This window comes from Phascolarctos cinereus, unplaced genomic scaffold (genome assembly GCF_003287225.1).
Source record: "Phascolarctos cinereus isolate Bilbo 61053 unplaced genomic scaffold, phaCin_HiC Scaffold_5;HRSCAF=322, whole genome shotgun sequence".
NCBI lineage: Eukaryota > Metazoa > Chordata > Mammalia > Diprotodontia > Phascolarctidae > Phascolarctos > Phascolarctos cinereus.
The window spans coordinates 9052042-9196220 of record NW_027555958.1 but is presented as its reverse complement, the minus strand read 5'-3'; the positions used below and the strand labels follow the sequence as shown (position 1 = coordinate 9196220).

The 144179-nt window shown below is 45.8% G+C and overlaps 1 protein-coding gene across 1 annotated transcript; it reads left to right on the top strand.

Annotated features, from left to right (window-relative positions):
• The first annotated feature begins 30372 nt into the window (after positions 1-30372).
• Positions 30373-129267, top strand: COL6A3 (collagen type VI alpha 3 chain). Its single transcript, XM_020972268.2, is given in 45 exon segments — positions 30373-30664; positions 49113-49225; positions 50363-50983; positions 57616-58218; positions 62883-63467; positions 65694-66293; positions 68392-68964; positions 69862-70470; positions 73046-73651; positions 74655-75263; positions 77531-78130; positions 79460-79797; positions 81272-81350; positions 82298-82443; positions 85058-85150; positions 85799-85852; positions 86923-86994; positions 87672-87698; positions 87801-87845; positions 87994-88047; positions 88681-88743; positions 89543-89608; positions 90018-90071; positions 93216-93251; positions 94086-94148; positions 94800-94862; positions 95822-95884; positions 97435-97497; positions 98857-98907; positions 99429-99464; positions 100517-100579; positions 101383-101445; positions 103419-103451; positions 103547-103583; positions 103693-103704; positions 104012-104505; positions 107450-107546; positions 108221-108919; positions 110532-110557; positions 110560-110636; positions 112690-113387; positions 116071-116334; positions 118382-118480; positions 126703-126867; positions 128435-129267. Coding segments are annotated over 44 exon segments (9822 nt in total). The 5' UTR covers positions 30373-30664; positions 49113-49143; the 3' UTR covers positions 128476-129267.
• The last annotated feature ends 14912 nt before the right edge of the window (positions 129268-144179 follow it).

Below are 144179 nucleotides of genomic sequence, written 5' to 3'. Positions count from 1 at the left end.
TGACATTCTGATACCTCACTGGACAGCCCCAACCAGAGAAGTAGTTGGTAGTTGGGGGATTCCAGACAATGGGGATAAGGGTGGTGAGATTTTTCTGTGGAAATACCACATGATCTCTAGAGTCGGAGGACCTGGGTCCAGAGCCTGTCTTTGATGCTCACTGTATGGAAAATCACTTCCCCTTTACCAGCCTCAGTTTCTCCCTCTGTAAAATGAGAAGGCTGGATTAGAAGCTCTGGAAGGAACTTCCAGATCCGGTTCTGTAAGGCTTAGAAATATACGCTACAGGTTGGGCAGTGAATAGAGTGCTGGGCTTGGGGTCAGAAAGTCCTGAGACTCTGGACGTGTCACCTAACTGTTATCAGCCTTAGCTTTTTTCATCTGTAAAATGGGTTGTTGTGAGGCTAAAATGAGATAACATTTGTAAAGCACTTTGTAAGCCTTCGGAAACGTGAGCTATTATTTTTGTAAAAATCACAGCACATCTTCTACCCTTAACATATATTCTCCATATAAAGTGAGGGCTAAGCTCAGAGACTCAGAGCTGGGTGAGTCTTGACAGATGGGGAGACTGAGGTCAAGAGAAATGAAGAGATTTGAGCAGGGCTGATGGCTAGGATGGCAGAGCCCAGATGCAAACCCAGGCTTTCCTTCTCTGTGTATGCCAGAATCAGGTAAATTGGTGTGGATTTCAGAGGGCTGGGTGCACCGGTAAGTGAAAGTGCTTTGAAAACCACAACTGTGAAAAGGAAGAACATGGTTAAAGAGGGAGGGAGGGATCTGGCTTGGGTCTCACCCAACTTGACCACTCAAGAGAAGCTGAGAAGTAAGGAGAAGGCCAAGAGGGATGTGGAAAGAAACTACGAAATGCATGTGAAAGATGTGCCTGGGAAAGTCGAAGGGAGAGCACGTGCAGCCAGCCAGGGTTGGGTAGTGTGCTAACAAAGAATCAAGAGGACAGAATCCCTCTTGGTCTGGGCAACCATCTTCAAAGACCTGAAACCTGAAACTTTCCCGGGGAACTTGGAAGCAGTCTGCTTTGCATAGATTTGTTTGCATGTTATCTCTGCCATTAGATTGTAAGCCCCTTGAAGGCAGGGACTGTCTTTTTGTCTTTTTGCATCCTCAGTGCTTAGCAGGATGCTTGTATACCGTAGGTGCTTATGAAATGTTTATTGATTGATTGATTGGATCCTACAGAGTGATTCTGCTCTAGGTAAGGACCAGGATGTCTGTGGAAGCTTCCGTTTAAAGTTTAGGAAAGAAGGATAAACCACTACAGCTTGAGAGTTAGCAGGATGCTTAACTATTCTTGTCTGAGGTTGTCTGATAGCGGATTGGGCAACACTAAGAAACGGTGAGATGGAAGATGAAGTGGGCCAAGGCTGGCCTTGGGAGGTGCAGGACCTGGTGTAAATCCTGGCTCGTCTCGCTAGCTCTGTGACTTTGGGCATGTGGATCGACTTCTCTGAGCCTCAGTTCTCCCTTTCGTGAAATGTGGGGTCAGGCTCTGATTACTGAGAGATAGAAGGAAACATCGCAGTGAAAATTCACCGATGCCTTCCTGAGTTTACTCCATCCCTCGATTTCCCAATGCTTTCTACCTCCTTTGCTGAGGTTTGTAACTCTGGTTGGGCATCTCTGGACACCACAATTTCTGGAGAATACAAGTTATGTGTCACCCAAAATGGACAACCAAAGGCAGCTGGGGCTTGGTCAAGAGACCCTTCGTGACCCAGTGAAGGAAGAAACATAAATATTATTGTCCCCATTTTAGAGATGGGGAAAGTGAGGTGAAGTGATTTGGTCACACAGTTAGTAAGTTAGTAAGAAATCAAACCCAGATCTTCCTGACTATTGGTTCATTCCTTTTTCTAGCAGGCCAAGCTGCCTCTGGACTTTAAAAACTGAGTTTGAATTAAAATGAACTACCTATAAATCCCCTTCCTCTGCTCCCCTCCCTGCAGCAGCATTGGGAGGAGGCTGAGAATGGGGAGGAAGAGGTAGCCAGCTCTCAGAGAGCCATGGAGGGCCTGGTGCTACCTCAGACTACCCTCTAGTGTTGGGTGGAATCTATAACTGCTGGGCAAGAGTATTTTATCGACGACATTTGGCCCTTATTACTGAGCAGAGTGAGCTTCCTATACTGGAAGTTAGATGTCAGTCTAGTTCTTTGTACATAGAAGGTGTTTAATAAATAATTGAAGAATGAAAGCCATTTTGACTATTACTATTATTAACAATTAAGACTTTAAGAGTTTCTGGGCTGATCAAAAATAATGCTAACCCAAGAAAAAAAAAAGGGAATGAACATCAGAGCAGGAAATCAGACCTGCTGCAGTCGATTTCAGCTTTTCCTTGGACTCTCTTGCTTTTGAAGTTCTCTTGCCTGGATACAGACATTGGAAAATACCCCTAGCAAAAGAGAGGAGATTGCTCAGCCTATCCGGGGCCCAAAAGAAAGTAATCGTATTTGCTGACCATATATGTTTTTCTTGGGAGAGAGTTATTTTCATTTATCTGGTTTCTAAATCGAGATCTGGCAGCGGGACCAGTGTCAAGTATTTCACTGAAGCCAAATTCCCTCTCCCACCTAGGGTATTTCATGGAAATTCCATTTTCCACTGGGGATATCAGACATGCTTGTGAATTGGCACAGTGTTGAGGAGAGCTACAGGCAAGATATTGTCCCTCTACCAGGCCAGGTTGGCAGCCCCTGAGCCAATGTACTGTCTGAGCCATCAGAAGGGAGACCAGTGAGTCTGGGAGTCTTCACATGCAGCAAGGAAGGCTGCCTGAAATCAATTTGTTAACACAAATTTTAATGACAAAATGGTGGGGGGCGCCGGAAGGGAGATGTCTTAGAGAGCCGCTTAGACCTCAGGATACAGACCTGGGGTGGGACAGAGGTCCCTGGATCCGGGTGAGAAGTAAGCCTTCTTGCAGCTTCTGATTTGAACTAATTATTCTTGCCAACTAGATACTAAGTAGGACCCACTTCTGACTCACACTGGCTGAGAGATCCTGGGTAAGTCACTTCATTTCTCAGTGTCCCAGGAAACCCTCTAAGATGAGGATTTTTAACCTTTTTGATATCCTGGTTCCCTCTGGTGATCTGGTGCAAGTTACAGTACTTGTTTAAGAATAACACTTTTAAATGCATAACATAAAATAAAGGTAGCCCAAAAGTCTTCATGAATTTCGAATCCGAGTTTAAGTATGAAGACTTTTGGGATACCATGTGTATAGTATTACAAGTGAAAATAATCATATTGAAATATGGCTATCAAACTTTAAAAAAGTTCATTGTCCTCAAGTCAAGCCCTTTTCTGAGTCTACAAGGGGTGGAGAAGGTGCCAATTTGTGCTGGTGGAGGTAGTTTCCTTACTGGAAACTTTGCCAGTGAAATCACAACCTTGTTAAAGCCTTGTTAACCACTCCTCCATTTCCCATCCCTCCCCCCGCCTAAGTTGCTGAGACCACATGATCACGGGTTTAAAGCTGTAAGGGACCATAGGGGCCATCTTGTCCACTACCTCAGCATTAGCTGAGGAAGCTGAGACTTGGCCAAAATCACAGACAGTAAATGGTAGAGCCAGGGTTCAAGCCCTGGTCCTCTAACCCCAGATCTAGCTTCTTTCTGAGACCTGCTGAAGGAGTACAGGGGCTGGGGGCACCCTGAGCCAAAGCCCCTGCCACCCTTCCTAGTTACATGTCTGATTGTGCTGTCCCTGACTTGAACTCTGTGCTCTCAGGGCTTATGGTAACTTACCACTGGTCTGCCAGGTTAAGAAGGAAAGAGAGCAGTAAATTAGATGAACAAATGAAAACTAAAAAAAAAAAAGAAAATTTCACCAAAAAAAATCCCTCTTCTACCAAAAAAAGAGTTCCAAGAAGCATTCTTGTTCTTTGAGAAGCAGAGCTCACCTCTCCGCTCTTTGCCCTTTTGTTCTCCTGTTTTCTTGTGCACAGTTTAGACTAGGTGGCAGTAGGGATTCAGAAGAATAAGCCACAAAAATTCTTCATAAAATGAAAAAAGAAATGGTAAAAGGCTGTGCTTCTGTGGAGCTAAGCAGTTCATAGGCTCCTGGCCTTCAAGCTGGAGGTGGCCTTCAGGGTCACCCTCTGGCTCCTTCCCATCTCTGTACCCTTAACTTTCTTCTGTGAATAGCAGGCAGGGCTTAGAAGAAACTCATGACTCTTTCTTGGGGACTCAGTAGAAAGAGCAGTGGATTTCCCTTAGCTCTCATTATAGAGCCCTTCCACAGCAAACACATTTAAACAGAGTCAATCAAAGCAGGGGGTTGTCTCACTGTGCATACCACACTCTACCGCTCTTCTGAAAGAAAGTGTTTCTTTATCAGTTCTCCCAGGCAGAGGGACCGTCCATCACCCCAGTCCAGCAATGTTTGATTGCTTTTTAAGATGGTCGTTGTTACATCTCTGGATTCACATCATGTGTATTTTTCTCTTGGGTACCCTTTCGCCTACTTTACATCAGTTGATGTAAAACCTTCCAAATTTTTCTGAATTTCTCGTATTTGTCGTTTGTCACAGTACAACAATACTCTGTTACATTGATGTAACACAATTTTTCAGCCGTTTCCTGACTGGTGGGTGCCCACTTTGTTTCTAGGTTTTGTTTTTTCCATCACAAAGAGTGGTGCTACAAATATGGGGCCTTACTTCCTGTCATTGACCTCTTTGAGGGATATGCCAGGAGCAGGACCATGGGGTCAAATGGCATGCAAATAATTGAATGCCTTTTCTTGTGCAATTCCAAATGACTTTCCAGAATTCTTGGAACACTTCCTGACTCCACCAGCAATGCATTTATGTGCCTGTCTTCCCACGAGACCTCCAATATTAACCCCCCTCCCTCCATTTATCATATTTGCCAATTTGCCCATATTAAGGGGAAACCTCACAGTTGTTTTGATGTGCATATTTCTTATTAGCAGCTCAGAACATTCTTGCATATGATTATCAATTGTTTGCAGTTTTTCTGAGTGTCAGTTACTTAACTCCAATTTACTGTGGGCTGGGAATCTAAGGCTATAACTATGTCAGGCTTAAAGAACAAAAAATATCTGTCGTAGGAAAGAACAATTAGTAAATTCATGAATTAAGGTTTAGGGCAAGTAGGTGATATGGCCGATAGAATGCCAGCCCTGGAGTGAGGAAGACTCATCTTCTTAAGTTCAAATCTGGCCTCAGACACTTGCTCGTTGTGTGACCCTGGACAAGTTACTTAACCCTGTTTGCCTCGGTGTCCTCATCTGTAAAATGAGAAGAAAATGGGAACCCATTTCAGGATCTTTGCCAAGAAAACCCCAGATGGGGTCATGGGGAGTTGGACGTGACTGAAATGATTCGACAGCAGCAACAAAGCTTGCTTCGGCGTTAGTTCTCTGGAACAGTGGTTGATCGTTGTGTTGAACAGACTTCCTGAGTCTCTCAAAGTTGTTTGTCTTTATAATTGTTATTATAAAAGTCGCTCTTCTGGTTCTGCTCACTTCTCTCTTTTTCAGTTCATAGAAGTCTTCCCAGGTTTCTCTGAAACCATCCTTTTCATCATTTCTTATAGCACAGTAGTATTCTATCATGCTTATACACCACGACACATTTAGCCATTCTCCAATTGATGGGCATCCCTTCAGTTTCCATTTCTTTGCCATCGCAGAAAGAGCTGCTATGAATATTTTTGTGCCTATGGATCCTTTACTTCTTTCTTTGATCCCTTTGGACTATAATCTTAGTAACACATAAGCCAAAGGCTTGATTTAAGCCATATTCTTTGTAGGAAGAAGGGGATGAAATCAATTGGGAAAGGAGGCATCAACTCCCTTGCAATCTTTTCTTGTAAATCCTTTTGATTCCTATTCCAAAGATCATTGCCCTGGCAGGGAAACAATTACACAGCAATAGTAGCAGGTGGATGCCTTCTCTCTGTCATCTGATATCACTGTTCTGTGTTCCAGGGATGGCAGCAGTCTTATTTTTCCTTTGATCCTCCTCTTTCCCCTTAAACAGTTAAAAAGCCTTCCCAAACCTTTTCTTTTTGTCCTTAGAATTCTTGGGCAGCCTCATTCCTTTTGTCTGAGTGCTCCAGACTGCTCTTTCTTTCGCTTTGTTCTCTTGACTCGTGACCACCTCTCCTGGATCGCTGTTTCAGGAGAAAGACCACTGTTCCAGCCGTGCTTTACTTCTCTCCCTCTTCTCCATCCATATTTTTTCCATCCATCTCTTCTGCCTGTATGAAGTGAGTGAAGTGTGACATGCGAGAAGTGAGCAGAACCAGAAGAACAATTTTTGCAATAACAACTGTATTAGAAAGACAAACAGACTTTGAATGACTTAGGAACCTGGTTCCACACAATGACTGACCACAGCTCCAGAGAACTCTTTTCCTCTTCCAGTTTTGGAGCCAAGAATGAGGATCAAAGCAATCTTGCCATTGTTCCTGGATGGGATGGGTCAATTTACTCCTGATTAGTGCAGAGACAAAACCAGAAATAGCTCCTGCCCTCGAGACGGCTTACAGGTGTTGGAACTGATGATCTCTAAGATCTCTTCCAGGTCTGTAGTTATACTTTCTGAATACTCCATGAACCAGTATGACTCTGATGGGAATTCTTGACCTGGATGTGTGTGATTGCTTTGGTGGAGGGTACACTCCATGAAAAAACCTCCTTCAACCAATTTGGAGAAGCAAGTAGAGCTTTCTAGCTGATCCCTGGGTGAGGAAAAACTCCTTGAAGGCAGGGACTATGTTGCATCATTATCTTTGTATTCTCCAAGACTAGTAGAGTGTCTGGCACATAGCACCTCAATAGATGCTTGTGGGTTGACTGGTGGAAAGCTGCCTAGCACGTAGAAAGGTTATAATTTGCTCAGGGTCACCACAGTCAGTGACAGGACCTGAGCCCAGGGTCTTTCTGACTATGAGTGTGGCAGGATTTTTCTTCACTTTTACTTGCTACTCTAGGACCTATCAGAAAAGAGACCCAAGAGTTTTACAGTATAAGAAGGTTCAGTGGGCAGTATGACATTCCATCAGTCTATCAGGAATAAGAAGTAATGGAAAGAGAGAAATGACTCATACTCCAAGTGAATTATGGTTAAAAACAAAGACTATCTGGGAAAATGACCATAAAGAAAACTACTGATTAAAAGACCAGTTGAGAAGTCAGCATTGCCAAACTCCAGAGGGAAACTGGAATTTTTTTCTTGGTGTAAAAGATGGTAGCCACATGACGGGTTTTGCAAAAGTATTTGAAAAACAGTGGGGACTACGGAGGTATCAGAGAAACATCTGCAGTGCAGACCCAAAGGATGGAGAGATAGGGGGAGACAAAGAGGGAGGTGCCGAGAGAAGCCAGGGTTTGCTCAGTAAAGTGTTTAGTTTTCTTCCCTCCTGTGACTTTAGGTAGAGATATGTCCTACCCAGAGCAGACTGATGATAGTGTTTCTTCTTTCCCATCTTTTGAAGAGAATGAAATTGCGGCATGGTTCCCAGATAACATAACTAGATCCTCCTTCTTACATGGCTCTTTGAATTCTGATCTGGCTTCCACATGTCATTTTCTTTTCAAAGTCATGTAAATCTTGCAATGCATAATTAATTCCTTGGTTGCTTTAAATCTGGTTGAGTTGAAGTGCTCTGAGAAAGCCTTTGCATGCTGATATATTTAGAATGTGAATCTCTTTGTCATTCTTTTTAGCCTGATCTATGACAGCTGTAATGTAAGATCTTTTGGTACGACCTCCCCCTCTTGGTATTCGGGGATGGTTCCCTGAAAACATGGTGTTGGATGAAACAATGTTACTGTGGGTGTCTTGTCAGCTCCATGGACGCAATGTTACCAATGGCCACAGTGAGTTTTCTGACTTTATGGTGGGTTTTGGGTACAACACTGTTAGAGAAACAAGGTTTTTAGGAAACCTGATGTCAGAGTGCGTTTTTGATCAAGGGACATTCTCAGAGGCCCTTTCTTATCACAACAATCCACAACAAACATTGTTTATTAAATGCTTAACCTATTAAGCTCTGGCTATACAAAAGCAAGCAAAACATGGTCCTGACCTCATTTTAAAGATGAGGAAAGTGAGGCTCAGAGGAACTAGGCGATGTGGCTAAGGTCACACAGATAGAAAATGGCAGAGCTGGGATTAGAACCCGGATCCTCCAACTCCAAATCCAATTTTCCTTCTACTATGGGTGATGGTCATAATGGAAACTTCAGAGCCTATCTTGTCCAGCTCCTTCATGTTATAGAAGACCAGAGGACCCCTCCTCAGCTACATGGTACACCCCCCCCCAATAATAACGATTGGTAGCATTTATATAATATCTGAAGGTTCACATAGTACTTGTGTATCTCATTTGATTCTCACAACCCTGTGAGGTAGTCAGGTCAACAAACACTTATTAAGCACCTACTATTTACCAGGCCCTGTCCTCAAGAATCTCACAGTTTAATGGCAGGGCCAACATGCAAACAACTCTGCACCAACATGATATAAACAATGTAAGTAAGGGGGTGGGGGCAGTCTGAGGAAAGGCACTGAGATTAAGGAGGATTGGGAAGGGCTTCTTGCAGAAGGTGAGAGGCAGAGATGAGCAGGGAGTGTTCCAGGCATGGCGGATGGCAAGTGCTATAATTATCCCCATTCTGCAGATGAGTCAACTGATGCTGATAATGGTTGAGTGATTTGCCTAAGGTGACACAGGCAGTAAGTGTCTGAGGTGGGATTTGAACTCAGATCTTCCCATCTCTGGACTCATTGCTCTTTCTTTCTACTGTGCCATTTAGCTCCCTTAGCTGAGGCCACAGATTTGGGAAGCAGTAGTGCCGGAGTTTGGAGTGAGGTCTGCCACTGTCAAATCTAGCATGATTTCTACTGTGCCACACCACCTTGCTGATGGTTCCTTTTTGCTGTTCTTATGGGCTTGTGATTTCATCCAGGTGGGGAACTCCCTCCACCATCCATAACTTCCTATGACTTCTAGTCTTGGAGAGGTAGTTGGGGCACTTTGTCCATCCATCCATCCATCCATCCATCCATCCATCCATCCATCCATTCATCCATATTACATATACACATATATTATATATAGTATGTATTATATATATGTAGTTGGCTCTTTATCCACAACTCTAAGCTTCTTCTCTTTCCCTAATTATCCTGCTCTAAATCTGTTTCTTTGTCATTAGAGAGAGCATCTTTTATTTTACATTAAACATGGTTAGAAAATAACATGAAGGTCATAGACTTATATTTGTGCTAGTCACTCTGAACCTCAGTTTCCTCTTCTTTCAAATGAAGGAGCTGGATGAGATGAGCTCTGATTCTGGGAAATCCCTCTAACAGTGGAAGCCCGCAGTGGTCTAAGCTGCACCTTCCTAGGCCAGCCCACGCCTGAGGTCTTTCTCGTAGGATTGACATGATGGCCAAAATCTCTGCTTCATCTATTGGTTGAATTAGAGTCCAACAGCACGAGAAATACCTACGTCAGCAATGTTTGTTGAAATGCTTATTTCCAGGAGCCTGTCATATGAAAATTGTATTTCCAAAGACTATGAGAATTCCATTTTATATTGGAATAACATATCTTTCTGAAAATAGACTATGCCCACATTCTCCAAAGACTCTGCCAAGATTCCACCACTTCCAAGTGTCCAGAATTCATTTCATCCCTGATGAGAGTTCACCTCTGCTCTGGCCTGGGAGAGTCACTCAGTCAGTCAATAAGCATTTATGAAGCACTTTGTACATTCTGGGCACTGCACTACACGCTGGAGTTATAAAGGAGTCCCTGCCTTCAGGGAGCTCACAGTCTAATGGGGGGGAGATGACATGTAAACAATTATGTACATATGGACATAGTGATATGTACAGTGTAAATGGCTGGTGATCTTGGAGGGGGAGGGTACTGGTTGGAGGGAGGAAAAGCAAAGGCCTTCTGCAGGAGGTGGATTTGCGTTGTGTCTTGAAGGAAGACAGGGAAACCATGAGGGCAGAGGTGGGGAGGGAAAGCCATGCAAGCATGGGACACAGCCAATGCAAAGTCGTGGAGATGGGAGATGGAGTGTCACGTGGGAGGACCAGCAGACTGACCAGTGTAGCTGGATTGCAGAGTGTGTGGAGGGGAATCAAGTGGAAGGAGCCTGGGAAGGAGGAGGCCAGGTCTCAGTGGTCCAGTCTTTTCTTCCTGCCATAGTCAGTATGCCATGAATGGAGCAGATTCATGGCCCTTTGAAGGCCCTGGATGGGGCGATTGGTCCCTGTACGTTCTGGGGCACACCCATTTTACAGGCCGGTCTGCGGCGGTCTCTTGCTTGACTCAGAATGGTGGCCATTGTCTGGGATGCCATGGACATCAGCCAAAGTTCCGTCCATATTCTTGGCTGTCCCCTGGTGCCTGCCTTCCAGCACTGACAGGCAGTGTCTTGCCTAACATCTCTCCTCAGTGCCCGATCCTCCATCAGACCAAGGCTGCAGAAAGAGCTGGAGTCGTGAACCCCACTTCTACCATAGTGGAAGATAATGGGGGGTTGGCGCCACCCTGCAGAGAGGGACTGGCTGGGGGGCTGGGAGGGCACCAGCTGTTGGGGCAGGATGTTGTATCCAAGGATGCAGAGCAGCAAATGCAGCTGGTGTTTGTGAGAGCCTGAGGGTTTGGTGCTATGGGAGGAGAGACATCTGGATGGTCCATCTGCCCTGTAGATGAACTTTCGTCATGATTGTCCCTTCCAATTGGCATGTGAGCTCCTTGGGAGATGTGTTTATCTACTTTTTCTTCCTTTATGTCCCCAGTACCTAGGTTAGTGCTTGGCACAGAAGAAGTAACTGAATGATTTTTTATTCATTCATTCATTCATTCATTCATTCATTCATTCATTCATTCATGTATTCGTATATCAATAGAAAGCATGCAAGATTTGGAGTCAGAGGTCTTGGCTTTGAATCATGCCTCTGCTATCTTTCTATGTGACCCTGGACAAGTCACAATCTCTCTGGACCTCAGTTTCCTCATCCGGACTCAAAGGCATCCGGGGGCCCTTTCTGCTACTTGCTGCCTGTATGACCTTGGCCATGTCCTTGTCTCCAAATGTCATTTTGCAGATGAAGGGACTGGCACGAAAGATCCATCTTAGCTCTAGGCCTGGGATCCTAGGAGACCTTGGGAAAAACACTTCGACGTTCTGGGCTTCAATTTCCCCATCGGTAAAAGGAGGGGTTGGATGAGATGATGTTGAAGGTGCCTTTTTATTAGTTGTGTGACTGTGAGTGAGTCCTGTGCCCTCTCGGGGCCCCAGTTTCCCTTCTCTGCACTTTGAGAGACTAGGCTCTGCTGACCTCTGAGGCCCCTCTGGTGCTGGTCCTGTGATCTTCTCGTGCTTCTGGAAATAATAAATCGTGCTCCGATCTCACAGGATGTGGAGAAAGCATTGCCTCCTGGTTTAATTGCTTTCTTGTCCTCAGAGGTCAGGGAATGTTGTGTTAGGACAAAAAACGATTTGCTGTTTTGCCAAAATAACTTGAGTAAACGCCTCCTTTTTTCTGTACTCCACATATCACTGAAATATGCTGACATTTTATACCCAGAGAGATCAGAGAATCTTTCTGGAGAGCAATAATTAACCAGCAAATGTTCATTAAGTACCTACTATGAGTCAAGCACTGTGCTCATGCAAGGATAAGGATAGGGACAGTACCTGTGATTTCACTGATACAGGGAACTCTCAGGTGAGGAGATTCCCTCTACTGAGGCAGATTTCTACCTTCTCTACCTTGTTGTCTTTGAGAAGGGAAGTGACTTGCCCAAGGTCACGTGGCCAATGTGGCCAATATTGGATCTTCTTGTCTTTGAGGCTGCTCTCTCTTGCTCTCGGGCTCAGTGCTAGAGATGCAGAGATAAAAGGGAAAGAGTTCCTGCCCGCAGGGAGTGTCCATTCTACTAGAGGAGACAAGTACCCGTATAAGTGTACGTAAAACACGTGTAAGAGAAATACATCTTTTTTTGGGGGAGTAGATGTTTCTTGAGGAGGAGGGCTAGCAGGAAGGGGTTTGTGAGCCTTACAGGAGCTATCCCAGGCCCATGGTTGGCCCAGGTATCCTTTATACCGAGTTAGAAAGACTGAGTTTGCCCTACACAGGCCCGGCAGATTCTGTCAGGGTCCAGATGCCACGTCCCCTCCAACACTAAAGAGTTTTCATAGGTTTATAGTTCTGTAGCTCCAGAGCTGGGAGGCCTCCCAGAGGCCACACCGTCCAACCCCCTTATTTTACAGATGAGGAAACTGAGGCCCAGTTACGTTAAGTGACCTGCCTAAGTTCATAATAAGGTCATAGGGTCCCATATCTGGAACTGGCAAGGTCTTGGAAGCCATCCTGTCCAATCCCCTTATTTTACAGATGAAGAAACTGAGGCACAGAGAAGTTAAGTGACTTGCCCAGAGCGGCACAGCTGCTCAGGGGCCTGGGACCCTCTGTCTACCCGCAGAGACAGTTTTATTTTTGTATCTGTAGCCTCATTGCTTAGCAAAGTGCCTGGCACAGAGAAGGCTCGCAGTGAATGTTTGCCGATTGATGAGGGTGGTAGTTTCTAGGTAGAGTTTTTAAGATGGAATGTAATCGTTTGCGTTGTAGGCAGGGCCCTGGATGTGGAGGCAGGGTGTCCTGGTTTCTGATCCTACTTCAGATGACTACTAGCTGTCTGACCCTGGCCAAGTCCCTTTACCTCTGTTTGCCTCAGTTTCCCTCTTTCTAAAACAAAGGGGTTGCACCTGATGACCATCCCCTTAGCTCTTCTGTCCTGGGATCTCATGCAGCTGTGACCCACTGACTCCTAAATCACTTGATGACATGGACCAGGATAGATCCCATTCCGCAAAACTTCCCTACTGGGATGGGAGTCTTAAGTTTGGCCTGAGATCTCTGAAGTTGGGCCTTGAGATACTCGGTCCAGGGGAGAACAAGGCCCGCCTTTCTTGGCTGCCCCCAGGGTGGGAGCACAGGGTGGAGGGGGCAGGTGGGCAGGTGGGTAAGCAGGCAGGTAGGGAGGTAGGCAGGCCGAGTGGCCCGTCCTTTGGGGGGGGGGGGTGGGGGCTGGGTCCAGAAGGAAGGACTCCTTAGCGACAGTTGATGTTTACAAATCTTTCCAGCAGCTTGCTGCAGGAGCCAGTGGAAAAGATTTCAACTTTCCTTATAAAACATGGCTTGAGGAGGACAGCCAGGCTTACTAACTCTTTCCTGGTTAAAGGTTTCATTCATTTTTGCCATCAGAAGAATGTGTGGGTGCCTGCCAGCCAGGGCCAGGCCTGAAAGGGTCTCTTTGGCCCGTTGGGTTATAAATAGCTCCTGGCAGCCGGGCAGTGCCTCATCCACTCTGAGTAACACATCGGCGGCTCCCTGGGCAGGCGGGAGGGCTGAGAACGGGAGCCTCAGAGTTGGGACTGGCCCCAGGGGCCACACCCTGACTTCCCGCCTTCCTCTTTCCCTTCATCCTGGCCCATCCTGGCTAGCCAGGCTTCCTGGCTTCCATCTCCCAGGGTCCAACGCATCTCCTGGGCCTTCAGTGGGATCCTTCCAGTTTTTGCAATTTTAACTACCCCTTCTCTATTTTCTTCCTCTCTTCCAGCAGGAGAGAATGTCCTGTAGCAGAAAACCATCAGAATGCAAGTGTGTGTGTGTGTGTGTGTGTGTGTGTGTGTGTGTGTGTATGTGTGTGTGTGAGAGAGAGAGACAGAGAGAGAGAGAGAGAGAGAGAGAGAGAGAAAGAGAGAGAGAGAGAGAGACTGAGAGACAGAGAGAGAGAGAGACCGAGAGACAGAGAGACAGAGAGACAGAGACAGAGAGAGACAGGGACAGAGAAAGACAGAGACAGAGACAGGGAGACAGAGACAGAGATAGAGAGAGCCTCTTACAATTTGAGAAGAGATGTAGGCAATGCACCCAAGTGGATGTGAAAACTGAGCCTTGGGGTCAGGAAGGCCTGTGCACCAGTCCCATCGCTGATGCTTGCCACCTGTGACATCTTGGACGAGTCCCTTCCCGCTCGGGGATCTGTGACCTCTTATTTCGGACTGAAGGGGTGGGACTTGATGGCTCTAACATCCCCTCCTGCCTGTGGGCCCTGGGCACATCTCCTCCTCGCCCCTCTATGGGCTGATTTTAAAGGATCCCAAGGAGAAGTTTCCCTGCTGAGGGTTGGTCCTAGTTCTGCCTTCACTAGCCACATAGCCCCAGGACACTTCCCTTTCTGGGCTTCAGTTTTCTCATCTGTAGAATGGGATGAAGGATTGCACTCTCACTGCCTCCCAAGGTCTTCTGGGGAGCTGAAAGGGAAATAGGACACTCATCATTGGGCCGGAGACTCGATCAGTGTGGGGAACTCACAGTCTACCAAGTCTGTCCACAGATGCAGGTAGCCAACTCATCGATCACTTACAGTCTTAGATGTCTGAGACAGAGGAGAAGTGACTTACTCAGGGTCATTTCTCTTAGCATGTGTCAGAGTTAGGACCTGAACCCAGGTCTTCCTGATTCCAAGGCTAGAATTGCCTCTCAGATGGCAATGATAACAGCATGTGCCTCCACAGGGAGATGAAGTTGGAACTGACCTGTAGAAAGCCCTGGGGAGGAAACTTTTCTCTCCAAGGCCGATTGGTGCCTTCTCCACAACTTAGCCGCCTGAGAAAGTCATGCGGGATTCTGAGAAGGCCAGCAGCTTGCCCAGAATCCCATATGGATCAAAGCCAGGACTTGAACTCAGATCTTCCTGCTTCCCATTGAAGATGCCATGATGCCTTATATTATATGTGATATGCACAATACATGCATACACACTTGCACTATAGAAATATATTTGCATGCACAGATACCCACATTTGTCTATAAAGATAGTTGTTTATCTGTTTGCATATCCATCTATATTTGTATATCTAGTGCCTAGGAAATAGCCTTAATTCATAGCACTAATTATACAGCGCATACATCTGTCCATTCTCTCATTTGAACTTATTCGTTAGATTGAACAACTCTCCATGCCATTGAAAAATCTAATGTCCCATAATTCCCAGCTCAGAGAGAGGCTCCCAACCCTGCCCTACATCTAGAGAAGTTCTAGAGGCTGGTTGGCAACCTGCCTGACCACTGATGTCTCCAACAGTAATACTGGCTCCTTCCCCAGCCATGATGACTGCAATCACACACATAAATTCATCTTTCCTCATTGGTCCCAGTAGTGGTTTTATGTACCCATTAGACAACCCATCACCATTTTCAGAGGCTTTTGGAAGCTTTCAACAGCTCTTGTATTAATGGCATCATGGACCCCACCCAAGCTTTCAGGGGTAGCACTTTTCTGTTTGAAGGCCTTTCTCTTCTGGGGCAGCACCAACAAGAAACCCAGGCCTTTAAGGTTCAAGTACTCCAGAGGGTCAGGTCACCAGTTGAAAGTAGTGTGAGAGATGTCTAAGTTCTGAAAATTTGTGTCTCTTTGTGCAGACATAGTTTCTTCTCCCATGTCATTTTGTTTTCATGTATGAGACTACAACTTTATATGAAAAATAAACTGTGTGTGTGTCAGAGAGACAGAGAAACAGAGAGAGACAGAGAGAGAAGGAGAAAGAGAGAAGAGGAAGGGGTAGACAGAGAGACAGAGACAGAGAGACAGGGACACATGGGTCAGCTTGGGGTTCAGGCCTCTCCCAACCTGACTCCATCCTACCTTTTTCAGCCCTATTGCATTCGGCTCTTGCTTGGGGATTCTCCAGCCCCGCTCACATCCCACACTGCCCTGTCCTCCTGGTCATTCCTAAAGGCCCTCCTCTGAGCCCACATCCCATTTCTTCCCCATCTCCATTGACTTAAATCTTTCTCTTCCTTCAAGGCCCAGCTTTGGTGCAGCCTCTCTGTGAAGTCCCTTCTCTCATCTCCCCCATTACTTTATTTCCCCCAATAGAATGTGAGCTCCTCGGGGGCAGGGACCGTTTTTTTCCCCTGTCTTTGTATCTGTGCCAAGTAGGGTATTTGGCACATAGTAGGATGATAATAAGTGCTTGTCAAATGATTATAACTCCTTTTTATTTACTTATCTGTGCACATGTTGCCCTCTCCCTGAAGAATGTACTCTCCTTGAATCAATCAGCCAGTAAACACACATTAAGCACCCACTGTGTGCCAGGGACTGTACTAAGCCCTGGGGCCGTGAAGAAAGGTGAAAGACACTTCCTGCTGTCAGGGAGCTCCTGGCCTCATGGGGGAGAGAACATGCAAACAAGTATGAACACACCTGCCATCCACGGGACGGAGATGGTCAACAGAGAGAAGGCATCCAACGTAAGAGAAAGGCTTCCTGTAGGAAGCGGGATGCTCGTTGGCAGGTGAAGGAGGCTGCGGACTGGGCATGGGCCTCTGTGGGCTTGCTGCCTCGTAGTAAACTGAGCCGGTTGGATGAGACGCTCTCTGAGGGTCCTTTCCAGCTGCAGATCCAGCCTCTGCTTGGACCCCACTAAGATGGGGATCTCCCCCAAGGCAGCCCAGCCCACTCAGGCAAAGCTGTCATTGTTAGGAAGTTTGTGTCCACATCCAGGGCAACCTACCCCTTAATGACTCCTACTCATGGCTGCTGGTTCTGCCCTCTGGGGCCATGTCAGGATAAGTTACCAGGCATAGTGCTAAGTGCTGGCAGTACAGAGAAAGGCAAACAGCCCCTGCCCTCAAGGAACTTCCAATCTAATAGGGGAGATGGTGTGCAAACAGATATGTACAAGTACTGTATGGATGAGTTGATCGGGAGTAGCATTAGAAGGAAGGTGCTAATGCTAAGGAAGCCTGGGAAGACCTGGTGGAATAAGTGTAAACCCTCTTCCTCCTGCTAGCTCTTCAGATACTGGAAGACAGCCATCGCGTCTCCCTGAGTGTGATCTCCTCCGAGCTAAACATCCTCAGTTCCTGCCACCCCTCTTCATCTCTCCTACTCTTCAGTCTCCTTGACATCTTGACATTCTGGTCACCTTCTTTCGGATGGGTTCCACTTCTATTGATGCCTTACAATCATAGGAAAGATATATATATATATATATATATATATATGTGTGTGTGTGTGTGTGTGTGTGCATGTATATATATATACATATATACACACACACACATATATATATACATATATGTGTATATATATATATATATATATGTATATGTATATGTGAAGAGATATACAAAGTTCCTGTCCTCTCTCCTTCTTCCTTCAGAAGAAGACACGTTACTATTACTCACCAAGCGTCTGAACTTATACAAATATTCATGAATATGCCTCTATAAAGATGAACACCTAAAGTCTGACTATTTAGGACACTGGTGTGAAATGAGATGAAATGGAAATTCCCAGAGGGTTAGGAATAACTGGAACCAGTAGTGGTCAGCATGGAAAGCCTTCATGGAGGAGATGAGTCTTAAGCAAACCTTTTAAGGGTGGGGTAGGACATGGTAGGCAGACATGCAGTGATCCTCCCATTGGCTCAGGAGGACTGCCTCAAACGTTGGCGGTGGATTTCATCGGAATGTGAGATGTTATTTTAACAGTGCACGTATTGCCCCAGTGCAGGGCCAAGCAGTATGGACCTAAGTTGGGTGGGTCATTCCAAGTGACTCATTGAGAACACGGGTGAAGCAGCCTCTGTGAAGAGAGAGCTACAAATGAGTTCTTGACCAGCAGCCAGGGGGCCATGGAAAGAAGGGAGGGTTGAAGGAAAAGGGTCTTTTTGACTACATCGCAGTTCTGGAGTTCTCGAATTTCCTTAATAGGTTTACAGGAAGGCACCAGGAACACAAGATAGAAAGCCCTATGTGTTCTCTGGTTTTCCTTTTAAAGTTCTGCATGGAAGGATTAAGTGTTTTAGGTCATTTATCACAGATTGTAGGATTTTAGCTGAAAAAGCTCTCACAGAGAATTTCCTAGTCCAATACTCTCATTTTCAGGTTTTGGGAAAGGCAGCCCTAGGCTGGAGCCATGCTAGGATTTTTTTTCTTACAGTTATCTCCTCCTTCCCACAAAGACAAGCAGACATACTCTAGAGATAGCAAGGGGTCTTGGTCCAGGGACCTGGGTTCGGTGTATCTATGTAACCCCAGAATGGTCCATTCCCTGGAGAACTAGATGTGGGTAACACAGAGAGACACCTGGTGGGTATGAGAATGAGAGCCAGTATAAAGAGTTTTAGGTTGCAGACTTGGGTGGCAGGAAGGATGCTAGAGTCCTAGACAGAAACAGGTAAGTTATGGGGAGGGGTAGATTTGGAGGAAAAGAAAATGAACTTTGTTTGGGACATGCTGGGTTTGAGAAGCCTCCAAGATATCCAGTGGGAAATGCCCAATAGTAGTTGGTGATGTGGGACTGGAGCTCAGGAGGGAGACTGGGAATGGAGCCATTGATCTGGGAATCACCTGAGTAGAGATGATAATTGAATCCTTGGGAGCTGGTGAAATCACTGAGAGAGGTCACAGAGAGGGAACAGAAGATGGCCCAGGACAGAGCCTTAGGAAGTGCTGACAACTAGGGGGTATAATACAGAAGATGACCCGAGAAAGGACACTGAGAAGGGGGGGTGGGGTCAGACAGGGAGGAGGAGAGCAGTGAGACATGCATATAATCAGCCCTTCATATAAACTCTACTTCTTACCCTCAACACACATGCAGACAAACACCAGAAAAAGGGGACAGGACTGACCTGGCCTTGTTCACTAAATTCTTCTTTGATTTTTGCACTGGAGAGTTCTTAAACGTTGGTGTATTATGGATCCGTTTGGCAGTCTGGACAGGTCTACGGACCCCTTCTCAGAATTATGTTTTAAATGCATAAAATAAAATATATCTGACTACAAAGGAAACTCATTATATTGAAATAGCAATCAGAATATTAAAAAGTGAGTTCTGAGCCCCCACGTTGGGAGCCCCTGTTTTCGTGACTGATTTCTTCCTTCAAGTCTGCCTTTCATACTGATTTTAACCTTATTTTACCCATGAAAAGCATGGGGGGCCGGTGGTGCTGAGGAAACATTCTGAAATTGGCCCCCTCCCAAACCCTGGCTCTTACCCTGTTTGTACAATCTATCTGCCTAAGACCGACATGCATGACAGACACAGGGAGATCAGGAGAGACCTTTCTGAAATAATGTGAAAAAGACCAGGCAAGGCAGAAGAGTAAAGTAGAGGCACTAACTCTGGTCAGATGAGGAAACATGAGTGAGAGTGACTGGATGGTGAACCCTGAGGGGCACACGCGCACATGCACACACATGCGTGCACATACATGCAGACACGGAAGGACTAAAGAAGGCTGAGGGATGCCCTTCTCCATTCCAGTCACTCTGTCCTATCTGCTGTCCACCCACTGGGGTTCCTGCTCCTTCTCTCCTGCCTTTGCCCAGGCCATCATTCTGTGCTACACCAAACAGGGATCGGTATGTCCTATACAGAGAGTTCCCTAACCTGCTGGAATCCCAGAGTTGGAACAAGTAAAGTAACCCAGGCCAACCACAGAGGATGCCTCGTGATTCAGTGGAAGGAGCTCTAGATTTGCAGTCGGCAGACCTGATGTGGCTATCTTCTAGCTGTATGACCTTGGCAAATTGTCTTATTTCTCTCTAAGACTCAGTTTTCCCATCTGTAAAATGAGGTGGTTGGATTAGATGACTTGGAAGGTCTCTTCCAGCTCTAAATCTAGGATTCTAACATCTGAGCCTCAGTTTCCTCATATGTAAAACAAGTTATTATATGACCTAGAAAGTCTAGGCTCCTGACCTCTGTGAGCTCAATCTCCCCTCTGCAAAATGAGGCTATCAAAACCTACCCTACCCCCTAAGAGTTGTCATCAGGAAAGCCTTTTGAGAACTTTAAAAAGCACCATAGAAATAGAAGATATTCTTATTTGTGGACAGGAAAGAGCCTGGCAATTGGCAAAGAGCTCTGCCATTTTCCATTCTGTGGGTTTGCCTTTGATGGAAACTCCCAGGCCCGAACGCTGAAGACTCAGCTCTTTGGTTGATGGGGTCCATCTCTCCCAACCTTTCTATCCCCCAGGCAGCGCTGCCTCTGCTTTCATTGGCAAGGGGATGCCCAGGGGAGGTGAATCTGGTGGAACTGAGATGGTTTGGAGACAAAAAGGAACAGCTCTCTGGACTTCCTCTTGACTTGCTTTGTCCCCAAGAATGTTACTCTGGAGCTTACTTACACATAGCAGCTCACTTAGAAGAAATGGCAAACACATATTCAGAGCAAACCTTTTCACTGCTTTTGGGACTCCGCCTCTGACAAATCCTTTGTCTTAGATGCACAACTGACAACAGCTTTTGAAGCATCATCATTATGGGGATAGGATAAGGCTCCGTCTTTGTCTCCAGAGGTCTCTGCATCAGTCCTAGAGCCTACCCACTGCTTGTCCTATTTGCCTGGGCCACAGGATCTGGAGTCACGCTCGAGACACAGCAAAGAAAGCAGGAATGACTCCATTACAGAGTTATGTGGTGGTGGAGGTGGAGGTGCGATGTAGGAGAATTGGAAAGGTGGGATGGGGCCAGGCTGTGGTTCTGCAGGTAATAGGGAGCCACTGGGGTTCAGTGAGAAGGGGAGTGACATGGGCTGACCTGCTCTTAGAATAGATTGAAGAGGAGAGATTCTGAGGTAGACCAAGGAGGCAGGCTCGCATACTGCAGAGAGCTCTGGACGAGTTGAACAATGAGTCATCTGAAGTGGTCTCATTATTTGAATTTGCATGTTTCCATCGGCTGGTAGCATGTACTGTGTTTTGCATAATTATAACTTGGAAGAGCACAGATTTGAATCCATGTGACCCCTAGCTTTAGTCTAGGTATGAAGTCTAACCCTGGGCTGTAAGTAGACTGTGAATGGAGATCCAGGGTGAGTAAACTACATAAATATTAGTTGTTGTTGTTATTGTTATTATCATTACAGTTGGTCTCCCTGATGCTAATTTTCCCCCTCCCTAATCTATTCTCCACAGAGCTGCTAAGGCAAATCTCCTCTGTCATTCCCTTACTCAATAAACTCTTGGCTCCCTATTACCTTGATCAGCTCTCAAGACCTTTGGCATCTAGAGCTCTTTACCATCCGGGCCCTTCCTGCCTCTCCCATCTTCCTACATTCTGCTGCCTTCCATGTGCTTTCCCAAACTGGTCTATTTACTGGTCCTCGAACACAATACTTCATGTCCTATCTCCACTCCTGGAACGCTCAATCGTCCCCTCCTCCAGGAAGCCTGTCTTGGTTCCCCAGCTACTCAACGTATCTCCTCTAAGAATACCTTCTGTCTCCTCCATCTGTATTGGGTATGTTCTCAATCATAGACCTTGTCCCCCTCCGTTCGAAGGTAAGCTCTGTGAGGACAGGGACTGTACTTCTGCTTTTTCTTTGCAACTCCTGCACTTAGCATGGTGCTTGGCACATAGCGAGCATGAATAAATACTTGTTGGTTGAATCAAGGTGGTTCCACATGGGTCCAGAGTGAATCAAGTCCCTCTTAACTTCCTCACTACCCCCTTCCCTCAAAGTGGGTCCAAATCTGACTCAAACTCAAAGCCAGTGCACCCACATACAAATCTTGGGCTTGGGAGATACTGGGTCCAGAATAGACTTATGGTTGTTTTTACACTGGAAATGTCTCTACTTGTCTTCTTTCTCAACCCTAAAATGGCTCCAAGGTCTAGTATTTAGAGTTGTGTGTGCCTAGGATACCTTAAAGTGTTTGCCAGGCTATAGAAGGAGCATAATGGCCTGTGGTCCATGGAACATGAGATAATATGGTAAGTGAGAATATTGATTTGGAGCCAAAGGACCCAGGTTCAAGTCTCGGTTGGACTTCCACCTGGCTGTTGGAACCTCAGTTTCCCCATTGATAAAATGGGGATCACGATATAAGAATTGTGAGGATTAAATAAGGTCATATATGTGAAACCTGGAAGTGGGGTTAGGAGTTACCTCAATGCAAGAGATGATTCTCATTGTGCTAAGGATGTCAGGGCAGTGACCTCATTAGCGGCCTTCCTTACACATGCCGAGCTCTGCCATGGGCTGGATGCCTTAGGCTGAGATTGACATCTTTGCCACAATGGGACCAGGTGACAAAATATGGATGAGTGACTATAACCAAGTGAAATCATTTTTATTGAGAAATAAGCATTGTATTTTAAAGATGTTTTTAGATAACAATTTACTTTTCAAAAATGCTTTGAAATTGGCAAAGCACTTTTGTCACAAACAAACCTGTGGGGTAGGGCTGCAGGTCTTCAGATGTGTAACTAGGGTGGAAGGCTTGGGTATCATCCCAGGGCCCTGGATCTTAGAGGGGGCTGATAGGCCTTTAACTCTCTCAGGATGTAGAAACTACTGTAATGGGGGCTAGTTAGCTAAAATAGGAAGCTGGAAGATAGTGATTTCTCCTCCCCTATGTTACACTCGCGGCCGGTGGTCTCAGGATCAGTGTCCTCAGTGTCTCCTATCTCTTCTCCACAGTGCAGTGTACTAGGGTCTTTACCCACAACGGTGCCTTTGTGTGTTGTGTTCTAAGACTCTTCTCTCTGGTGCCTGGAAAAACATTGGTAGCTACCATTTTGCCAGTGTGGTTATTCTTATTTGATAGGTGAGGAAACCGAGGCTTAGAAATTACTTGCCTAGGGACACACAGCTAGTCAATGTCTCACGCAAGGTTCAAACTCAACTCTTCTGATTCAAGTTTATTCTGTATCCTTCAATGCACAATACCTCTCAAATATCTAGCCGCATGGTGTTGTGGTTAGGATACTGGTCTTGGAGTCAAGAAGACCTGGGTTTGAATCTTGCCTCTCACACTTACTAGCTGTTATAGTGTTCCTGGATAATTCAGCTGACTCTTCCGAGCCTTAGTTTCCTCATCTATAAGATGGGGATAGTAAAAGTGCCCACCTCACAGAGTGCTGGTGAGGGAAACAGCAGCCACGCCAGCATCTTTGCCGAGAAAACCCCAAACGGGGTCACGAAGAGTCACACACGGCTGAAATGACTGCACAACACAGCAGCAGTAACAGAAGCTTCTTATAACACACAAGCTTGTGAGGAGCCAGTAATTCTGGGACTGTGAGATTTTCTGAGATTTGGGATTCTGAGGGTCTTTCATTATGCGGATGCGCCCTAGCCCAAATGACAGTTGTGCATCAGGGCCTCAAAGACGAGCAATCTGAAGACAAAGCTGGCCTCCCAAAAGAAGCATTGCTTCGCAATCGGAAACTTCCTTTCTGAAGCAAAAATCAGCAATGACCCTCACATAGAATGAGCGCCATAACCTCCCAGACAGAAGCTTTTGTGATGGGTTCTGTTACTTTTGATGCCAAGCAGTGCCTGGATTGAAGTGTTTGGACCCAAAGAAGCTGAGGGAAGTCCCTTGTCTACTTTCAGAAATCAGCCTGACATCTTTCAAACCCATCAACTGAGCACATTCCAGAGAGGGAGCGTTCTCTTAGCTCAGGCAAGTTCATGCCAACTGCACTCTGGCCAATGCCAACCTGTCCCATCAGGGCTGTCAGATCCAAGAAATGGGAGTCACAGAATGGAATGTGGCTTTTCCTCAAAACGAAGGACTCCAGAAACTTCATTCTGTCAGGCCCACCCCTATTTCACCCCTAGATTTGAATCCAAGGTGACATGTTGTTGGCTTCATGATCTTGTTGGGTTGGGTGGACCTCCCATGGGACAGTTAGCAGCCCAGTTACACCTTCTGTCCTGGGCAGCTCCCCCTCCTAAATCCCTTGTAGAAGGTCTTCTAAATGTCCTGGAAGTCTTCTCTTTCCTTTGGGATCTCCAGGGAAGCAACGTGCCATGGGGGCTGGCCATCTGTGCCTCTCATTTTCACTTCCTTCTTAGCCATTTATGCCCTTGATAATGACTTTTCTGATGCTTTTTGTTAAACCAAGTCACACATGGTTTGCTGATACAGAAGAAGCATTTTTTTTTTCCATAGCATTTTGGGTCACCTATGATTTTTATTCCTTTAAGAGTCTCTTATTTCACAGAATGAGAGCGAGACCATCAGACCTTTGCCCTAGGGCAGGAAAGAGAAGGCACCAAGAGCACCGTTGCTGAGCACCATTCACCTTCCTGCTCCTGTGGCCACCTCATCCCAAGGGATGCTTCTTTCCGCTCAGCAATTCTGCTTCAGGTGAGGCCAGCCTTTTAACCTCTGCCACCATTCTGCCCAGGAGCCAACATTGCTAGTTGTAGTTGGTCGTTCTGGGCTTGGCAGCCATGTAGTATTACACGGAAAATGTTGGTATTTAAGTAAGAAGCTTGAGATGATTGAAAGCATCTCACTTCCCGTGTGAGCAAAGCACTGTCCTTGTCTGAGCATCTAGTTCTTTTCGTAGCAAATGAGGCGGTCAGACCATATGGTCTCTAAAATTCCTTCCAGCCCTGGATCCCATGGACCCTAAAAGCACTTCATTCATTCATTCATTAAGCATTTACTCAGTACCTACTGTGTACCAGACATCAGAAGAGTGCAAAGACAATAATGAAACAATCCTTGGGAGACAGAGTAGTTTAGTGGAAAGAGTACTGACTCTGGAGCCAGAAAACCAGGGTTCAAATCCTGCTTTTTTACACTTTCTAGCTGACTAATCTCGGACAAATCTGTCAACTCCCCTGGGCCTCGTTTCCTTCAATATAAAATGAGAGGGTAGGGTTAATCAAGATGTTACCCAGGTCTTCCCAGCTCTGGATCTACGATGCTGTGAGCCTTTCTTCAAGATGCTTACGTTCTACTGGGGAAAAAAAGTATGTATACTCGGCCTAGTCTCTGTCTCCTGTGCCTACTCCATCTGTTATTGTACCTCGCTAAGACAGAAATATGGATCGTTTCATTCAATACCTGTTTATCTGGTTACATAGGATGATTTAGGCAATGTGTATTTTTCGTCCATTTTATTTTTCCACTGTGGGTGGTTAGACTAGTCTCTTTTCTATCTCCTTGGATTTTACTGAGGAAGTTGTAGAATGTTCTAGGCTCAATGAAATGAATACTATATTATGTGCAAACAGCCTGATTTTTTAAAGGGAGTGGAACTTGATTCTCCAAAATCTTGGTTAGTAAGTTGAATTTAGATCCCCGCTTTTGCATTATACTTTATGGTTTGCAAAGTACTTTCCCCATGAGACTCTGAGTTATCTCCGTTTTGGGGGAAGAAGGGAAGAGACCTCACAATGTCATCGGAGTAAGGAACTCCCGGTGAGGAGACTCCCTTCACTGATATAGATCAGCAACAGTAACTAAGAGTCTTAGAGAATCTCCTGGGACGCAGAGGGGTCAAGTGATGTGTCCATCATCACACCGCTAATGTGGGACTTGAATCCAGAGGTTCCTGACTGCAAGGTTGACCCTCTTTCCACTACATTTTGCTGCCAGGTGGAAAGAACCAAGTTTGAATCTCAGCTCCACTATTTCCTGTTTGATTTTGTCAAGTGCTGTCTCTCTGGGGGCCTCAGTTTCCTCATCTGTAAAACAGAGGAATTGGGCCAGATGCCTTTTAAAGCCCCTTCTGAAGCCCAGGAGCCTCAATTACTAAGTTTGGGTAGAATTCACTTTGGTCCTTTCAAAATTTTATTCCTTTTAAGAGATGAAGAAGGCCTTTTGTTGGAAACATTCATGGTAACAGTATGCCGGGCTGGTGTCAGGTCATGGACAAGCTGTGGGAAAACTTTGACCTAGCTAATTCCCTCATTTTCCAACTTCATGGATGGGAAGGAACAACTTTCTGACAGCCAGTTAGAAAGCATTTCTTGAGCACCTACTATGTGCGAAACGCTGGGGAAACTAAGAAAGGCACAGAACAAAGTCCCTGCTTTCAAAGGGCTCCCAGCTAATGGGGAAGACGCCAAGACGTCATGCAAACAACTGTGTGCAAATGCCATAGAGACAGGATCAGTTGGGGGAAATCTGGGGAGTGGTAGCTAAGAACCAGCTGGTTGTGGAGTTGGGGCTGGAAGCTTTTTTTTCTTTTGAAACATTTTTTCTCTAAATTGTGTATCTTCCTTTTAAACAAACAGGATTTAGTAACAAAGCCTAACGCTCTCCATTAAAGCTCTTCTCTGATGCCTCCTTGTGGCCTGTGGGTGAATCTGGGCTCTCCAGGGTTTTGTCAGGAGTCCACAAGCTCTGGGACATCCCACCGTCCGAAGGCTTGCAGTGTGGATGAATGGGCTCTGTGTGGGCCACCTGAGGACCCACCCACCAATCAGCCAACCCAGACCTGCGGTGTCTAGGGTGATGCACAGTCTCCTTGGTTCACCATTCAAAGCCCTTCCCAGTTTGTCTCCCAGGCTGATTACGCTTCCCACACCTGCTGTCTTTCTAGCTGTCCCTCACATAACATCTCCCACCTCTGTGCCAGGAGCTCCCAGATGCTTAGAATGCTCTCTCTCTTCACTCTACCTCGTCTAACCTCCACCTCCTTCCAAGCCCCATCTCCTACATCAGGCGTCTCCCGACACCCCCCTCAGATGCTAGTTGGACTCCCCCGTCCACAATGGTATGACCTTGTATTTACTTAGAATACACTTTGCATTTATTTAAATACAGCTACAGATAGCATGGCTCAGTGGGTAGAGTGCTGAGCCTGGAGTCAGGATGACTCTTCCTCATGAATTTAAATCTGACCTCAGACCCTCGCTAGCTGTGTGACCCTGGGCAAGTCACTTCACCCTGTTTGCCTCAGTTTCCTCATCTGTCGGTGAGCTGGGGAAGGAAAGGTAAACCATCTCTGCCAAGAAAGCCCCATATGGGGTCACTGAGAGTTGGATACGATGGAAAATCAACCCAACAACACCACCACGTCTTCATAGAATACGAGCTCTGTGAAGACAGGGACTGCTGGTTTGTGTCTTTGTGTCACTAGCAGTGCCTGTGCAGTAAGTGCTTAATAAATGCTTCTTGACTTACACAGGGGTGGAGCTCAGAGAGGTACCCATACTGACAAATTCAGAAATCTTCCAAATATCGAGCCGTTGGATTTATTAACATTTTTCATAAAGGAGCTTGCGTCAGGGTGGGTAGAAGAGTTTGTGTGCCAGGTAGGATTTGAACTCACATACCTCCCCAGCAAAGCCTACTCCACTCTCTTTTGGTCAACCACCCTTGTGGTAAACCTCAGAGAAGAGCCCCAGGCCACAGCCACAGCAGAAAGAGCCAGCCCTGATTCCAAGCAACATCCCCAGAAGGAAGCGGCCAGCCTCCCAAGTTTTGGCTCCTCCGACCAGGTCCCGTCAACTGATGACAGATCAACCCCTTCTACAATAAGCCTCATTCTCCTGCCCGCCTTCCCAGCTGCCCACTCGGTGGGACCCCGGCCTCCCCGCCCCGCCCTTGGCCAGGGGTGCTCTGTACCCGGCTGCCGCCCATGTGTTCCTAAGGCCTCATGACTCAGGTTCAAGGTATGAGTCCTGGGGATCCCTGCCCTGTGGCTTTCCAGCCTGAATCCCTCTCCTTCTCAAGTGCCCAATTTATGCCTGCCCCCTTGGGAAGAGGGGCTTTTTGACCCTCTCCGACATACCGCCCCCAGGATTCCCCAACCTGCCCCAAGAAGCGCTCCATCCCTTTGGGGAGCTGCACATTTCTGTGGGACCCCTTGCCCAAGATCAGGAAGACCTACCTGGGTTCAAATCCTACCTCAGGCACTTGCTAGCTGTGTGGCCATGGGCAAACGACTTTACCTCTCTGGGCCTCAGTTTCCTCATCTGTAAAACGGGGCTTGGATGAGACCATCTTTAAGGTGCCTTTCAGCTCTGAGTCAGTGACTGTGGGATGCACTGCTGGCCCAAACACCCTTACTACTTTCCCTTTCAGGAGGAGAAGCTGGATTATGGGCTAATTTTTTAGAAGAAAATTGTTTTCGACTAGAACTTCACAGTCATCAACAAACACGGACCTTTCAGCCCGAGGGCTGCATGGACTTTTGTTACGTAGTCTGCTTTGGTTCAGTCAACGTGCACTTATTAAGCACCTATGGTATGCCAAGCACAGTGCCAAGACCAGGCACACGAAGAATGGTGAAACAAACAAAACCCTGCCCACACAGACGCTGAGTCCCCGTCCTCATGGCAGGACTCACATTCCGACGGAGGTACACTGAGGAGAATGCATCCACATAGAGTGTGTGAAGGTAGCTGGGAAGGCAGTGGGCTGTCCCTGTAACCCGCCCTCATCAGGTCGTACTGGGAGCACTGGGCTCCGTTCTGGGGCCACCTCTGAAGGGATATTGACAAGCTGGACTGCGTCCGGGGAGGGTCAATGGTGGGGGGAGAGCACTGAAGGAGCTGCGATTGAGGGACCTAGAGAGATGAATCCTGGGAAGATTCAAGGCAGGTGTGTTCAAATGGTTCAAGCGCCATCTTGGGGAACAGGGATTGGCCTTGCTCTCTGCTCGCACTCAGAGGGGAGAACCAGGAGAAGTAGGGGAGATATGGGGAAGGAGGGAGGGCAGAGAGAGAGAGAGAGAGAGAGAGGAGAGAGAGAGAGAGAAGAGAGAGAGAGAAAGAAAGAGAGAGAAAGAAAGAGAGAGAAAGAAAGAGAGAGAGAGAGAAAGAGAGAGAGAGACAGAGAGAGAAAGAAAGAGAGAGAGAGGGAGAGAGAGAGAGAAAGAAAGAGAGAGAAAGAAAGAGAGAGAGAGAGAAAGAGAGAGAGAAAGAAAGAAAGAAAGAAAGAGAAAGAAAGAGAAGAAAGAAAGAAAGAGAGAGAGAGAAAGAGAGAGAGAGAGACAGAGAGAGAAAGAAAGAGAGAGGGAGAGAGAGGAGAGAGAAAGAAAGAGAGAGAAAGAAAGAGAGAGAGAGAGAAAGAGAGAGAGAAGAAGAAGAAAGAAAGAGAAGAAAGAAAGAAAGAGAGAGAGACAGAGAGAGAAAGAAAGAGAGAGAAAGAAAGAAAGAAAGAAAGAAAGAGAGAGAAAGAAAGAGAGAGAAAGAAAGAAAGAAAGAGAGAGAGAGAAAGAGAGAGAGAGACAGAGAGAGAAAGAGAGAGAGAGAAAGAGAGAGAGAGAGAGAGAGAGAGAGAGAGAGAGAGAGAGAGGAGAGAGAGACAGAGACAGAGAGAGAAGAGAGAAAGAAAGAAAAGAAAGAAAGAAAGAAAGAAAGAAAGAGAGAGAAAGAAAGAGAGAAAGAAAGAAAAAAAAGAAAGAAAGAGAGAAAGAAAGAGAGAAGAAGAGAGAGAGAGAGAGAGAAGAAAGAAGAAAGAAAGAAAGAAAGAGAGAGAAAGAAAGAAAGAGAGAGAGACAGAGAGAGAAAGAAAGAGAGAGAGAGAGAGAAAGAAAGAAAGAAAGAAAGAGAGAGAAAGAAAGAGAAAGAAAGAGAGAGAGAGAAAGAGAGAGAGAGAGACAGAGAGAGAAAGAAAGAGAGAGAGGGGGAGAGAGAGAGAGAGAGAGAGAGAGAGAGAGAGAGAGAGAGACAGACAGACAGACAGACAGACAGAAACAGAGACACAGAGAGACACATACAGAGACAGAAATAAAGAGACAGAGAGAGAGACAGAGAAACGGTCAGAGACAGAGACACAGAAAGAGACAGAAAGATAGAGACAGACAGACAGACACACACACACACGCACACATACACACAGAGTTCAGCTTTATAGAAATGAAAAATTCCCAATACTTTGAGCTGTCCCAAAGTGAAATGGGTTGTTTTGGGAGGCAGTGGGTTCAAGTGGTACTTGGGCAGTCACTTCTTAGGGATGCTATAGGGGAGGGGTAATTCTCAGTCAGGTAGGACTTGGAACCAGATGGTTTCTTCCAGTTCCAAGATTCTGGGCATCTAATCTCCTCTCCTTGTATCCTCCATAAGAAATAGCATTTGGGTGAATGGAAAGCCTAGCCAGTTGTGACTGCTGATTTTTGGAAAGTAAATTTTAACTGAGCAGTTCTTGGGAGAAGCCTTGAGTCCAGACTGCAAGAAGAAAACCAAGGGTGGGGTCCCGATGGGGGGGGGGAGAGGCTGCATTTCCTGTTTTCTTCTTTCAATGATGTTGGAAAACAGCACAAGAAAAGCCCTGGCTACAAAGAAGGGTCCAAGAATTCATGCTCTCTCATCCTCAGGGCCCTGCCCAAAGGGTGCTGAGCACATGTGGAACGGAGGTGCTTGGCTTCTGGGGGTGCAAGGGTCCCACTGCAGGCTTTGTGGGATGAAGGCAGGACTCAGAGTGTGACATCAGCCTGCTATGGGGGCCAGAGGCAACAAAGCAGGAGTCTGGTTTTCATTTAGAGTTTGGGTCAGTTGCTCAGCGAGGAGGAAAAGGAGGGAGGAGGAGGAGGAGGAGGAGGAGGAGGAGGAGGCAGCAAAGAGCCCTCCACTGTATCACTGGAGAGCATCCAGTTTGCAGCTGTAGCCTCCCACTGAAGGCAGCTGAGCTCACCGCGGCCACAGCCCTCCTGGAAGCGCCCAGTGCAGAGGGCTCTGTCTCCCCTCCATAGGCTGCACCCCACATCTCCTCCCACCCTGCTCCTTTTGGTGCAGAAAAGCAGCCCCAAGAAAGGACACTCAGAGCCAGAGGGAGGCAAAGGATGAAGCAGGCGCAGACATAATCAAACACCGAGGTCCAACACACACAATTCTCCAGGTTTGCTCAGGGTAAGTTGTCTTTCTTCTTATGTTTCCTTCCCTGCTTTGCAGAGACTGAGCTCAAGGAAATGCCAGAAACCCGAGGGGGCTCAGGCTAAGCAGCCGCAGCAGCGCCGACCCTTTACCTCCCAAGACTTCGGTTTGGGGTGGATGCTCCCGGGGCGTCTTTTCCCCGTTTCTTGGGAAATGTTTATGTTCCTGTAGAGTGAGGGCTTCCCCAACAGATTCCTTCCTCTGTTCGCTTCATGGGTTTGCAAAAAGTCCAAGTCAAACCCTTCAACATTCATTATGCAGTTGATTTTTAGAAATTAAAAAAATCTTACCCCTTGATCAATCTATGTTAAAATGCTGAGGGATCTCAGGGTGACGAATGCTAGGAGCGAGCCTCCTCTGGTGGACCCATGAGAGCCCTCATTTGGGAATCAGAAAACTTGGATTCAAGTTCCAGCTCTGCCGCTTCTCAGCATGACCTAGAGCAAATCGTTTATTGGCCTTCTCTGGGCCTCGGTTTCCTCATCTGTAAAGGGAATAGACTAGACTATCTGTAAGGACCCTTCCTCAATAATCCTATGAGCCTATGATCATTTGTAATACTAAATGAGATGACGGATGCAGAACACTTTGCAACTTTTAAGCTTTTTATAATTATTACATATTATTTAATTTATGTTTTATGATGAGAGGGTTTTACAAGATGACCTCAAAGGTCCCTCTCAGCTCTAGGTGTATGTTCCCATGAGCCTAAAACAAAGCCTTCTAGTACCTTCTTCTCACATAGATTGGCAGCATGGCATGGACCAGGATGGGGGAGGGATTGAGTGGACATTTAGTGCCCTACAGAGACTTGGTATGAGCTTATAGTTCACACCAAGACCCAAATTACACCAACCAAGCCAAGTGAAGGAGTCTTTGCCGGGCACCGTTGGAGCTGGACAAGGATTAGCATGGATTCCTCAGGGCTGGGGTGAGATTTGCCACCTGGGACTGTGGGGAATAAGGATTTCAATCTCTGTGCAGAGGGCTGGATTCCCGCAGATTCCTGCTCCTGGTGTGCACGGGTCCCATGGCCATGCCAGGCTGGGGAGCTCTTAGAGAGTTGTTCTTCACCAGGGTGTGGTCAGGCAGGGCTGGCGCCTGCAAACAATTGGGGTAGGGGTTGGGTAGGGCTTTGCTCTCTTCTCAGTGAGGCGCCTCTGTGGAGGGCACAGCTTATGTATGGAGGCAGCTGCCGTCCAGCCTCAGTGGTCAGGGAGAGCTACCTATGAGGAGGGTGACTGAAGTAGGTGCTGGGTTCAGGTCCAGTCATCTCAACGCTCTTCTATCTGCTGCCCGTAGGGCAGGGCAGGGCAGGGCAGGGCGGCACCACAGAATTTGGAAGAAAGGCTCAGAGTTTCCAATTATTCCGTGTTAGCCAAGTTTAGTTACTCCAAGGGTGCCACAAGCATACATACAATGCTAGGTTTTTTTTTTTTAGATCAAAATACTCTATTACAGATTCCCTGTGTGATCTTGGGCAAATCATTTCCTTTCTATGGGCACCCATTTACTCATCTGTAAAATGAAGGAATTGGACTTAGTTGATCGTCCTAGCTCCCGATCTATGATCCTATGACCCCTCTGTGCCTCAGTTTCCCTCTTTCTAAAATAAGAGCTTTGGACCAGATGTCTCTTTGAACTCTAGAGCTATTATCCCATAATTAGCATGGGCATACCCTTCACTGGCACAGGTTTCAATCTCTCCATGGCAGTGCAGGCAGAGTTTGTGAGTTATAGCTTGATGGCTAGGAAAATGCCATGTCCTTAGGGGAAGGGGTGGCCTGGCAAATGTTCACTGATGTGAGAGAAGCCACTCTGATCAGAAGGAGAGACTGTTGGAGTCACTCTGGCTTCCTCAGTTCACAGATGGGGGAGAGTGGGGCCCAGAAAGGGAAGGTGTTATCTCTGAGAGAAAGACGGTGTCAGAGGTAGATCTTGGGTCTCCACTTGGACCAGTGAGCTCACCATAGCCGAAATGAAGGAAACTGCAACACAGATAAACCTAAACAATGGATAATCCAACCCCCTCACCCAGTTTTTGGAGGTGCGTGATGTGACCTTATTCCTCAGAAGATGGCCACTCCTAGTAATGCCTGGCTTATAAGGAAACGAAACTGAATTTTCACTTTCTGAGTCTCAAACAACAGGGAGAAGCATCCTGCCATTGTATCGCCAAATTGTCTTTTATCATTCTTTCTTACATGCCCACATGTTGCCTTCTTGGGTAGAGTGTAAGCTTCTTGAAGGGAAGGACTATCTTACCTTTGTCTTTGTATGCTCAGGTCTTAGCACAGAGTCTGGCATACAGTAGGTGCTTAATAAATGCTTCCTGATGACCGGTGGTCCATGAACAAGGCACACGGCATTCGCGGGAGGGCTCACTGAAGCGTATTGCTATTACAGGATCACCCTTTTGGACTGAGACTCAGAACCCTAGGTGAGGGGGGCATGATGGAGTGAATGAATGTTTATTTGTTCAGGGTGTGGACCATCCCTCAGCCCACCAACTGGGCATGGACGATGACTAGGAAAGACTGTGTAAGAGGAGATGGGTCAGTGGGTTGGGCTGGGAGTACAGAGGAGAGCTGGAAGAACAGGTGGTGTTTGCTCAGGGTTGGGTCTGTGACTTATTCATCCTCTCCTCTCTTAATCCATCAACTCTGAATGCACAAAGCGTAAGAAAGACTGTGTAAGATGGTGGTGTGGTTGGGTTGGGTGGGTTGGTTGTATAAAGGAGGCATGAAGGAAAGAATTTGTTTTTTTTCAGGGTTAGGTCCATAGCTGGTCATTTCTTCATCTCTCAGGCTGTCTACTGGTCATGTAAAGGAAAAGTAAAGACTAGGAAAAATAAGGGGTTTGTGTGTGTGTGTGTGTGTGTGTGATAGAATAGGTTTGGAGGCAATCTGGATTAGTAAAAAAAAAAAAAAGGACTATTCTAAGAGTTGGTACATGGGGTTTAAATATACTAACCTTAAGCCCTGATCACACTGATGAGATTTGTGAGCTCTGTCACCAATTTGCAATGGGCAAATCCCTTTCCCTCCCTGGGCCTTAGTTTCCTCCTCTGTAAAATGGGCTGGCTGGCCTCGGATGTCCCTTCCAGCTTCAGCTCTGTGGTCCAGCGAGTCATCTCAGGCAGGGAGGAGTCACAGTACTTTGCTATTCCAAGTGACAAGTCCCTGCCAGCAGAGGGGCTCCTGGTCCCTAGGCCACCATGTCTGGGCATTAGGGTGGTTTTCCCACACTAGTTCTGAGGGTCTTCTTGGGTGGGTGTGAGACAAGACTCTTGGGATGGGGTGGGCATTCTCTCCTATTGAATCTTCTGCACCAGGGCTTGGCTTCACTGGATTTCTCCCTCATTCCAGCCCCCCCAAGATCTTTGGGCTCATTTTGGGGTGTCCAGCTCATTGCCTTATCTTGAGTGCTTTCCTCAAGTTTTTCCCTTTATTGGTGTTAGGAAAGTAGAAAGACAGCCCAGGGTGGGGGCTGGGGTGTTGGGCTGATCCACAGAAGAGCCTGGCTCTGCTTGGCCCCTCAGGACCCACAAGTGACAGCCGCCAGGAGTCTGTTTTAGACTTGGTGTCCAGAAAAGCCTCCTAACACTGAGAGCTGCCCTGGGCGGGCTCCCTCAGGAGGCAGCAGAATCCCCTCCTGGGAGCCCTCAAGCCAAAGCTAAGTGGCCTCTTGTTGGGTGGATTGTCCCAGGAGTTCTTGTGCACAGCTAGGCTGTTAGATGGTCCCAGGGGTCCCCTCCAACTCAGGGCTCCTGTGGGGTCTCTTCACCCACCTCTGTTTAGTGGCTCAATTTCCTACACGCAGAGATATTGAGCTCAGCCTTGGGATGAATGGCTGGGATCACCACTTTCTTATTTGGCTAAGCCCCGGATTGGAAGGTGGAGAAGCTGGTTTCAAATCCTGGCTCCGCTATTTGCTGCCTGGGGCACCTTGGACCAGTGACCTCCCCTCCTTAAGCCTCAGCTTCCTTCTCTGCAAAATGACCCTCAAGGTCCCTTCTGGCTCTAGAGCTTTGATCCTCTGATCCTTTTTTTTTTTTAAAAGGGCTATCTGTCTATCTGTCTGTCTGTCCATCTGTCTGTCTGTCTTTCTCTAAGCCTGCAGAGTTAGCTCTCTGCTCAGAGCCTTTCAGCAGCCAGGGGATGCTGGAACTGCCTTCATGGACCTTCGTGGCATGCTCTGTGTGAAATTCCACATTTTGTCTTAAAAACCCACCACCATGCCTGCAAGTTTGGTTGCATCAGCCTTTCTTCCAGGAGTGTCGAGCCTTCCATCAGGATTCTTTGTCTCTCAGCCTTTCTAGGGAGAGTGAGAAGAGTTCAGTAAATGTGAGAGGCATTCCGGCTCCAGTTTCTCTTCTGAATGGGGAAGACAGGAATAGAGGGGTGTGTGTGTGTGTGTGTGTGTGTGTGTGTGTGAGACAGTGAGTGTGTATGTGTATATGAGTGTGAGTGTGTGTGAAAGTATGTGAGACTGTGTGTGAGAGTATGAGTGTGAGTGTATGAGAGTGTGTGTGAGAGTATGTGTGTATGTGTGTGAGTGTGTGAGTATGTGTGTGTATGAATGTGAGTGTGTAGGGGTGTATGAGTGAGTGAGTGTGTGTATGTGGTAAGAGCATGTGTGAGAGTGTGAGTGTGTGAGTGTGAGTGTGTGTGCCTGCGGGTGCGCACGCATATCCACGGTGCTGTCAGTTTTTCCCCTATGAAAGGTTCTTCGCTGGTCTGACTGTTCTCCCTTCCCCCCGCAGTGACACAGCTGAGGACAGTCAGTAAGAAAGACCTTACTATTATATAAACAGCTCCAGGCTCGAGGCACTATTAAAAACCCCCAGAAAGTGACCAGTTTTAATGTGAGATGTTGCAGAATTTGCTTTTTCCCTCCGATGGCTGTGGAGCAGCCCAAGTATTTTTTCCCTCATCTGCTATTCTTGGCTTCATTTTCTCTGTTTTAAGAGGATAGGTTTTTTTTTCTTTTTTCTATTTCTTTCTTTCCTTTTTTTTGGGGGGGCGGGGTGGAGGGGGAGAGGGTCTGGGTAGACAGTATAATATAGTGGAGCCAGCATTGGATTTGGGTGAGAGTTCTAATTCTGTCACTTACTCCCTGTGTGACCTTGGCCAAACTCTGGGCCTCAGTTTCCCCCTCTGTAAAATGAGATTAGACTAGATCAGGGGTGGGGAACCTGCAGCATCAACGCCACACGTGGCCCTCTAGGTGCTCAAGTGCGGCTCTGACTGAATCCACATCTCACAGAACGAATCCCCTTTATAAAAGGGTTTGTTCTGTAAAACTTGGACTCAGTCAAAAGGTCCCACCCAAGGACCTAGAGGGCCACAGGTTCTCCACCCCTGGATGATATCTGAGGTTCCTTTAGCCCTAAATCTAGTATTCTATATGTCTTCTGCTGGGAAAGAGAGCCCAGGGTCCAGCTTTTTGGAAGTGGTCTTCTACTTGCAAAGATTTTTTTTTCTCCTCTGGAAAGAGGTAACTCCCATGCATGGCAGCCTCCGGGACGGTTTGGAAGGCTGGCGATGGGGAGCCCCGAGGTACTTGGCAGGAGCCGGTCTCACATTGTGTCCACTAGAGGGCGCCCCGCTCCCCAAAGTTTCCCTTTTGCTTCCGAGCCAGGGTCGGGGTCCTCACTCTCTGCCAGAGCCCAAGCCCCCACCAGCCCTGGACCAAATCCAAGTCTGGGCCAAATGCGTTCCACTGGATTTCAGCAATCCACATACTGACTTTACTGAATTGGAGTACAGTCACATAATCACAGGCTCATCAGCTTGGAGTGCTTTAGAGAGAACGAGGCATTTGGGGGTGGATTAGTGTGGATTCTCGGACTCTTCTAATGCTAAGAAAAGACCAGCACAGCTTGCCGTGGACTCCTTTGTGAGGATGCCGCTGGGCCTGGGCTAGGCCCTCCTTCCCTCTCTGTGTGTCCCTGGTCATGCCCATGTCTCCATGCTCCTGGGGTGCAATAAATCGACTGGACAACAATCCATGCCTACTGTGTGCCAGGCGTTGCGCCAGGCAGCGGCTGGCTCTACAAGGTCCAGAGCAAAACAGGAGCTCCCGCAGAGGATTCCCAGATCTGTATTTCCACCGCCTGCCTCTCCCCAGGGCTTTAGTCCCATATCTCCAGCTGCCTGTTGGACATCTCCATGAGCGTGTCTGGCCTGAATTTTTGAATGCAACATGGCCAAGGGTGGTGTCACAGCAGGGAAGGCTGAGGTTGGAGTCAAAGGACCCACATTTGAATGACTCTTCTGCCACTCTGTTCTGCCTCAGTTTCCTCAGGTATACATCAAGGCAGTTAAGCCAGGTGGCCTCCAAGGGCCTCCCAGCTTCACATCTAGCAGCCCATGGTCTTGGCCCTTGTCTGCCATTTTCCTACTTTATTTTTTTTCGGTTAACAACACCCTTTTCTGCCTCCCCCTCCATTTTCCAGGCACCCGGGTTCCTAATCTAGGGCTCTCTAAGTTCAAAGGTAGCCTTAGATACTTATTAGTTACGTGACCCTCAGCAAGTCACTTCATCATTGTCTGCCTCAGTTTCCTCAGCTGAGGATGATAATAATAGTACCTATCTCCTAAGATTGTTATGGAGATTTAAATGAGATAATATTAGTAAACTGCCTAGCACAGAGCCTGACACATAATAGGTGCTAAATAAATTCTTCCTTCCTTCCCTCCCTTCTTCCTTCCCTCCCTTCCTTTCTCTCCCTCTCATTCTCTCCTTTCCTCCCTCCCTCCTTTCTTTCTTTCTTCCCTCCTGCCTTCCCTTCCCTTCCTGCTTCCCTCCCTTCATCTTTCCTTCCTTCTTTCCCTCCCTTTATCTCCCTCTCATTCCCTCCTTCGCTTCCTCCTTTCTTTCTTCCTTTCCTTCCCTCTCTTCCCTTCCTGCTTCCCTCCCTCTCCTTCCTTCCTTCCTTCCTTTTCTTCCTGCTTCCTTCCCTGCTTCCTTCCTTCTTTCTCTCCCTTTCTCTCCCTCTCATTCCCTCCATCCTTTCTTCCTTTCTTCTTTCTCTCCCTCTCATTCCCTCCTTCCCTCCCTCCTTTCTTCCTTTCTTCTTTCTCTCCCTCTCATTCCCTCCTTCCCTCCCTCCCTTCTTCCTTCCTTTCCTCCCTTTCTCTCCTTCTCATTCCCTTCTTCTGTCCCTCCTTTCTTTCTTCCTTCTCTCCTTCCTTCTTTCCCTTAGTTCTTTTGGATTCCTCTTTATTCCTCAGCCCACCCATCTATCCAATCCATCTAGCCTCTCCTCTCCATTCCCGCTGCATGCATCCTAGACCAGACCCTCAGCTCTTCTCATGGAGACTATTAGAATACCTTCTTGGGTTCAAGAGCTAAAGGGTGCTAAGAGCTCATCTCTTTTTCCTCCTTTCCTTGTTTCCAGGAAAGAGGCCCAGAGATGGGGAGTTACTTTCCAAGGTCAGACAGACACTAAAAGGGACTAAAATGATAGAGCTGGGATTTGAACCCAGGTCCTCCTGGCACACAGTAGGTGTTCAATAAAGGTCGGTCAAATTGAATTTGTCGCATTGAATCAATCATCTTGGTACTCAAAAAACAAACAAACAAACAAACAAACAAACAAACAAAAAACTTGGTTCAGGAAATTGCTGCTGCAGACACACACTTGGTCTCTGAATGAATTGAAATCCAGTTGCCTTCCCCCATGACTGAGACTGGTGAAGGGGGCATGGAGGCTTCAAATTACTTTGAAAAATAGTGCTTCCTATTCCATTTCATGAAGTGTTGACTTCAGACCTGAGTTCAGTTCCCAGCTCAGACATTCACTAGCACAGTTGACCTTGGACAAGTCACTTGCCTCAGTTTGCACATCTGTAAAATGGGGCTTGCATAGGGTCCTTGAGAGGAAAGCGTTCTCCGAAACCCCAAAACATAACATATGGAATGTGCTCTGTAACCCTTAAAAAAGCACCATATAAATGCTAGTGAGGATTAATTTTCTTAAGCAAGAAGGGAGTTACTGAATTGGAGTTAACTGAGAGGAAAAAAGGGAAAATGGGAACAGGTTTTGACCAGAGTCATAGGACTGACCATAGGCTTAGAGTTGGAAGGGACCAAAGAGACCATCTAGTCTAATTTCATTTTACAGAAGGGAAACTGAGGCCCAAGGAAGTTAAAGCGATTTTCCTAGGCTCCTACCAATGGGTACAGGATTTGAACTCAGGGCCCTAAGTCCAACGCCCATGCTCCTTCAGCTGCATGTACTGCCCTGTTTCTGCTGCAAGCCAACTGTCAGTCTCTTTTTTGGGGGGGACATAGGCGGGGGGGATAGAGGGGGATAGATGTGAATTGGCCCACACTGAAACGCATGATTTCATTGTGAGTTGATCATTTCACATCTGGAAATGACTGAACTGGGTCTGAAGATGGCCCTGGTCTCCCTCAGAGACCTTCCAGGGAAAGGAACAGGTGTTGGCTTTTATAGTGGTCATACTCAGAGGGTGACGGTGGCTGGGGGCAGCCTGTGTTTATCTGACACTCCAAGGCTTGCCAAGCACTTCACAAGCAATCCTGCGAGGTAGGTGCTGTGATTATCCCCATTATACAGAAGAGGAAACTGAGGCAGGCAAAGGTTAAGTGACTTGCCCAGGATCACAGCTAGTAAGTGTCTGAGGTCACATTTGAACTCAGGTCTTCCTGCCTCCATACATACAGTGGATGCTTAATAGCTATATGACCTTGGGCAATTCATTGTCCTTTCTAAGCCTCAGACAGGGAAAGTGTGTGGAGGCTTGAGATCTGGAGACCTAGAGGAGATGGCATCAGAAAGACAATTAACTCGATTTAAAAAAAAGACACCATGTAACTGAAAACAGGATCCCCCCCCCCCTTATTCTACACAAAGCCAAGAGAACAAGAAAAGTGCCTCAGTTTTCCTCTGATGACTCGAGGACGCTTGGTCACCTTTTCCCAGGTGTTTTCACAGCTCCTGGACTGAATGCTGCGCCTGGGGTGGGGGCGGGGAGCAGGCAGGCAGACCCGTCATGGCCAAGCAGGGGGAGAATTCTGAGAGCAATGCTTCCCTGAGCTGGCCTCTCACCAGGGGGAGGCTATGTCATTGGCTTGGAATGAGGGCTGTGCAGGGCTTCTCAGGGCGGCAAGGGACCAGCTTCACTGGGATGAAGCCTGGCTTCTGGTGCTCATTCCTCATAGTCTGAGCTAGAAGCACAAATGTGGACCGGGGCCTTCAGGGGCACCAAGGGGAAGGTGCAGAGTCTGGTTTTGGCAGGACAAACATCCTGCCGATGAGAGCTGACCCGGAGTGGCAGAGGGGAATGAGACCCCTCACCCCCAGAGGTGTTCCCGGAGGTTGGACGACCCTGTCAGGGCTGTCTTCTCATGCATAGATTAGACTGGACGTCTGCGTTTCCTTCTGGATCTGAGATGCTGTGAGTAGGGTTTTTTTTTAGGCAATTGGGGTTAAGTGACTTGACCAGGATCACACAGCTAGTAAGCGTCAAGTGTTTGGTCTACGAGTTGGGGGTTTTGAAAGAAGCGGTGGTGTGTCTCTAGGTCTACGTGGGGGTGGGTGGAGGATTCAGAAAGTCTCCATTTTCCTTTGCTCTATTCTCACACAAGAGACTGTGAAGCTGCTCTTGACTTAGTTGTGTTTGCTGGGATGGCGCTGCTGGGTACCATGCCGCCTTCGAGGCACGTGGGCACCTCGACTCCAGCAAGGGAGGTCGTGCCGATCCTGCCGGTCCTGCCTCCTCAGGCTCAGAGGATCCCACCTCAAAGGTCATCTAGTCCAACTCCCGTCCCAACTATAGATGAAGAAACTGATGCCTAGGAAGCCCCCAGGCAGTACATGTCAGAGCAGAATTTGAACCCAGTTCCTCAGACTCCAGAGCCAAAGCTTTTCAAAAAGACAACCTCAATCTGCATCAGCTGAATGCACTGTTCAGAGATAAGTCCATTCAGATGAAGCAGGGCTTGCTTTTTGGGTGGAAAGCCAAGGTGAGAGGTCATTGAGGTTCACTGTGGCTCATAGCCTCCAGGGGAGGCTGCCCTGGAAGGCTTTTGTGCCAACTCTCTCCAAAGAACTTCCCTTTATGAAAAAGCCTGAAGGCCTGGCCCTGGAAGTCCGAGTATAAGGAACTAAGAAACTCTCTAAGGATAAACCAAGTGGTGCCTGGTGCAGCATGGGGGGGGGGGTCCCAGTTTCCCACCTAGGGCACTCTGAGGTGGGGAAGGAGGCCTTCAGCTGCTGCCCCAGGAGATCTCTCTCCCGTGATTCAGGAAGAAAACAAGGAATGGATTTTCTATCGTAGGTTCCTACATCTAGGGCAGGAAGGGCTTTTAGAAGCCATTTAGTCCCGCCCCCTTGTCCGGCCCGGGATGGTGAAGGGACTTGCCCAGGGTCATGCTGCTAATTAGAGTCCGAAGCAGGATTTAAACCCAGGTCTTTCAAGTCCACTGGAACCCAGGTCCTTGGACTCCAGAGATAAGCCTTTTCCCACTGTACTATAGCACCTCCTGTATTTTACACATAGGAAAAATGAGGCTCAGAGAAGGGAAAGGACTCATCCAGGGTCATACATGTAGACAGTAGATGATGCAGGACTAGAATTCATGCACATCATCACTTTTGGGGATGCCTTGGCCCCCCCTTTTAGCAAGAGTTAATTAGTAGTAACCAACATTATTTAGTGCTTTAAAGTTTGCAAAATGATTTGCCCACATTATCTCCTAACATATGGCACCTAGGTGGATACAGTGAATAGAATGCTAGACTGGGAGTCAGAAAGACCTGAGTTCAAATCCTTCCTTAGACACTCTTGAGCTGTGTGATTCTGGATGAGTCACTTCCTCTCTTTCACCCTCAGTTTCTTCATCTGTAAAATGGCACCTCTGAAAATAGCAACTATCTCACAGGGTTGTTAGTGGAATCAAACAAGATGACATGCAAAGACCTTTGAAGACCTTTGAGAATTACATAATTGCCAGCTATTATTGTTGTTATTATTATTAGTTATATCTGCGTAAGAGCTTGGTGAGGTAGGCTCTACATTCTAGTCCCGCTTTACAGAAGATGAAGCTGGGCCTCACAGAAATGGAATGACTTGCCCAAGGTCTCACAGTGAACATCAGAGGGACAATCTGAACCCAGGTCTGCTTGACTCTGAGCTCTGCATTCCATCCACTACCCCCTGCTGGTGGTCAGGGGGTGACCCTAGTGTCTGCAGCTGCTCCTCTGATCACCCGGGCATGTTCTGCATCTTGATATCTGCCCGGAGCCTTCTCTCTGTATTGACGCAGTAGACGGGGTTGGGCAGAGGGGAATGTGGCTGCTAAGTCACTGGTGGGCTGAGTGATCGATCAGCATCAGGCCAGGAGCCAAGCGTGATAGCAGAACCAACGGAAACCACCCTCTTGTGGTGGTTGTTGAGTTTTTCAGTTGTGTCCAACTCTTGGTGACTCCATTTGGGGTTTTCTTGGCGACTCGAGATACTGGAGTAATTTCCCATTTCATTCTCCAGCTCATTTTACAGATGAGGAAACTGAGGCAAACAGGGTTAAGTGACTTCTCCAGGGTCACACAGCTAGTAAGTGTCTGAGGTTGGATTTGAACTTGGGAGATGAGTTTTCTTGAGGACAGGTCCAGAGCTCTACCCACTGGGCGGCCCAACAGGCCCCCAAACCATCCTTGGCTGATCTAATACTGATTGACAGTTCAACCAGCCAATGACATTTGTGGAAAGCAGTAGAAGGTCTGATCCCCTCCCCCACTACATTCTCACAGTTACTGAGACTGCTTCTGGGGCTCATTAACTCAACATTCCTTGTATATGGCCTTGAATGCTTCAGTGCCAACATTTAATTACATTAATTAACAAAGGCAGGTTTTCTGCCTTTACCATTCTGATCATTCCATCTGTCTCCTCCAGCCAGCTCTAGCATGCACGCACACATATACACACACATGCACATACATACACATACATATACACACATGCACCCACCCATACGCGCACACATATACATGCACACACATACATATACACACATGCATGCACACACAGAGATACATACACACATGCATGTGCATATATACATAAAATATAAATACATACACACAAATACACATGCACACATATATGTATATATGTATATGTGTATAAATATGTATATGTGTATAAATATGTGTATATATATATATATATTCCCGCAGCCCAACACTCCAGACCTGTGTCATGCTGGCCTGGGATGGGTTAAGAGAAGGTCTAGACACGGACACAAGGAGCTGAATGACTTGTAGAAAGGGTCCTGGGTCAGCGCTAATGAAGGACTTCAGCCCAGGGACTTTGACACATATTTAAGCCTTTGTTTTTGAAATGGTTTCCTTGTGTGTCTTTCTTTAAAAAATCCAGACAAGAAAAAAAAAAGGTTGAAGATGTGATGAGTGTTCATAAGAACTAGCCCCAAAGCATCACAAAATGGTTCTGCAGCATCTCAGGAGGAGATGGCTAGACAGGGAGCAGCAGGGGGCATTTTTTTACATTATACATGTCTTAGAGAGTGGGAGCTCCTCGAAGGCAGGTGCTGTCTCATTCTTGCCTGTGTTTCATGCCTAGCCCAGTGTTAGTGACAAGAGTCGGGCTTAATAAACGCTGCTGAAGAGATAGCATGGCATGGAAGCTGAAGTGCTGAACTTGGAACCAGAGAGACCTGGGTTCAAATCCTGACTCTGACAATGCCTTGCTGTCTTGGACATATGAAAGGCACTCAACCTCTCTGATCCTCAGTTTCCTCATTTGTGAAATGGGTAGGGATTATAACATGAATAGTACCTACTTCATAGGGTTGTGAAGCATAATTCAATTCAATTCAATATATATGCATATATATATATATATATATATGTGTATATAAACTATATCTATCTATCTCTCTAAACTGTGCTGCCAGCCTTTCAGTATTTTATAAAGATAATTAGCTGGTGTTATTACCATTATAACCTAAAAAACTTCCCCAATGAAACTACCAAAAAAAATCTTCCAGTGAGTATGACTAACCCTTCTTCTGACCAAGTTAACTGACTTGGGTCCATAGCCATACCTAGGAAAACCTAAGTCCCCCCTCACCAGCCTAAGGGCCCTTACCAATGAATTTCTGAATATTGCCTTTTTTCTTTCTTAGGCTAACAAGTGTGGCTACTGAAAGTCAGGTTTTGTTGAATTAATTTCAATATGCGTATGTGCTTTCAAACTGTTAGACAGTGATATCTTACTTAAGGTCAAAGATGAAAGAGTAAGAGGACTTCTATTCCCCAAGTGGCAAGACCAGGAAGAAGTTCCTAGATCTGAATCCTCCCAGACCACGGTTTTGCCATGGCTACATTTTTAGCTTTATTCCTCTGTCTACTTCCATGTCATACAGAGTGAATGTCCCTTAGATTCACGACTAGAAAGGACCATAGAAAGCACTGAGTGTAACTGTCTCATTTTATAGGTAGGGAAACTAAGGCCCAGAGAGGGGAATTGACTTGCCCAAGGTCACTCATCTAGGTAAGTAGCAGCGTGTAGTTTGAACCCAGATCTTCTGATGTTAAATCCGGTATTCTTTCTGCCTCTTTTCATCCTTTCTATTGGTTTCAGTGGTGATGACCATGGCAACAGTGCCAGCTTATCCACCCTTAACGCTGCCTTATTGGCTGCTGAAGGCAAAGTCCTAACAGCCCTTCCCTAGTTAGAGTTGTGCTTGAAATGGTCTATGGTGCCTCTCTGTTGCCCCAAGATGCCCTCACTCCCAAGTGCCATAGTCATTCCTTAGCCTGGCTTCCCAGAACTCTATTACCTCCTCCTATCCCAGGCTCTGTTCTGGTTACAGCCAGAGGAAAATGGCTCTAAGTTGAATTGTCTTGAGGTGAAGACTCCCTCCATAGAGTGTGTGGTCTCTAATCCATCCCTATCTCATACTGGTTTAATATCTGAGAATAATATGGTGACCTCTCAATTCACAGCCTTGCTGTCGCTGCTTTAGCCATTGTATTTTAGAAAAGAATGAGCAGTTTGTATGATTGGCCAATTAGCAGCGTTATGTCAAAGTTCCCCTGTTTTCTATTGGGACTGTTCCCAGAAAAAGTCACACTGGTATGCTACTCTTCTTTGAAGCTAGACTTAGATTGTGCTCTCCCTTTTAAGGAATTTGGGAGGCAATGTAGTGTAGGGAAAGCACGTTGTGGGTGAGTTGATGTGGGAAGACCTGGATTTGAATCCCAAATCTACCAAAGAGTAGCTGTGTGACTAAATAACTGCCTGTCTGGGCTTCAATTTCTTCCTCTATAAAAATGAAGGGAGGTTAGAATACATGACTTCTGAGGTCCGTTCTCACCCTAAACCTGTGATTCTGTGACAGGGAGTTTTCACAGAGGGTTCATTATCCTGGTGCCTATGGTATGGTCTCCATTCTATTCATCCCTACTTTGACTCTTATAAGTTCAGTCCTTACTGCCCCTTCCCCTTTTTTTAATTGATATTGTGACTTGTTACTTTTCCTCTTCTTTGGTTACTAGACCTCTCATTCCTTCTTCCTACTTTAGAGAAACATTTATTTGTTAATTTGTTCAACCACCATTTAACAAGCACCTTCTGTATGTAGAAGATGGTGCCAGACACTGGTAGAAATATAAAATTTCAATCAGACAACTATGGTTCCTATCCTCAATCTAGTAAGAGGATAAGATAAAAATAGAGGACTATTAGTCACAGTATCACATGACGAATACAGCTGGGTTGCAGGCAAAGTGCCATGCGAGATCTGAGGAAGAAAACAGGTCATTACTGACTAGGTTGGCTCATGGAGGGGCCGGAAATTAATCTCCTCTTTGTAGTGCACATAGGAATTCAACAGAGAAAAAGGAAGAGAGATGAACTCAGTGGGGACAGTGAACAAGGAGAATAGACATGGAGGCAGGACAGTGTAGTTACCCGTAGTCATTGTAAGTGTCAGAGGTAGACCTTGGACCCAGAACTCTCTAAGAGGTACCATGGCAAAAAGCATAGAGTCAGGAAGGACTGGTTAGATATTCACTAGCTGTGTAACCCTGGGAAAGTCACTTAACCTCTTTCAACCTCAGTTTCCTCATTAGTAAAATGGGGATCATAACAGAAACTACCTTGCAGGGCTGTTGTGAGATAATGCTTGTAAGGTGATTTGAAACTCTTCCGGGTGTACATAAAGGTCACCTGTTATTATTCGTTTTTATGTGCCATCAATCAATCAATAAGCATTTTTGTGCCAGACATTGCCAGGTTCTGAGCTTGCCAAGACAAAGAATGAAGCCACCTCTGCTGTCCAAGAGCTTGGGGTCCAAGGAAAGGCTGTGTTTTGGATGGCAGAAGGACTTTGGGCCTCTGGGCCCTGGACAGTGGCTTCTAAACCCTGAATGAGGGTGAAGCGGAACCTGACAAGGTCTCCACGGTGTCACTCTTACCCTCTACCATGGATGCAAAATGAGTTGAGTGTGCCTTCACCTCTAGGGTACGATAATCAGATATGTGTCATTCTGCCATCACTGCGCCTCCAGCATCCCCACATCCTTACTTCTAGTTCTGCTGTTAACCGTGTGTGTGTGTGTGTGTGTGTGTGTGTGTGTGTGTGTGCATGTGCATGTCTAGGATCTTCTTGGCAGTCTGGTGAAGTCTATGGACCCCTTCTCAGAACCATTTCCTTAAAAAATCATAATGGAAGGAAATGTAAATCTCAATGAGAAGTTAGTGAAAATAGAAATCTGAGTTCACAGACCCCCTTGAAATTGCCCGGGCCAATGTCTCTGGCTCCATGTTGTCTTTTGGAATGCCCTAGGGATCTGTCCTTGGTCCTGTCTGGGTCTACCTTTTTCTATATGATTTGGATGAAGGTATCAAAATGCCATGCCTGGCAAATTTGCAGAAGACAGGAGTTAGGAGGGAGAGCCAATATATTGTCTGGCAGAGTCACAATTTCCTTGTGCCTCAGTTTCAAGTGAGCAAAATGGTGCCATAGAATTTACGTTATATATTCCACTGTGCTAACGCTATTATGGAGATAAAATGAGATAATGTACATAAATTACTTTGTCAACAATAAAATACGATGTAAATGTCCAATATTATTATCATTGTCATGACTGCATGAAGTACCACTTCCATGTTTTACATTTTCCCCATTTAAAGAGATAAATAAGGGTTGACTGGTACAACGCTTGGTGGTTGGTAAAGCACTTTAAATATATTAATCAACCCAGGTGTAAATATATTAATCAACCCAGGTGACAACAAGCTTTAACAAGCATTTAGGAAGTGGTTATGAGGACAAAGGGGAAACAGTGTCCATCTTCAAGGAGTTCACATTATTTCATTTGATCCCCACAATAACCCCACAAAGTAGGTGCTATGATTATTCCCATTTCACAGATGAGGAAGCTGAGGCTTGACCAGGCTCACACAGCTAGCAAGAGTCTGAGGCTGGACTTGAACTCAGGCATTCCTGGCTAAGAGTCCAGTGCCCTGTCCACTATGTTGTCCAAGATGATTCCAAAGTCCCATCCAGGTGCCAAATTCTCTGACACTGTGGAGACAAACTTTGGGAGGGTCATCCCAAACCACTGGAGAAAGGAAACTGCAGGTGCTTTATGGGAGAATGGATCTGAATCCTAGGGCAGTAATCATCGGTTTTCTCTTTGACTATAAATTACCCAACTGAAAGGAAGTCTTCAGCCTTCTCCTAGAAGCAGGGATCTCCAATGAACCAGATCCTAAAAGCTCAAAGGGAAATTAATTCCTTGGGTTGTTCATCTCAGGGACATAGAAACTCAACTGAGGAGACCTCAACTGGGAAATTGGAGAAGGGGGAACCAGCTGTTGCAAATGAAGCTGTTCTCTACCTGATTCCTTCTTCCTGAGAGGCTGTCTAATTCAGGCTAAAGACCAGGCTCAGTGCATGGATAATTAATGAATTTTCTAGTTTAGCAAGCAAGTGGAGAAACACAATTTTTCTTTTAAATGATGTTACCTTAAAGATACTCCATGAAGATCTCATTTTACAGAGGAAGAACTGAGAACCTGAGAGGGGAATGGACTTATCCAAGGTCATATGCAGGAGGTGTCAGAACCAGGATTTGAACCTTGGATCTAGAATTCCAGACCCAATGCTCTACCTGCTGTATGAAACTGCACTCCCAGTAGGCCATAAACTCCTTGAAGGAAAATATGGTTGAGATTTTTCTTTGTCTCTCCTGAGCCCAATATAATGCCTGACACACAGTGGGTGCTTCATGGATAATTGATGAATTGAATTCAATTGGTTGATGAGCTATTTAATTTTAAATGTTTTGTTAGCCCAGCTTAATACTCTATTTTGTTATTCAATCAATCAATCAGCTCATATTTAAAGTACCTATCAAGTGCCAGGCACTGCAATAGAGAAGCATCAAAGACAAAAATGAAATCATCCTTACTGTCAGGAAGTTTATATTCCTTCAGGGGAGCTATGTATGTATTTAAATATATGATAATAATAATAATATATAAATAGCATTTATACAGACTTACTATGTGCCAGGCACTGTCCTTGGCACTTTAACACATAACAAATGTATAATAAATGAAATACATAATTAGCCATTTACTACTACCACTACCATTACTACCGCTGCTGCCACTGTTCAGTCGTTTCCTGGCAAAGACAGTGGAGTGGGTTGCCATTTTTTTCTCCAGCTCATTTTTACAGATAAGAAAACTGAGGTAAACAGGGTAAAGTGACTTGCCTAGGGTCACAGAGCTAATAAGTGTCTGAAGCTGGACTTGAACCCAGGTCTTCCAGACTCCAGGACCAGTACTCTATCCACTGTACCACCTAGCCTTGCTGCTGCTGCTGCTGCTGCTACTACTACTGCTACCACCACCACTACCAGCAGAAGTGGCAGTGGTCGTTTTGCCAACCTTATCCTCTATTTTCTTATCTATAAATTGAGGGCAGTGGTCTACTGGGCCTCTGAGGTCCCTATGCAGCTCTAGATTCTATCACTATGGATGAATAGCTTCCCTGGGCCTCAGTCTTCTCATTTGGAAAATGGGGATAACAATGCCCATGTCATGGTTCTGTGGGGGGATCAAATGAAATGAATGGGTTCAATTTTCCCTTGAGAACATGTTCAGACCGCTAACACAAGGGATGATCGCCAGCCATGGGCAGGCCCATCAGGGCGCCTGTGAAGTACAGGGCAGTGCCTGAGGCTGGGCCCTCGGCCTGGCCTGCTTAGTTCTCCCGGCCACAGTGTACTGCCTTGGGAGTCAGAGAAGATCTGAAGAACAAAGCCATAATGTGAGCCATAACTCAAATATGGCAGTAAAGGGAATGGAAATTGACCAATATGTTCTCCATGCTTTCTCCTCCTCAGGTCCCATAGCCGGTGCTTTGACGAAAACAAAATGAGGAAGCATCGGCGTTTGCCCTTAGTGGCAATATTCTGCCTTTTAGTCTCAGGTTCCTGGGTGACTGATGCTCAAGAGGGTAAGCCCTGGCAATGCCTGCTTTGATGTGGTGGTATTTTATTTTTTTTCAGAATGAGCTGGATGGGTGTTTGTTCACTCTCTTTTAAAACTTGTGTAACTGTTTTGGCCAAGGTGGAGGCCAAGTGTGCTGCCTGGAAAACCATTGTTTATGGGATGTTCCTTTCATACAGATACTACTTCTCTATGCAGGGGATGCAGTTTCCTTTGTGAACGTAAGGAAAGAAACAAGAGGCTTGATCAGGCATATCTTCCCTGCCCACATTAATTTGATGAGCTCACCAGGGAGATGAACCTTTGAATGTCTGTACCTCTTTCTCCATAGAGTGGGGTTGCTCATTGGCACCTGGGGTAGAAGTCCAATGAGGCTGAGCTCACCTGGTGACTCCCTTTCCCAGCCCAGTCCACAGGGCTGCTCCTCTCTGGACAGTCCATCCACTCTGGTCTCTCAGCCAATCAATCTAACTTTGGGGCTCTCTAGTCACTAAGACTTAATAATGGGTTGTCTTGTCCCCTTAAGATGATGCCAACAGGCATATCCATAAGTTCCAGAGAGAAAGAGAAATACACATGCTCAAAAGTTCCATGAAACAATTCTAATCCCACAGAGCTATGGTATAATTATGTCAACTGAAAGAGTTCTCATTGTTTCTTTCCTATCAAGGCGTGATTGAGTAGGTTCAACTGATAAATCATATTGGTGAATAGCTGCTGGTTATCTGTGTTCAGAGAGCCCTTCAGGTTGGACTGCATGTCTGAAAAAAATCTTTGAGGTGACATTACATGAGAAAATTGCCACTTGGTGACAAAGAATTCTAGGCAAACAGCAAACATCTCTCTTCATTCTGTATGCTTACGGCTAGTCCAGGGTCCGTTTTACACACTGAACTTGGGTTACCATCAAATGAAGTTGTGTGAAATGGCCTTTCTGCCATGACTATAGGACCTTTGTCTCGGTGGGTAAGTAAGGCTTGGTACTGGGCTGACCAGCATAAAATCTTATGGTCTCCCTCTTCTTCCTGCAAACATTGTAACAGAAATATTAGTTATTCAGCTATGGTGCAGTGTAGATCAAGTCAGATGATGGAGATTCTGGATGGGTAGAAATTAACTTCATAAAAAATGTCTTTTTTTAAAGCTGTCAAAATGAGTGCCGCTGCAGATATAATATTTCTAGTGGATTCCTCTTGGAGCATTGGCAAAGAACATTTCCAGCTAGTTCGGGAATTTCTCTATGATGTTATAGAATCTTTAGCTGTGGGAGGAAGTGATTTTCGTTTTGCTCTGGTCCAGTTCAATGGAAACCCACATACTGAGTTCCTGCTAAATACGTACCATACTAAGCAAGAGGTCCTGTCCCATATTTCGAATATGACTTACCTGGGGGGAGACAGCAAGACTGGCAAAGGCTTAAAGTATGTGATACAGAACCATCTGACTCAGGCTGCGGGGAGCCGAGCAAGTGATGGTGTCCCCCAGGTTATCATAGTGTTAACCGATGGACGATCGCAGGACGATGTGGCCGGGCCTTCGGCAGAACTTAAATCTGCCTCCGCCGTGGACGTGTTTGCCATTGGCGTGCAGGATGCAGAGGAAGGCGAGCTGAAGGAGATGGCCAGTGAACCCCTTGATTTGCATGTTTTCAACCTAGAGAATTTTACCGCCCTCCATGACATAGTAGGAAACTTAGTGGCCTGTGTCCGTTCTTCCATGGTGGCGGACATTGCCGGGGCTCCAGAGATATCCAAAGACATCACAGGTAATAAACGCTCCCAGCACCGAGCTGTGCTTCCGCCTTGCTCCCTCCTCGTGGCGTTAAGTTTGGCGGCAGCTTCTAGCATTAAAGCCATGGCTAGGTTAAGCTTTCTGGGTGGTGCTGACGCCCCGCCAGCCCTGACTGGCCCTGCTCCACGTAAGAAACTTGACCTAGAACAGGGGTTCTTAACCTTTTTTTTTGTAGTATGATGAAGCCCACCGACCATTCTCAGAACAAAGTATTTTAAATACACAAAAGAAAATCTGTAGGATTACAAAGGAAATGAATCCTATTGAAAGAGTTGTTAAAGCATATATTAGAACCCCCTGCATTCACAGACCCCAGGTTAAGAACCTCTGACCTAAGGGGACAGATGATGAATCTTCACAGGTTTAAAAACAAAGGTTCTAAGCATTTTTTGGCAATCTCTTCTCAAAGGCCAAAAACGATTATTTACCAGCTACTGGAGAAGAAAAGTACCAACGTTGATGGGCTAATTGACTGACCTTGGGGTCATAGATTTGGAGTTGGAAGAGGTCTCAGAAACCATTGAATCTAAACGTCTGATTTTACAGATGAGAAAACTGAGTCTCAGAGAAGTTAAGTGACTGAAGATCACAGATCTAAAGCTGGCAGGGGCCTTAGAAGCCATCAAGTCTGGCTGTCATTTTTACTGATGAGGAAAGTAAGCTTAAGTGACTTGTCCAGGGTCCCACAGCTAGCAAGTGTCTGAGACAGGATTTGACCCAGGTCTTCCTGACTCCAATTCAAGTATTCTTTTCATTAGTTGGCCTTGAAAATTTGCACTGAGGCATTATGACAGAATAAAAGAGATAAGAGGTCCTTCCTCCCATACGTCCCCCCCCCTTTTTTCAAATTACCAGGAAGAGATTAAAAAAAAAGTTGGCCACATTCTTTTACCATTCATCCTCTTCTGAGGCTGGAGGTCCCTTTCACTTCCTAGAAAGCTTCATGCCTGAAAGACAGCCATCAGCCTGGGGAGCCTGCCCCTCTTTATCCGAAGTCATAGAGGCCCCAGACCCACCTCGATGGGGTCCTCAGGATCCGCTGCCTCATTTCAGCTGCTGCTACCAAGTCTCAAAGAGGTAGACCCTTTGCTCAGGGCTGGGGAAAAGTCTTGACTGGGACCTGGGACTCTGATTCTGAGGTCTAGAGAGGCTTCCCACCATCATTCTTGGGGTCTTTATTGTTTGCTCATTGACTTCACACTAGAAATATATAGATTCGGTGCCTGAGATGACTAAGAATTAGAACTATTTGCTTGTAGGTTATAGTACACCACACACACACACACACACACACACACACACACACACACAGAGGCATGCACACATATATATGCACATACACATGCATGCAAACACACACAGATGCATGCACACACAAACACAGACACGGACCCAGCTGTTCAGCTGAACACCTTGCATTGAATGGCAGTTTAGTAAATATTTGCTGAATCACAACCAGTACCCCACTTGCCATGGTATTTGACTAGCTAACTTTCCCCCTCCCCCTTCCAGCACTCTGAACCCCAAGCATATGTAGTTGGGCATGTGCTCAGAATAGCAGTTTTTCATCTTTGATTTGAACCCAGGACCTCTCACACCAGTTCTGGTGGTCTTTTCACTCTATCTTACCAAATACGCTTGGGGTATTACATCTGCATCTCTTACCTTTGAACCCAGGAGGCAGTGTGGTGCAGTGGAAAGCGTGTGGGCTTTAGGATCAATGGAGCTGGGTTCAAATCCTGGCCCCAACATGTGTTTCCTGTGTGAACTTCCCCAAGTTATTTAAATTCTCTAGATCTCAGTTTCCTTCTCCCTTGAATGAAGGGGGTGACCTGGAAGGTTTCAGCTCTAGACTGAACTTATGAGCCATAGTGTTGTCTTACAAGAGAGCCATTTCTTGAGAGACAGCCCGCCCTAGGCTGGAAGTGCCATGGCTCTGACCTAATTAGGCATTTCTAGTTTTCTCATGGATTAGAGAGGATTCAACTGAAAAAGTTCAGATACAAGTGGAGCCAAGTAGGTTTGCGCTTGGTAATAATTAGCAGACTGAGAGGGGTGAGGCTGTTATGGGAAGGGCAGATATTTGGATGGGGGAAGGGTGGAGATTGAAAAAGAAGGGAAAGGATGCTTGGGGCTTCAAGGTGGCTAGCGCTTCTCCAGAATAAACCAAACCCCTATTTTACTCCTTCCTCTCCTTCCCCCCCAGCTGATAAGGCTGGACATTGGAAGGAATCTGTGCCCATGTGGGCACCATTGTGATGAATGACTAAGCTGCAGGACTGGGCTTCAGGACTGAGCTATGAGGGGTTATTGTAAAACGGAAGGTGTGGACCTCATTTAACTGGAGCTAATGCTGGGCAGGCTCCTTACAGTGGGGATGAGCCATCACTCTAGATGGGGCTCATCAGCACAATAAAAGGCATCCTTAATTAGCGTGTATAGAGATAGCATCTTCTATGGTTATTTAGCCAGTTCTTGGTGGTAGTGTTTGCAAGGGAGTGTAGACTTCTTTCCAAATTATCTCTAGTATTTTTCATTTACTGCAATATAGGTCTCATCACTGTCTAAATGTCAGGGGAAGCAACCAGAGGTGTCTGCAGATGTTCATTATCCAGAGACAGGAGACATCAGCTGCTTCCTTTCAGTATTCATCACCCACGTATCTGAAACCCTCCTTAAAATGCCCCGAAGCAGACACTGACAAAGTTAATAAGAACATCCAGGAAGGTATCAATAGGTAATGGGGAAAAGTTGATTGACTCCATTTTGTCAAACTAAAGGAAAACACTTGACCAGATTGTGTTTAGAAATGAATGAAAGGCCTCTGCCCACTCACCTCCTAAGGGAGCGTTTGTCAGTCCAGTCTGCACAGAACTGACCTCTGACAATGAAACCTTTGTTTTTATGCCCAGGAAAACATCTCTGCCTTCTAAGCAAGCTGACGCACAAGCATTACCGATGTTCATTCAGCTTCTCCATCGTTTCTCTTCTAATTAACCTTGCTTTGTACGCCCACCGAGTCACCACTTCTTACTGCATGTTCCATGGTTTTAAATTGCCACTTTGCTTCCATTTTAAATGTTTTTGAAAGGTTATTCAATAGGACAAATGCCCTGATGATTTATTAATTAGTGGTCAGTTTTACTTCTTCCCCTCCCTCATCCCTCTGGTTGGTTATGCATTAGATATCAAGCCTCTCCATTATCTGCTGTCCTCAAATTGCCACAAAATAGACTCTGATTGCCCACAATCACTGTCTTAAAATATGACATGTTCTTAATGCTGAAAGAGTATTGCTTGCTAAAGCACACTTCGCATTTAAAGATGGCTTTGATGTTTTTTTCCCCTTTGCTTTCCATGACAAAGAAAGTTTGAAACAAATGATTGAAATGCGTTTACAGTGGTGTGCTTTGCACAGGAAACATGAGGGCTCTTTTACTTTTTAAATGAGACAATTATTTATGCTGTGGATGTAAAAAACCTGCCAATTTGAGATACCAGGAAAGCATTAACTTCTCTTGGTGGTTAATGGTTCCATGATGCCTGACTGTTTGTAACCCATTCACTTTAAAATGCCATGGACATTATAAGCCGGGAGCCAAGAAAGGAGAAAAAGGCCCCATTTCCCCCCTGTACTTTTTGGGAGAGCTGACTGCTTCTGGAGTCCCTTAGCCTTCCCTCTGGGAAGGACCTTGAGCTAGCTAGGGCTCCTGGGACGCTCTGGCTCCCTCACCTAACCAGCATGCTCTGAGTCGTTTTCTAGCCCGCGCGCCATCATTGTGTACGTGAGTGCTGTGGTTTTGACGGTGATGACAAATTATCCAACATTTTTCTAGGACCTGCCCTAGTCTAGTAAATGCTCAGTGTGTTTTCCTCAAAGAGTGACCAAGTGTGTGGGTTCAAGTGATTTCCCTAAGGGTACCTTTCATTTTTTTTTTTTTTTGTTTTCTGGCCTGAAAGGAAAGTTTGTCCTTTGTGAGAAAATGTGATGTTGTATGGTTGGACTGTATGATTGATGGAGAGATAGAAGGGACCTTGGGGGACCTCTGGTCTGTCCTTCTCCTGGTAAGAGATGCAATGACTTGTCCATGGTCAACCATGGAAGAAGCAGCAGAACCAGGGTTCAAGCTAGGTCTTCTGACCCCAGAGCTTGTAACCCTAGGCGTTCATGGTGAACACCTGAAAGTTCTTAATAGGGTAGCAAGTGGACTCATTGACCTTTGTCCCCATAAATCAAGTTTTGCCAAGATTGATTGATGAGTCACAGAAAATACTTTTGCTCATGATGGGATTTGTAGCTTTATGTAATTTATGTAGTCTACCCATATATAGCACATCAACTCCTGTCACTATCACCTTTAATAGGTTTTCTCTGAAAGGTGAGTCATCCTAGCTCTTTAAACTCTTCCTTGTGTGAATTAGAATAATTTGTTTGCTTAAGCCTGGGTCTCCTTAGACCTTGTAGCTACAATTCCTTGCCAACCCAACTGGTCTTGTCTCTACTAGATACTGAAACTCACTCTTCCAGAAGGATAACTGTTAGGAAGGCTTAAGATTTTAGTATCTTTAACAATAGAATTACCAAATGGACCCTAATGAACGAACTTGCTAACAGGGCTAAAGATCTGAAATTGGACCAATGTCCATTTAAAGTTATTATTATCATTATTATTATTTCGTATTTTTGTAAATGGTTATTGGTCTAGACCTGTGACTTCATCATTATAGGAATCCCTTGGTGCAGGAACTCCTACCACTAATGAAGATTAGGAATTCATTTGAAGCTTATAGTCTTATAGACTTGACTGAGGACAGTTTGAGGTTAAGTGGTTTGCCCATGGTCATATAGCTAGTATGTGGGGCTTGACTTGAGCCCAGGTCTTACTGATTCTAAGGCCAGATCTCTATCTACTTTGCCCTGTTGACTCATAGTTCTGGGTCAAAATGGATAGTAGTACACGTTCCAATTTGCAACCATAATGAACATATATTGAGCATATATCAGAGTAAAGATAAGAAGATTTTAGGGAATTTGGCCCCCAACTTCTACAAAGAGTTCCTATAAGACAATGTTATAATTGTCAAGTAAGATTTTAAAATTACATAGGAGGATTGATTTACCACTGATGTCTCCATGTTAAAATATAATGAGAAAGAGCCTTTAGATATGTCTCATACTTTTAAAAAATATAAAACCTTTTATATGTAAAACTATATATAAAAATATACTTATAAAAAGTATAAAATTCTATATAATGTTTTTCTGTGTATCTGTATACTATGTACGTGTGTGTGTGTGTGTGTGTGTGTGTGTGTGTGTGTGTGTGTGTGGCTAGTATCCCCTTACGGTCTGATTAGGCAGTTAAAAATGAGTAAGTTTACTTTCCACAGAGTCTAGAAATCCCATATTAATGTGGCCATGTTTTTTTCCAGAGTATCTTTGAATGAGTCTATCATGCTTTGTAGATTTAAGAGTGCTATTCTAACTTTGATGACTTCCCATGATTCCCATTTCTAAGAGTGGAATGGAAGCTACTTGTGCATTATTGTGAGAGTAGAGTAGATACCCTGGTAATGATTTCTCCATTCCTGTCATTACTCTGCAACAGGTAACTGCTGTATAAGGTTTTACCTTAGTTGTATCCCCTCACCATGTGATCAAATTAGGGTTGTCCCTAAAAGCGAATAACGTTGGATAATTATGTCATGACTGGTTTCATATCACCCTGTTTAACACTGTTCTGCATTACTTGACTGGATAGAGGTAAGAATTGTTTTAAAAACCCTAAGCAATCCAAGGCTTGCGTCTGGGTTCGATATGAGTACTCATCATAGCAGACAACAAGCCAAATTAAGCCAAACTCTAAATCTTACTAAAATATTTGGTCTTTGCATTTTGCATTGTGTTAGTTTCCCTCCTATTATATTCACAAAAGTGAATGCATTCCACCATTTAAAAAATGAAATTGACTTTTCCAGCAAGGACAAAGCACCACATGCCAAAGACGTCTGGTATGTGATGTCCTGGGCGCGAGCTGCTGAATCTGCAAATCAGGGAGCATCCTCTTGCAATCATAAACATAGATTGCAATTAGTCTTTTTGTATTCAAGATGGAAAATGGGAGGGTTTCAGGAATGTTTTATTGGTTTTTCCCTTAATACAACCTTGGACCATAAGTCATCTTTTTATTTCAGTTGGTTTCCCTTTATGTCAGCCAGCCAACAAGCATCTCTTAAGTGCCTACTGTGTGCTCTCTTTTGGTTATTAGTGTGCAGATTCCATTTCAAATTGAGTCCTAAAACACTTGGCAGAAGTCTCTAGAATATGAGCTCAATATTTAGCATTATTAGCCATGGGATTTTCTAGCCAAATTAAGATCAGAAATAAAAGTCTTGTCAAGATGTAGTTTTACCAGGTGCCTCTTATCCAACCAGAATGCAGAACTAAAGGAGATTTTCACATTTCTCACTCAACATGTGGTGTGTTTTTTTCCCCCCATATCCGTGTTTCTTACTGGTTTCCAAAGAAACATGTCAGAATGTGTGTGACTGCATGGAATCACTCATTTTTAACGCTTTCACATTTTGCATTTCTCTCTTTTCAAGCACAAGACTCTGCTGACCTTATTTTCCTTATTGATGGATCAGACAAGACTGGAAGTGCCAATTTTGCAGCTATTCGAGATTTCCTTGTAAATTTCCTTGAGAGACTTTCCATTGGAGCTCGGCAGATCCAAGTTGGGGTAGTGCAGTATAGCAATGAGCCCAGAACTGCCTTCTCTTTGAATAGCTACTCCACAAAGGCTGATATTCTAGATGCAGTGAAGGCTCTTAGGATCATTGGTGGTGAGGAGACCAATGTGGGGGCTGCCCTGGACTTTGTGGTGGAGAACCACTTCACCCAGGGGGGAGGCAGCAGAGTGGAGGAAGGGGTCCCACAGGTGTTAGTGCTCATAAGTGGCTCACAGTCTAGTGATGACATTAGAGATGGAGTGGTAGCCTTGAAGCAAGCTAGTATATTTTCATTTGGCCTTGGGGCCCAGGGTGCTGACAGGGCAGAGCTCCAGAACATTGCTACCGATGAAAATTTCGTGTTTACCACCCCGGAATTTCGTAGCCTTGGCGACTTACGAGAATACTTACTGTCCTACATTGTTGGAGTGGCCCAAAGAACAATTGTGTTGCAGCCCCCAACCATTGTCACCCAAGGTATGTATACCTCTCTGGACATCATTGAATGGATGGGGTTTGGTGGGTTACCTCTCAGCTGCAAGTAAAGCCAGGAGTAGAATAGGTTCCTCTGTGGAAAAGTTGTAAGTCAACATAGCCCCAGTGTCATGGATGATACCTAGGGTTTTTCAAGTTAAATATGATATTATGTAGCTTCAGAACAAGAAAGCTTGATTTGCTAATTGTTGGCTCTTGGTGTGATAGGAATCATTGTTAAGAGAACTTTCTAGGCTGGTTCTATCAAGCATACTTAGTGAAAACAGTAAAAATGATAAGGAACCTTGAAAATATTATTTATCCTTGAAATATAAAACTACCTAATGATTGGTCCTGACTGTAAGCAATTAGTTGCTTGCCAAAGCAACCCAAGTGGAGAACAGACATTCAGTGGCTCACTTCATTCTGGGATTTTTGACAATTGGGTGCCTTCTTAAGGTAAGAAGCCTTGAATTCTCCTTTTGAAAGACAAAAACAATTTCCTTAGCAAGAAATCTTCTGGGCAGCATAACTGCATCGACTCCCGTGGATGGTGCCCTCTTGATTCTTTGGGTGGCCTTCATACTATTTGGTCATGGTACCACAGCCTTCCTGGCCTTCAGTTTGCTCACCGAGTGAAAAGTGAGCAGCTGGACAGGATGGTCTCAAGATTCCTTCCAGCACAAAGAGACTATTCCTTTGTATTATGAATTGAAATTGAGGGGAAAATAAGATCATAAAAAACCACTAGGTGTTATTGGCATTGGTGCCAAATGGAAATGACTAATTTCATTTTAATATTTTACAATGACTAATTTAAATGTTGTAGACTTTTCACTTTTCTTCCAAACAGTTCCTCTTGCTGCAAATACAGCAGGAAGGATGGTCAACGTAAGCAATGTTTTCCTAACTGGAAATTTATGTAATTGGACTAGGCTGGAGCTTATGTTTGTATTTTCTATGAATGTGGGCTTTGCAAAGCAAAAGAAAATAGCCCAAAGCATCTTAAATAAGTTTGTCCAGAAGATACTGGTCTTACTGGAGAGGACAAAAGCCTTTACAGGGCCCTCATTTTGTGTATTGAGACTTTCCTTCCATGAGGGACATAGGAATGTCACCAGAAGAGGACTGAGAGACCATCTAGTCCAACTCTTACCCAAATTAGAATCCTGACTACAATAGGCCTCCTAAGTCATCATGCAGCCTCTGTTCAAAGACCTCCGGTCATGGGAAACTCACTACCTTCCCAGGCAGTCCATTCCATTGTTGAATGCAGGAAAAAGTATTTATTAAGCATATCATATGAGCCAAGCAATGTGCTAATCACAAGGGAGACAAATAGAAAAGCCGAGTCAGTCCCTGTTCTCAAGAAGTGCCCTTTCTAAATGGAATGGATGGTAAATCATTGCTTCTCCAGGCTAATTTTTTATTAGAAAGTAGAAGAAATAATTGATATCAACCAGTATAAGTGCAATTTTATTGTATTTATGTTTCTGATGATTTTTTCCTGCTTAATGAAATAATTATATTATAATGGAAAATATTTCTAGCAATGATCCCTGGCACTGAGGGCTGGACTTCAGCCAGATTATGCTGAATGTAAATTGACATGTTTCTGAAAACTGGGTCCATGACAAGATCAAGGATGACACATTAGTAACACTGAAAAGTTTGGCTGGGTTGAGGAGGAGTCAACTTTGAGCAGTCCCATGCATAGCAATGAGGAGCGCTAGCATATGGATGGCATGACAATTAATCAAGAGGAAGAAAGTGAGCCCAAATTAGACCAGGGAACTTCCAAAGTCCTGGATTCTAAGGCCTTTGCTTGTTGGGACAAATGGCCCTTCACATCTCACTAGGCTCTGAGGGAATCACTGCATAGTAATCCAACACAGTAATTGATGTTCCTAACAATAAACCTGAGATATTAAATAAAGACCATTAGGATTGAAGTCAGAGAACCTGGGATCAGATCCCCAGTTCTGTACCAGCCTCTCCATGGGAAGAGAGTGATGATGGTCCCACTGAACCATCTGCCTTGACCAGACAACACTTGGGGGTTTTGGGGAGGGTCCAGAGGAGGGTGACCAGGATGGCAAAAGGGCCTTGAGATGATGTCAGATGAGAGCCAGTGGCAAAGGAACTGGGGATGTTAATCTGGAGAGGTGAAGTCTTCCAGGAGAGGCCATGGGAGCTGTCTTCAGGCATCTGAAGGGCTCTCATGTGGAGAAGGGACTAACCTGATCTTTCGTGGCCCTAGAAGGCAGAACCAAGAGCCCTGGAGGAAGATGCTGAGGCAGGCTGGAGTTGTGCAGGAGGGGAAGCTTCCGAATCACTAGAGTGGCCTCCTGGGAAATAGGCCACTCTGAGAGTTGGCACTTTCCCCCTTGTTTGAGGTCTTCAAGCAGAGGCTGGATGGCCTTTCTGAAGGATGGTGGGGAGGGGAGCCATGTTGAGGGTAGACTTGGACCAGTTGGCCTCCAATGTCCCTCTCTAAAATTTGGCACAAACCCTCCATGCCAAGGGTTGAAAATGGTGCCTAGAACTGCTTAGAGGAAGTTACAGGTCCTGCTGATTTACAGTTGGGTAGGGCATGTAGCCAAATGGATCACAGCCAATATGAGTTTTAAAATAGATGAATAGTTCCCTAGGAGTCTTTCTGTTGAAGCTCTAGATCTATGCTCCTTGCTATAGCCTTTCCCTCAAATCTCTAATGTGAAGAGTCTTTTCTTGACATCAAGCCCACACCTGTATCTTTGCAGCTTCCCTCCATTGTCCCTGGTTCTGCCTATGGGGACCAACAGAACAAGTCCTGTCTCTGTGAGCTCTCTTTCTTTCTTCTCACTTATCCTTGGTATCTACTCCTCATTAGCCAGTTTTGTTCTATTATTTCCAGTCCAAGATTATTCTCCATCAGAGAGAAGAGAACAGAATTAGAGTTGAGCATCTCTGCCTTGTCTCCCTTCTCAGGCATCATCGTTCCATTCATCCCCAGAAGTGATCCTATCCCTTCTGTGATCCTCTTGTTTTCCCTAGTAGAGCTAAGGACAAAAGAAGAAATCCCTCAGACTAAGAAAATGCCTTTATATTGTCCCTGGATTTACCTCAGTTCATCCTGAGCTTTAGCCCTCCCAATACTATTCTCAAAGCATCATGATGCGTTTACTTTTGTCTTCTGTTGCTCCTCTTTGCCTCCATGTTCTGTACAATTCATTCAGTTCTTCTAGTTTTTGAATCCCCCATGCATCTACATCATCCTCTTGATGTCTTCAGAATTTCCTTCATGAGAGCTCCTTGCCCCTCCTGGAATAATATTCCCATCAGGATTTTTAGCCCATGGGGTTTGGCTTATCTTTTCACTGAACCCTTTGAGATATGTTTCCCCCAATTCTTGGGTGCATGCCAGGCTATTGACTCCTCTCTCACGAATGTTAGAATGGAGTAGTGCCTTCTGTAAAAGCTTCCTGTTATTTCCAACCCCTAGCAACCAATTTTTTTTGGTTAGCAAGAGTCAGATGTAGAATAAAATTATCTTTGTTGGTCCCTCCACTTGTTGGAGGATGAAATCATCCTTATGACAAGTCAAAGCATGATCAGCTGCTCCTTATTTGGCTCAGAGGGAGCTCCAGCAGATGTCCAGACCATTTAAATCCCCCATCATTCCTGTGCCATGCCTCTGTACCAGGCTTGTGGTCTATTTTTGCATTGCTTATCTGGTGCTTCTTTCTGTCCAAGTGGTCTGTATTACAAACGAGGATGCTATCACTTCTATTTGGCTTCTTTTGCTCCCCATCCAATGTTCTCTGACATGCTTCTCTCTTCTGGCTCCTGGAAATTTTCCTGTGCCTTTAGGATGCATAGAGCATTCTTTATTTCTTTTGATGTTGTGATGTGGTCCTACAGATGGTATGCTGTTGTTATTTCCCCAAAAAGGAAATGTTCTGGTTATGATATGTCTGTTATTCTTCTGTTCTGTCTTTTCCCTTTTATAGTCTGTGGTTTTGGTTCCTTTGGTATAAACCCACACTCTTACAACAGAATACACTTTCATGAAGAGACTTTTGTGGTCTTATTAGTTTGGTTTTTGTATTAATTTTCCTTTTTAATAGTTTCCTCCCCTCACCATTTTTGTTTATTTCTCACAGTGACTTAAAACCACATTTTATGTTCTGAAAAGTGAAGCTGCAAAAAACCTTGGTAAAGAATAGCTTTAACTCTGCCTTAATTCTACTTTGACATTTGGGGACACTAGGGTCCTGTACCCCTGTGTCAGTCAAAGGGGCACCCTGGGTATAGATCAATTCCATGTCTTTCTTTTGAGTTTCTAATGATTCCTGTTCTCAGGGCTGTATATCAAGCGGTGTATTTGGGGAGCAAAGAAGATCTTATTGGATTTTGGTGGTGATACCCTCAAATAGGCAGTTGATCAAACCCAGTTTGCTCTTGCTTAGCTGACTTTACTGTTACTAATTGCTATTCTTTAGGAATGCATGTGGCTATAACTGAAGCATATATAGCCCAGGGAACTCTCAACCGGGAAACTCTTAGTATTAAGTCAGTCAAAGAAATATTGCAGTGTCTTTGATGTTCTTCTAGGGTTTTAGAGAATCAAGTTGAATGTGGGTATTTGAGCCTGTCCACTTACTATATAATATTACTGCCTGCAGTCATTGAAGTCAACAAGAGAGATATAGTCTTCCTGGTAGATGGCACATCTACACGGGGACCAGCCAACTTCAATGCCATCCGTGACTTCATTTACAAAGTCATCCAGAAGCTGGAAATTGGACAGGATCTGATTCAAGTGGCTGTGGCCCAATACTCACACACTGTTAAGCCGGAGTTTTATTTTAAGGACTTCCAAACCAGAAGGGATGTCCTCAGTGCTGTTCGGAGGCTGAGGCCCCTTAATGGCACAGTGCTGTATACGGGAGCTGCACTTGACCACATCAGGAACAACTTCTTCAATAGTTCTGTTGGTTATCGTGCTGCAGAAGGAGTTCCCAAACTCCTGGTGTTGATCACGGGAGGTAAGTCCCTCGATGACATCAGCCGGCCAGCCCAGGAGCTGAAGAGAAGTGGCATCATGGCCTTTTCCATTGGGAGCCCGATGGCAGACAGAACGGAGCTAGAAGAGGTTGCCTTTGACTCCTCCTTGGTGTTCGTCCCTCCAGAATTCCGAACGGGGCCTCTGCAAGCCATTCTACCTGGTTTGCTGGCACCATTAAGAACTCTTTCTGGAACCACCCAAGGTATGTTCCAAACCATAAGTAGAGTAGTAGTTTTTAAAGTGAGATCTTGGAGAGAGAAAAGGATTTGGCCTCTGTGTCACTAAATAGAATCCAGAACAGACTACTGCTAAAAAAAAAATAAGACAAGATGGTGATTAATCTTGAGGTCCCTTTTTATTTGGGGTTGAGAAGCCTGGATCTTGGATGGCTCAAGGTCGGTCTGTAATGGCCACATGTTTGAATGGGCCTCTGGGTAGGGAAGCACAGGGCCTGAAGATTGAACTCCATCCTCTTCAGATTCCCCAAATAAAATGAGAACTCAACAAGGCTAGAATGGTAAAGCTCAATTTTAAGTCCACAAATGATTTCCTGCGAACCTTGCTCTGGGAAGCCGTAACCTGAATGGATTCGATCCACCCAGCCGTCCTTAATGAAGATGAATATCACGGAATCACCACCTCTCACCCTAACCAGCTTCTTCAAGTCACTGTCTCCTCCCTCTCTGTTGCATGACTGCATGCCAAGTCTTAAGATCATTTGGTGTTCTTGGATGCCCCCACCCCCCTCGTAAAGCTTAGTTGTGTTTCTGTGTTTCAAACTTCCATCCCATGCCAAAGTTATTGAAGTTGATTATTTCAGGATATTTTACAGCCCAGTGAGTTGCAAATTTGAACAAAGGGGTTAGCTGCTAGGTCCCAGTGATGGCAGATGGAGGGAACTGTTAAGAATGACGTGGCACATGTTATCAATGTCCTGAAGGCATTGGCTAAGCATTTATTTGGAAAATGAGTAAATTCTGAAAGACCCAGGGTCACTTTCTCCTGCACTGAGAGGCAGGGTAGTATAGTGAATGGATCTCTAGGAACAGCTGGATTGGACTCCCACCTCAAACACTTCCCAGCTATGTGACCCTGGGGAAGTCACAACCCCTCAGATTGTAAAATGAGGCTTCTAAGGTCCCTTCCAGTTCTAAATCTATTTATGACCCCAGTCATGTATTATGAGCAGCATTTTAAAACGTGACTGTCTTTATTAAGGTGTGGGGCTCTTCACATATTCCATTTTTGCCTTCTTGCCTTGAGCACATATTTTATACGTCATAAAACTAAATTAAAACTTTCAAAAAATAAGGAAATCAGCAGGGAATGATGACAAATATTCTCAATTAGAACATAGGACTCCAGAGAGGAAAGGGAATAAGCTGTGGACCATTGTTTCCCTGTTCCTTTGCCCTTGGCCCTTGTTATGAGTCCCCTACAGTTGTCAGTGGGAAAGTATTTACCATCATCACCAATTCTTGCCTCCATCGTCTGGTCAGGCCTTCTGTCCCCTCCATTCACCTAAAGACAGTTTTTCCTCTTTGCCAAGAGGGAAAAAAAGACAAAATAAAGCAGATCTGGGATAGGGAGAAGGACTAGATTTGCGATTTTATTGGAGCAGAAAGTTCCCTCAGCCAATATAAACCCCTAGTTTTTCCCTCTGATGCACAGATCAAGCTCAACCCCTTTGCCCTGATAGGCCTTCAAATTCTCTTCTTTAGGCTAGTGATCTCCAAATCCTTTGGCCAATCCTTATGTGCCACAGTCCTTAGTTCTTCTCCCATCCCAGTTACCTCTCAACTCACCAATGCCCTGTTGTGTTAGGGCCAGAGCAGGGCTACCACTTCTCTAGTCCTGGTCATGACGGCCCTCAGAGCAGCCTGAGATTGCATGCACCTTCTTTGTCTGCTATAGTATGCTGTAGGCTCATCTCGAGCTCATAATCCACTAAGATCTTTTTTACAAGAAACCAAAAAGGTACAGCTGGATGGTTCCAATCAGGAATTAGAGGAACAGCTCCAACCTGTTTTAACCATCTTCCCCAGTAGGACCAGACTGTGACAAACGCAATGGCACCTGGTGCGTGGATTTATTCTGGGGGCGTTGGGGAGGGCTTTCACCATTCTTCTGATGATTTCTGATGCTAGCCACCCCACCGTGGGAGATGGCTCACTCGTGCGTTTTGTGAGCTTCACTCAGTTTCTTACCCTTGACCATCAAAATGCTTCACCAGTAGCAGTAGTTGAAAAGAAATATGCAGAGCCATCTGTCATATTTGATGCCCCGGGCACGCTTGGCCTCACTGTGTGTTTCTCTGTGGTCTTGACGTTCCCATGTGTGCCTGTGCGGGACGCGCACATGGTCCAGTCTCACGCAGTGTGTTATCTGTCTCTGAGTATCTCACCTTGTTTTCTGTGCTTCACTGCAGTTCCTGTAAACAAAAGGGATATCATCTTTCTTTTGGATGGATCACTCAACGTGGGAAACGCCAACTTTCCTTATGTGCGTGACTTTGTAATGAACTTAGTGAACAGCCTTGATGTGGGCTATGACAATATCCGGGTCGGTTTAGTTCAGTTTAGCGACACTCCCGAAACTGAATTCTCCCTAGACACTTATAAGTCCAAGGCAGATTTGCTTGCTCGCCTGAGGCAGCTGCAACTCAAGGGGGGGTCCACTCTGAACATTGGCTCAGCGCTTGACTTTGTGCGCTCTGAACATTTCACGGAAGCTGGTGGGAGCCGGATCCATGAGAATGTCCCTCAGTTCCTCCTCCTGCTCGCTGCTGGGCAGTCGGGGGACTCTTACTTGCAAGCTTCCAATGCTTTAGCCCAAGCTGGAGTCCTGACCTTTTGTGTGGGTGCTAGCCAGGCTAACAAGGCAGAGCTCGAGCAGATTGCGTTTAATCCCAGCCTGGTCTATCTTATGGATGATTTCAATTCCCTACCAGCCTTGCCACAGCAATTGATTCAGCCCCTAACCACGTATGTTAGAGGTGGTGTGGAAGAAGTTCCACTTGCCCCAACAGGTAATGTTCAATTTTCTTCATCCCAACTCTCTATCCCCTCACTCCAATGGAGACCAAACTGGGAGGCAGTTGGTCAATACCTTTCTCTACCTTGTTGTGACCCTTAGGAGGGATGGAGGTTCCCTGGGGTTGACTTTCTTAGTTTTTGATTGGATTTTGGAGATACTATACCAGCATGCTCAGATTCTTCCATCAGTGCTCTTGAAGGAAGAGATGAATAAATTAAAAATGAAAACAAATAAAAAATAAAAATAAAAAGCTATTTGCTAAGTGCTCACTATGGGCCAAGCAGGGTGCCAATTTACAAAGACAGCAGTGAGACAGTTCCTGTCCTCAAGGAGTTTACATTCTAACACTGAATATGAAGGAGCCCTTGTAGCTCAGTTCCACTTCAGACAGCATATGACTCTGTTACTTTATTAGGTTTCTGTTCATTCCATGGCTCTTTTTCACCAGAATACTTAAAATTTAATTTAAAAAATTAAAAAAATTTAAAATTCAGGAATCATATTGGCTTTGGTGTCCCTCCAAATTGAAAAGTGCCATTGCCCTTCTGAGCCCTTCTGTTACCATACTGCAGCAATACTAATATGACTGGTTCACTAAGCAGACAGGAATTCATGGTATCAGAGATTTAAATCTAGAAGAATCCTCACAGGTCGCCTGGTCCAACACCCTCATTTTACAGATGAAGAAACTGAGGTCCAGAAAAGTCATAGGATTGTAGATTCAGAGCAAGAAGGGACCTGAGAGACCATCTGCTCCAAACCCATCACTTTATAGGTAGAGAAATTGAGTTGACTGGATGTGTCCTGACAACACAGCAAAGGGGACCATAGCACACTTGGCCTGTTTGATCTTAAATCTGGTCCCAATTGTCCTCTTGAGCATTTGCCTGCCGTTTCTGCTCATGTGACAATCATGGGCTGAGGATAGGGCTGAGTCGGAGAATTCCCTGCATTCCTCACAACTGATTCCAACCAACATCCTCACCTGGCATCTTTTTACACTGAACTATATTTGCAGGATCGTACAGGTACTTCAAGGCTGAACAGAGCCTTAGAGGCTGTTTATTCTAACTGCTTACTCTGAGCTAAGTCTTGGAAAGCCAAAGACAAAAAGAAAATACTCCCTTCCCTTCAAGAGTTTCTATTCGACTGTGGGGGAGTTCACCTTGGACCATTTCCATGAGATTTAGCAAAACATCTATCGTGAACAGGATGGCAAAGACAAATTTGGAGAGGAATTAGATTGAAATGCTGCCATGGTTTCTACCCTGCTTACCCTACTATAGATTGTCTATGGTCATGGGGCTCAGAAGGTTGCTTGGGGACATCACTGCTGACCAGTGATAGCCGTGGAACTCATTGATTCTTAAGATCAGAATAGCTCCCAGGATCTGTTTGGATGGGATTCAGTAAAATTGAGTCACCCCATGTAGTTTGAGCCACAAATTCATCCTATCCATGGATTTTTGTACCCTTTTAAAGGGAGTTTAAGGAGAATTAGATTTTTGGACAAGGACAGAGTAGATGGATAGATATGTGACAATAAGGAGTGCGCTGTTGGCCACTATTTGGACCCTCTGCCATAATTTCAAATTTAGTGAAATGATCATTAATTTCAACTGAATTAAGTGGTAGCATGTTTCATGCCATCCGTATTCATCAACCCATGGCACCCTATGTCATGGGAGATCAGTCTCACATTTTTAAAAGCATAATTGCGATAAGAGCATTGTTAATTGTTTTACACCTTAATTTATTTTTGGAAAGGATGCAGCCTTCCTATACTTTGTTACCAATGGCATTTCACAAGTCATAGTGTGTGGAACTTTTCTTGTTTTTTTTTTTTTTAGAAGTGAAGTGTTGAGTTGTATGCACTCATCTTTTCTTCTTTCTATTCCCAGATTAACACAGTAGGACCTGAAATTTTAGTGACAGTGGATTTGCATTCTTTTTGGATGCTGGTATAGCTATCTTCTTCCCTACTTGGTGAATCCTGTTAGCAAGCCCCTGTAGCTCTTGACTGAAATTCAACCAGCTGTGATCACCAGTGTTTGTTTTACTTATTTTGTTTTCATTCACCTTTATTTTAGAAAACAAGCGGGACATTCTGTTCCTCTTCGATGGCTCAGCCAACCTTGTTGGTCAGTTCCCTGCAGTCCGGGACTTCCTCTACAAGATTATTGATGAGCTGGATGTGAAACCTGATGGTACTCGGATAGCAGTGGCTCAGTACAGTGACAATGTCAAAATCGAGTCTCGTTTTTCTGAACACCAGAATAAGGGAGAGATCTTGAATGTTGTAAAACGGATGAAGATTAAGACAGGCAAACCCCTCAACATGGGCTATGCCCTGGATTTGGCACAGAGAGATATTTTCGTGAAGTCATCTGGAAGTAGAATAGAGGAAGGGGTGCCTCAGTTCCTTGTCCTCCTGGCCGCTGGAAGATCAACTGATCGTGTGGATGTGCCAGCCCAGAACTTGAGACAAGTTGGCATTATCCCATTCATTTTCCAAGCCAAGAATGCAGATGCTGCTGAATTAGAAAGGATTGTACCCTCCCCTGCATTTATCCTAAGTGTTGAGTCTCTGCCCAAGATTGGAGAGCTTCAGCCACAGATTGTGAATCTCTTAAAAACTGTGCAAAATGGTGGACCACCACAAGGTATGCTTGACCATTGCTACTTTTCCAGGATAGTTCTCCAGCATGTGGGTTAGTGGGAAGATCTGATTTTAACTTATTGGGGTGATTGCTGAGGAAGTCAGCTGTGGGTTACGTAGTGGTGTGATCTCCTTTTTGCTACTGAACTATCTCTATGACTGCTTCAGTTTCCCACCTACTGAATGGGGAGGTAGTCAGGCGGAAAGAGTACTGGGTTGAGAATCAGATCCTGGTTTTGGCATTTAATATCTGTGTGACGTTGGGCAAATTATTTCAATGATCTGGGCCATAGTTTCCTCATTTCTAAAGGTGTTTGACTATATTATCTCTAAGGGCTCTCCTAGCTCTAAATCTATGGGACTATACTGTGGTGCTAGAAGAACAGGGTTTAAATCCTGTCTCTGACACTTACTAATTGTGTGACCTTGGCTTGGGCAAATCACTTAAACATTGTGGCCTCACTTTCCTTGTCTATAGGAGGGGATTGGACTATAGAATAAGTTAAGCTAGAAGGTCCCTTCTAGCTCTGAGTTTGTGACCCTATAATTTGGAGTCAGAGGGGACTCAATTCAAATCTTCCTTTTGATATTTACTACTTCTGCGATCTTAAGCAAGACTTATTGATTTATTAATTTATTGATCCTGTTTCCTCATCAGTAAAGTAGATGGCCTCAATCTGAGGTCTCTGATCCTGTGGTCCCTTCTCTACTCTGTAATGCCATGAAACAACTCTAAGGGATGTTACTGAAGACGGAATGTTGTAACAGAACAATTTCCACCCTTCTCCCTGCCCCCACCACTGAGTCTCTTGCGTTTCCCCCAAGAGCCCTGTGGCAGGTGGTGGACAGCAGCTAGTGCTAGGTTATTGGTGAGTCATCTGGTCTGGCTTCTTCCTTGTAGGTCCGGGTGAGAAGAAGGATGTTGTGTTTCTGATCGATGGCTCTGAGGGGGTCAGAAGTGGCTTCTCTTTATTGAAAGAATTTGTTCAGAGAGTGGTAGAGAGCCTGGACGTGGGCCCTGACCGGGTCAGGGTGGCTGTGGTGCAGTACAGTGAGCAAGCCCGCCCTGAATTCTACTTGAACTCATACTCGGACCAGCAGGCTGTGGTCAATGCCATCCGTCGGCTCACCCTACTCGGTGGCTCATCCCTCAACACGGGCTTGGCCCTGGATTTTGTCATGAGGAACATGCTTGTGGAATCGGCAGGGAGCCGGATCGCAGAAGGTGTCCCCCAGTTCTTGATCGTTCTCAGTGCGAGCAGGTCCCGGGATGACATCACAGGGCCATCAGTGATTCTGAAGAGGAGTGGCGCGGTCCCCTTTGGCATCCGGATTGGCCGTGACGATGACACAGAAATGCGTACCATCTCCTACATCCCCGACTTTGCTGTGGTCATCCCCACCTTCCAACAACTGGGTTCTGTACAGCAGGTCATCTCAGAAAAAGTGACTCTGCTCACTCGGGAAGAGCTGGACAAGATAACGCCTGTGCTGACCTTGTCACCAACAGGTAGGTCCCCTATTCATCTAGCTTGGCCATGTCTGGATTCAAGATGCAAAAGACCTTCAAGCCACTTTTCTTTTGGGATGTGGGGTGAGAGCTGCTTTTATATTCAGCATCAGAGGTGATGTGCCCTTGAGAAGTCTAAAGCTTGCAAGGAAGCAAAAACTCCAGGTTCTCAGTGGACTTTAAGCTCAATTAGTCAGTCAGGCAGGCAGGCAACGGGCATTTATTAAGCACCTACCATGTACTAGAATTATGCTAAGCACTGGGATTATAAAGAAAGGCAAAAGAACTCCCTACCTTCCAGATGCTTATAGTCTATTGGGGAAAATAATGTGCAAGATATATAAATGTGTGCAGGGGAAGCCAGCAAAGTTAAAGGGTTGTGATTTCATCAGTATGGGAAACTCCCTCTACTGATGGCAGCTGGCAGGAATCTTCTCTGTAAATTATAATCTTAGAGCAGCATTTCTCAAAGGGTGGTCTGTGGAGCATCCCTGGGTTTCTCCATAACCTTTTAGGTTTAGTCTGTGAGGTCAAAACTATTTTCATAGTAATACTATTAAATTGCTATTAAAATACTCCTCCCTTTCCCGACTACATATCTGTGTTAAGGCAGATGTTTTTCATATACTCCAATGAAAACAACATATCACAACAGATTGAATGCAGAAGCAAATACGAGAATCCAGTGTTTAGCATTGTGCCGTAGTAGTCACTTAATAAATGTTTATTGATTGATTGCTCTATTAAGCCAGACGTTAAAGAGATTTGCAAAAATGTAAAAAAAAAGATGATATTCTTCTTACTAAATTTATTTTTATTTGGGAAAATAGAGTTATTTTTCATAAAAAGTCACTTATGTTTGCACATAATGGATAAATTCTAACTCTAAATTTGTTTCTAACCCAAACCTTGGTGGTGAAGTGGATAGACTGCCAGGCTTGAAGTCAGGAAGACATCTTTGAGAGTTCAAGTCTGGCCCCAGATACTTACTAGCTCTGTGATGCTGGGCAAGTCACTTAATCCCATTTGTCTCAATTTCCTAATCTGTAAAATGAACTAGAGAAGGAAATGGCAAAACCACTCCAGTATCTGTGCCAAGAAAACCCCAAATGGGGTCACAGAGAGTCTGACATGACTGAAAAACAACTGTAATTTTAAATAAATTAATAAATGAAATTTATCAGTTGTAATTACTACTATGATAAATATTGACAGAACACACATAAGTGAGGACACTTCAGGGTCCTCAATAGTTTTTAAGAGTATAAAGGGGTCCTGATATGGAAAAGAACATTTGAGAACTATTGTCTTGGAGAGGCAGAGGTTAAGTGACTTCCTTGGATCCCAACTCAGCACTCTTTCCATTGCCCCATGTTGCCTCCCATGAGTCTTTGGGCTGCAGCCTATTCCCCTTCCTGCTCTCTCTCTGGGCCCTTTGTCCCTCCTGGACACCTGTAGCTCAACGTGCATGATATTTCTAAGTGCAAAACAAATGTTTCCACCCAGTGGGGAGCTGTGTAGGCCCAGACTTTATGCGTTGACAGTCCGCCCCCCGTACAGGGGTAAAAAAATGAAAGCCGTTTCTCTAAGGCATTTCCTGTGGTCTCATGTTTCAGCCTTAGCCCTTGTGATTTCCATCATGGAATCCTTGAGATTCCAAATGAGTAACTTTGATTTCTGGGCATGCAGAAAAGGAAAATGTGACTGATGAATCTCTACAAATTCTGGGGACCAATTCTAATGCTTTTTAATGTGCAAGGCAACATTTTGTAACAAATCAATCAATTAATAAACATTGATTAAGCACCTACTAGGTTCTGGGCCCTATGCTAAGTAGGGGGGGTACAAAAAGAGGCAAAAACCAGTCCCTGTTCTCAAGGAACTCCCGATCTAAAAGGTGAAACAGCAGGCAAACAAATGAATGCAAACAAGTTATATACAGGATAAATAGGAAATTAACAGAAGGTAGGCCCTAGAATCAAGAGGGGTGGGGAAAGGCTTCCTGTAGAAGAAGGAATTTTAGCTGGGACAGACAGAGAGTCTGTTGGGAAGACAGAGAGGTCAGTAGTTAGAGCAGACAAGGTGTTCCAGGCGTTGGAGAGTACCAGAGAAGCTGCCCAGAGTTAAAGGATGGAGGGTCTTGTTTGTGCGACCACCAGGAGGCCAGTGTCTCAGGAGAGTTTCTATAGAATGAAAATGTCCCCTAAGCACCAGCCTCGGGCTCATGTATTTAGGGCAATATTTAATTTAGGTCAAATTCTGTAAAATCCAGAGGATGGAGCACCTCATTTCTTTGGTGATCCCAGGAGACTGTAGGATTAGTTGTTACTTTCAATAAGGAGGCCAGTGGCTTGGACGTGTGCCTTTTTGTTCTATGGAGAAGAAAAAATGCTGGACTTGGAACCAGAGGCTTCCGATCTATTCCGCTTGCCTCCTGTGTGACCCTGAATGAGAACTTAGACCCTCTGGCCTCAGCTTCTTTACCTGTAAAGGGAGGGCCTTGGTCTAGAGGACCTCTGAGGTCCCTTTCGGTCCTAATTCTATGATATGACATTCTGACACTTGCCTTTCGCAGGGGTCAGCAGCAAGAGGGATGTGGTGTTTCTCATCGATGGTTCCCAAAACACCGTGCAGGAGTTCTCTTACATTCGCGGCTTGATCGAGAGGCTCGTTGAGGACTTGGATGTGGGCTTTGACACCACCCGAGTGGCCGTGATTCAGTTCAGCGAGGACCCCAGGGTTGAGTTTCTGCTCAACGCCTACACCAGCAAGGATGAAGTCCAGACTGCAGTGCGGAGGCTGCGTCCCAAAGGCGGCCGGCAGATCAACTTGGGCAGCGCGCTGGACTACGTGTCCAAAAACATCTTCCGGAGGCCCCTGGGGAGCCGTATCGAAGAGGGAGTGCCTCAGTTTCTGGTGCTGGTCTCTTCTGGGAGTTCTGATGACGAGGTGGAGGATTCAGCCGTGCAGATTAAACAGTCGGGGGTGGCCCCCTTCACCGTGGCCCGGAATGCCGATCCCGAGGAGCTGGTCAAGATTTCTCTGAGTCCTGAGTATGTGTTTTCAGTGACCACCTTCAGGGAGCTGCCGAGCTTGGAACAGAAGCTCCTGACCCCGATTACCACGCTGACCTCAGAGCAGATACAGAACCTCCTGACGCGCACCCAGTACCCGCCCCCAGGTGAGACGCTTCTCAGAGTAAATGCTATTTCAGATTAAAACTAGGAGCTAGACGGGACTAGGATGAATAGTAGGGAAAATGAGAGAGGTAGTCCAGCACCGCGGAATCAGCAGACCTGGGTTCAAATCCTTACACTTTTTTTTTTTAGTGAGGCAATTGGGGTTAAGTGACTTGCCCAGAGTCACACAGCTAGGAAGTAGTATGTATCTGAGGCCAGCTTTGAACTCAGGTACTCCTGACTCCAGGGTCGGTGCTCTATCCACTGCGCCACCTAGCTGCCCCAAATCGTTACACTCTTACCTGAGTATTGGCATGTCCCTTAACCTCCCTTGTGCTCAGTTTTCTCATCTGCAAATTGGGTTGCTTAGATATGGAGGCCTTCTGAGGGCCTCTTTCAGTTCTGTGATTGGTAAGAGGAATCTTTACAATAATGTTTTGCTTAATTTTTTAGCCACAGTTTCCTCATCTGTAAAATAGGGTTAAGATAGATACCTACCTCCCAAGGTTTATGTGAGGATAAATTGAGCATTTGAGAGACTTTTTTTGGGGGGAGGGGAGGAGAGGAGGAATATGCCTTAAGTTCAAAATTTAAGAATAGTCCACAAGACAAGCTGAACCCCATGGTGTCTCCTGAAGGTAGGCTTTCTCTTTTAGAAGGTGGCTGATAGTTAAAGTTCCCTAAGAGTACCAAAGAAACAGAGTAGCTTGGTGGGGAGGGAGCTGGCCTCCAGACCAGAAGATTCACTCTTCAAATCTCACCTCTGACACATTCTGGCTCCAGGCAGCTCCCTCAGACTATAAATTGTGGGGGAGGTGCTAACTTGTTTTAGAAGGCATTTCCTCTTGTGGCAGGTTCCAGCACCAATGAAATTCCAGATCCAGTCCCTAACCCTATGCCTAGAATTCCAAGGAAAAGAATCCAACATTCCAAGACCACTGGTGAGCCTGGGTGGCCACACGAGAGGGAAACACTCATTTTTCTTCTCTTTCCTTCTTTCTCCAGATGTAGAAAATGATGCTGCTGACATCATCTTCCTCATTGACTCCTCCGACAATGTCAGGCAGGATGGTCTTGCCCACATTCGAGATTTCATCGGCAGCATTGTTCGGAAGCTCAACATTGGCCCCAATAGAGTTAGGATTGGCGTGCTGCAGTTCAGCAATGATGTCTTCCCAGAGTTCTACCTGAGGACTCACAGATCCCAAGCTGCCGTTCTGGATGCCATCCGACGCCTGAGGTTCCGTGGGGGCTCCCCGCTGAACACTGGCAAGGCTTTGGATTTTGTAGCCAAAAACTTTTTCGTGAAGTCAGCAGGAAGTAGAATAGAAGATGGAGTGCCCCAACACCTTGTCCTGTTTCTTGGAGGGAAGTCCCAGGATGATGTGTCAAGGTCTTCCAGAGTGATAGGCTCAGCGGGCATTGTCAGTGTAGGCGTGGGATCCCGAAATGTAGATAGAGCGGAGCTGCAGACAATTACCAATAATGACAGGCTTATCTTCACCATCAGAGACTTTAGGGATCTTCGAAACATTGAAAGCCAAGTCATAAATTCATTTGGACCCTCCGGAGTGACTCCGACACCTCCAGGTCCATTTCCTCCTTCAACCCCAGGTAAATACATTATGATCCATGGATATGGATCGTGGCATCATGTTTTAACATCGTTAGACGCCCTTTAGCACTGACGCTTTAGTAACAATGTTGTCATTCACTGTCATGTGTATTCCCTAGGTCATCCCTAGACTGCCTTCCCCAGGGCAACTTTTTCTCCAAAAGCAGAACTGGGAGGAGCTGAGGCAGTGTTCCACAAGGATGTGTTATTTGGGACACAGCATAATTAGCAGCTCCTAAGATTGTTCCCTGTGCTGCTGTCCATGCTGAGGATGCGTTAGCAAGGCTGGAGGGCTTGCCTCCACCCTATGCTTGCACACACCATCTTTCTCCTGCCAGGGATCGACGCCCAGCTGGGGCTTTGCAGCCCCACACTTTCCTGCACTGATTCACTTCCTCATTTGTCCATATTGCTGCTGAATGCCCTCTCACTCTCTCCAGGCTCCCTTGCTCACTGCTGTAATTTCATATGATGATAGCTAACATTTATGTAGCTTTTAAGATCACAAATCCTTCTCGCGTATTCTCTCATCGGAGAGCCCCAACAGCCTGAGGGAGTAGATGCCCCAATTATCCCTATTTTGCAGATGAGGAGACTGAGGATTAGAGACACTCTGACTTGCTTAAGGTCTCCCAGCTATTAAGTATCTGAGAGGGGATAGTGGAAGGAGTATTGAATTTCTGGTCAGAGGACCAGAGTTCATTCAACTCCCCAATGGCATGCCTGTGTGACCTTGGGTAAGTCACTTAACTTTTTTTTTTTTGGTTGAAATAAGTGGCCTGTATGGTCCTATCCAGATCTAAACCCAAGATCTCATAACTCCAAGTCCAGCTCCACTGGAGCCGGCCACATGGCTGAATCCTGTGACAGAGTATTGACTGTCCTTGCCCTGACTCAGTCATTCTCACCACTAGCTTTCAGGGCACCAGCCTTACTTTTCTTCAGATTGGTCTTGACTTCCCATCAGCAAATGCCAGTCTTGAGGCATTGACACCATTAAACAGTCTCTGGGAAATAGAAATCAATCACTATCAGTTAGTCAATGAGTCAGCAGTCATTTATCACGCACCATTTACAAGCCAGACACTCTGCTAGGCATGGACTGTCTAATAACAAAAATGAAAGTCTCTTCCCTTGGGAAGTTTCCATTCTCTTGAAGACTAGGACGTACAACTCCTTCTTCCTTCTTGTGTCCTCGGATAACCTCGCCCCTGGCTGATAGCTATCTGTTTTAGTTTTTCTTCTTGTCTCAGAGGAGTCTCCGAAGGAGAGGTTAGATAACAGAAAGCAGGAACAAGAATGTGTTGGGAGGAAACACACGGAGAATAGTATAGCCCTATTCATCTGGCCCCTTTCTGTTGCTGTTGCTTTCTGTTAACTCTTACACAACCATGAATTAGGAATTTCCAGTGGTACACTCTGAAAACACCTCTCTCTAGAATCTAACCGTCAGCAGAATGGAGCAGAAAAATATGTTAGATTTGAAGTCAGACAACCTGGGTTTGAATCCAGCTCTGCCCATTCTGTCTGGATGACCTTGGGCTAATCACTTGCCCTCTCCAGGCCTTCATTTTCCCAATATTGAAGTTGGGGGATTGGACTAGATGACTTTGAAGATCCCTTCTGGTTCCAAAACAATGGATTGTCCTGGTCTTGATCTCTCTTATCCCAATAGGATTCTAAGGGGGGTGGGGGGATCCTCTTACCCCTGGATCTGTTTTCAACCCTTCCTGTTCCCATACTTCATTTCCCTCATTTTTATTTCCAAATGCTCTAGGCACCTTGCTTGGGTTAGGTTTCCACCATATTCTGTTTTTTAGTTACTCTAATTAAAGTTATCATGGTGTTGAGGATAAAGTTGTCCTTGAACTCAGCAAGATCTGGGTTCAAATCCTGCCTCTGAAATAGAATCACTGTTAGAGTCAGGCAATAAACTTAATCTCTTGGTGCCCCCTATAAGTTGCAGAGTAGGGGCTGATCTGCATTGTGAGGAAGTTCCCTATCCCAGTGAAATCATAGGTCTAGTCCCAAAACCCAAAATACAAAAAAACCCAAACAGAAACAAAACACAACTTCTTTACTATTTAATACCGGAATTACTACTTAATACTGGGGATTGTTTTGGGAAGGCATAGTTCCTTTTTAATATTTATGATGAGCATGCATATTCTATAACTGACTTTTGACTTTTATTGAATTTTCCTCTCATTTTGTATCTTTTTGCTGTGGACACATATAGACTCATTTTTTGTTTTGATTACTTCAGTGGCAAAGAAAGCTGACATTGTCTTCCTGTTGGATGGCTCCATCAACTTCAGAAGAGATGACTTCCGAGAAGTTCTCCGTTTTGCCTCGGGGTTAGTGGACACCATTTATGAAGGTGGAGACTCCATCCAGGTGGGCTTGGTCCAATACAACACGGACCCCACCGATGAATTCTTCCTCAAGGACTTCTCCACCAAAGAAGAGATCATCGATGCTATTAACAAAGTTGTCTACAAAGGTGGAAGGGAAGCCAATACCTTTGTGGGCCTTGACCACCTCAGGAAGAACCACTTTGTGCCTGAGGCTGGCAGTAGGATTGACCAGCGGATCCCTCAGATTGCCTTTGTGATCACTGGCGGGAGCTCTGTGGAAGATACCGAGGAAGCCACCCGGGCACTGTCCCAGAAAGGCGTCAAGGTGTTTGCTGTTGGAGTGAGGAACATTGACTTAAGGGAAGTGTCCAAGATTGCTTCCAACAGCGCCATAGCTTTTAGAGTCAGCAATGTCCAGGAGCTGTCTGAATTGAGCGAGCAAGTGCTGGAAACTCTGCATGATGCGATGCATGAGACTCTATGTCCCGGCATGACAGATGTCTCCAGAGGTACTGATTATTATGTAGACAAGATGGTGGGAAAAGCTCTGGGATTGGAGACATCCAAATTTGGACCTGGGTTCCAATACCAACTCAGTTTCTTGTATGACCTTGGACAAGCCACTTTGCTTGGATCTTAGTTTCCTGCTGTGTACAACAGGGGATTGGCCTAGATGCCTCTGAGGTCCCTCCCAGCTCTAGATGTAGGATGCTCTGAGTTAATCCCTCCCATCCCCAAAGATGCAAGCATAGTCCTTCCAAAGGTTCCCTGGCCATCCAGCTTGGTTTCCATTTGTTTTATCTTAACCTCATTCATGTTGGTTAAATACCATGCTGGTACCCTAGCAACTGTGGCTTGACTTTTGTTCTCATGGAAATAGATCAATCAATCAACCAGCTTTTACCAAGTGCCTATTATGTACCAGGCACTCGGGATGCAAAGTAAAAAAAAAAAAAGCCCCCTGCTCTCAAAAAGCTTGCCTTCTGTTGTATACAATTAATCCATGGCCAAACCTTTACTAAGCACCTACTATGTGCCGAGCAGCACCATGCTAGGCACTTGGGATGTGGGGACAAGGAAACCCCACTCCTGTCCTCAAGAAGCTTATATTTTGTTGGAAGAGATAACATACGAGTATAAACAAAATCTCTTGACCTTCTGGGCTCTGCTCCTTTCTCTTAATTTCTAATTTCCTGGATTATAGAGGTTATTTGTGTGTGTGTGTGTGTGTGTGTGTGTGTGTGTGTGTATGTGCAAGAATGTGTAGCCTTATCAAATCCTCTATTCAGCATCAGTCTGTTCTGTGTAACTTAAATATAAGTTTAGGAATGAGACCCAAATGATTAGATGATAATGAAATACTGATGGGACAGTTCTCAGTGGCCTCATAAAATGTTAGACCTGGTAAGTGCCTGCCCTATAGTAATGTTTCCCCCCCTAACACAACTTCCCTCCTTCTCCTCTCCCTCTCCCCCCACCCTGACATTGGTTATAGGAAAGCGCTCCTTTATTTCCCCCTCCCTTATCTCGTTTATGCTTGGAAGCAGGGCAGTATAGGCTGGGCTCAGAGACCAGAAGATGTGGGTTCAGACTCCACTGTCTGACTCATCCTGGCTCTGTGACCCTGGACAAGTCATTGAACTTGCATGTGCCTGGTGAAGGTCTGCCTTGGTGGAAGGTCCCCGATTGGGAGTTTCCTCATGCTGATGAAACCTCAGAATCTTTTTGTCTTTGGGCATTTCCCTGCTAAAATAGTTGCTTGCTGGAGCCCCTAGGCTTCTTGCTGTAGATGAATCTTGCCATGGGTTTCCCCAGCTTTTCATGTTCCTTGTTCCCAGCATGTGACCTGGATGTGATTCTCGGCTTCGATGGCTCCCGAGACCAGAATGTGTTTGTGTCCCAGAGGGGCTTGGAGTCCAAGGTGGAGGCCGTGCTGAACCGCATTACCCAGCTCCAGCGGATCAGCTGCACCGGCAGCCAGGAGCCCACCGTGCGGGTGGCGGCCGTGGCCTATACCCCTTCTGGGCCAGTGGAAGGCTTTGACTTCTCCGAGTACCAGCCGGACCTGTTTGAGAAATTCCAGTCCATGCGTAACCAGCACCCTTACCTTCTGACGGCAGATACACTGAAAGTGTATCAGAATAAATTCAGGAGCTCCCCAGCGGGCAGCGTGAAGGTGAGGATGGGGATGGCTTTCTGCCTTGTCAGAGATGGAGATGAGAAGCAATGTGATAGAGTAAGGAGGGGCCTGGATTTGCAGTCAGAGAAAGCAAGTTCAAATCCTGGCTTTGTCACTACGTGATCATTTCCTATGTGTGCGTCTCAGTTTCCTCATCTGTAAAGTAAGGGGGCTAGACTAGAAGAAGAGAAGGTCTGTAAGACCCCCTTACACCTCAGAATCCTCTGGTATTTTGGGGACTGGGCAGGAAGTTCTTGAAGGAGTATCTCTCTGAAAACCCATGTAATGATCTTCAACATCATAAGAGCATGCACACCTTTGTTACTGTTCGGTTGTTTTTCAGTCACATCTGACTCTTTGTGAACCCATTTGGGGTTTTCTCGGCTGAGATACTGAAGTGATTTGCCATTTCCTTTTCCAGCTCATTTTACAGTTGAGGAAACTGAGGCAGAGTTAAGTGACTTGTCTAGGGTCACACAGCTACTAAGTGTTTGAGGCCAGATTTGAACTCAGGAAGATGAGTCTTCCTGACTCCAGGTGTGGCACTCTATGTACTATGGCGCCCCCTAGCTGTCCATACACACCTTAGAGCCCTTTGTTAGTTAGAAATTCATCCCTTAGAGGGACCATTTCCTACACTTTCAGACCTAGTGCTGGAAGGGGTCTCAGGCCATCCATTTTATAGATGAGGAAACTGAGGCCAAGAAAAGAGAGTGACTTGCCCAAGGTCACACAAATAGTAGGCCACAGAGATCGGATTTGCAAGCAGGTTCTTTGACCCCGCTTAGCACCATACCAGGCAGTCTGTTACTGTTGAAAGAGCTTGGGTTCTGGACTCTGAGAGTCAGGGTTCAAATCCTGCTTTGCTTAGGGAGACACTGGATCTCTCCAAGAAAAAGCCCCCAAGGACTCTTGTAGTGAACTAAGCCTGGGTTTGGGCTGTCTGACTCATTCTTTGCTGTAGGTTGGGGTGAGGGTAAGAAACTGAAGTTTCTGCAGTTAAATTATTAACGTATTCCAATTCACTTGTGTCCTCCTTCCCTCTTGTCTTTAAAAGCTTGCTTTTGATTTCATAAATGAACCTTGCAGTCAAAATACATGACCCATATCTGTTCTCTTACCATAAGCTTGGGACTGATGAGGTTTTTTTCTTTTTTTAAATTTTTAGGCAATAGGGGTTAAGTGACTTGCCCAGGGTCACACAGCTAGTGAGTGTCAGGTGTTTGGTCTGAGGCCAGATTTGAACTCAGGTCCTTCTGACCTCAGGGCTGGTGCTCTATCCACTGTGCCACCTAGCTGCCTCTGAGGTTTTTTTCTTTAATGGGTGATCAGTCTGTAATATTGGAATGGGCCAGCCCAGTACTCTGCATGCAACAGGCATGTTAGGAAATTGACATGAAGATCCCTTTCTGTTGAAAATTCTGGGGCTTTCAGGTAAGGCTTGACATTTCTTCATTTTTCTTTTTCCAAGGTGGTTATTCATTTTACTGATGGGGTAGATGGCAGCCTGGCCGAGTTACAAAGAGCGTCCGCTGAATTGCAAGAAGAAGGTAGGTACACTGGTTTGCTAAAAGTGGGTTTGCATGATTGGGTGCAAGAAAGCCTGGACTTGGAGATGTGCTCACCGTCTTCGTGTATATGAAGGATCATCTGGCATGAGAGACCCCTGGTACAAAGGCGCCAAGGTGGGAGATGGGACGCCACAAGGAACAGCTCACGGTCCCATCTGACTGGAGTGGAGAGTGCATGAAGGGCAAGAGGGCTTAGATATGCTCTGCTTGGCCTCAGAGGGCAAAGCTAGGGCTGATGGATGCAAAGTAGAGGCAAATAAAGTTAGGCTTGACCTCCACAAGAAGAGCTCACCCAGAGTAGAGCGGCTTCCCCTACTGGGGTCTTTGAGCAGAGGCCACCTGGCCACTTCTTGGGGATCCAAGGAAGGTCTCTAGAGCTCATTTATAAAATTAGGGGGTCCCCCTTTCCATGGGGTCCCTTCCATGTCTGAGGCTCTGTGATTTTAGTTGGAGTGTCAGGAGGGAAAGGTCCAGCCTCTGGGTTCATGTCTTCATTCAGACCTTTGCCTTCATCGTTGAGGTCACAGGATGGCTCCTTATGCCTGAGTCACAGCGAACTCTTTCACTGAACATTGCAGTGACACCCTGATACCTCTTAGGAGTACTTGTCATGCTTATGATGTGGTACGGGGAGGCAGTATGGAGCAGTAGGAAGGGCCCTGGCTTTTGAGTCAGAAGACATGGGTTCCAGTCTTACCTCTGCCACTTATTGCCCGTAGAACCTTGTGCCAGTCATGTAACCTCCTGGGCCTCAGTTTTCTCATCTGTAAAATGGGAGGAAGATTGGTCTAGATCTGAAGTCCCTTTAAGCTTTGGAGCTGTGCTCCTATGAACCCATTCTATCATTTGTGGCTCGGATAAAGACGTCAAAGCCTCTTCTTAAATGTTAGCTCTCATGGTCCTGTTCCCCAATTTTCTCCCCACAGGTGTGAAGGCCCTGATCTTCGTTGGCCTTGAGCGGGTTGCCAACTATGACAATGTGATGCAGTTGGAATTTGGTCGCGGCTTCACCTACAATCGGCCTTTGACAGTGAACTTGATGGACCTGGACTACGAGCTGGCAGAACAGCTGGTGAGTTTTGAGCGTCTTTACTCAGCGGACAGATTTGGGGGACAGCGTTTGATTTGCAGGTCTCGATGATCTGAGCTCGCAGAGATGGAAGCATTAACACAGATGACTCAGTGGTGGGTTCTCTGCTTGGGGCTTGTCTTGGTGCTGGAGGTACTGGGAGATCCCAAAATGGCACCCTTGGAGGGAATGAGAGCCAGGAAGACTCTGATAGAGCAAGTGGCTTGCCAGTGGCCACATACATGGTAAATGACAGATTTGGGATATTTGGGAATGGAAGCTTCCTGAGGGCAGGAACTGTTTCCTTCTTTTGCCTTCGTACCCAAAGCACCTAGCACAGTGCCTGGCACAAAGTAAGAAATTAATCAATACTTGTTGAATAGAATTGTTGAGCATGAAAAGCCCAGGTAGAAAAAAGGAAGCTAGGTGTCAGCACTCAGCTCTAGAACGACAGGTGAATGAAGTGGCCCCTTGGAGGTATCTGCAGGCTGAGAAATGGTTTTACTACTATTTTTTGGAGGGCAGAATTTATATCACCAGTGGGCGATGTGTGTGTCCCTCTCCCCCCATCACTGACTGCTGAGGGGGTCTCTGAGGACCCCTTCTGGGTTTCCAATCTTGACTTGGTTTCTTTGGGCCATGGAACAACTACGATTTCCAAATACCCTTCACTTCAGTAACGTGGGATATCAGGGGGATGAGACCTCTCTCCACTGATGCTGGCTGCAGCTCCTGATCACACAGTAGATCCTTTTGAGAGTTGCTGGGGAGAGGGGCAATGGGGAGGGGAGTGATCATACCAGGCTGGCTAGCTGGGTGATGAGAATCTCAGTGCTTAGCAGGCTAATGGACAGGCAGCCTCTCCACAGGCCCAGACTGGCCAAGGCCGCATTCTGCTGGCAGAGACTCCGAGGAAACAGGCTCGCCTCATCACCACTAAGAGGCAGCTGGCAAGGGCAGTTAGAGGGGTTCTGAATCATGTGGCATGGAAAAACCGAGGAGAGCAGGAATTCTGTGCCTGGAAACACTATTGGCCCTTAGCGATTCATGGGCATGAATATCAGGGAAGGAAGAAAAGCATTTCAGTGATTGGCCAAGGGAGAGGCAATATTCTATCAGCTCAATCAGAATGGTAATTATGAGATGATGAGCGTAATTTAAGCAGGAACTCACAGAGTGGAACCTCCCACTGGCAACGAGAATCCCATGAAGCGTTTGTTGTCTGAGGTAAGCAGCTGAAGCATCAGAAGCATCCTTAAAATTAATCACATGGATCAAAACAGAAAGCAAGGAGATAGAGTTAACAGCATGCAGAGTTGGAAGGGACCTGAGTTCAATTTTTCATTACAAATGAGGAGATTGAGGCTGAGAATAGGGAGAACTGACTTGCCTAAGGTCACACAGATGGTAAGTGACTGAGTCTGGATTTGAACCCAGGGCGCAAGATGAAAGGATCATAGCTTTAGAGCTGGGAGGTACCTTAGAGGCTACCTAGTCTAACCCCCCATTTCATAGAATGGGAAACTGAGGACCAGAAAGGACAAGTGACTGGCCCAAGGAATACAGTTAATAAGTGGGAAAGGTGGGATTTGAATAGGGGTTCTCAAATCCCAGGTCTGACACTTTCCATGCTCCCACAGTGTTTGACATTTCTGAATATTAAGAAGAGGTCATATTTTGGAACTGATTCTATTAGGTGTCTCATCAGACCAACACATCTGTATCACTTTAAGTATGTTGGCTAAAGCATTTTAAGTTTTAGTTTTTCAAATGGTCAGTCCTTCCCTCCCTCCCTCCCTTCTTTCCTTCCTCCTTCCTTCCTTCCTTCCTTCCCTCCTTCCTTCCTTCCTTCCTTCCTTCCTTCCCTCCTTCCCTCCTTCCTTCCTTCCTTCCTCCTTCCTTCCTTCTTCCTTCCTTCCTTCCTTCCTTCCTTCCTTCCTTCCTTCCTTCCTTCCTTCCTTCCCTCCTTCCCTCCTTCCTTCCCTCCTTCCCTCCTTCCTTCTTTCCTTCCCTCCCTCCTTCCTTCCTTCCTTCCCTCCTTCCTTCCTTCCTTCCTTCCTTCCCTCCTTCCTTCCCTCCTTCCCTCCTTCCTCCTTCCTTCCTTCCTTCCCTCCCTCCCTCCTTCCCTCCTCCCTCCCTCCCTCCTTCCCTCCTTCCCTCCCTCCTTCCCTCCTTCCCTCCTTCCCTCCCTCCTTCCCTCCTTCCTCCCTCCTTCCCTCCTTCCCTCCTTCCTTCCCTCCTTCCTCCCTCCCTCCCTTCCTTCCTTCCTGTCCTACAGCTGAGTGTCTGCTTGAGAAATGACCTGTGAGTTCATGTGATTGTATAGTGTTGAAGCTGATTATGGTGACGTACTAGTAGTAAGAGCTACTCCTAAGAATCCCATCTGGCCTTGGACAAACTGAAATTGAGTCATCCAGATTGGCTTACGTGGCCACCACACGACAGGTGCCTCTCCATCTGGCCCAGGTGTACACAGTTAGCTTTTCTCGAACCCCACCTGAAAGTCCTTTTCCCCTTAGGAGGGGAGTGGGGCGAGCCCGAAAAGTGGTTTGGAGGATGACTCACATTCTCTCTCTTGGCTTGGGTTGTCTTTCACTGTTCCCTTTCATTTCCACAGGATAGCATTGCTGAGAGGGCATGCTGTGGTGTTCCCTGCAAATGTTCCGGGCAAAGAGGAGACCGAGGACCTCTGGGCAGTGTCGGGCCGAAGGTAGCATCTGGGCTTTGGTTCATTTCATAAAACTGAAATAAAATTCCAGGAAAATTGCATCAGCATATTTGAGCATGAATTTTTCTTATCATTTACCATGGGGTTAAGGAGGGGTGAGGAAACTGTGTTCCCATTTCACAACAGAGGACACTGAAATATAGCCAAGGTTGAGTTGACTAAAGGTCATGGGTGGAGATTGGATGAGACCACAAATCTCTCCAAGCTGCCTTTTCTTTAATAAGTTGACTCTTCCCTAACAGCAATAGAAAACACCCATTGCTTACCAGCCTCCAGTATCTAAATATAAACATGTTCCCACTGACTGATGTCTTAAGTCCCATCCATTTACTTGTACTATCAGTGGACTCATCATTTTTTCCCTCCTTGAGAATAGCTCCCGAGCATCAGAGTATTTGGCATGGGGAGTTTGGTGAAAGAAGGATTAGTAACATCGATGGCAGAAAGAATAACTCTGATCTATCAATGTCTAAAAAGTGGATGGACACCTGGGAAGGAAATCTGAAGTCATGTCAACAGAATTAACGATATTCCCCGACATTCAGGAGACTCACTGGGGAATTGGAATTGATAGTGAAAGCTTTGATGGAACAACATTTGATGAGTGAACAAATTGCTTTTTTTTTTTAGGGTATGCCTGGAGAAGACGGCTATCGAGGTTACCCTGGGGATGAAGGTGGACCAGTAAGTAACATGTATTTTGTCTTATAATCCTTCTTTCCATCTTGCCCCCTCCTTAACACATTGTGGTCTAAGACTAAGATATATATATCTATCTATCTATATCTATCTATCTATATATATCTATCTATCTATCTATCTATCTATCTATCTATCTATATATATATAATATATATGTGTGTGTGTGTGTGTGTGTATGTGTATGTATGAAGCCTAGCCCATCTCTCTTTTCTGAAAACATGTGCTTCTTTGCAATCCCTTGTAGTTTCCCCCATTCTAATCTTGGCATTGTTGTTCAGACCACAGCAGCTTATGTAAAGCACAGCATTCTGATGGCCTTCATTCATATTAACTTTGTATAACATTTCTGAGATAAGACACTCTTGACCAGTAAACGGGCATAGGACCTTTGTGACATTCTTGACCCAGTGACTGAGAGTGAGCTTTCTGTTCCTTGAGGGCAGAGACTGCCACTCTTCATCCTTGTGTTCCCAACAACTGGCCCAGGGCCTTGCTTACAGTCCAAGTACTTCTTAGCACAGTGCTTGGTACGTGGTGTTTAAATTATTTAAAAGCAGCCAATTGGTGCATTCACATAGTAGGTGCTTCACAAGTGTTTGTTGAATTGAGACATATTTCATTGACTGTGCAGACTGCCACCAGACAAATCATTGCATGGCGATGTGATGATGATAATAATAGCTGACCCTTACTCTTTTAAGGTTAGTTGCGAAGCATTTTGAATGCATATCTCATTTGGTATTACCTGGGGGCCCTGAGCCATACACTCCCATGGAGCAGGTTCAGTCTTGGATTGTCACTCATTATTTCTTTCGGGGTTCGTGTCTGCACCCAAAGCATAGAGCCTGTGGTTCCTACTTAGGTCTTAACTAAAAAGGAAAAGAGCTTTCAGCTCCTGTGCAAGCACTTGGGCTAATAAAGCATAGAACATAGGTCAGACTTTATTTAATTTGAAAAAAAAGAACGCAAAAGACTTCCATCCAACCCCATAACCAGTCATAAGAAATCGAGAAAGACAGTCTAACCATCACATATTTCCTCTTTTTCCAAAGGGTGAACGTGGGCCTCCTGGTGTGAATGGTACTCAAGGTTTCCAAGGATGCCCAGGCCAGAGGGGGACCAAGGTATGTTGTGGAATAATGGATGGGTCAAGTTTGGGTAACGTATGAGGAGCAATTGTAGCCCAGAAAAGTTACTTTACCTGCGAATGTGGGAGGGAGAATATGTTTGTTTACAGGGATTTAGGGTGAGGAAAAATTCATTTCTGCAAGGAGGAAGGCAGGTTTGAGAAGCCTTCCTGTGAATTATTTCAATGAGCTAGTCCTTTTTGGAGCAGTTGCATTTTAAATCTGGTAGGTGAATGACCCCAAAGGAAGACCCTCTCATAGTTTTAAGATATTGTAGCCTCAAAGTCAGCCTTTCGTTTTCATTATACATTACTCACATTTACTACCACCACCACAACCACCACCACCACCACCATCATCATAAGCACATAGATAGCACTTTTAGGTTTATAGAACATTTTACTTGTTCTTTGGTTTATATGGAGCTACTATTGTTATTCTCATTTCCTGAATGGGAAAACTGAGGCTGTAATCTGCCCATTAGACAGTCAGTAAGTGCCAGAAGCAGCACCTGACCCCGTGTGGTCAGCTCCAAGGCTGGTGCTCCTTCCACTAACCCCCTCAAGGTATCCTCCAGCTAGTTTCCATAGTTGCCCATGGGTGACTCATTATTCTGTGTATATGGAAAATGGCATGTGTTGAAGGATCACTAATTGTATTTGCTTTACTTTTAGGGTTCTCGTGGATTCCCAGGAGAAAAGGTATTCAATATTTAAAAAAAAATATTATCTTTCAATTTTTCTAAATTAATCAGTTCATTTACCTATTTATATGTCAATTCTCCTTTGTGTTTTCTTTCCTAGGGTGAATTGGGAGAGATAGGCCTGGATGGATTAAATGGAGAAGAAGTAAGATATTTTAAAACTATTTGGACTCTAAAATAAAAACAACAACAGCAACAACACACTTTGATTTCCCAAATCCTTGGTCGCACATCTTTGATCAAGGTTGTAGAAATGAGTCCCCTTATGACATTTTCTAAAACTCATTTTTCAGGGAGACAAAGGATTGCCAGGTTCTTCTGGAGAGAGGGGCAGTGCCGGCAGACGGGTAGGTCATGTTTTTTCTGCTTTTGCTAAATTGATAAATACAATAGCTTTTCTTGCAAGGAATTTTTATTTTGACCTATAATCAAAAGGATGTGTGGCCAGCAGCAGAGCCAGAGCTGTTCTCTGGTTGGACAGGAGAGCTGTTTTCAGGTATCTGAAGGATTGTCATGGGGCAAAGGGATTAGCTTTGTGCCACTTGGTCCCCAAGAGCATGGCCAGGTTGAGTTCTCTAAAAGCACAGGGGCTTAGTTGTGTCCCGGGGAGTGCATGGAAGCTACAAAGAGTCATATTTAGGCTTGATGTCAAGAAAACCTTCCTAATGATTGGAGTTGTCCGAATATGAAATGGGCTGACTGCAGGGAGCAAGGGGTTCCCCATCAATGGAGGCCTTTCACTTGGATGACCACTTGTTGGGGAGGCAATTTTTGGTCAGGTACATGTTGGACTAGGTGATATCATTGGTTCCATCCAATTCTAGGAGTCTGAGATTCTGTTTGCAATTAAAATGATAACTGTGGGATTGTCTCTCTGAATAACATTGCCATTTCTAAACTGAATCGCATCACATTAAAGGTGGGGAATGGTTTTGGAAACATTTATGAGCTTTGTCGTCTCTTTGTGTTTTTTGTTTTAGGGAGACAGAGGTGTTAAAGGAGAGAAAGGAGAGAGAGGAGACACGGGAATTCGTGGTGATCCGGTAAAGAGAATTCCCGTTGAATTGCTCAGGGGGAAGGGGAAGGGAATACAATTGACATAGCCCCTATTATGTGCCAGGCACTGAGCTAAGAACTTTGCAAATATTATCTCATTTGATTATTTGCTCAGTGTCAAATTTAGGGCTGTGGGTTACAAGAAAGAGTGGGAAGGAAATGGAGATGTTCCCCAATTAAAACAGCAGGAGATGTGTGGCTGAAAAGAGCCCTGCCACCCCCTTCCAGAAGCTTTCCTTTGCAGTGCTCACCATACAGAAATGTGACTTATGCCTCTCTGGCTTGTAGAGCCTTGGCAACGTGGGCAAGGGTTTCTTGGGAACAGTTTTCTTGTTCTCCATTGGTCTCTTCTCATGTGGCATTTCAGCTTAATAAAGAAATCACCATTCCTGAGCCAGATTATTTCCATTTTAGGTAGGCTCACAGCCTCCCGTTATGGTGACCCTGGAGTGGGACACAATATTGCACAATATACCCATTTCTCCTCAGGAGAAAAACCCTGCTGTCCCCAGTCTGTGAATGACTCTGGGTAGACTGGTGTCATAGACTGCTGGGTTACCCCAGAATAAGCCCGACAGGCAAATCATGGGATCTGGGGAGACCACTGTGGTTGGAAAAATTACCTTCTCCCTCCAAGGAGTCACATCTGCCCACCCTTTTAAATTCTCACTCTTGTTCATTCATTCAGCAACAATCCAGCATTGGTCATGTGGTCCAGCCATTCATTAATGAGGTCAATTCTAGTATTGTTATCCCACATTTTCGTGTTGTTGTTGTTGTTTTCAGGGTGAAATAGGACTGGACAGTCAACAACAAGGAGCCGAAGGAGAAAAGGGTGAAATTGGCCCAATGGTAAAGTATTATTCAATCATTCACTATTCTAATGACCAAAAGAAGAAAAGCTGAGCAGCTAAACCAGGCAGCTAGGGCAGAAGCAGGAAGCAGGGCTTTCCTTGGACCTGATGAAGGCCAGCCCTGTAGAGGGTCCATTCTGGGCCTCAACCACTTCCCCAGTGACATGTGAATCAATGTTGTTCAAAGAAAACCCTTGTTTATTCTAAGTAATGAGATTCTCATCTTAATGAGCAGATCTTGGTGAAATAGGTGTTTGTAGACACACATATGAGGTGGGATGTGTATGCATTTACATGTGTAGCATATGTAGTTATGCACACAGATCCATTTCATGTAATTTTCTAAGAAATTCAAGTTTCTTCTGCCTGCCCATAAAAATCTCATCTCTGTCTCTTCTTTGCCCTAGGGAATGCCTGGACTTGATGGGACACCAGGTGGTCCTGGAGTAGTTGGGAAGGATGTGAGTATATCTCATTTCTTTGCCCAGTGATGGACACCTGGTGCAAAGCCACTGGACACCTTTCTGCTCTTGGCAGGAGGTGAATTCCTGGAGCCCTGTTTCACCATGGAAACTTCCCTTCCCATATTCTCGCTCTCTCAAGTTCACATGGGATGCCTGTCCCATAAGCTCTTTGCTACCTGCAGTGTGACGTAGTGGGTTTTAGAGTCAGGAAGACCTCAAACTACAATTCCTGTCTCTGACACATACTTGCTCTGTGTGATTCTGGGTAAATCCTTTAAATTCTCAGAACCTGAGGCAGCTGCTTGAGATTCTAAACTGTAGAGTGGGTGCTGGCACTCATTAGAAGGCTCACAGAATCCAGGAAACTTCCCAGAATGGGGACAGTGCTTGGGAGCGTACACAGGAGAGTAGCATTGGTAGCATGTGATGCTTGGTCTTCGGAGAGGCTGGAAAATAAGGAAATAGCAAAGAGTACACCTATAGAAGGTCATTGCCCAGAGGAGAGTGAACAGTGAGCTGGCTAGAGATGTAAGAAACACTGCCGTTTCTAAGACTGCTCCCAAACCACATTAAGGCTGGTCCTAAAGCAGAGTGGAAAGGAGAGGAAGGTTCGACCAGACCCTAATCTCCAGCATCTTACAGTATCTGAAGTCAGGCTGTGCAGAGTGAATTACTCGAGGTGAGCAAATTGATGTGAGAGTTGCATTCTGCCTTCAATCAAACGTCACGCCAAGGTTACTCATTTTCTTTTGTCTCTCTACTCATAAATAAGCAAATAACGATGAAAAACGGTATTTTAAAAGCCCTCAGTGGAGGCTCATTAATTTTAAACAGTCATTTGGAGCTACGATCAAAGGCAAGAGGGGCCTTTCTTGGAAATGGCTACACCAGGCAATTGGCATTGACATGATGAAAAAACCCAGTGCGTGAAGGGGGCCAAACACAGCTCCTGTGGAAATAGCTTAAAAATTCCGCTGGCCCCTAATTCGTTGGAGATCAATGAGTGTTTTGGAAATGCCATGTATAGGGAAGCCAGGACAAAGGACTTTGTGCTTGTAATGGGGAGGGGGATGCCTACACTTATCCTGACGCTGACTTCAGAAAGGAGAATGTCCTGCTTCTTTCCCCTTCTTTTTTTGAGTCTTTCTGGCTCATAGCTCAGGGACTTGAAGAAAGATCCCTTTCACCCTTGACGGATCTAAACAAATGACCGGACTAGGATGGTGGCGAGAGAGAATTATTGGCGGTCTGCAGCCCAGTGGCGCGTTCGGGCTTCATGCCAGAAAAAACTTCCTGACAATTAGAGATGTCCCACGGAAGGGTGGGCTGCCCTGGTGGTTCTTGGAGGTCTATTTGTAGGAATGTTATGGTGAAGATTCCTTTAGTGAATGAGTAGAACTAGGTCCCTTCCAACTTTCACATTTGGTGAAAACCACAACTAGGGTTGAATCACTGGTGCTTTGTATCAGGGCACTGGAAATTAAGAGGGCAAAATGATTCCAAAAGATTGTGCCATTTAAAAATCTGTTACATTTATATTTTGGCAGCATTTTCCCTGACGGTCCTGTAGGAATTAATTAGAACTAATCAGGTTACTTCTGAGCTCAGCTTTGTCCTGCTGCTCCCAAAAGCAGCTTCACATTGTCCCAGCAGTTCTGCCTTCCCCCCACTGTGAGGGTCCCAGGCTTGCTCCTCTCAGGCACATTTTGTGCTACTCGACTTGGACACACAGATTGCTGGTTTTATCCCTGATGCGCAGCCTCTCACACTGCCTCTGAGGAGTCGTGCACAACTGAGGCAGGCAGGCTGGTGAAGTGGGACCCTGCAAAGAGTAGTTCTACTAAAAAATCCCCACCTTGCTATGCTCCACCACTGAGCAGCTACTGCTATGTTACCTGACAATCTAAAGGGGAGAATGAGGATGCCCAAAGACTGGATGTAATCTGGTCAGATAAATGGAGCCCATTAGGGCATAATGGACAGTCCTGGGTTCAAATCTCACCTCAGACTCAAATTACTTCACTTCTCTAAGACTCAGTTTCCTCATCTGCATAAAGTGGATAACAGCAGCACCCTCACTGGGTTGTTGCAACGATCATCTGGGATCATGGACATTAAGCTCTTGGCAAGCCTCAAAGTGCCAATGAAACGTGGGCTGCTCATGCTTTCTTAGAAGGGCAGAGGGTCTGCATGATGCCCCCCACCCCAGGCCGTTGGGTTTGCTCCTCCTTCTCCTCGAGGGGAGAAGTACTCCACCTGGAGATTCCAGGGCACGGCAAGCTTGGAGAGTGCCTGTCCCCGACTTGGTTCCTCACTCCCGATGTGTCTGCGGGACCTGGTCTCCCTGGCCGGGAGGCTTATTGCTCCTCGGGGCTGGGGGGTCTTCTGCACAGCGCCAGACTAAAGTTTGGCTGAAGCATGAAGAGCGAGCCTCTGTCGGGTTTGCTTTCAGCTCCCCAAGCCTCCTTTGCCTCTATCCTTTGCTCCGCAGGTGTTACTTTTGGCTCAGAGGCTTGGGACAGTGGGGACCCCCTGTTTGAAAGTGGGCTTACATCACACTTGCTCCCCGCTGTGAGAAAGCTGGAACTGTGTGGGGGAGGAGGAGTGCTTGTGTCCCACAGGCTTCCCTTTGGAAATGAGGGGGAGAAGGAGGAGTGGAGAGCATGGAATTGTTTAGCTTGGCAGGCTCCAGAGCCTCCTAAAGACTCTAACTGGCAGCGATTCTGAGTAGACCAGGGGCCCTCCTTCAGGAGGGGTCAGATGGCAGAGAAGCTGAGAATCTGTCCTCAGTCAAACTCCAGTACCTGGCTCTGTGTCTGCAGTAGGCACATAATAAAGGTTTGTTGAATAATAATAACAGTAACAATAATAACTAGCATTTATAAAGTGCTTCAAATTTTATACGTGTTATCTCATTGGATCCTTGCGACAAGCCTGTAAGAGGTTCTTTGATCATCCCCATTTTACAGAGAGGAAAATTAAGGCAGAGAGGTGACATGATTTGCCCAGAGATGCACAGCCAATGTTTATTTAAGGTTTACGAAGTGTTTTGTCTATATTATCTCATGAATGAATTAATGATGAAGGACTTGGAGAGGCCCTTTTTTCTGCTAACCCCACAGTGGTTTCTTGTTCCCACAGGGCGGCCCTGGGCGCAGAGGCCCACCAGGAGTGAAGGTAAGTGTTTTTCCTTTGTTCCCCCACTTTCCTACAGGCACCCATTAATATGAAGGGTGTTCATTGTCTCCACGTGCCCTGCCCTGTCCTACCACTTCTTAGGAGGCTGTGAAAAGAGCCCTGGGTCTGAGTTCAAGTCCTGATACCTTTGTCATTAGACCTCTCTGGGGTTTGTTCTGATGGGTAGTGCTCAGGGTAGAACATGGGAGGGACATATTTGGGAATGCAGGTGATATAAAAACCAAAGTTTAAAAGTCGAGGTGATAGCCAGTCCACCCTCAACCAATAATCAAAGTAGAGGGGATGTCCTATGAGCAAAGAAACCAGATGGGAACTGGGTTGTTTCAAGGTTCCTTCCAGCTCTAAGCCTACAATGCTCCCCATGATATGATATTTTGCTGGTTTATTTTAGCCATTGATTTATAGCCCACTCCCCAATAAAGTTTCCTCCTCCCCAGTGTCTTCTCTTGGGGGGCTAAGCCAGGGTGGAAATCTTTCCAACACTTGGACCAGGGATGGACTGTTTTGCCTGTGGCCCAAGGACTGGCCTTGTTAGTTCAGAGTAGCCCTTCAGCAGCAAGTTGGTGGCAGGGGGCTGCCTTTTTTGGCCACCCCTCTAGGAAGGTTCCTACAAAGTCCTCTTGGAGGCATTGGGCATGTAGGGGAGAAACAGTCTGCCTAGACATGACAGGACATGGAAAGCTTGGAGAATCCTCGTCCCAGACTTGGGTGTGTTATGGCATGATGGCAGTGAGGAAAAATGGGAAATCCAAGGCTTGAATTTGAATTAAGTCAGACCACTATGCATGATCTCTATTGTTTCTTGTTTTCAAGGGTAACAAAGGCAACCCAGGTCAAGTGGGAATTTCAGGAGAGCCAGGCGCAAGAGGGCCACAGGTAGGTCAATGCTGAGGAGCTCCAAGCTTCCTTCTTGGGGGATAAGCTATGTTTTAATTGTTTGATTTGACTTTCTTAATGGATGGTTGAATATTCTTGTGGCGGGTTATCAGCCAAGATGGGACACTTGAGGATGTTCTTGTCACCTTCTTGGTCTCAGTTGAGTGACCATACCCAGTGGGGATTAGTGTCAAGTGCACTATATGTGGATTGAATCCCAGGAGAGGGCCGGGTGAGAACCTTGCCTCTGACCTATAACTAGCTGAATGACCTTGGGCAAGTCACTCCCCTCTTGGAGCCTCAGTTTCCTCACCTGTCACATTAGGGGGTTGGATTAGATGGCCCCTTGGGCCCCTTCCTGTTCCAAAGCCATGATGCCATGGTCCTGTGTGTGACCTAGGCAAGTGACTTCCCTCTCTGAACCTCAGTTTCCCAATTTGTAAAATTAGGAGAATAATGCTTACCCTACTAATTTCATGGAGTACTTGTGACTAAAGTGCTTCGTAAGCACTGAGGTCCATCTGAACCATGAGCTATCATTGCCTTAACTGTTTTGGGCTGTCACCAGGACAAGGCACATAAGCCCCCTCCCCAGGACCTTTCCTAAAGGCTCACTCTGTTCATAACACTTGTGCTGATCTCTGTCCACAGGGTCCATTCGGCCCCACTGGGCCCCCGGGCTTGATAGGTGAACAAGGCATTCCTGGACCGAGGGTAAACGTTCCTTCCTCTGCTCTCGCACTCCCTCTTTCTCCTGCTTTACCGTCTCTTCCCTCCTTTTCTTCTCCTCTTTCTCTTCTCTCCTGTTTTACTCCGTCTCCACCAGGGGTGGGGGAGGAGGCCACAAAGACAACAGCCGGCCACCCAGCCTTCCGTTTATGGCGGCCAGCGCTGAAGCCCCATCTCAAATTTTCCCGTTTTCTTTTTGTTGCTGCCGTAATCTGATACACACTGAGAGGCTCCCCCATAGGGGACAAATGCTAAATAAATACGTGTTATTATATGAATGGGATAGAATAGAATTCCAGAGGTGAAAGCAGATGTGAAAGAGGGAGTGTAGTGTAGTGGGAAGAGGTCTGGAGCCAGAAGTCCTGGGTTCAAATCCAGCCTCTGAAACATTCTCTGTATGACCTTGGACAAGTCACTTTACCTCCATAGGCCTCAGTTTCCCCATATGTAAAATCAGGGGGTTGGGCTAGATGCCCCTCAGGTCCCAGTCCATTCCTAAAACACCGGTTATAGAAACCTACTGAAAAATATTGACTTGGGAAAGCTTCCACCAAACAAAGATGGGCGGCTTCTAGTTTGGAATGTCTGCGTGAGGCCATTTCACATCTTTAAATTAAACCCATTCTATCTAGACAGGGCAGTGCCTCAATTCAGCTCTGCATCTCTCTCAGCGGCGCCTTGACATTGTGTGCTATATATATAGTAGATGCTTAATGGCTGTACAGAATGAGCAGTCCCTGCCCTCAAGGGGCGTCCGATGGAGTGGGGCAGGGGCCATGCCCGAATCAGTACACTAATGCTCTGTGAAGGAGGTAGCGTTACTCCTGAATCTTGAAGGATGAGAACAGGCGGGATAATTGGGGAGTTTTTGTGGATCCCTAGAGTAAAACTTGGCCTGATTTGCACTATGCTGCAGTGACCAATCCCTCCTCTTTTTCCTCTAGGGAGGTGGCGGAACCCCTGGAGTTCCTGGAGATCGTGGCCGACCTGGTCCCCTGGGCGCCAAGGTATGTCCAAGAGACCCGAAGTCCCTTTGAGGTGGACTGACTCCTAGATGAAAACTCGGGCTTCTAAGACCCTCGTTTGTCAGCCTTTCTGACTCCCAAGCTAGCTGCAGTATAGACTGCTGGTCACCCTTTGGCCTCTCAGAGACCCTATCAGGCCAGAGAGCTGCGGCTGCTCCCAGAGGAAGCTCAAGGCCGTGAGCTCTCGTTTCTACCTCCTGATCCCCACAGAAACTAGACAGTAGTTGACACACTCCTTCCTGCCTTCCCAGTACAATGATAAACCAAGCTCCGTCTCACTTTTCCTTCTCTGAGCCTGACTTCTCATCTGTAAAATGGGGTCAGAAAGTGCCTTAGAAAGAACCCTGTTTGGAGAAGCAAACAGGCTTGGTTTTGTACCCCAGCTCTGCCTCTGAATAGCAACGTGGCCCTGGGTGCATTACTTCATCTCTCTGGGCCTCAGTTTCTTTATCTGTAAAGTGAGGGGGTTGATCCAGATGGCCTCTAGAGCCCCTTCCAGCTCAGGAGCTAGCATCCTCCAATCTCTAAGGTTCCTTCCATCTTGGAATCTATGATTCTATTAACTCTCTGGGTCTTGTTCTGCATGCCTGGGAAATGCATGGCTTGGTTGGGCCCTGCCAAATCCAGAACTACGAGCTGAGATCCTAGGAGGGCAGCTTGGTGGCTCAGTGAATAGAACACTGGACCTGGAGTCAGGAAGAGCTGAGTTCAAATCAGACAGTTACTAACTGTGTGACCCTGGACAAGTCACTTAACCTCTGTTTGCCTCAATCCTCTGCAGAAGAAAATGGCAAACCACTCCACTATCTTTGCAGAGAAAAGCCCATGGAAAGTATTGGTGTCCACAAGGTCACAGAGAATCGAACATCACTGAACAGTGATCCTTGATCAAATTCTTATGCTGTCCAATTCAAAAGATCATAGCTTTAGAGCCTGAAGGGACTAGGAGGCTGTCTAGGCCAACTGTCTGAGTTTTACAGATGAGGAAACTGAAGTGGAAGGAGGGTCATTGACCTGCCCACCTCATAGGGATGTGAGGAGGGAAGTGCGTGTTAAACTTTAAAGCACATTTTTAGACATATGGGCCACCATTGTTAATTCTCCATCTCCAACGTTTCGATGCTATGAGAGACTCCCTCTCTCTCATCCTCCTTTTGTTCTACCACTGGTAGGGTTACAGAAAGAATGTCGCCAGCTCTCCTGGCTGGTTTCCAGAAGTCCTCATGAAGGTGTTGCGCTTTCTTAAATCACTGAGAAACAAAGAACCAACAAAACAGGTCATGAAGCCTACACATAGCTTTCCGTAACTGGTTTTGGAGATGTAATCTGAATCTTCTACAGAAATCCAGCTCAGTTCAGTTCATTTTAATTCCCTTCAGTCCATGCTAACCCAACTCATCTCAACTCAATCCATCCCAACCCAACTCAACCATTCCAACTCAAATCACCTCTGCTCACTCAGGATCAAAAAGGGCCTTTCATGCACAATTTGAAGGAGGAATGAGGTTTTCTAAAATAATCTCTTTTCTTAGGGGGAGCCTGGAGAACCTGGTCCAAAAGGAGGCAATGGGTCACGTGGACCTCGGGGAGAGATGGTAAGTTTGAGAATCAACTCAGTTCCCAGAACCTTTCATGGTTTCCCTCTGGAGTTGTGACTCATAAGGACAAAGATGGGACTTACCCTCGGGAGGCTCTTTCCTGAGCTGACACTGTATCCTGAGGGAAGAATAGAAATGAATTCCAGTCCAGGCTTCCTCCATCTCCCTGATAGCCATTAGAAATCATCGCACTTAAGAGCTTTTGATTACAATGTTCTTTCCTGGGATAATAGTACATCTGTTTGAATAGGGTTGTTTAGGGATGGTGTTAATTAAATGAGTCTTGAAACTTACTATCAAAATAGAAGTCCTGGAGATCAAACACAAGTCTCCAAGGTATTGGCTAGCCTTCTCAGAAGGCAGTATGGTGGAGTGGATAAGAATTATACATTTGGAGTTCATTCTGGACATGTAACTGTTAACATGAGGACAGTTGCAGAAGGGATAGGTTTTAAGAAAAGTCCAAACCCTAAGATCAGAGCATGTCATGGTGCCCAAGTACAGAAAGAAATCAGAGATCTTTGCTGCAATTCTGTGTGGACTATAAAATACAACCTCACGAAGTTCCATGGGGTGGCCTGCAAGGCCTATTCCAGCTCTAAGCACCCCATGTTGGAGAGCTTTTCAGTAATTTCTTGTGCCTAGGTATTCTAGCTTACAGTCTATGATCCTGTGACCAATTAAGAAGGTTGCAAAGGAGCACATCTCAGTTTGATAGAAGAAAGAACTTTTTCACACTTAGAGCTTTCCAGTAATAGACAAGGTTGCCTGAAATAATGAGCTCCCTGGAGCTAAAAGCATTTAAGTCAAGGTCACCTGTCAAAGATGCTATAAAGATGACTAGAATACATGACCCGAAAGGTCTCTTTCTATTCAAAGATTCTAGGATTTTCTAATCCTACTTTTGAATGGTCTCACAACCAGTCCCTCTTGTACTTTTATCACACAAGTCAACAAGCATTTATTAAGTACCTACTGTATGTGAGGTATTTATTATGGACCTACTATGTGTCAGGCACCCTATTAGGTGCTGCAGATACAAAGAAAGATAAAAGATAGTCCCTCCCCTGAAGGAGCCCTTATTCCTTATTCCTCTTTATTCACTAGGAGTGGCATAAGCCAAATGTTGAGTAGGTGCCTTCAACTTGGCAAAGGGATTCCCCTTCAACTCACCATGTCCTAAAATGGCCTTTTCTTACCTGTCTTTAGCCGAGAAAGGACACTGACCCTTTCAAGGCTCCCAACATGATGAGGTTACTTGGGCAGTGTTTCCCTCTTCCTTTCCCCTTCTCTCAGTCACTAGGACTGCCCTACTGGATATCCAACTGATGGTCATATTATCTTTTCTTTTCCCAGGGAGATGATGGACGAGATGGCATAGGCCTTGACGGACAGAAGGGCAAAAAAGTAGGTGCTTCCCTCATGAACAGTGGGTGAACATTGATTAAAGTTTCATGGATTGGCTGCAACCCATTCCATTGCTAAAGGAGTTATCAGGACTTCTTATTGATATGTACTGTTCATAGAAGAGAAGTGCATCTAAAGGCTGCTGAGCCTACCCTACATATCATGGTCATAATGAATGCAAGTGAATGAGAGAATGGGTGTGAATGCATGTTGTAGACAGTAAAACGTCATCGAAACGTAAGAAGCTATTACTAAGATAACCCTAGCCATCTTATCCCTAAACCTGTTACATTATTATTGTTATCTTTGTTATGAATAAATATCTATGATGCATAGGCTTATTAATAAAATACTAATGTGAATATTTGACAAAGAATATTCTTTAAACAGAACTATATAAAGCCACATTCTTCTTTTATTTTTAAATATATAGATTTATAGAAATAAATATGAGTATACCCACATTTAAATTGGAACAGAATCTTGATTGAATCCTTTTTTATTTTCGCTTTGTCTTTTAGGGAGAACGTGGATTCCCTGGATATCCAGGACCAAAGGTAGATAGAGCTCTTCCTAGTAATATGTTAGTAAGGCATGGTCACACACACCATGTAAATCATGTTACAAATCAACTGCTCTAAATCTGTGTCTGTACAACTCTACAGTAAGGGAGGTGATAGAGATAAATGTCAAGTTTTACGGTTGGGTTCAAGCAATCAACTTCACAAGTACAAGATGGAGGAGATGTGGCTAAGTAGCAGTTAGGTTGTGAGGAAAAGAGCTGGGGCTTTATTGAACTGCAAACTCACCATGACTCAGAATTGTGACATGGCCAATGTAAAAAGCTAATGTGACCTTTGGTGGCACGGAGAGGCAGGGTCCATAACGAAGGAGGTGAGAGTACTACTGTTCTGTGTGCTATTCTGCCCCTGATCTACAGTGCTGTATTCAGTTTTGGACGATTTGTTTTAAGGGGATCATTTACATGTTGGAACGCATCTGGCAATGGGTGACCCCAGGAAGGTAAAGATAACTAGGATGCTGAAGGGGCCTAGAAACATAGAATGAGATGATTGACTGAGGAAACTGAAGATGTTTAGCCTGAAGCAACACTCAGGGGTCTTGATAGAACTCTTCAAGCTTCAAGAAGGTAGTCCTGGGGAAGAGGAGGAAGATGTTTTTTTTTGTTTGACCCCAGAAGTGAAGAACTTTTTAACAGTTAGAGCTTTCCCAACTGAAAGTGGCCAACTTGTGAGGGAGTGAGCTCCTTGTCACTGGAAGTGGTGTTTCAACAGGGACTACACTAGCTTCTGTCAGAGATTTCTTTGTTATGAATAAATATCTATGATGCATAGGCTTATTAATAAAATACTAATGTACAGAGACTGTACCTCAATGACCTCATAGGTCCTTTCCTATTCTAGGATTCTATTCATCAATTACTTTGGTTTGCTCAGTATAAAGGACATACATATCCAATGTCATTACTAGACTGAGTTCAGTGGGAAAAGGGGATTCGGTCATCCAGGACAGATCTAGCTTCTCTGACTTCAGCATAGACATTCTCATTCCAAAGCTGAACTCATCTCTTCCTTCGCTTTCTTCCCAGGGTGCTCCTGGTGATCGAGGTGTGGATGGAGGACCAGGGCCTAAAGGAAGCAGAGGCCGCCGAGTAAGTCAAGTTCTAGTATCCTCCACCCAACCAATGAATTCCTTTGTTACCATGGTGAGATGGCTTTGCTTAGCCTGCCCAAACCTCAGTTTCCTCATCTGTAAAATGAGGGGGTTGAATTAGGTGCCTCTGAGGTCTCTTCTCACTCTACATCTGTGTCCTATGGGCCTGTACATAAATCTGAACCCCAGTACACCACGTTGGCCTCTTTCGTCCTCAACCTCTCTAGACACGGAATAGAAACAGAAAACAAAAAGACCTCCTCGTCTCGAGGCCCATCACCAGACATCTGCTAAGTGTCTCCAGGATGTTTCTGGGCACATTGGGAAACCATGTGTCATGCTTTCCTTGCTCATCAACCAGTGTGACTTCTCCACTTAACTGATGAGCCATGATGGAGCTTGCTGGAGGTGAAATTTTTGCTGCACTTCCTTGGGGTGCCTTGACCCCTGCAGCTGCTCGGACTGTGAGATAACTCAAAGTCAGAGGTCGTGAACAAAAACTTATTTTTAGGTGGGTTTAGACAGCATAAAGTGAAATGAACTATTGGACAATTGTCCAATTAATTTAATTAGTGTAGATTGCCAAACCAAACTACTGAGTAGAAAGATGGTTGATCAGATTACTGAGACACGTACTCTCTACTGAGTTCATGCCAGATACATACAGAGCCACTGAATACTCCCTTGAGCCTAAACCTGGGCAAAGACTAGATGAGTCTAAGGAGTCTTGAGGCTCTTCATGGGTTTGAGGGCTCTGCCCCAAGGACATGGAACTTACATATTTGCTTTGCTGCTCTCCAGGGAAATTCAGGACCGCCTGGAGGAGTTGGACAGAAGGGAGACCCAGGATACCCAGGACCATCCGTAAGTGCTCCTGTGACCTCCTGACCCAGCCACCTTTTTGATTTGCTAGTAGTCATTGAGAAGGGTCTGGTGTCCAGCTCCTTTCTTCATGTGGAGGGTTTGCTCCCTATACCAGCTGCACTTTTTGGATGTTCGGTAGGAAATCAATTTCATGCATCATTTCAGTCTGCCTAAATGGAAGGCCTGGTATATTGCTATGAATGGAAAATTTGAATTTATTTTTACTGTGGAATTTAGAGAAGTCATCCAATCTAACCCTTCCACTTTACAAAAGAAGAGCCTAAGGTCCAGAAAGGTCCAAAGGACATGATAGATACAAAGTGCTTTGGAAACATCAAGGCACCATTTGAGGGCCAGTGATGATTATTTTATCATGACTTGACTATATTCGGACAGGTATTAAAGAGTGGGGCTGAGGTTTGGACTCTGCACTCTGACCTCTGCATTTTATTCATTTTTTGCTTGAGCCCTTGACCCCATTCCTTTCACCTTCTTCTCCAGGGTGATTGGTTAGAAGTTATTCATTCATTCATTCATTCATTCATTCATTCATTCATTCATTTACTCACTCACTCACTCATTCATTCATTCACCAAACATCTATTATTATTGTCTACTAGTCATTTCAATTTCTCACTCTCCACTAGCTCCTTCCCATATTTCCCTCCTAAAAAGCCTGCCAAAAGTTACCTTCTGAATCCCTACAAAACATCTTCTTTTGATCGTCTGCCATACCTAAGTTCCTGAAAAAGTCCTACTTCCTCCCTTGATGGAAGCCGTTCTCCCAAGGTCTCTAATGACCTTCTAGTCACCAGATATGGTGGCCTTTTTCCCTCTCAGTACTTGTTCTCCTTTTGACATACTGTCTTTCTGGGTGTTCTTGCCTTTGCTGGCTCCCTGGCACACCCTGACTCTCCTGGGCTGTTCTTCTCTCTCTCTCTAGCTGCCCATTGCCTATTTTCCTAGAACCTCATTCAACTCCCAACCCCTCACCAAGTCAAGTGGCTGTCCTTTACAAGCTTCATTACCGTCCATGGAAAAACCACGTGATAACAGGATTGGGGGAATTCCCTGGAGGTCTTAGGGAATAGAATGATGAACCATTCGACCCGGATGGTTGGGACTGTCACCTGCTGAAGAGCAGCCAACAATATTTGGATGATCTCCCGGGGGCTCCGGGCAGTCTTCCAGTTCTGCTTTTGGGTCCTCCTGTGGGAGGGAAGCCAGGAAAAATGGAAGAGGCTTACATTGGAGCCACAGGACCGGGTTTGACTCTTGCTTCTGATTTTTATTGCCTGTGTGACTTTAAGCAAGTCATCTACCTCCGGGCTTCATTTTCCTCATCTGTAAAATGAAGGGACTCGACTAAAAGAGACAGAGGGAGAGAGGGAGGGAGGGAAGGTGAGGAGAGAGAGAGAGCGTGAGAGAGAGAGAGAGAGAGAGAGAGAGAGAGAGAGAGAGAGAGAGAGAGGGAGAGAGAGAGAGAGAGAGAAGAGAAGGAGAGAGAGGAGACAGAGAGGAGAGGGAGAGAGAAGAGGGAGAGTGAGAGTGAGAGAAGAGAGAGAGAGAGGAGAAGAGAGAGAGAAGAAGAGAGAGAGAAGGAGAGAGAGAGAGAGAGAGAGAGGAGAGAGAGAGAGAGAGAGAGGAGAGAAGAGAGAGAGAGAGAGAGAGAGAGAGAAGAGAGAGGAGAGTGTGTGTGTGTGTGTGTGTGTGTGTGTGTGTGTGTGTGTGTATGTTGGGGGGGACAGTACAATATAATGGCAAGAACACTTGTATATAAATCCCAGGTCTTTTACTCATTAGCTGGTGAAGGATTTGTGTTAAAAACAGACTCTCATTTTTCAGTTTCTTTTCTGGATGTCAAAACCTAGCAAATGTGGGAGTAAAACATTAGCCATTTCTTTATTAAACTTAGGTAATGATATTGGGAAATGGTGCATCATTTCTAATCTTTTCTTCTTTGTCTTTTTCAGGGCCACAAAGGCAACAGAGGAGAGTCGGTTGATGTAAGCTAAACATTAATTCAAAGTTAGAGTATTGTTCTTTAAGATTTCCCCGACTCATGCGCTTTACTCATCTGCGTTTCTGTTTTCTTTTAAAGCAATGCGCCCTGATTCAGAGCATCAAAGACAAATGCCGTAAGTACTCAGAGCTCCATCGTCGCCCCCACCCCTAGTTAAACCTTGAACAGTCAGGAGTCTGGGATTCTAGAGCCAGATGTCTAATGGCTTCTCTTTTCCTTTTCAGCTTGCTGTTACGGTGAGTCGTTTTCAATGTGTCATCTCTCTCGCCCAGCAGTGGAGTGGGGAGCCCCAGCTTCACATCCTGGCTCTGACATTGGCTAGCTCTGTGATGCTGGGCAGTCTGGCTGAACTCTCTGAATATCAGTTTCCTCATCTGTAAAATGGGGTGATTTGTTCTTCCCTTCCCAACTTTCCAAGGTTGCTTTAAAAAGGAAGAGCTTTGTAAACTTCCGTGCTATAGAGATGGGAGCTGTCATTGAACTTGGCTCTTTCCAGCAGTCAAGAAATTAATTGTTTTGAAAAAAATTGACTCTTTTCTGCAGGGCCCCTGGAATGCCCAGTTTTCCCGACAGAACTTGCCTTCGCTTTAGACACCTCCCAAGGGGTCAGTCAAGATACTTTCAGCCGGATGAGGGACACCCTCCTGAGAATTGTGAATAACATGACCATAGCAGAGAGCAATTGTCCTCGAGGTGCCCGGGTGGCTGTGGTGACCTACAACAATGAAGTGACCACGGAGATCCGTTTCCCTGACTCCAAGAGGAAGTCCCAGTTGCTGGACCGCATCAGGAACCTCCAGGTGCCCTTGACGTCCAGAGAACGCAGCTTGGAGACCGCCATGTCCTTTGTGGCCAGGAACACGTTCAAGAGGGCTCGCAGCGGCTTCCTCATGAGGAAGGTGGCTGTCTTCTTCAGCAACGGCCTCACCCGAGCCTCCCCCCAGCTCAATGAGGCTGTGCTCAAGCTGTCCGACGCAGGAATCTCTCCCTTGTTCCTGACCAGCAGAGAGGATCAGACCCTCATCAATGCCCTGCAGGTCTGTGCTGTGGGTAGGAAGGGGGAGAAGGGCACAGCATCTTCCTGCCTTTGGGTGCTGACTGCTGGGAATGCCATCCCCATCAGGGGGAGCTGTGTTTTGGTTGATGAAGGTCATGGAGCTGGTCTGTGAGAAAAGACCAGAGTGAGGCAAATCTCAGAGCTGGAAGAGAGCCCACAAATCAGCTTTGAAGATAAACTCAGTTGGACTAGGGCAGACCGAGGCCCCAGGGTGTTGTCCCACCTGGGCAGAGGCCCGAGGCTTTCCTGTGAGACCTGGGGTGAGGAAGCTGCTGTTTGAAGGAGGAAGGGCTGAGACTTGGTCGAGGTAGATTTCAGATGGGTTGAAGCTATGGGAACGTATGCCGTATGGTCGCTTCCTAGTTTAAGTAATTACCCTTCTTAACCAGGTATTAAGCTCCTTTACTTTTGCCACACAAGGGCAGATCGTGCCAGGACCCTGGCCATTTCATCACACTCAGTTCAAACCCCAGCTTCTCAGTCCTGGTGGATAAAACACCAAATGGGCATCTCTCCTTCTGCCTCTTCTTACAATACTGTTTATAATATAGTGTATAATAATGTGTCACAATGCTGTTTACAGTTAGGAAGGCAAGGAGATGGAAAAAGCCTAGACTTCCTCATCTGTGGCCCAAGTGTGATTTTGGGGGAGGACTGGGAATGTTATGTCATCAGCGTAGGGAATTTCCAGTGAGGAAAGTCCCTTTCTAACACAGGTTGGTCCTCTGCAACCATGAATTCTAGAAAGAGACGTGGGGCATTGAGAGGTTAAAGACTTGTCTATGGTCACACAGCCTAGTGACATCAGAGATGGGACGTGAGCCCCAGCTTCCTGACCCCAAGGCCACTCCATCATGGCACCTTTCAAGGCAGATGAACAATTTCCAACGTTTAGCTAAACAACTCCCAGTGAGAGGACACTGTTTCCTTACTTGGCCAATCAGAGGCACAGACAGAGCTGGAGTAAAATGTCTAATTTGGAGAGCTGGCATCATGTTCACCCATTCACACAGTCTATCATTACTATTTTGTAATGCTTGGATCCTGGCTCAAACGTCATCTTCTGCAAGAGGCTTTCTCAGTCCCCCAGCTGCCTAGTGCCTTCCTCTCTGAGATTACTTTCTGGCTACTTCCACCTACTACTACCACTACTATTGCTACTACCACTACTATTGCTACTACCACTACTACTACTGCTACTGCTACTACTACTGCTGCTACTACTGCTACTACTATTGCTACTACTACTACTGCTGCTGCTACTACTGCTACTACTGCTACTACTGTTACTACTACTCTCCTCCTCCTCCTCCTCCTCTACTACTACTACTACTACTCCTCTACTACTACTACTACTACTACCACTGCTACTAGCTATAATAATAATAGCTATTATTATGTATATAATTATGCACTTTATTACCTTCTTCTACTCTCAATGAATCTCAATTTTCTCGTTGGAAAATGACAGGATTTCATTAGATCATTCCCCAGGTACTTTCCAGCTGTATGGTTTTCTGAGTTTAAGTCAATTAAATTCAATGAGCTTTAATTAAGTGCCTACTATGTGCATTGAGGATAAAGAAAAAAACAAAACAAAATAGTCCCTGTCCTCAAGCAGCTTTCATTTTACTAGGGCTGGGGTGATACTCACTGGTGTTTTACCCACCAGAGACAAAACTAGGGCTGAGTAACTGGGGCTTGGCCTCAGGGCCCTGAACTTTAGGGGATGCTGACAGCACTTGTATTTTTACAGTACAAAGTGACACAGGTAGTATGTGTTTTCATAGAGGAGGTGGCATCTGGTTGGACCCTTCTAAGAAGCTGAGGCTTTTCCTAGGAACATTGATTTCAGTAGGAAGGGACTTTAGAGGCTATCACGTCTTACCTATTCATTTTGCAGGTGATGAAACTGAGGCCCAGAGGGGTTAAGTGATTTGCCTAGGATCATACAGCTAGTAACTCTTGGAGGTAGGATTTGAACTCAGGTCTTTGTGACTCCAAGTGTGGTGTCCTATGGAAGGGCACAGGGGAATGTTCCAAGCATTGGAGAATGGTCTGTGATGATACATATTGGAAAAGGCCAGAGATGCCATCTTCCCTCTCACCCGGCCTGTTGTTGGCTAGTCTGTCCTGTGAATCCCTGGAGCTCTGTGACCCAGATAAGTCATCGCTGAAGGCTTCGCCTTCAACCTGGATCATCTGTGGGGTGGAGGAGGAGGGAGCATCTTGCCCTGTTTCTTTCTTTCTGTCCCTTGGTCTATAACCATCCAGAGCCATTTGTAACCATTGGTTAATGGAGAAAGGAGGATGGATTAGAGTATTATGGATTCAGGCAAGCCTGTTGGATCACTGGGGCAACTTGGTGGTGCTGTGGATAGAGCGCTGGGCTTGGAGTCAGGAAAACCTGAATTCAAATCTGGCCTCAGACACTTCTTAGCTGTGTAACCCTGGGCAAATCAGTTAATCTCTCCTTACCTCAGTTTCCTCATCTGTAAATGGAATAATTATAGCATTTACCTTATAGCATTGTTGTGAGGGTCAAATGATATAATAATTATAAAGTGCTTAGCACAAAACAAGCACAATAGAAATTATTATTGTTATTGTTGTTGGTATAAAATGGCTCCCAGGGCAGAGGCTGTAAATTCAGTTCTTACATTTGGGGATAATGTTATTTAGAAAGGAGCGGGGAGGAATGGTTCAATCTACTTGTCAACTGTGTGACTTAAGAGACAATTCACACTAGATTGTATATATGTATATAATATTAATTATGCATAATATAATATATAATTTCACATACAAATACATATATGCAATATACATACATATATATATACATACATACATACACGCGTAGGTATTGACACTGGATTTATTTACCTACACCCTTTAAAACTATCTCCTTTTGTTTAATTCAGATCAACAACACAGCTGTGGGACATGCTCTGGTTCTCCCCCCTGCGAGGAACCTCAATGAGTTCTTGAAGACAGTGTTTCTTTGCCATGTCTGCTTGGGTAAGGCATGCCATATTGATAAAGGTTCAGTCTGATTATCCATGGGGTTGATCAAATTTCACCTTAGTGGTGAGACTGTCAGTCAACAAGCATTTATTAAATAGTTCCTTATATGCCAGGCACTGTGCTGGGCCCTTGGGATACAAAGAAAGGCAAGATCATTGCCCCTTCCCTAGAGGAATCACATTCTAATGGGGAAATGATATGTAAATAATTATGGACATACGAGATATATCCAGGGTAAATGGGAAATCACTTTAGAGAGAATGGACCGAGATAGCCCAGGAAAGGTCTTGCCTTAGGTTGATTTTACATTTAGCAAGGAGTAGGGTAAACTCTTTGAGGTTTTGGCTGGTGGTGGGGTCCAGAATTGTAATTTATGACTCATTTACACTTGTAGCTCAGCTTTTCTCATAGGATAGTAGGAGTCTAAAGTACTCTGTAATTGCCACAACATGTGTGGGTGGGAGAAGGCATTGTCTGTGTTTTTCTTCCGTCTCATTATTGTTTGATATTTGAAAGCCTGAGATGGCAGTGGAAATCTGGCCATAAATATAACTGTGTAATGTGGAGACGTTTTCGGCTTGAGCAATCCCACCTTCTTTCTAGGAACCAGATTAACTCTTAAGTGGTGCAGAATCAAGTGTCTGTCTGTTCATTGTGTTTCTCTCTAGATATATGCAATCCTGACCCATCGTGTGGATTTGACAGCGTTAGGCCCGCCTTCAGGGACAGGCGAGCTGCGGGCAGCGATGTGGACATTGACATGGCCTTCATCTTGGACAGCTCTGAGACCACTACCCCATTTGCATTCAATGAGATGAAGAAGTACATCACCTACATGGTCAAGCAGTTGGAAATCAGTCCTGATCCCAAGATGTCCCAGCACCTCACCAGGGTAGCAGTCCTCCAGCATGCACCCTGGGAGCATGAGATGAACACCAGCATACCCCCTGTCCATGTGGAACTCTCATTAACTGATTATGGTTCCAAGGACAAGCTGGTCGACTTCCTCAGCAACCGCATGACCCTGCTGCCTGGGACCAGGGCCTTGGGGAATGCCATTGAGTACACCATAGAAAGTATGTTTGAAAGCGCACCCAACCCCCGGGACCTAAAGGTTGTGGTGCTGATGATCACAGGAGAAGTAAAGAAGACTGAGCTCGATGACCTCCAGAGGATCATCGTCCAGGCCAAGTGCAAAGGCTACTTCTTTGTTGTGCTGGGCATTGGCCGAAAGGTCAATGTCAAGGATGTCTATGGCTTTGCCAGCGAGCCCAATGACGTCTTCTTCAAACTGGCCGACAAGCCCACAGAGCTGAACGAAGAGCCATTATTACGCTTTGCAAGGCTGTTGCCCTCCTTTGTCAATAGTAAGTACTTCGTTGAAGGAACTTGGGGAGTACAGGTTGGAGAAGAGAAGGCCTTGAGGGCAAAGACTGTATTTTGTCCTCTCTTTGTAACCCGAGCACTTAGCACAGTGCCTGACACACAGCAAGTGTTTAATAAATGCTTAATGGTGATATTACAGGAATCATAAAATCATAGGTTTAGTCATCTAGTCCATCTTCCTATTTTACAAAGGTGGAAACTGAGTCTAGGATGGTTAAGTGATGACCAAATTCACACAGATAGGAAACATCAGAGCAAGAATGGGAGCCCAGCTTCCTTGACCCCAAACTTAATGCCTTTCTATTACACCATGGAAGAGGGCAGAGATTTATTTGGTTTGCCTCTAATTGGCAGGTCTAGACACAATGAGTGATTGGTACAAAGAGGCAAGTTTAAGCAAGACATCAGAAGGAGCTTCCTCATGTTTAAGGCTACTCCAAAGTGGACAAGGAGACCTTCTAGTAAAGGCTGGGCATCCATGTGGTGGGTAGGTCATGGAGAGGTCTATGAGGTGGCTTATGAGCCCCAACTCAACTCTAAGATTCTGTGAATCTGAGGCGGGGAGCTCACATGATGGGTGGATGACCCCATTAGCCTACGAGTCACAGGGCACCTATGAGATTCACAGATGGTGGGAGTGCGTGAGACCTTCCCTTGGCCCCCCCGACTCATTGGTTTTCCTTTGGTAGGTTCATTTATCTCCCCCTGAGGTGGCTGGTTGTCAACTCACTCATTCTAGGTTGAAGACCAGGCTTGTGAGCTACATAGAGTCAGTAACATTGTCCCTGTTCTAAAGCATTTTGTAGATGAGGGAAAGGGAGGCTTAGCACAGCTGAGCATGTAATGTGATGTTTCTCATCGATGTCAGAAATATGACTCAAACCTGGGTCTTCTGACTCTAAGACCAGACTACTTTCCACTAAATCACTTCCTTGAGGATACCCTCTGTAGCCTCAGAGGTGAGATTCTAACTCAGATCCTCTGATTCCCAATCTACTGTTCTTCCAATGTAATGCATGGAAGGGGAATAATATGAAAGCAGATTGGAAAGGTGAGTGGACAGCCTTACTGAGGAGGGTGTTCAGGGGCTGCTGGGGATTTGTCCTGTATTCTAGAGACAAGAAGGGAGCTACTGATGACTTTGGCTTTGGGTAGGAGGGTTAGATAGGTATTTTAGGAATATCAGCTTGACAGATGTGTGGAGGATGGATTTTCTCTCCTCTTTAGGAGGAGACAGCCTGGTTGAGGGGAGGCTTTCTGAAATCCCACAGATTTCCCTGGCTGCTCCACTGCCTTTGGGCTCTGCCAGTCCTCCATGTTGAATACATTTTCTCTCTACCTAAAAAACAGAGCATGTCTTTACTATGGCAGGCAGATACAAGAAGATCAAGAATCTTGCTCCCTGGTAACTCCAAGAAGGCATCCCTGGTCCCTCAGAGCTAAAGCAGAATGTGCCCTAATCAGACCCATGGGGTATCTCCTTGGCATCTATCTTTGACTCATGGCTCATGTGAATTTACACCTATGTCTAATGGATTATTTCATTGATTAAAAAATAACAACCTTGCCTTTTCTCTTTCCTTTTCTGCATAGGTGAAAACGCATTTTACTTGTCCCCAGAGATGTCAGGAAGCAATGTGATTGGTTCCAGGGTGACCAGCCAGCCAAAAACCCCATCAAGTTTGGCCAAAGGCAGATGTAAGTGATCTTTCTTCTCCAGGAACCCCTTTGGAGCTGGGGGTGGGAAGGGGAGAAGCTAGAAAGAAGAAACACCAAAATGTTTTTAAAGTTGTTCATGTTACATTTAAGATGCTGAGTATTCTAATGGGTGAACTTCAAGTCAGGGGGAGATGGGTTCAAGTCTTGCCCAACACTTTCAACACATGTGACTGGCTGGAGAACTCTGAAGAAAATTTCTTTCATGTAATAAGCATTTATTTTCTCCATTGGAAAAAAAGAAAGAACAAACCCTTGTAATAAATATACCTAATTAAGAAAAACAAATTCCCACATTGGCCATGTTCAGCAGTATGTCTCATTCTGCATCATGAGTCCGTGCCATCTCCTTCAGGTTTCACGATTCCTCTGGAAGCATGGCTGGCCATGGCATTCATCAGAATTCTGAAATCTTTCAAAGTTGCTTGTGTTTATAATATTGTTTTTATTGAACAAATAATTTTCCTGGTTCTGCTCACTTCACCGTGTTTCAGTTCAGATAAGTCTCCCCAGGCTTCTCTGAAGCTATCCTTTCGATCATTTCTTCTGGCCCAATAGTGTTCCAATATTATGTGAAAGTTACACTCTAGTTGCTGATATGCTCAGCTTAGGGATTTTTCAATGCTGGGAGTTCCCATTCCCATCCTCAGTGAAATTATGAAACACTATTAGGAGTAACTAGAGAGCTCTCAAGGCTGGGCACAAGGCCATGTTTGTCCTTTACACAGCCAGGGTATTGTGTTGTGCCCAGGAAGGCAGTGGTTGCTTAGTAGACTTGCAATGCCCATGTGGGCATTGGCCACATCTCAATGTTCAACCACACAGTAACTGTATTTCCTGCCTTGAGGTCTGGGGCAAAGGAAGCAGAGGAATGGAGGGGGGAGTTACAGTGAGTGCACAAAGCCACCATGGCAGAGCCAGAGCCTGGCACAGGACGCACTCTCCAGAGCAGTGTTCTCTCCTACAAATGGCAAGGCAGCCGATTCCCTCAATGAGTCCCCGATCTGGGGAGTGACTTGCGTTTCAATTTACCCAGACAGTTCTACTGGGACTGGGATTGGGTGGCAGGGAGATCGCATAGAATAAAAGAACTTAACACTTAATTAAATTCAATGGCACAAGCATTTATTAAGCACCTGTTAGATACAGGGATGCATTTAGAGCTAGAAGGAGTCTTAAGAACCATGTGTCCAACATCCTCCTTTTACAGATGAGGAAACTGAGCCTAGAGAGAAGTGACTTTGAAAGGAATAAAGAGAGGGGGGAAGGCAGAGACAGAGAAATAATAAGAGCTAGAACAGAAACGAGAGATCTCTTCATAGTGGAAAGGAAGCCCATCTCAGGGACCAGAACTGAGCACATGTCCTGCCTCTGACACTGCTGTTCCCTCTGGGGATGTCTCCTAAACTCTCAGGGCCACAAACTACAGAGCTAACTAGAACAAGAAGTCTCGTGCCATTGCTTGGGCAGAGATCGCCTCTCTTAAAGATCACAGAGCTTCCCGCTCTTTCTTTGTTGACCACTGTTCACTGGCCTCATTTTTGGTGGCAAGGAGGTGCACAGCCCTCTTAGACTTGGATTCAGGAAAACCTGAGTTCAAATCCTACCTCAGCAATCTTCCAGCTATGTGACCCTGGGCAAGTCACTTAACCATTTTCAGCCTCGGTTTCCTCATCTGCAAAACAGGGATAGTAACAGTACCCACCTCACAAAGTTTTGTTATGTGCTGTTTATACATAGTTATCTGCATGTTGTTTCTCTGGTTGGACAGTGATTAGCTTAATAGATGTTTGTTGATGAAGACTGACAATCTTTGCAAATCTTGCAGCGCTACGTCAGTGTTAGGTATTACTGTTTGTGGACCCTTCCCACTAAACTGCAAGCTCCCTGAAGGCAGGGCTGTGCTTGCATTTGGAGGGATCCCAGGCCTGTCAGTCCTTGGCACACAGTACAAATGTCATCAGTGTTTGCTGAATTGAATACATTGGAAAGGGAAACACTCTGGATAAAGCTAATGCTTCCTTTGTTTTTCCAGACACGTTCCTAACAATGCAACTTCCATTTCTACATCCAAGCCTGTGACTCCTGCAAAAGTGGCCCCTGCCAGCCCCGCAGCCGCTAACCTGCCCTCTGTAAAGCAGGCCCCTGCCAGCCCAGCGGCCGCTAACCTGCCCTCTGTAAAGCAGGCCCCTGCCAGCCCAGCGGCCGCTAACCTGCCCTCTGTAAAGCAGGCCCCTGCCAGCCCAGCGGCCGCTAACCTGCCCTCTGTAAAGCAGGCCCCTGCCAGCCCAGCGGCCGCTAACCTGCCCTCTGTAAAGCAGGCCCCTGCCAGCCCAGCGGCCGCTAACCTGCCCTCTGTAAAGCAGGCCCCTGCCAGCCCAGCGGCCGCTAACCTGCCCTCTGTAAAGCAGGCCCCTGCCAGCCCAGCGGCCGCTAACCTGCCCTCTGTAAAGCAGGCCCCTGCCAGCCCAGTGGCCGCTAACCTGCCCTCTGTAAAGCAGGCCCCTGCCAGCCCAGTGGCCGCAAATCCAGCCCCTGTAAAGCAGGTCCCTGTGAATCCTGTTGCTGCCAACCCCGCTGCTGTGAAGCAGGCTGCTGCAAACCCAGCTGCAGTGGCAAGGCCAATTGCCTCAAAGCCAGTCTCCGCTAAGTCAGGGGCTATGAAACCTGTGACCACAAAACCACTTGCCACGAAACCCCAGGCCACGAAGCCACTGTCCCCGAAGCTAGCAGGTATGTATGTATGTATGTATGGACCCCCGTACCTCCAACCCTCCCTGGCTTAGGCAGCACTGGGTGGAACCTGGAAGGATCTTCCAGAACTTCTCAGACCTTCTAGCCTTTTACAGAGCTTCCTTTGATGGGGGCGGGCCAGGCCAAGCAGGGCCATCCTCAGAGGGGTTTCCTGGGGAAGGCTCAATGCAGGCGTTCAAGTCAGCAGCTCTTTGAGACTTTCTGGAGAAGATTCAGAGATGAATTATTTTTTCTCTTGGAAGTAAAGTTGGGCATGGATTCCTGGGCTCTCAGCTCCCTATTTGGCATCCTTAGCAGCCCCCAGAGAGAGATCACAGGTCATGGGTATAGAGCTAGAGGGGACCTCAGGCCATCTACCTCTTCCTCTTACAGACAAGGAACAGAGGCCAAGAGAGGTTGAGGAGATTGCACAGTCACACAGGTAGTCAGTAACGGGATTTGAACTCAGGTCTTCTGACTCTAGATTCAGGTCTCTTTCCACTAACTCATGCCATTTTAAATCCTTCTCATCTTCCACCATCCCGTTTGTCCTCTTCTTGTGGCAGGAGTGAGTGACAAGCCAAAATCTCCAGGGGTGGTAGGTGGGGGGGGATTGCATTTGAATAGAGACTAAGTCCTATTGGAGGAATTTAGGCAGCAGCCAGGATTGGGGAGAACTGGGGCTGGGGGCTGTCTAATGCTTCACTTCAAAGCAGTGGCATAGCCAATGATCTTTGCCAGTGGCAAAGATTAGCCATGAAGTCTGGTAGTCAGAATCAGAGAGAGGTAATCAGATAGAGAATGGTACCCTAGAAAACTAAATTACATAACTATTCTGGGGCATCCTGAGACAGAGTTGCAGAATCAAAAAATCCTAGGATTCCAGATTCTTAGGCTCATGGAATCTAAGAATTCCAGTGTCCCAGAATCTCAGAGACCCTCTTGTGTGAAGTCCAACCTGTTACCCAAAGAAATCACCTCAGTAAGCTTCCTGCCCAGGGACTGTGCTGCTGTCACTTGACTTGAGGTAGGGCGACGGGAACTGTGCTCAAGTATTTGAAGGTCCGTCATGTGAAGGAGGGACTGGGTCCCAAAGGCCAGGATCAGGAGCAGTGGGCCGAAGCTTCACAGTCCAATTGAGCTTGATGTCGAGAAGCCGATCCTACCATTAGAACTCTCTACAAATGGGGAGGACACCCCTTCTATGAAGGCCTCCAAGCAGAGTCTGGAGTACTGACCGCTTCTTTGGTAGTAGAGATTCTTTCTGCACAGGGGATATTGTAGAGGGCTACCGGGGTCCCTTTCACCCTTAAATTCTGTATTTCTGTGAAGATTCCCCAGTGACCATCTGGAGAACACAAAACCCAATACATGTGTGGAATATCATCTCTCCCCACTGGAATGAGGTGATCAGTGATTTTTAGTTTACCAGAGAGAAGAACCACAAAAACCTTTACCACAAGACCATAGACCAAATCCAGTCTTGGAAGTGAGCATGGGAAAAGAATCCTCTGGGGAGGCCAGGACACAAACGGTGGACTGATTTCCGGAAAGTGAGCTCGTGTGGTTTTTCTCAGCAGTATTTAGGCAGTAAGTTATTTAGAGAAGATACTAACAGCATTTGGCTGAACACAATAAGATGTAATGCCATGGGGAAATTCTGGGTACAGCCAGAGAATCCATTTGAAATGGCTAGAGTCTTCTGTGGAGAATCCGTGGAGGAATGCGAATACTGACAGGCATTGCATTGGATGAGAAAGGGTGGATGGACTGTGACCTGCCCCAGTGGAGAGACTGATCAGCCCAATGAGATTACGGCTCCATCTGACTGTGGAAGGACCTTTTTGACTACTTTCAAAAAATTAATTTATTTTTAAAAAGTGTGTGTTAAAATTACCTTCCATTAAAATATTTAGGAGTATAGAAGTGTTTTCAGGGAACACAATTTTACTACATAGCGTGGGAAGTTGGAAGAAATCACTAGTCTTTTGCTCATAAGAGAAAGTATGAAGAAAAAAATATATACATATATATATATATACACATACATTTTTTGTCTAGGCAATGGGGTCAAATGACTTGCTCAGAGTCACACAGCTAGTGAGTGTTTTTTTGTATCTGAGGCTGGATTTGAACTCAGGTCCTCCAGGGCCAGTGCTCTATCCACTGCACCACCTAGCTGCCCCAAGAAAAATCTTTTTAAAAAATTGAAATATTGAATGACAAATCAGACTTGAACAGATGACTTAGCACGGAGAGAACCATCTCAATTACCTGTTCTGATGGGGACTGTAAATCTATGGCTGTATATACCTTGACTGAGCAAAGTTTTCCGTGAATTCTGTTCCATCTATATATTAACAAGTTCTTACATAATATTAGGAACATATGATAGGGAGCTTAAAAGGTCATTGAATCCAACCACTTCAATTTTACAGATGAGGGAAGTGAGGCCCAGACAGGTTATACAATCATTGATTTAGAGCTAGATTTTCAGGTCATTTAATGACATCATTTTATAGGTGAGGAAACTGAGGCCCAGTGAGATGAAACTGGTCAAGGTCAGACAAGTCCTAAGTAGCCACAGTAGGATCTGAACCTGTAGTTCCTCTGACTCTAAAATCGGCATTTTCCCATTTGTATCCCATTGTGTTATGTTTGTTTTGCTTTGTTTTTATTCTAGTTAAGATGCCCAGAGAAATCCAGGTCTCTGAGGTCACTGAGAACAGTGCCAGGCTTCGATGGGTGAATCCTGACCAACCCAATCCTTATATTTATGACCTCACTGTCACCTCCATGCACGATCGCTCTGTTATCCTGAAACAGAACCTCACCATGGCCGAACGGGTCATCGGAGGCCTTGTTGCTGGGCAGATGTATCATGTGGCAATTGTCAGCTACCTGAAGTCCCAGGTCAAAGCGACCTATGAGGGAACATTTACCACAAGTAAGTCTCCTTGTTGCTTTAATAAAAAAATGGAAAAAAGCATCCCTTGTATCTCAAATGGAATATAAGTTGGCCAATGTAGACAAAACAACCCCCCAACCCATTCCCCATCTTGTATTAGAAATAGTAACAATATGCCTAAAAATGGCATGAGCTGCTTTGGGAAGTCATTAGGGTCTCTCAACAATGGCTGGATGGTCACCTATCAGAGTTGCTATAGAGGATACACTAATTTAAGTTTGGATTGGACCACTTGACTTTCTAGCCATGCACCCTTCATCCAGCCACAAAACCTCTTTGGTACAGCCGGGGTTTTGGGCCAGGTGACCTCTGAGGCTCCCTCTAACTCTTTGAACTATGAATCTCTGAGATCTCTTCCAATTTTGAGATTTTACGATTCTTTACATGTGTGCTCTGCCATGTCCATGTGTTTTCCCTTCTTCCCCATTAGTGTGCATAGGTAGAAAATCTTTCTTGTCACTTATTTTACTGGGCTGTTTAGTTTCTTTTACTTTGAACTAATATATACCCTGGTTTGCTGGTAAAAGAAACACGTCGGTGGGGGCCTCCTGATTCATGTCTTTTAATGGACAATGACCCAAATTTACAACATGCATAGAATCTGGGATATTATTTTTTTTTCAGCCAAAGACAAGGTGTATTAGAACATCCATCATATTGGGCAGACTCTTAAGTAATCTGAACATTAGTAAGCTATTGGCTAGATTATAAGAATCTGACCAGTGGCTAGACCCTAAGAATCCCAGCAGTGACCAGATTACAAGAATCATCTGGGATGTTATTTAAGGGGGTCCAATGTAAAGGATACCTTAGGTTCTATAACTCTAAACATACCCACACACATATATTACACAGAATTATTATTTTTGTTGTTGTTCAATCATTTTTAGTCATGTATGACTCTTTGTGATTCCATTTGGGGTTTTCGTGTCAGAGACACTGGAGTGGTTTGACATTTCTTTTTCCAGATACTTTTACAAATGAAGAAACTGAGGCAAAAAGGGTGAAGTGACTTGCCCAGGGTCACACAGCTAGAAAGTGTCTGAGGCCAGATTTGAGCTTACAAAGATGAGTCTTCCTGACTCCAGGCCCTGTGCTGTATCCACTGCACCACCATATTTTGCATTCAATTAAAACCTTACAGGAAGCTGGACTTGGCCTATTTCCCCTTGTAATTGGATGCTGTCACATGGCTTTGCATTAGTGTTAGGATTTCTTTTTTTAAATTTAAAAAAAAATTTTTTTAGGCATTTCAGGTTAAGTGACTTGCCCAGTATTTAGTAAGTGTCAAGTGTTAGGATTTCCTAAAGCCAGTCACTCCTACTTTGTCACTACATTAATGGAACCTAAGCAGAAATCATTTCATCCAATTCATTGTCATGCTTTGAAAAGACTTCTAAGTCTATTTTCTCCTTGTACAAATAAAAGTACTGTTTGTACATGGGATCAATCAGCTGGTGACAAAACATAATTTAGCCATCTGGTCAGTCCAATGGTCTGTTCTCCCAGTGTTCCATTTCAGTGATGCTCACTGATCTCTGGACCCATTTTGCTCCTGCCTTCCCAGTAGAATACAAAGCCCTTGAACTAATTTTTGGCTTTGTACCCCCTCTGCCCAGAAGAGTGCCTGGCACACAGTAGAGGCCCAGTGAAATCTTATTGAATTCAATAATAATGTTTCTGAGAAGACATTGAAACAATAGTTCATAGAAAAACTAGGGAATTGCTCAGGAGGTTAAAGGTTGCCTGGGTTTATTGGTTTAGGGACAGAATCAGGGCTGGAATAATAGGTTTCGGGAATGATCAGTCAGCATTTATTATGCACCAACTATGAGCCAGGCACTTCAGGGTGCTTTTGTTTAGAGAATTGCCCTGATCCCATTTCAACCGCTGGTCTTCACTCTAGGCTTAGTAGAGATCTAAGCTCCAGAGATTACCTTCTGCAAGAGGCTAAGCTCTGCTGGTATTCCTCAAAGGTCCATAACCTCCTGCTTCTCTAACAGCCAAACTTATTTTGTTCCTGTAGAGAAAATTCAGTCTCCACCACCCCAGCCACCGAAGATGGCTTCAAGTGCCACACTCAACCTCATGGTGAATTCTGAGCCATGGAAAGGGATGGAAGCAGGTGAGTCCCTACACTGTGAAAAGTGCTTTGGGGTCCAGATCTCGTTTTCATGAGTTTGGGGAACTTCCAGTGTGTAAGTTCTTTCCACAAAGCAGATCAGCAACTACCTGTAACTTACAGTGTTAGAAAGTTGCCTGGGATGTTGAAATTAAATGACTTGCTTGGGGTCATACAACCAGACTCTATCAAAGGCAGGACTCGAACCCAGGTCTTCTTGACTCCAAGGGCAGCCTTCTCTTCACTAAGCCACTCTGCTCCTCAAAAATAGTAGATGTATGCACTTGCTAAAATATTTTTGACACCTTTTATCTTTATATCACCTTTATTTCCAAATATGTCCTTCCCCTCCCTCCCACCCAGAGAGTCATCCCATATAACAAAGAATAAAAAGGAAGAGGAAGAAAAGTTGCTTAGCAGACCTCACCAAAATATCACCTGAGTCTGAGTCTGATAGTGTTTACAGTATTCCACACCCACAGTCCCCCACCCCTATAGAGAATGGGGAGAAGTCTCTCTTCATATCATTCCTGAGGGGGCAAGCTTGGCTAGTATTGTTACCCAGAATTCAGTCTTAACATTTTTGTTGCTGCTGGTTTTTTCCATTGACTTTATGGTAGATAGAGATAGCATTTATTAAGTTCTTACTACATGCCAAACATATGTAAGTGAGAGGGATTCATGTCCAAGCAAGTGACACAGTCCCTGTCCTCAAGGAGCTTACATTCTGGGGTGGGGGGCTGAAGAAGACAACGTGATACATTTCCTATATTATGTAATTGATCAGGGAGTAATTAGAAACCGATCAGCAGTTGACAGCTGCCTCCAATGTGAGATAAATATGGTATTTGGACACGGTTTTCACTCACTAAATAGTCGAGGGTCTAATAGGTGCTAAGACACTCTAGAAAATACAGACCAGAGGCAGGCATGCTCAGTGCCTTCAGGGCTGGTTGTCTAGGAGGGGAAGGGAGAAATGGGCAGAAAATGGTGCAGAGTCTATGACATATGAGGGTCACTCTTAGAAACTGGGGAAATTAAGTCTGGAGAACAGAAAATTTGGTATGGTAGTGGTGGGTGAGATCAGAGTTGGGAAGGGAACTCCCGGTGTGGACACTTTCTTCACAAATGTTTATAACTTTTACTCTTAGGGAGTTGCCTAGTGGTGCTGAGAAGTGAATTGATTTGCTCAGTGAGGCACAGGCAGTATGTGTCAGAGATGGGACTTGACCCCAGGTGTTCCTACAAAGAAATCCAGTGAAGACCTGGGGTTTCCAGGCATTCCCCCTAGGGCACACATCCTGAAGGTTCTCCCTGGGTTATGAAGGACCCAAGAGGCAAACTGCAAAGGACAGGATCCCACAAAGCTATGAAAGCAATTTTCTCAAAGATTTGAATTGGAGAAGAAATGTACTCTTAGTCTAAGGACGCTCGTGTGTGTGTGTGTGTGTGTGTGTGTGTGTGTGTGTGTGTGCAAGTGTGTGTGAGTGTGTGTGCGAGTGTGTGTGTGTGCGTGTGTGTGTGTGTGTGTGTGTGTGTGTGTGTGTGTGTGTATTGGGCACAATGATACTACCTCAGCTCATATTTGTTTCTTTTAAAGGCTGATGATAACATTGACACCCAAGGCACTTTTGTTGTGGCTCAGTCATTTCAGGTGTGTTCAACTCTTTGTGACCCCATTTGGGGTTTTCTTGGCAAAGACACTAGAGAGGTTTGCCATTTCCTTCTACAATTCATTTTATAGATGAGGAAATTGCGGCAAACAGGGTTAAGTGACTTGCCCACGATCACACAAATAGTAAGTGTCTGAAGCTAAATTTGAATTCAGGAAGATGAATCTTCCTGATTCCAGGCCCCAAGCTCTATGCACCTAACTGCCCCAGGTAAAGAAGGTACTTGAGGAATAACAATATCCTCTGCAAATATGCCTCCCACCTACCAATAAACTCTCAGCGACTCTCCTAAGATTACCCATTTAGGGCTGAATGGAACTTTAGAGATCACTGAGTCCACCGCACCGGCTTAGTTGTAGATGGGAACCGAAGTCCAGAGAGGTGGAGTCATTTTAAATGTTGCATAGCTCAGACGGCCCAGGTTGGATTTAACCTCAGGCTTCTTTGACTTTCTGAATCCAGCCTAGATTCTCCCACACCACGCTGTCCCTTTTTTGTTGGAGCAGAAGAATTCCTTCCTCATTCTAGCATCCATGAATCATTAAGAGAAAAATAATCCTGGCATCAACTAGGGAGATTTGGAGATCTGTTATGGATGGCTCAGAAGGATCAAGAAAGTAGAAATGGTTTTTCACGGATATAAACAAGAAAATCTTTAAATGAGGTTCTGGCTTTGCTTCTGCTCCCTCCCCTTTCTTTTTATGGTGAGTCACAAGGACCAGAATTAGGAAGAATTTGCAAGCTTTACATTGGAATCTCTCCCTGTGAACCTTTAGAAAAGGCTCAGTGGTTTCTTGGGCTAGAGACCCAAAGCAGATGAGGCCAGGAAGTATGGTGCAGGGGAAAGAGTGGTGACCTGGGAGTCGGAGGAGCTTGCTCTGAATGCTAGCTCTGCCACCTCCCACCTGTGTGACCTTGGGTCACTCCATCTCCCTGGGCCTTAGTTTTCTCTCCTCAAAAATGGGGGGATTGGTCTACATGGTCCTTCCAGCTTCCTCAATCTAGCTTGGATCTTCCTTAATGTAGCTTGGTTGACCAAATCAACCATCCCCAGGCTTTATTTCTTCTCCTCCTCCCACAAGGTCTAAAGCCCATTTACCTCCCGAGGAAGCCTGCTTTGGAGAGCTACTCTTTGGACAATGATTTTGGAATTCTTGAAATCAAGGTGGACACATTTTATTTCCCCCCCAAACCCACAAGTGAATGAAATTGACAAGCATGTATTAAATGCCTGCTATGTGCCAACCCTTGTGCTAAGTGCTGGGAATATGAAGGCAAAAAACTGCAACGACCAAACAGTCTCTCCCTGCCTTCAGGGAGCTTACAATCTGTTTGGGGGAACCCCACATACAGCCAACAATGCTGCTTCATCTGCTTTGAGATTTAAACGCATCGCAGGTTAAATTGAATGCAAAGAGTCTATGAGTCTATCTTTTTACAGAAGGGTAAGGAGAACTTGAGAGATATATTCTGGTTCACAAGTTGTATTTGTCCACTAAGGAACTCTGCAGAAAAAACCCGAGAGTCTTTTCCTGGTGTCTCCACCCCCAATCAGCCGCTTCCTCTCTGCTTTTCATTTCAAAGTGGTTTACAAAAGAACACAATTAAAATGATTAAAACCCTCAACCAATCACTTTTCTTTAGTCCATTTCCTTGGCCTCTTCCCCTCTCTTCTTGGAATTCAGTTTGGACAGATCCCTCTCTGTTAGATATTGACGCATGCACCAGTGCCAGGACTATCAGATGAAGTGGTTCTTTGACGACACCAGGCAGAGCTGTGCCCAGGAATGGTATGGCAGGTATGGTGGGGATTCCAATAGATTTGAGACAGAAGCTGAGTGCATTAGCAGATGTGTGGTGTTATGTTAGGGGGCATCATCAAATTTTGGACCAGCATATGTTACTTTTGCACCCCCCTTCCCCCCAAAACAACCCTACTCCTTTCTCCACCTGTACAGCAACTGAAGGAGCTGAAGAGCAAACTCTTCTCGATGGGCGATGGTTGCCAGGTAATTGGCTTCTTTTGGAGCTGGTCTCACCTTTAACATCACCCCTGTTTGGGCTGCTTGACTGGGAAGGCATTTCTACAGCATGCGTTGCCTCTAGGGAGATACAAAGGCATGATCAGATTACTTTTTTCTCTTTTAATTTCCTGATCGCCTCAGAGGAAAGCACCTTGATGCTCTGCACTGGTGCCTTCTCAGAGCTAAGGTGTTTCACATCCCCATTAACTCTTACTTCTGCCTCAAGAACACGGTTTGCTTCCCGGACACGTGCAGTTATCCCTCTCTGCTAATTCAGCATCACCTCCTTTGTCTCTTTAAGGCACTGCATCATTAGTGGGTCAGCCATTCTTCATGATTTTGAGTAAGACAAGTACAAGGGAGAAAAATCAGGTGAAATGATGGGCAGAGACCTCCAGCCTAGTCTATTCATGACTCGGGGTCCTATGAAAGAAAGTGCAGTCTGTTGTGAGCACAAATCAAATTAATGATATGAATGGAAACGTTCCTCCCTGAGAACTGCTGTTTTAGTCACTTGTACTCAGGGAAAGAAACTCCAAGCAGAAAAGGCAGCAAAGCCCAGGATAGTCAGTTGCAGGCTCACCTTGGCAAGCAGGCATCCTCACTGCAAAGCATGTGTGATGCTTGGGGTGGGGAGGGGAGAGAGCCTAAGGCAGAGCTGAAAGAGTCTCAAATTATCTGCTTAATGAGAAGGGATGAGAAGATAAGAACAGAAGTTGCTTTTACTCTTAAAGCCTGTTGACTGGGTTGATCAGCAATCATTTTTAACACTGTCCCCAGAGATGGGGATCATGTGGACCAGCCAGGAGACTCTGGCCATGCATTTCCTTTAGCAAGGAGCTCAAGCGTAGGGCTCACTGGAAGGCACCATGGTTCAGGGTCAACTCCACAGGAAATCACCCAGTCCAGCAGGTCAGAAAACTCCAATGACTGCTCCCATTACAAGCAGAGAGTTTGGGGGAGAAATGGATGAATAAATAAAGTGTAGGGAGAAAGAACTGTAAGTAGGATGGGACAATAGGGGCTGCTAAAATGTAGACTACAGACAACACTTAAGTAAGTGGAGACAATTAACTTAACACCTTGTTAACTAGCATCACTAGTGAAAATAGAAGCTACCAGGTGGCTTGTTTCCTCCTCTCAGGGAGCATAACACTGGTGAATTCCTCTCTAGTCTGGCCCCAGTATATGCTCTTTCTTGGCAGCAATTGCCAAGCAATAACTGTCTGGTATCCTGGGGTTTCTCTCTATACCCAGATAATGTCCACTGACACTCATACAGCACGTTAAAGTTGGCCAGGCACTTTACAGAAATGATTTCACTCAGGTCTCACAATTGCCCCATACAGCTGGTTACTATAGGTATTACTGCCTTCATTTTACAAATGAGGAAGCTGAGGCACAGAGCAGTGACTTTTCTGTGGTTTGCTGCAGAGTCAGGAATCAAATCCTAATTCTTAAATTCTCATCCAGTTTCTGTTGGGGCTCAAGATAAAGGACAGCTTTGCTTTCAGTATTGTTTCTGTATGAGGAAAGAAAAGGCCAGAAGAAAGCACAGGACAGCTTTGAAAGTCTGGGGTTGAATTTATTAAATACTGAAAAAGGAAAGCGAGCTTGATGCGATAGTGATTCACGGATTCGTGCACAATCTTTTCTTTCTATTCTACAACGTTTGTGCAAATGCTCTTTTTACTTTTTTTTAAGTTTAAAATGAAAAGAAATAGTAATTTTTTCCCCCTGGAGCCCTAACACTAATGACAAATGTCTATAAATTGACCAGAAATCTCCCCGCCCCCCCTCCAATTATTTAAATTGGTTTTCTTTTTTTGGTAGACACCTATGATTTCAAAGTGAGAACTCCCCATATGTAAATTCTCTTCATTGATATAGATTAGCAACTCCCCCCCCCCATCTTTAAGTTTAGAAATTTGCAGAGGCCCTGAGAAGTGAAGATGTGTCAGAGGTAGACCTTAAATCTAGGTCTTCCTGGCCCCATGGCTGGCCATCTCCCCACTGGCCACTCTGCCTCTGGCTCCAGGACCACACGCAGCTATTGATGGTTTTTAAATGCTGGCTGGCATCAGACATCACTCTAGATGACTGATGCTTTTAGGCCTGGTAGGCATCTCAACTCCAGAGCAGAAGTAGGGTCTGCGTGATGATGAGATGGCTTGTGCCTTCTCAGGCTGCGTCAGGCTACCAGAGCTCTGAGGGTCTCCTGCAGAGGACTGGGCCAGTCACCATCTTCCCAAGATCTGGGATGGAATCTCTGGAGTGGGATTTACACAGAGATGCCTTCTTCCCTTGCTGGCTCTCATTCCAGACTTGATCCCTCCTAGGACATCAGGGCCGATGTTGGGGAAGCCTTCCTGTCTCTACATCCATTTCCCTTCCATTTAAGGAAGGCATTTCTCCTTGGCTACTGCCCATGTTTCATCCATCAGAAACAGGCAGTTGGGTAAGAAGGGCTTTTAAAAATCCATCTATTTAAAGAGCCAGAGGAGGCTGTCTAAGGTGAGGGGTTCGTGGTCTTCTTTCCTTGTTGTTTGCATTGACTCCAGACAGGCAGGAAGGAGAGGTCAGTCTATCCCTTGCTGGGTCTGAGACTCTTCTCTGATCCAAAGATCAACCCTGGTGGTGACTCCAGAGTTATGTCTGAAAACTCAGATCCATTTCAGGGAGGACCCACAAGTGTCTACAACCCCAAAACATTTACAGGGAAAATGCTGCCTCCAAGTACTTGGATGGCCCCCACGGGGTGAGTAGGGGGAATGAGCAGCGTTCTGCTTGTCCCAAAGGGCAGAGCCAGGAACCGTGGTTAGGTGTCACAAAGGGTATATTTAGACTTGATTAAGGGGAACCTCCAAATAGAGTTGTTCGAAAATAGAATGGGCTACTGTTGGAGGGAGGGTCTCCCTCCCTTGGGGGTCTTCAGGCAGGGCTGTTATAGAGGGAGCCCCTGCTTGGATATGGGCCAGGCTGGATGGCTGCAGAGGGGCCTTCTAGATTGGAGAACCCATGTGTCTGGTTGTCAGTGGGCCTTTTGGGTGACTTCCAAGCCCCTTACTGGTCAGAGGTCTGCCCTACTGAGCATCTCCTGGACTCCAGACCCCACTTCTGAGAATGAAACAAGTTGCTTGTTGGTGTCCCTCGGTGAGGATGCCTGCTGAACTGGGGGAGGGGCAGGGAAGGGGAAATGGGAATTGGATCCCACTCAGTGCTCTTTCTGGGTGGTCAAGCGGGGCTGGGTCTCCTGGTAACCCGTGAGACCTCTTGGTGCTTACCTCTCCTGGGGTGTTTCTAGGCAGCCCGATCTAGAATGAAAGCACTTGGTCTTCAGGAAAATGATAAAAAAAAAAAGCCAAAGAGCTCCATCCTTCCTTAAGAACGGGGAGCTTCATTGTTCTCTGCAGCTACTTGGGATGCTGGAGGATTGATCAGGGAGTGGGTTACACGGGAAGGGGATGATGAGAAAGCCAAGCTGCCTGCTTTGGTTAAAGGAAAATATGCCCTACATCAGAATAACTGCACTATGTTGGAGTGTATGTGTGTGCATGTATGTATATGTGCCTTGTGCATATGTATACACACACGTGTGTGCACCTTTGCATGTATGTGCATGTGTGTGTGTATCTGCGTGTGGATTTTGTATTGATGAGTATTTATCTTCAGTTCCTCACTTAACTCTGCACTAAAAGCTCCACAGAGAGGTAAGATCCCCTCACCTCAGAGGTTTCGTCTGTTTCTCCCAGAGCTTGGTTCTTGTTCAGAGCCATTCCCTGGGTGTTGTTTGGGAAACAGACTTGGGCATTGGTGCTTCTCAGCCCAGTGGGTCGAGGCTTTTTCTTGGAGGTTGTGGGGGTGACACGGGGGAAGGCTTGGGACTTTCGCTATAAAGAGAAAGAAAACTGCCTCTCTCCTCTTCTCTATCCTCTTGCCTCTCCTTTCTTTTCCCTTCCCTTCTCCTTCCCTCTGCTCTCCTGTCCTATCTTTTCTCTTCTCTTCCTTTCTCTTCTTATCACTTCCTCTCTCCTCCTTCCTTCTCCCCTCCTCTCTCTGTCCTCCCTTTCCTCTTTTCTTTCCCACTCTCTTCTCCTCCCATCTGTTTCTTCCCTCTCTATGTCTTCCTCTCCCCCTGCTCTTTCTCCTTCTTCTTTTTCTTTCCCTCTCCCCTCTTCCCCCTCCCCTTTCCTCTCCCTTCCTCCCTCCTCCTTTCTCCCTCTCTCTTTTTCCTTTTCTTCCTCTCCCCCCACATCTCCCCTGTGTTCTCCTTCTCTCCTCTCTACTCCTCTTTCTCTTCTCCTTTCCTCTTCTCCCCCCTCTTCTCCCCCTCCCATCTCTTCTCTTTCCCTTCTCTCCTCTTTCTTTCTCCCCTCCCCTCTTTGCTCCTCGCTCTTTCCTTTCTTCCCTCTCCTCTTCCCCTTTCCCTCATCATCACCTCCCTGGCTGGAGGAGCCCTGACCCCTTGGCCCTTGAGGCCAGCATCCAGACACTGTCGTGATGCTCTTTCCTCTTCTCTGAATTCCAGACGTCTGCAAGCGGCCCAAGGAAATAGGGACGTGCCGGAAGTTCAACCTGAAGTGGTTCTACGACCCTGAGACCAAGAGCTGCGGCCGCTTCTGGTACAGTGGCTGTGGTAGCAATGGCAACAACTTTGAGACCCAGTCTGACTGTGAAAAGGCCTGTTTGCCTGGTGAGTGGTGCTGGCTTAGCCTTCCCCTCTGAGAGTGGCCCTGTCCACGGGCCTGGTGCTGCCCCCGGCTGCAGGTTACCTGAGAGCAAGAGACAAAGATGAGGGTTTACCAGCAAGCTCTCCCTCAAAGGAAGGTGTCCCAGCCAAGGCCCCACAAATTCTTCCTTCATTTTCTAGACATGCTGCTCCCTCCCTCACTCAGTCATCTGCTGTGGCTGCCTAGTGCCTTATGAGCAAACGCAATCTCTTCTGTTTGGCTTTCAAAGCCATTTACAGCCAGACTCCAATCTCCTTTTCCAGGCTTGTTTACTCCCCTTTCCAAACACTGGGCTGGTTGTGCACAGAAAACCCTTCATTCGCCCCCCTACCTCCCCACCTGAAATGCCCTCCTTCCTCACCTTTGCCATCTGGAATCCCTTTTTCCTTTTAACCTCTGCTCACTCCTCACCTTCTAGCTAAGGCATCTCCCCTTCCTCCCAGTGGCTGGTACCCCCCCCCCCCACCATGCTTCTGCATATACTTCCATTTATTCTGTGTGCATATTTGCATATAATTATCAGTTGTTTCCCCCTAATAAAACAGGATCCCCTCGAAGACAGGGATTGTCTCCTTTTTTGTCTTTCCCTAGCACCCAGCACAGAGCCTGGCACATAGTAGGTGCTTAATCCAGGCATGTTGATTGATTGGGGGATACCTTTGATCACTTCCCCATCCCTGACCCTGCTGGAATCGGGCCCTGGGAGGCCAGAGGATGTGCCTAAGAAGCATTCCCCCAAATGTTTCCAGTGTGTGACCCCCAGGTTGGGAACTCTGACCATTAAGTCAATTCATTTTAAATCAACCAAAACATTAACTGTTGACAATGGGCAAATCCCGGAACCAGGTACTGGGGAAATAAATGCAAAATGGTTTCATCCAATGCACATTTATGAAGTAAGCCCTTCCCATGGGACCTTTGTGCTAGGAGTATGAGGCTTAAAAGCAAGAGAACTGGGATTTGAGCCTGGTTTGAGCCAAATCCTGTGCTTTTCACATTCTGTTGATTTGTCATCAGTGCAAAGGACAGGCTCCCAAATTCAGCCTCTCACGACCTTTTCTCAGATCTGGAGCCATCACTGTGAATTCTGACCATGCATCACAGAATGTGCAGGGAGCATGGAAAATCCCCTCAAATAAAAAAAAATGCTATTTTAAAGACAAATTCAGTTAAGTGGGAATGGTGAGGGGAAGTATCAGCCATCTGCCTTTTGACTAATTATTCTTACCAAATAGGTGCTAAGTCTGGATTCTAGTTGCTGAAGTGCTATCTACACCCTTTGAATTTCTCTGCTCTGGACATAGCCCTATTGTCCCACCTTAGTTCTGCCTCCAATCAGATTAAAGCTACTTCTAGAATTAATTTTCATAGTCAGAAAATGGTTTCCCTTGTTTGTTCAATAACATATATTCTCTCTCTCTCTCTCTCTCTCTCTCTCTCTCTCTCTCTCTCTCTCTCTCTCTCTCTCTCTCTCTCTCTCTTCTTCTCCCTCTCTGTCTCTCTGGCTCTGTCTCTCTCTCCTCTTCACAGCAAACATCAATCCTGGAGTCATTTCAACAATAGGCACCTAACCGTGACAGACTGTTGACACATACCTCTTCCAGAAGCACAGGACTCAGCTATTCCCAACTAGCCCTCGTAGAAGCTATGGGTAGACAAGACCATGCACTGTACTATTTCGTGCTTTACCTTATGAGCAAACCTTGAAGGAAATATTTTTTTGTTTTTTAAATTTTTTTTTTTTGCTGCATGACCTATCAATATGGTGCTAAATTTGTTTGTGGACTGAATGCTCTTGTCTTCAGGTGGTTATAGCTTATCCCTTCCACATTATGAAATACAGACACCCCCCCCCCCAGCAGTGTTACTCATGAGCAGTTTGCCCAATTCTCATTCCCAGTGGAGGTTGGGATTCCACTCACTTGGGGCCTGTGTAAAATCTCCAGCACGAAGCCTCTTGACTCCCTGCAGCTGTATTATCTAGACCTGCTTAGCTCATCATTTCCCTAACTGAGCATAACTTGAGATGGGAAGCCTCTGTGTGAGGAGCTGTTTCTCCCCAGAGGGATCAGCTTGGTGTAGCTTTGCTGGACTAGATTTCCATCTGATTTCTCTTTGTCAATGTTCTGCACAGAAGTAACATAACCAGAAACAAGGAAAACGTCTTCACACAGATGCACTGCTGGGACCCACGCCTCAGTTAAAGATTTTAAAGTCCTGGTGTAGAATGTTCTTGGCATTCCTCTGATGTTGTGTGTTTTATAGAATAAAAAAATGGGGAGGGAGGGATTTAATTTTTATTTTGTTTTTGGGAAATCTACACAAAGAAACTTTTTAAATAAAGTTTAATGGAGGTTTTTTGAGCTTGGATTTCTTGTTCTTTTTGGCAAAGTGCTGTCAGATTTATCCCCTGGGTTGATGATGTGTGGGAGGATACAGAAGGAGGAGGCGTTAAACTGGTGAGATCGAGGGGACTGGGAGCAAAGAGTTCAATGTGGAGACAACCTTAGTAGTCATATAGTTCAACCCCCTCACATTGCATTCCCCCCCTAGAGGGGGGAAGTGACTTGTCCAGAGGAGTAGTAGTAGCAGCAGCAGCAGAAGCAAAAGCAATTGTAATAGTAATGGTAGTAGTAGTAGTAGTAGTAGTAGTAGTAGTAATAGGGGCAGTAGTAGTAGTAGTAGCAGTAGTAGTAGTAGGGACAGCAGTAGTAGTAGGGGTAGTAGTAGTAGTAGTAGTAGTAGTAGTAATAGGGGCAGTAGTAGTAGCAGCAGCAGTAGTAGCAGTAGTAGTAGTAGGGACAGCAGTAGTAGTAGGGGTAGTAGTAGTAATTGAGGGGCAGTAGTAGTAGCAGCAGCAGTAGTAGTGGTAGTAGTAGTAGGGACAGCAGTAGTAGTAGGGGTAGTAGTAGTAGTAGTAGTAGTAATAGGGGCAGTAGTAGTAGCAGCAGCAGTAGTAGTGGTAGTAGTAGTAGGGACAGCAGTAGTAGTAGGGGTAGTAGTAGTAGTAGTAGTAGTAGTAGTAGTAGTAATAGGGGCAGTAGTAATAGTAGTAGCAGCAGCAGTAGTAGTAGGGGTAGTAGTAATAGTAGTAGTAGCAGCAGCAGTAGTAGCGGTAGTAGTAGTAGGGACAGCAGTAGTAGTAGGGGTAGTAGTAGTAGTAGTAGTAGTAGTAATAGGGGCAGTAGTAGTAGCAGCAGCAGTAGTAATAGTAGTAGCAGCAGCAGTAGTAGTAGGGGTAGTAGTAATAGTAGTAGTAGTAGCAGCAGTAGTAGTAGTGGTGGTGGTGGTAGTGACAGTAACAGTAATAATAAAAGCTAACATTGATATTGTGTTTACTATGGGTCAGACACTGTGTTAAGTGCTTTACAATTAGAGTTATCTCTTCCACATCACGACTTTCCCCATCATGGTTCCAGTATATCATGGGTCAGCAAAAGAAATTAAATGGGGGTTTTGGGGGAGTTTTGCAGAAGCTGCAGATGACATAGAAAAAGTTGAAAAACTCAGAAATGCACAAAATATGTGTATAGTACTGTAAACTCCCCACGAAAGAAAAAGAAAAAATTCAGACTTCTCTGGTGTGAAGGGAGGGCCAAAATTTTTTATGTGAATTTCCCAGATGGAGGGGTGCTGTGCCCCTAACTCCTGTGATGTGGAAAGGATAACTGTAGTATCTCATTTCATCTTCACAACAGCTCTAAGAGGTATGTGCATCATGATCCTCATTTTACAGATGAGGAAACTGAGACAGAGGTGAAGGGACTTGTTCCCATGGCTAGTATCTGAGGCTGGATTTGAACTCGTCTTGCTGACTCCAGACCTCTATCCACTGTGTAATCCAGTAAATGACAGGTAGGATTTGAACCCACATCCTTTGATTCTCAGGCCAGGGCTTTTCCTACTACACCACATTGCCTGTCTTATATTATGTCTCTGAGTTGGAGCAAGATAGAGAATTAGCATGGTACAGGGGAAGATAGCTTGAGATTGAAGCCATGGAGATTTAACTCCAAATCCTATTTCTGACACTGAACAGCGTTGTTCCACCCTGGGCAACTGAACCTCCGTGGGCTTCAGACAACTCCCTAGGACTTAGCTACTAAGTCAGAGATGGGTGGCAATCTGCTCACTGGAGGACCTTTTTCACACTGGATGCTCTACTACTGAAGACATCATGGCTACTTGCCTTGTTCTGCAATATTTTCATAATTTACCCTCTCAGGGTTGTTGGGAGAAGGGCAAAAGCAACTTGTAACTCCCCCACCTCCCAAATGCTGACCATTGAGATACTTTTCAGGGATCCAGAGAAACCCTGGGAAAGGCATCTAGCCCCTATAAAAGATGAAGCTCCTATATGTTCAGGTGGTCCTTATTTTTCCACCATCATTTCACAGATAGATGTGATTGTCTTTTCCTCATCATCATTGATTGCATCAGTCAGTCAATCAACAAACATTTATTAGGTACCTACTAGGTGTCACACACTGTGCCAGGCTCTATGACCGCAAAGACAAACAGTCTCTGGCCTCAAGGAGCTTATAGTCCATCTGGGAATCCAACGTGTAGACCAAAGAGGAGATTCCCCATGAGCTCCCTCTTCTGTCCTCTGACTCCACATCCCTCTGACTCATTCCCTACTATCTCCTCATTTATTCCAGTGTCTGGTGAAGAGGCGGCCCTCTTCCTTGCCAAGTCATCCTCCTTTTGATGTTCCCTTGATCCCCTTCCATCCTAGCTTCTCCACCATATTGTCCCCACCCTCATCCCATCACTACTCTTCATTCTCTTCCCATTTACTGGCTCATTCCCTGCTGCCTGCAAATGAACCCATCTCTCCCCATCCTTAAAAAACCCTTGTTAGTTCTCCCATCCCTGAGAGCTCATCCTGCCTTTTTTCCTCCCCATCCTCTCCACCCTTTTTGGTTAATCTTGAAAAAGTCATCTACCTTTGGTGCCTCTACTTTGTCTCCTCCCATTCTCCTCTAAACCTTCTGCAATCTGACTCCCAACCTCATTGTTTAATGGAAACTACTCCCTCCCAGGTCACCATGATTTCGTTGGCCTTTTCTCACTTTCATCCATCCTGACCTCTGTGTAGCCTTTGACACCATCGATCACCTTCTCTACCTGGACCTCAGGGACCTTCTCTGTAAATTGATGGGGTTGGACCATGTAGCCTCCCAGGTCTCTTCTGATGCTATGTCTATGAGCCAAAGATTTTAAGCCTGAGCAAGTCAGCTTTGTACTAGGCAGGGTCCAGTAGCGGTGGGACATGATAAATGTCTCAGCCTCACTCACCCCTTGGGGATATAGGAAGATGAAATGATTGGCCAGGACCCTCAGAGCTTAATTCTCCTCTTACCACATCTCATCCCATCCCACATGAGGACTTATTGAGGGTCATCTAGTCCAACAGCCTCACTTACAGAGAAGGAAACTGAGGCCCAGAGAAGAAGTGAATTGTTCGAGGTCGCATAGCTAGTAAGTGTCAGAGGGGGAATTGGAACCCAAGTCCTCTACTTTTCCCACTGCTTTCCTTATTCTGAGGGTATAGTCTGACCCTGGGTATTTCTGGAAAAAATCTAGAAGACAACATAGCATGATGAATTGAATCCTGGACTTGGTGTTCAGAAGGAAAAGGATGGCACCCGTGATTTCATTGATATTGGGAACTCATAGCTGAGAGAATCCTTTCTATCACTTAAGCCCAGAGCTTCCTCATAGTTCAGAATCTTAGAGAGTTGTCTAGAACTTTGAGATGCTAATTGAATTACTCAGAGTCCCAAAGCCAGTATATGTCTGTCACAGGCAGGATTCAAATCTGTCTATCTGCTCTGTTCTCTATCCACTATGCCAAGCTGTCCCTCAAAGCTAGCTAGACCTGGGTTCAAATCCTGCTTCTGGTGTTTTGCGAGCTGTGTGACCACTAGCAAGTCCATTAACTGCAGAATCACTTCAAGAGTTAGAAAGGATCCCAGCAGTCCTCTTATCCAACCCATCAAACAACCTCGGAAAGCTCCACCATAATGCTATTGACAAGTAGTTGTCCAAACTCTGCTCGAAGACCTTCATAGAAGGGGAACCCGCCATCTCTCTCTGTGTCTCTCTGTCTCTCTCCATCTCTCGTCTCTGTATCTCTCAACAGCCCATTCCATTTTGGGGCAGCTCACATTATTAGCAAGTTTTTCTTGGTATAGAGCCAAAGAGTTGGCGACTACCCATTGCTGCTGGTGGTCTCCTCTGGGGCTAATTCCTCCTCATCGCTGCTAGCCTTTATAAAGCACTTTAAAGTTGTATCATTTCATTTGAGCTTCACAACAACCCTGTGACATAGGTGCTATTATTGTTCCCATTGAGGAAACTGAGGTAGAGCATGGTGAAGTGACTTGCCCAGGGTCACATAGCTAGTAAATATCTGAGATGGGATTTGAACTCAGGTCTTTCTGATGCTGACAGGCACTCTATTGTAGAAGCTAACATCCTTCTTTGATTTCCCATAATGGTTTGGGGTGACCATAGATTCTTACAGGTTGTTCCAGAGGAAGAGAAGCTCACTTAGGCTCTACCCAGTCCAGAAAGGCTTCAAGTCTGGGCCTGGTGATGAAGACTGTCACTGTTGTCCAAAGACCACCCTCAGTCTGGAGTGACTCAGCACTAGGTTGGTCTCAGGTTGATGAATATTTCTTGAACCACAGTCTCTCAAAGGCTATCCACTGGCTAAAGAGAGCCTGAAGTCTACACTGCGGGAGAGAGAACCCACTATCATGAGAATCGTGGCTTTTCAAAGTCCAGAATAAGTGGGCTGCAGTGAAGGCATAGATGTTGCCTGTGCATGCAGGGTGGGTTTTTTAAAAAAATTATATTTAATTATTTTTTTTGACCATGGCTGCGCAATAGTTTCTTTAACATCTGCTTACTAGGTCAAAGCTTCCTGTTGATTACTGCAGAAGTTCCCTTATGATGAAAAAATGGCTCAATGGGCCTAATTCCAATAATATTCCCATGCAAAAAGATAGAAAGAAAGGAAGGAAAAAAGGAGAGGAAGAAAGAGAGAGAGTAGGAGAGAGGGGGAAGAGGGAGAGAATCTGTTGATTTCTCTGATCTTCACTGACTGTGGGTTGCGAGGATTATAAATCTGAAATAACATTAAGGAAAGAACTTAATGAATATGAAATACATCTCAACATTGCTATGAATATTTTCCCAAATAATAACTGGGAGCCGCCTGGCTCGGGAGTCATTTTTCAGTAGCTGATTTTTTCTCTGTCCCCTCCTCCGCACTGTAATCAGGTGATTCTGCCAACGTTCTGATTCTGATCTGTGCTGCAGGGAGAAGGCGATCCTGTATCCTTGACATGAGTGAAGGCATTATAGAATAACCTGCCATTTCAGTATTAAATGGGCAGTCACACTTAACCCCTGCATTTGCCTTTCTTTACCCTTATCCTAGTTCTTAAGTGAGGACAACCAAAAGACAGAGTCAACCCTGTCTCAGACTCCTGAGGCCAGGGACGGTCTAGCAAATGAGAAAAATTCTATTACCCTTCCCAAAACAGGAAGGGTCTGCCCTCAGGGTCAGGTTCTGAAAAGTTCTGAGTCTAGTACAATCAGGAGTTTTCTGCATCCTCTAAGAACCTGCAGGACATGGGTCATAGTGAGAAACTCATTTACTCCCTAGAGTTATACTTTGCTAGGTGCCAAGTGATGCTTCTCCCTGCCTTGGCTTGTTATGGAGTGTGGAATAAAGCCCTTTATTGACTTGTAACCCATATTGTGACAAAGTGGTTTTTCTTTTCATGGCAAAATTCCATTGGCTAGCTTCTGGTCACCCTTGGGGACTGGCCACTTTCATGAGACAAAGCATGTTTCAAGTTCCACGTTGAGGCAACTCTTGTTACTGATGCCTCCAATGTCTCATTCCGAATGCCTTGTCCCACCACTTTGCCTCCTATAGGTTAATGGTTTCTGTCTCCCCGGGTTTTGAACCTCTCGCCTTGCTCTTGTAATTGTTCAGTCATTCAGTTGTGTCTCATTCTTCATGACCCTGTAGACCTTACTTTCCATTGGGTTCTCTTGGCAAGGATGCTGGAGTGGTTTGCCATTTTTTTTTTCTCCGGTGGATTGAGAGGAACAGAAGTTAAGTGACTTGCCCAGGGGCAAACAGTAAGCATCTGAAGCCAAATTGGAACTCAGATCTTCCTGACTCCAGGTCCAGTGCTCTATCCACTGATCAACCTGGCTGCTTCCGATTTGCTTTATCCTTCTGTATTCGGGTCCTCTGTATTCAGGTCCTCTCTGATTTCTTGTCCTGACCTTCAACCCATGCATGTGTTCTGACGCCAGCTTGCTGATCTGGTTATTATTTTTGGAGCTGATCTGACCCCTAATCCTCTGTGTCTTGATTCAGGGTTTCTGGTTCACGGCCTTCACCTGACTTATATCATTCCAATGTGGCAGGAATACTTTGATTTTTAATCATGTTGAGGGTTAGTTTTAAAATCACTACGACAGTAAACATTTGCCCTCAGTCCCAATCTAATCATTTCTCTTTCCTTCAAATTCTTCTTCTATAGAATGGTTTTGAATTCTTTTAGCATCCTGGTCATCCTCCTCTGGATGGGGTACTCTATTAAAATGGGACCCTCAGAAGTAGATATAGGGATCCTCTTGCACTGGGTTTGAGCCATCAACCTCAGAAGCACAGAACGAGGCAGCCATGGGTAGACAGTAATTCATCTGAAAATGACCTTGGAGCTTTTGTGGATCTCAAGTACAATGTGCATCAATTAGCAGCATGGGTGTGGAGACCACCCATGACCTTGGGCCACATTAAGAGAGGCACAACTTCCAGGAATAAGGAAGTGACTGTCCCTTGGTACACTGGTCACATCATATTTGGAGCAGTGTGTCCCATTCTGGGCAGCAGGGTTAAGAAGGGTGTTGGTTAAACTGGACAGTGTCCAAGGGAGGGTAACCAGGATGGGGAAGAGATCTGAGCCCATGTTATATGATGAAAGGAACTTGGGGTGTTTCACCTGGAGAAGAGAAGACTCGAGGGACCATGCTAGCTGTCTTCAGATATTTAGAAGGCTGTAATATGGAAGAGGGATTTGTTTTTTTCTAGTGGGCCCCAGAAAGTAGAACCAGAAGCAATATGTGGAAATTGTAAAGAGCAAAGCTGAGGCATGGTAGCAGGAAAATATCCTCAGCATCAGTGAAAAAATTAGAATGTCCGAGGTAGAAAGGAGTGCCTGGGGATGTAGTGAGCCCCATACCCTATGAGCCTTCTATACATTGGTGGGTACTGACAGGTCAGGTGAGTTGTCCACTGAGGTTCATTCCAATTCTGAAAGCATGTGACTAGGATAGGATCATAGAGGAACTTGAGATACAGTTTAGTTCAACTTTCTCACTTCACAGATGAGGAAAAAGAATTGCAGAGAGATGAAGTGTCCACAGCTGGTCTGACGCCACACAGGGATGAGGAGCAGAGGTGAGCTCTGACCTCAGGTGCTCCGTCTCCAAATCCAGCCCTCTTCTGGTGAGGTCCTATTGCCTGGCCACTAAACGTGACCTGAATAGGGCAGGGTCCAGGAGCACTGCCACTCTGCTCTCCCTGCTGCTTTTCTATGCATGCAGATAAAGGGGGCAGTAGGTTTTTAGCAGTCGCATCATCCAGCTGGGTCCTGCTGAGTTTGTGGTCAGCTCAAACTCCTAAATCTTTTCCACAAGATTTGTCAGCTGCCAGCAGGACCCTTCCATCCCATAAATGCAATGATTCTCTTAAATTCCCTGGAAGTCCTGGTGTGTTCCATGCCTACAGCATTCATCCTGGAAACACCAGCCATCCCATAATGCTGCAGAGCCTCTACATGTTAGGGGGACTCTGGATTCAGCTGGTGTTGTCTCACCCCACCTCACGGCTCCCGTGGTCTGTCCCCACGTTTCCTGAGGCACTGCCAGGGACACTTTCTGTGTTCTGGGGCTCCCCATGCTCCCCGCGGAGTCGTTCTACCATACCTACTCATCATTCAGATTCTGCGGCATCAATACCAGTCCCTTCAGAGGGAGATGGGGGAAGGGGCAGAGTCCCATTTCAGACGCTGGGGATTCTGATACAGACCTCTAACAATACGCTCTCGAGCCCTTCTCTTTTGCCACTAATTATACTAACACCCAAGCCCTGGGTCTATCACCTTCTCCCCTCATGTCGTCTTTTCCCATGTGGTACTTGGGGCTGTGGCCATCTGATATTTGCATCTGTTGGGGCCTAGTGATTGATTTTGGGATGCCTATGTAGATAGCATTGCTGGGAACCAAGGGCCATGACTTTCTGGTCACTTCCACTGGCACAAGTCCCCTACCTTTGCTTGGCTCCAGACCTCGTGCACCAAGCATGGGACAGACGATGCATTCCAAAGATCAGCATACAGACACCCTTCCTTGCCTTTTGCTTTAGACACAGAATCACTCCTGAGGTCTAATTACATATACTTCTTACCTTGAAGATCTCCTAGCACTGAGACAATTGGCTCATGCTAGGTCTTAAGAAGCCTGGGTCCTGCCATGATCTTCTGGCTCCCAGACCATTGGCTTATATTTTTAGCCTTGGCATCTACTTGCTTCTTTCTGGCCTGGTATCTAGCCTCTGGTCCAATGGTACTGTATTAAAAAAATAGCTAGCATTTATTTACTTCCAATAATAGCTAACACATGGCATTTTAGGGTTTGAAGAGCACTTTCCATATATTATCAAATTGACCCTGGGGGTGAAGACTAGGAGTTACTGCTATCCCCACTGGACAAATGAAGAAGTTGAAGAGGAGAGAAGTTAAATGACTTGACCAGGGTCACACAGTCAGCACATGTATCAGGTGGGATTAAAACTCAGGTGTTCATGACCTTCCAAGTCCATTGCACTGCCCACTGCTCTACCCAGCTGCCTCAGTGCAGCATTCCACTGGGGATCCTGGCTCACATAGTAGACACAGTGGTCTGGAGCTTTTCCTATGAAGATAATTCATGGAATTCCAAAATTTCAGATTTGGAAGGGACCTCAGTAACTGCCTAACTCAACCCATTCCTGAGCAAGGGTTGTCTCTACATCCCATTCAACAAATGGAGGTGGTGCTAGTGATCCTGACACTTGGGGTGATCCTTCCCCCCGAGGCAGCTAGTATGAGAGAGGACACCTTAAAAGAATCTTGTAAGACAAAATCACGGAGGAGGAGGGAGAGGTGAGCTCATGAAGAGGCCTTAGGTCTTGGGACACAAGTCCTCATGAGAGGCTCGAGGTAGATAAAGACATCGGACACAGACACCAAAATACCACAAAGCAGTTGGTGAAGGTGTGACCACGAGGGGAGGGAGCAGAACAGGATTGGGCTGCAGCATTTCCTGAGGGGCAGGGGCTGGGGAGTATCTTCCAGTGGGAATATTGTTCACAACAGCATGGCATTAGAGGCTGTCTGGTCCAGTCCTCCCATTTTACAGCTGAGGAAACTGAGGTCCAGAGAAGTGACATGATTTTTTTCTAGTCCCAGACATAGGATCATAGCTCTTAACCTGAAAAGGACTCCAGAGGTGACCCAATTCACCCCTCCTCCAATTCCACATGATAAAGCTTGGAGGGGCTCAGAGAGGTCACAGGATCATGGTTCTGGAAGGGACCTCAGAGGCCATTAGTCCAATCCCCTCGTTTTATAGAGGAAGCTGAAACCTCGAGTGGCCAGTCAACGTGCCCATCTTCTCACAATGGCAGAGCAGCCCTTGCAAGCCAGATCCTCTGTCCGCAAATTCAACATTCTTTTTATTGTCATCATTTTGGCCATTATTATTTTCCCCATTTAATATATTTGAGGACATGGCCAAAGTAGGACATGGCTAAAATCTGTTTTCCTAGAGATTGGGTAATTATGGCTAAACCTTTCCTGAAACTGAGTCACTAGATTTGAAGTCAGCCATAGGCGCATGCATCTTTCTTATGCCTAACTCAGGGTTGGCTAAGAAATAGTAAAATGACAAATGATTCATTTATTTTTTCCAAGAAAAATAAGAGTCACATTTTATATTTCCAGGCAGTTTGCAAAGGCCGACACTTTGTGTGACCACACCCTTGCCTGAGGGGAAGGTATGATGGATGTTGGCCCCTTAATGATTAATTCTTTGGCCAGGGTAATCCATGAAACGGACGGAAATTCTTCCCTCTCTGAAGGGCTTAGAAAGCCGTAGGATTGGGGTGCAGTGTCCCAAGGCTCATGGGGTCAGAGAGTCAGAACTGGCAGAGACCTCAGAGGGCATTTCATCCAACTCTCCCATTTGACAGCTGAGCAAACTGAGGCTGAGAACACTTAAGTGATTTGCTCAAGGTCACAAAGGCAGAGAGTGGCAGAGCGTGGATTTGAACCCAGCTGCACTAGCTCCCTCGTCAGCCTCTTTCCACTGTACCCTGTGCCCTCTGCAGGATGCCGCCATTCCACAATGGCTGCCCTTGGTTTCTTACTTCCATCTTCCAATGGACTCTGGCTGCTCCTCCAGGGGTGGGCCTCATCGCCTGAAGAAAATGGTGCTCGTGACTTTGTCTGAGAATGTCTTTATACCTGTGGTGTTGTGAAGAGACCCTTGGATTTGGAGTAAGGGAACCTGACTTCTTCCTCCCATTCTGCTGCTTCCTGCCTTCTTGCAGGATGTTGGATACGCCCCTTCATCACTTTGGGCCTCGGTTTACCTTCCTGTAAAATGAGGGTGTTGGCCTCCTAGCTCTCAGTCCACAATGTCATGCTCTTTTCTCTCGCCCATTCCCCTTCTTTCTTCCACTGCATTCTTCCGCAGCTCTTTTCTATCCTGGCTGAGCTGGCCCAGCTCAGGCCAAGTCTTAGAAAAGTCAGGCAGGCCTGGAGCTGTAGCAGATTGCCTCTGGCTTCATAAGAGGCAAACGGGCCAAGCTCAGGCTGCTCCTCCCAGGAATCAGGGCATTTTAATATCTGTTTGGAGACTCCAAGTAGGTTTCAACCTTTCTCCATCTTCAGAGCTCACTCTGTGTGAGTGTATGCGTGGCTCCTGTCTCCCTTTGCCTTTCCTGAGCCTTGGAGAACAGCATCACAGCATGCGGGAGGGGAGGGAATGCTGGGGACATGGCTTTGCCCAAGGTCAAAGGGTGTAGCTTTGAGCCCAGATGCCCTGATTCCAGGGGAGATCCCAGCCTACTTGTACCCAACCACCCTTTGTTACTGTTACCGACGGCCTCTCCTAAGGTCACAATGAGCTGCACACCTTCCTCACTTTCTGCTGACACAGGAGGATGCTGGCAGAAGACATGGTCTGTCCTCCTTGCCTCCTCTTGGCCAGCCCATCATCTCTTCCAATCCTACTTCCCTGGCGACAGTATTATTAATAGGACCAAGCGGAGTCCTTGGACAGCAGACGTACAGCCCAGCCCTGGGCTGGACTTGGAGCCTTTCCATCTAGGTAGGGTCTGACAGAGAGAGCCAGGCTCACCTCAGAGGACATCTGTCACCACTCTGACTTATTCCCCAACCTATCTGAGCTGGAGAGCACTGAGGTGAAACCTCCCTTTCTCACTTGACCAGGGATTCTTTTTTTTTTTTGGTTAGGCAATGGGGTTAAGTGACTTGCCCAGTGTCACACAGCTAGTGGGTGTCAAGTGTTTGGTCTGAGGCTGGATTTGAACTCAGGTCTTTCTGACTCCAGGGTTGGTGCTCTACCCATTGCGTCACCTAGCTGCTCCATTGACCAAGGATTCTTAACCTAGAGTCTGTGAAGTTAAAAAAAAAAAAGATTTGGATACCTTTATTTCAATGCAATTGGTTTCCTTGTAATCCTATGTATTTTATTTTATGCATGTAAAGCACAATTCAGAGAAGGGGTCCCTAGGCTTCACCAGACTACTAGAGGGTCCTGCCCTTGGCCATCTCCCTCTCCTCTTCCCAGTCATCACTGAGACTGTGGCACAGGAAACAAATGTGACATCTCAAAATGAAGAGAGGCATTCTGACCAATCAGGATCGTCAAATGAGTTAAGCTTAAAGTACTCAGCACAGTGTCACACAGTAGGTGCTGTCTAAATGCAACCTGCCAGGCAGGCGTTGCTACTACCTCTATTGTACAGATGGGGCGAGGGTCACTCAGCTGGTGTCTGTGGTGAGATTTGAACTCACGCCTTTCTGACTCTAGATATAGTGAGCCCTCTATTGGCTTGGAGCCCAGGACTTCTATGTGCTAGATGGGCCACAGGCTGCATTCTCAAGAGTAGCCAGGACCCAACTTTGCCAGCGTCTGTGCCATGACTGCTGCATTGACAATTGAATTGTTCCTCTGCAGAGAAGCCACAGGCCCTGCCCCCCACCCTCCCCCCGCTGGCCACCCTTCTGCCCCTGAGGTTGAAGCCTCCCACATCTGGCTGGAGACGAGTCCCTTCTGCTCTGCAGCCCTCTTTGGTCTCCTGCCCTGTCCGGTCAACCATAGCCCTGAGCTTGCTAATTCCTTATAAGGAATCAGGCCAGGGCCTTGGAGGCTGTTCAGCTGCTGCATTCCAGTATGCGCTTGGAATCCAGGGGGTCCATCTGACAGGGTGGGGAGAGAGAGAGAGAGAGAGACAGAGACAGAGAGAGACAGAGAGAGAGAAAGGAGAGAGACAGAGACAGAGAGGGACAGAGAGAAAGAGACAGGGAGAGGGAGAGAGGGAGGGAGAGAGACAGAGACAGAGAGAAAGACAGAGACAGGGAGAGACAGAGACACACACACACAGAGACAGACAGACACAGAGAGACAGAGAGAGACAGAGAGAAAGAGAGAGACAGAGACAGTGACAGTGAGAGAGACAGGAGAGAGAGAGAGAGAGAGAGAGAGAGAGAGAGAGAGAGACAGACAGACAGAAACAGAGAGAGACAGAGACAGACAGAGAGAAAGACAGAGACAGGGAGAGACAGAGACACACACAGAGACAGACAGACACAGAGACAGAAAGAGACAGAGACAGTGACAGTGAGAGAGACAGGAGAGAGAGAGAGAGAAAGACAGAGAGAGAGACAGAGACAGAGAAAGACAGAGACAGACAAGTAGAGACAGAGAAGAGAGAAAGGGAGTCAGAGACACAGAGAGACACAGAGACAGAGAAAGACAGAGAGAGACAAGGACAGAGAGAGATCGTCTGCCAGAGTGGCTGAGATGGTAACTTTGTGCTGCCCAGTAGCTTTGCTGGGATAGCTCATTTCTTTGCACTATTCAGACAGTCCAGAGCCTCACGGGACAGTGTTAATGGTCCTGCCTGGCAGAGCCCATTCCTTAAACCCCAGGCCAAACGTCATGCATGGGAGAAGGGGCATCTGCCATCCATTTAGACATCCATTCATGGAGTCAGGTCTACTTTGGTTCTGGGAACCTGGCTCTGGGAAGACTAACCCCCACCCCCACCTTTGGGGAGCACAATGGAGTTAAACCCCAAAGCATTCCAAAGTGAGCCTCTGGAATCAATCATTCAATACAATTATTAAGTATCTCTTCTGTGCTCGGTACTGAGGATACAAAACAAATGAATCAGTATTTCCCTTAAGGAGTTTATAATCTATGGGGGAGGGGGAAGCGAATAGACAATATTGACACAGATGAATTGATACGGAATATAACCAAGTCAATACACAGTGATGGGGGTGCCCGCTGGGGCGGGGCTAGTGATACCTAGACAAAATGAAGGACCTCCCGCTCTCTCGTTGCTTATCTTGGGGTTAAAAGAACAGCGTTCGTTCTCTGTTCCTCTAAATGCCCACCTTTTTCCTCTGTTCCCTACTTCTGCCAGGGGCTCATAGTCCACCCCTAGCTGGGCTACTCCCCTTTTATCCTCCCGTAGCCTCTCTCTCTGTGATCCCATCAGCGCCCCAAAGCTCGATTACATCTCTAGGGCGACGACCGCCAGATCCACATATCCACCCTCACCTCTCTCCCGAGCCCCAGTCCCAAACCAACACATGCCCATTGAAATGTTCAAACTGGATGCCCCTCAGGCATAGAAAACAGCACAAACCCCCCAAGCCACCCCTTGTCACAACTCGGCGGCTCACCGCATCATCTCTGAGGAACCTTCCGTTGCCTCATGTATAAAACCTGGGGGGGGGAGTGGCCAGAATGCCTCTGAGGCCCCTCCCCCCTCCGTGTTTAGGACCCTATCATCTTGACCTAACGTGCCAGGGGGCTGCTAGTAAGGAATTCCCCTCACCAGCACAGATCAGCTTCCTCTCGAATGTACTGACCTAGGTCGCTGGCCCCGGGCACCGTAGTAAGTGACTTGCCTGCCCGACATCAGATAATCAGTACGTATCAGAGTCAGTATTTGAATTCAGGTCTTCCTTATTTTGAGGCCGACTCCATCCACTGCACTGAACAGCCTCCCTGCCCGACAATCATACAACATACAAAGTGAGAAGGTTCTTTCCCTCAGGGAGCTTCCATTCTCCCCTTCTCCCAGGCCAGCAGCTGCCTCATTCTTCTTCCCCCCACCCCACTCCCTCTCCTCCGTGGCCAATCAATTGCTAAATTCTGTTGTTTCTAACTTTGTCAACATCTCTGACAAGCCTTCCTCTTTCCTCTGACCACGTCACCCCGGGGTAGGCCCGTCATAACCTGCTCCAAACTTCCTACATCTCTCCTCCTGACCCATCAATATTCTGTTGTTCCTTGAACACAACACCCCGTCTTCCAATTCTCGTATTTTCCTGGCTGTCCCCCATGCCTCGATTAATCTCCTTCCTCATCTCTGCCTCCTGGCTTCCCTGCTTCTTTCCAAACAGCTAAACTCTCGTATTCTATAACAAGTCTTTCCCAGTCCTTTGTAAGTTCCTGCTGAGATTCTCTCCGCTTTGTCCTGTAAACATATATCTGGCCCTGGAGTCAGGAGGACCTGAGTTCAAATTCGGTCTCAGACACATAACACTTACTAGCTGTGTGACTCTGGGCAAACCATTTAACCCCAATTTAACCTATATATATATATCTATATCTATATATATATATATATATATATATATATATATATATATAGATAGATAGATATATATATATATATACACACATATATATACATATATATATATATACACACATATATATACATATATATATATATATATACACACATATATATACATATATATATACATATATACAATTTACCCCCTATATCTATATCTATATCTATATCTATATCTATATCTATATCTATATCTATATCTATATCTATATCTATATCTATATCTATATC